The 144,179-nt window shown below is 42.7% G+C and overlaps 4 protein-coding genes across 7 annotated transcripts in view; 3 read left to right on the top strand and 1 right to left on the bottom strand.

Annotated features, from left to right (window-relative positions):
* The first annotated feature begins 37,849 nt into the window (after window positions 1-37,849).
* Window positions 37,850-50,029, top strand: LOC143279341 (uncharacterized). Of its 2 annotated transcripts, XR_013054867.1 has the most exons (5): window positions 37,850-38,427; window positions 40,405-40,468; window positions 41,748-41,870; window positions 47,131-48,159; window positions 48,811-50,029. XR_013054867.1 is itself a non-coding variant. In XM_076583362.1 (4 exons), exons 2-4 carry the CDS (start codon window positions 40,420-40,422, stop codon window positions 47,646-47,648), a joined length of 690 nt encoding a protein of 229 aa, XP_076439477.1. In that variant the 5' UTR covers window positions 37,850-38,427; window positions 40,405-40,419; the 3' UTR covers window positions 47,649-50,029. The 2 variants fall into 2 exon arrangements, 1 of the variants encoding a protein (XP_076439477.1); XM_076583362.1 differs by having other exon boundaries at window positions 47,131-50,029.
* A 10,532-nt stretch (window positions 50,030-60,561) lies between these two features.
* On the top strand, window positions 60,562-101,394 carry LOC143298964 (kinesin heavy chain-like). The gene is made up of 24 exons (XM_076612023.1): window positions 60,562-60,999; window positions 64,058-64,145; window positions 67,477-67,550; window positions 68,039-68,143; window positions 68,575-68,623; window positions 69,929-69,984; window positions 70,791-70,878; window positions 72,240-72,364; window positions 72,765-72,869; window positions 73,652-73,800; window positions 75,482-75,630; window positions 76,809-77,032; window positions 78,121-78,252; window positions 78,782-78,925; window positions 79,330-79,479; window positions 80,220-80,411; window positions 81,248-81,365; window positions 81,975-82,158; window positions 82,973-83,207; window positions 83,589-83,702; window positions 84,343-84,479; window positions 93,719-93,798; window positions 94,981-95,117; window positions 95,723-101,394. Exons 1-23 carry the CDS (start codon window positions 60,880-60,882, stop codon window positions 95,106-95,108), a joined length of 2,946 nt encoding a protein of 981 aa, XP_076468138.1. The 5' UTR covers window positions 60,562-60,879; the 3' UTR covers window positions 95,109-95,117; window positions 95,723-101,394.
* Window positions 101,395-103,689: 2,295 nt separating this feature from the next.
* Window positions 103,690-130,824, top strand: LOC143298951 (prostatic acid phosphatase-like). 2 transcript variants are annotated; one of them, XM_076612003.1, is made up of 13 exons: window positions 103,690-103,723; window positions 106,383-106,538; window positions 107,511-107,603; window positions 108,624-108,710; window positions 109,562-109,702; window positions 110,315-110,407; window positions 113,320-113,406; window positions 116,654-116,777; window positions 118,090-118,175; window positions 120,529-120,700; window positions 121,714-121,833; window positions 123,460-123,630; window positions 125,860-130,824. In XM_076612003.1, the coding sequence occupies exons 1-13, from the start codon at window positions 103,718-103,720 to the stop codon at window positions 125,892-125,894; spliced, it is 1,371 nt and encodes a 456-aa protein (XP_076468118.1). In that variant the 5' UTR covers window positions 103,690-103,717; the 3' UTR covers window positions 125,895-130,824. The 2 variants fall into 2 exon arrangements, with proteins under 2 accessions (XP_076468118.1, XP_076468126.1); XM_076612011.1 differs by having other exon boundaries at window positions 123,460-130,824.
* A 5,734-nt stretch (window positions 130,825-136,558) lies between these two features.
* Window positions 136,559-144,179, bottom strand: part of LOC143279340 (uncharacterized) — a 27,263-nt gene continuing 19,642 nt past the window's right edge. For both annotated transcript variants that reach the window (XM_076583360.1, XM_076583361.1), the window contains exon 3: window positions 136,559-140,972. In XM_076583360.1, the coding sequence (XP_076439475.1) occupies window positions 140,883-140,972 (90 nt within the window). In that variant the 3' untranslated portion in view covers window positions 136,559-140,882. The remainder of the gene's footprint in view (window positions 140,973-144,179) is intronic.

Here is a 144,179-nt window from a genome sequence, read left to right as displayed (position 1 = left end):
CTCATGTACGTTTATATGTATTTGACTGTGCTTTCATATCTGTGAAACTGCATGTTTGGTGCATATCTGTTATGCATGTGTGGGTGTATGTGTGAATGTGTGTCTTCATGTTTTACATTTATTTGCTTATTTATCATCATTGTTGTCTTATTTATTTATTTTTTTTTTTTATCATTATTATTACTACTATCTTTTTTATATTATAATCATTATTTATTTATTTATGTAAGCTTATCTATTATTTATTCACCTTATTTTTTTCTCAAGGCCTGACTAAGCACGTTGGGTTACGCTGCTGGTCAGGCATCTGCTTGCCAGATGTGGTGTAGCGTATATGGATTTGTCCGAACACAGTGACGCCTCCTTGAGCTACTGAAACTGAAACTGAAACACACTGAGCTATAAAAGTAAAAGAAATGTTCAATGAAGTCAACTTCATCTGGATTTCTCGCAAGCATTCCATTGAAAGCGAAACAAAGCGCTGGTTCACTTTTTCTTCTGTCATATATGCAAACATACATCATTCGAGTGCGCATAGACACACACGTGTGCGCGAACGCACGCACGCACGCACGCACGCACACACACAACACATTGTTGTTACCCCGTCTAAAATCGCATAGTAAGCATACGTTAGATTAACGACCAACCAACACAAACACGACACTTTTATCATAACACTGGTTTAGATAGTCCACAATTCGTGTATTTTTGTGTTTTGGAGAGAGAGAGAGAGAGAGAGAGTGTGTGTGTGTGTGTGTGTGTGTGTGTGTGTCTTGTGGTATTAAAAAAGGTGGTTGGAATAATCTCTCACTTTGTCTTGCTAGTCTTCCTGATGTAAACCGTTTTTCTTCCATGTCTTGGTAATCTTGATACATGTTATTCCGTGGGCGACTTGAAGATGGCTTATTGTACTGGGTGATGAGTGCTGAAGCGTGCCGCGAACAAACTGGATATCTTTTCTCTCTGTCTCTCTCTTCTCTCTCTCTCTCTAACACACCCATACAAACGTACACACTCACGCCAAGTGCAAATCGCCATTTATTGTCACATTAACCAACGTTGTTCACACACACACACACACACACACACACACACATATAAATACCCAGTACAGTTGTTATTCATTTTTATCTTAACTGCTGGTACACACAACTCCCCCCGCCCCTCCGTCAACCCACCACCCCCACCCCACCCCCTCCCAACTCTCTCTCCCTCTCTTTTTGTCATGCTCACTCCCATGCAGTGTAATATCTGAATCCCCACGAAGAATCTGACCATCTTGTTCCATTGTATTTGAATATTTAGCCAGGCATACCTCACCGCATTCAAGGGTGATTCACAAAGCGATGAGAATGGTATCAGTATCAGTATCAGTGGGTCAAGGAGGCGTCACTGCGTTCGGTCGAATCCATATACGCTACACCACATCTGCCAAGCAGATGCCTGACCAGCAGCGTAACCCAACGCGCTTAGTCAGGCCTTGAGAAAAAAAAAAAAAGAAATGAAATAAAATAACAACAATAAAAAAATGAGAATGGTACAAACCGAAACAAACTTTCTTCTACGATATCAGTATGACACCTTTTTGCCCTGTCTGCTGCAACGGACCACTTTAAAACAATCTGTGCATTAAAAGGTCACACCTTTCTACCCTGTCTGCTGCAACGGATCACTTTAAAACAATCTCTGCATCTACCAACCGCCGTGGCGAAGTGGTTAGCGTTGCAGACTGCGGAGGACGCGGGTTCGAATTCCATTGGAGGTGGGTTTTTCGGCCCGTGGCCGACTCCCACCCAGAATTTATTGTGCTGTGGGCTTAAATTGGAAGACTGGGACCACAGAGTCGAGTGTCACCCACTTCACGGTTGCGTCTTTGGATGTGTTGCTCTAATTTCCTGACCAACACTGCAAGTGTCTGTCTCTCGGGCTGGTTGACGCTGGGATATCATGAAGGCAGGAAGCGTCGAATACAGCCTTGTCACGTTGTCCCAAACCTAAATGGATCTCCATAGCAGCATACTCATCGTCATCATCATCAACATCGTCGTCATCCTCCTCACTCTTCAACATCAATGTATAACAAAAGCCCCAAATTATGTCGCCTTTCATGACCTGCTCTCACGGTTTACCTCAGTTTCGATACCCCTTCACTTCCGCGCTTGGGGTGAGTCTTGTCAAGGTCTTCAGTGTCGGTGGATTCATGAAGGATTGCCGTTGGAGGGACATGGTGGTGGTTTCCACTCAGGGGGAGATGCTCACTGAGTCTGGCTCCGCGACTATACCATTATTGTCGTCAGTAGGGGGCTTAGTTGGTGGTGTCCTAAGAACGTTAAATCAGAACAGACACTACCGAACACCACCGAAGTAACTCAGCAGCAGTTTAGAGTTCCCTCTGGTGTGTGGCTTCCTTGCAGACTAACATCGATGGTTCCCTGTATGCTGCTGGTACTGGGACTGCGACAGAAGTACCCGAGTGTGGCTGTGTTTGGGGGACTCGGAATGAGCGGCGTGGGAGTAATGCCACTGAAACGGTGCAGATGATGTGAAAAAAAACGAAAAAAAGGTCACACCTTTTTATCCTGTCTGCTGTCACGGATCACTTTAAAACAATCTCTGCTTTAAAAGACCACACCTCTTTACCCTATCTATTGTAACAGAAGTGGAGTGTTGGCCGCGTCCACCTAGGAAGTGAGAGAATCTGAGCGCACTGGTTAGAATCCCACAATCGCCAGTATTTTCTCCTCCTCCACTACAGATCTCGAGTGGCCGCTAGTCATTCGGATGAGACGATAAACCGAGGCCCCGTGTACAGCATGCACTTAGCGCACGTAAAAGAACCCACGGCAACAGGTTGTCCCTGGTAAAATTCTGTAGAAAAATCAACTTCGATAGGAAAAGAAATAAAACTGCAGACAGAAAAAAATGGGTGGCGCTCTCCCTGAAGAGAGCAGCCCGAATTTTACTTAACGAAATCTGTTGTGACAAAAGAGTAATACAATACAATACAATACAACAGATCCATTCACAACAATCACTGCATAGAAAAATCACACCTAGTTTCCCGATCTGCTGAAACAGAAACCTTTAATTTTTTAAACAACATATGTTTTACAAGATCATCCCGTTTACCCTCTCACCGGCACTCGTGATTAGACGGCGTATGGGAAACATAAGAATTAGGGCCACATAGATGTAGTACTCACCACCGCAAAAATTGAAATGTGTCTGGAACAGACCGCTGGTCTAAAAATAGGTAGATAGCGCATGCCTTCTTTGAGCCCCTTTGCTAACTGAAGCCAGCGGAAGTGTTCAATCAGCTATTTTGCTACTCGTGTCAGTATAGCGCGAAGCGGTAACTTCATGTATGTAGCCTAGCGCTCATCTGGCTACTCTGACTGCTTCACAGCAACCTTTCACTTGCTCGCGGCGTTAGTTAAGCTGACATGCCTGTGTGTGCATCCACTGCAAGTTTGCGCTACGTGTAACTGCACTGTTTTCTTGTAATAATTTTGGTAAATAAACCATTGGCAGATATCAATCAAGACACATCATTTGGCATGTCGTGGGGTCAAGCATAACACGATTTCTTCGAAGATACACGGTTACAGTTCAGAAACTACCATCAGTTAGCAGACGACTTCTCAACAGACTGACAGCCGGATACGAGTGTCAGTATGGCGTCCATTTGGCTTCAGCTTTCCTGCCCAATCTATTTTTGGAACAGTGGGAACAGACCTGCACACGTTGTTATTTTTTTAAACATTTTACAATACATTGTCCTGTTTTAATTTTTTGAGTTGTACCATGCCACAATTTATCAGTTAACTCCAGTTCATAACAAAACAGCACACATTCTTGTACGCCGCTGAAATGTGTATACATATATATATATTTTTTCCCCTTCATTCTCTATAATATCTGAGTGTTTTGTGCTCCTTGTAGCAAGTAGAGTGGTTATTTCTATCGGTGGTCCTGGAGGTATATTTTATTGAATTTCAAATAAGAATACCAATCAAATAAAAATAAAATAAAATAAAATAATTTTAAAAAAAACACTCACTCTTTCATACCTGCTTTTTTTTTTTATTCAGTAAAGCCAAATGGTAAGAAAAACAAAGCAAAACGAAACAAACAACTTCTTTTTAACAGCCAATTCTTTTTTTTCACAGCCGGTCATAATTATGACCGTCTTAATTTTTCCACTCCTGTGCGCGGTAGGACTTAACAATTAAACCCAATCAAATAAAAAAAATCCTTACTCTTTCATACCTGCTTTTTACAAAGTAAAGCCAAATAGCAAGAAAAACAACAACAACAACAACCACTTTTTAACAGCCCAAACATTTTTCACAGCCAGCCACATAATTATAACCCTCTGAATTCCCCAACTCCTGTGCGAGGTAGGACTAAATAATCAAACCTCTGAAAAGAACAACCCACTCCACAACAACAGACCGCCTGTCTAGTTTCAGAAGGCCATCCCGCAAATTACCCCTCCCCCACCCCACCCCACCCCAACCACCACCACCCCTGCCTCATCACGAGGTGGTGTCGGGGTCGACGTAGGCCCCAGCAGTTTTCCTGTGGAACCACAGCACGCTGCCGGCCATGACCAAACAGGCCACTATCGCCACAACGCCCGTTGCGATCTTCTTCACCAGCAACGACATCAAAGTCTCCTCGTAGTCTTGTGGCAGTATGCACACAGTGTCCTGCCAGAGAACGCCCCCCCACACCCCCTCCAAAGTGAAGTAAAACAAAACCAAGCAGTGGTGAAAGTGAATGAATGAATGAATGATATGGATACTTACATAGCGCCTATCCTCTTGTCAAAGACCAAGCACTAAGTACTTTACAAACTCGGGGTGATTTGTACCATATGCTGCTTACGTGGGTAAAGCCGACTGACGCCCGCCATTGGGCGCTCATCATTCATTTCCTGTGTCACTCAATCAGGTTTCAGGCACAAATAAATAAACACCCAGACAGACATATAACGTTTTATGTGTATGACCGTTTCGTTTATTTACCCTGCCATTTAGGCAAATGTACTGCGTATTAAGGGGTGAGCATGCTGGGTATGTCCTTGTTTCCATAACCCACCGAACGCTGACATGGATTACAGGATCTTTAACATGCGTATTTGATCTTCTGCGTGCGTATACACACGGAGGGGGTTCAGACACAAGCAGGTCTGCACATGTGTTGACCTGGGAGATTGGAAAAATCTACACCCTTTACCCACCAGGCATCGTTACAGTGATTCAAACCCGGGACCCTCAGATTGAAAGTCCAACGCTTTAATCACTCGGCTAAGTGAAGCAAAACCAAACCGAAGTGGAACAGGATAAAAGAAAAACTGAATAAGATAATAAAGTAAATGAAATGAAATGAAGTCAAGTCAAAACAAGTCAAGACAGTTATCAACACCATGTCATTTGTCAAGTGGAATCAAGTTGTGAACAGCAGATTAAGTCATCTGTGTGTGCGTGTGCGTGCGTGCGCGCGCGCGCGCGTGTGTGTGTCTGTGTAATCGTGACTCAGACAAGTGTCAACAATGAAGCAAGTTACATTTTCTTCCTTAGTGATACCGAAGTATCGCTTCCAATAGCCCATGCTAAATTAAAATCACTCGTTTGCAAGAAATGGCTATTGCATGCACACACACACACACACACACACACACACACACACACACACAGACGGACGCACACACGCATGCACACGGCACACATGCTGCATAAATATGCAGCAAAAAATTGTCTGCGTCGCGATAAATAGGAAAGAAAAGGGAAAGTGAAGGAAAAAGAAAACAGAAGACAACAACAACAAAGAGTAACTGGAAAAGAAAGATGAAGAAGAGGGGGAGGGGAGCAAAAAAGGGGGAAACCGAAGGAGGTGAAACAGGAGGACCGGTTGTTGTAAGAGAAAGACTATGAGGGTGCAGAGCAGGTGAGAACTTGGTATACAGATCAAATCCAATCAAGTGCTGCTTATCATAAATAACCCAGCCCACCGCCAAGGGGCCACTTCAGGGCTTGTTATTGTCTCGTTCGTCATTTATCAGATGGATCCCCCCGCCTCCTCGACGAAGGCGGCAGTACATCGCAGGTCCTCCAGTCCTCCGTAGAGCTTCCGGGCCGCTGGGATTGGGTCGGGCCAAGTTTTCTCTCGGAGCGCTTGGTGGAGCGGGCAGGACTGCAGCAGATGTTCTGTTGTCTGGCTGCCTGTTCTGCAGGGGCACTGCTCTGTGTCGCCGATACGGAGTTTCGTGTATAGGTGGTGTTTCAGGCGGTTGTGGCCTGTCCTGAGACTGAAAATGGCTACTTGCTCTCACGAGTCAGCAGGTAGTACGGGTCTGCTCTGTTGTGGCGTGGATGCTGCTGCTTCCACTTGTTCTGCAGCTTGGCCTTAATGATGGTCTTGGATTCAGAGTAACTGGTAGACCTGTCCGTCTGCTCTTTTGTAGTGCCTTCCTTTGCCAGGGAGCCAGCTGTCTCGTTGCCAAGCACGCTGCAGTGGGAGGGAATCCACTGCAGGGTGACTGTGTGACTAGTGCAGAGGGAGGCGAGAGAGGAGGACAGATCGTTGAGTTCTGGTTCTTTGTTGGACCAAAGGGGCTGCAAGATGGACAGGGCGTCTGTCAGGAAGACAACGTGGCGACTGGCGTAGGGGCTGACCTCGATGTGGGCTGCTGCTGTTTTCAAGGCTTCTGCTTCGGCTCTGTAATTGGTTGAGTACAGGCCGGTAGCGAGGCAGATCTTTTCTTCTCTGCCTCCTGGATACTGAACATAGACTCCCGCCCCTCCGCTCCAAATGGCATCTGCCGCAGAGCCGTCAGTGTAGATATGAGTCCAGAACTCTTTGGGGAACTGGGTGTGGAGATGTTCACGGGTGAGGGACTTTCTTTCAGGTCCGTTTTGGGAATCTATGGGGCCAACACAAGGTATGCTGCACTGGATGAGTGGAGGGGTTCCTTCAATCCAGGCAGAGACGGCAAGACACCGGGGTATCACTTTGGGGGCATGGTCAAGGATATCTTGATGTTGCCGTTCTAGGATCCTGCTCTGGTGTACGAAGCTAGTTGGCTGGGACAGTCTGTCCTTCATTGATGGCCTTGCAACCTCTTGAACTTGACAGCCTGGGTCAGGAGTTTGGCGTCTCTGCAGTCCTCAAGGGGCTGGAGCTCTGTGATGGTTTCAAGCTCCTGAATTGGCACAGACCTCGTGGCCCCTGTGATGCTACGGGTAGCTTGATTCTGAACCTTGCTGATCCATTCAAAGTTGGACTTCGCCGTAGTGCCCCATGCAGTCATGCCATACTCCAGCACTGCCCTAACTCTACCAGTGTAAAGCCTCCTGAGGGTCGTGTTTGCGCGCCATGTTGTTCCTGCCAGCTTCTTCATGAGGGCAAGTCGTACTGTTGCTCTTGATTCTGCTTTCTCTGCTTGCTTCTTCCACGTCAGGCGTTTGTCAAAAGTGACTCCCAGGTACGTGAGGTTGTTCTCAGCAAGCAGAGTTTGTCCACTGATGCACAGGTTGGCCTTCTGTTCTTTGGGTGAGAGACTGAAAACAGTGTAAGTGGCCTTTTTGGCATTAATTGTCACCAGCCACTGTTTTGTCCAGCTTTCGAGAACATTCAGCGCCTGCTGTAGTATGTAGCTTGCTGTTGTGAGGTGTTCTTCCGAGCACCATAGGACAAGATCGTCTGCACAGATGGCTCCCCGGACTTTGCGTGGCATATCTTTGACGATGTCGTTGATAAAGATGCGGAATAGTGTAGGGCTGAGGACACCTCCTTGAGGAACTCCTTCTCTCATTGTCTTATTCCGACTGTATGCTCCATTGATATGGACTCGGGCCTTCCTATTGTTCAGGTACTGCGAGATCCACTGGTACATACAGCCAGTCACACCACTCTTCTGGAGCTTCCTCTGGAGGCCATCCTTCCAGACTTTGTCGTATGCCTTTTCCATGTCTATCCACACCGTCAGTGTATGCTGTTTGTCCTGGAAGCCATCCTCAATCTTCTGGGCTATGTAAGTCACTTGGTCCTCAGTAGAATGATGTTGGCGGAAGCCTGCCTGCTCTGGAGTGATGATGTTGTTCTTCTCCAGGTGCCAAACTAGGCGCGAGTTGATCATATGCTCTAGGAGCTTGCCCACGCAGCTGGTGAGGCTGATGGGGTGATAACTATCAGCCCTGGCTCTGTCTTTGCCCTTCTTGTGGATGGGCACCATGTCATCTTCTCGCCAGCTCTGTGGAACATGCCCCGAATTCCAACTGTTGTTGAAGAGAACAAGGAGTTTGGTCTTTGCTTTGGTTCCAAGGTATTTTAGCATTTCGTTGGTGACTTTGTCAGGACCTGGAGATCTTTTGTCCTGCAAAGACTTTATGGCTTCTTCAAACTCCTTCAGTTTGAAAGGCCTGTCCATATATTCAGGTTGGTCTTGGTCATCCTGATGATTCTTCATTTCATCATGGACTTGTTGTTTTCTGTCCTCTGACACAGTGATGTTGCTGATCTGCTCATAGCTGTCTATGAAGCAGTTTGCTGCCTCTCTCCCTGTCACGATCACCTGGTCTTTTTGAAGCGTGACATGCGCTGACCTTGTCTCTTCGTTGTTCATGACTTTGGTGAGTTTCCAGAGTTTGTTGCCATCTCTGTCAAGGTTAAGCTTTTCTATTTTCTCCATACAGCTTGTTCTTGCAGCTGGATGTAGGCCTTTCTGTATTTGGCAGTGCAGGCTTTGAGAGTAATGTTGTTTTCTTGTGTTGGGTTGTTTTCAGCCTCCTCTCTAGTCCTTGTCACTTCATCTTCAAGCTCCTGCAGCTCTTCTGTTCAATATGGCCTGTAGTTCTTGCGAGCGCCATGAAGAATTGCCTTCGAGGCCGCTTTCAGGATGGCTTGGTTGAAGGTTTTGGTGGTTCTGTTGATGTTGTAATCGTCCATTTTGATGGTCTTGCAGTACTCGTCAGAGAGGCCCGCGAACATCTCCCAATCCGCCTTCTTGTAATTCCATCTGGGAAAGGACTTGGCATCGCTTGGTGTATACTGCAAATTGATGGCCAGTAGTACTGCCAGCTGTCTTTGTACCTTCCTGTTGTTTTTTTGGGCAAGGTCTTCAGTGGCAAAGGCAAAATCTGGGGTGGTCGTGGTAAGCCATCTGCGAGAGAAGAAGATTCGTGAGTCTTCAGCAGTAGCAGATTGCTCTCTATCTGCCAGTCCTCCACTTCGTCTCCTTTTCGGTCATTCTCACTGCAACCCCAACAGGTTGAGTGACTGTTAAAATCACTTCAGGGTTGAATATCCTACCAGTTCTTCAAACCAGTCCAAAAGAACAAAAAATAATGGAATGAGAGCAAAAATACTGATAAACAGTTGATTAAAAGATCGTCAAAATGACCAGTCCATTCGCATCTCCCTTAATCGACGTAAAACTGAGATCAATTAAGAACATTAAAAACAGCGTAAAAAGATCACCTCACACACGTTGAACGCATTGATTTCCGTCAGGTACTGGAAAAGAGTGTCGGAAGGACATCCCGGAATAAACAATATGAAGAGGCAAAAGCTGACATAATGATGAAGAACAGAAAGAGCTGGACTTGAAGAAATCGAACTGGGCAAATATGGATTGACGGTAAAGAACAAAAGACGAAACTAGTCTTAAACCACGAACGAGGAGAAGCAACTTTTCTAACTCAATGAAAAATATCAAACGGACTAACAGAAAGAACAAAAGAACATCTATTAGAAAGTATACTCACATTCAAGTTGAAATCGATGTACACACACCGGCTTTGTTCAGACAGGTAAGTGCAGTTTTCGTCACACTGGCACCAGGTGATGGGATCCGTTTTCTGCTTTCCATGCACACACTCTTTGCCATCTCTGTGTAGGAATGCACCCGCCTCACACACACAACTAGAAGTACCAGGGGTACTTCCTCTGGGAGATTCAATTAAAACGCACTGCGTCGAACCTGGGAAGTTCTCATGGCAGTCAGAATCATTTTCGCAACCGGCCATTCCGACCAAGTTGGTCAGATGTGCACATCTCCGTTCGCTTTTAAGTGGAAGGGACTGGTCGTCGCAAAAACAAACTGTTTCGTGTCGAGAACTCCCAAGATTTTGTACACAGTAAGGATTAACATGATCGGCGGCGCGGCAGTCTGAATTACTTTTGCATGAGATGGCTGATGGGAGACCAGGAACTGAAATACAAGCGCTGTTGTCAAATAGGGGTAACAGGTATTCTCCCATGACACTTCTCGGACAGACACAGATGGATTTGTTAGATTCCGACTGTTTTTGGGTACACTTTCTTTGAAGGTGTGGGATTCCTGCAGACAGACATTGTACACATTCGGCGCCTGTCACACATTCAGAAGACAGTAGAGTGGAACATTCTTCCCCCACTAGTTTTTGTGGCCGTCCTCGCACAAATAACAACAGAAATGAAACAGTGAAGAGATTCACCTTGAGGACTGCAGTCATTTCAGTTTTCACTGATTATTACACAATGTTGAGATTGTTTTTCAATGATCTGATGGTCAGAAAGGCGTCATGTTATAAATTACGTAGGTATTTACGTCACCAAAATATGACCGCGTTAGATCGCGAGTTGCTTCTCTCTCTCTCTCTCTCTCTCTCTCTCTCAATTTTTCTAAATAGTTCTTCCCCCACCCCTCCCCGACCACCAGTGGTGGTTTGGCGCAAAGATGGAACACGAAAAATATCCCCCATCCCCCGACCTCCCTGTGGACTTCAGATATTACGCGCCTTCGGTTGCACTAAATTTCCTTATGCATTTAATGCGAGATAATTCTAACATTCTGTTCTGAGTTAATTATAAGTCGGTGCTTCAGGCAATGAAGATCTGACATGATTAATCTCAAATCAGCCAATTAATCAATGTTTTATGTTTGCGAGACACCGCAGTTACTTTCTGTTGGATACCATCTCATTCTCAGAGTCCATGTTATTATTATTATCACACCGAATAAAGTACAAGATCAGCACTGTATGTTATAAATGTATTCACAAAACTGCCCCTTCCTGTCTCTGCGGCTGCCTTCACCTCTACACTCCATCTCGCTCACTACGATCGGCTTCGGATCCACTCTGTTTACGCATACCCAGATTCAAACACTCTGGACCTTGCAATTGGAATGAACTTCCTCTTTCGCTTCGTCAAGTCTCCACACTCAGCTCTTTCAAGTCTGGTCTTAAAACCCACCTCTTCCCAAAATAGCCTCCCTTCCCTGCCTCTTCCTTGTCTTTAGTTTCTCCACTATTAGAGTTATGCATGCGTGTGAATGACTGGTGCGAAAGCGCTTTGATTTGTCTCTGCACAAGATTCAGTGCTATATAAATACAATTATTATTATCATTATTATTTTGTTCATGGGCTGCGATTCCCACTTTCACTCGTATGCACGAGTGGGTCTTTACGTGTACCCCACCATGTTAGCAGTCATGCCACAGCTCCGTTTGCTGGGTGGAGGTGGGGGGTGGTGGATGCGGGGGGGGGGGGGGGGGGGGGGGGGGGGGGGGGGGGGGGTTGGGGAGGGGGGGGGTGCATGCCGGGTATGTTCATATTTCCATAACCCACCGAACGCTGACATGAATAACAGGATCGTTAACGTGCGCATTTGATCTTTTACATGCGTATACACACGAAGGGGCTTTAGGCACTAACAGGTCTGTAACATCTGTTGACTTGGGAGGTCGGAAAATCCCCACCCTTTACCCACCATGCGCAGCATTATTATAAAAGTTAAGTGGACAGAGCTGCGAAATAAGGAACAAAGTGTCGTTCGGAGTCAGTTCGTATGAATATTACTTTGTCCTTACAAGAATACTAGTATAGAAGATCGTGCGCATGGAAGCAGTTAGATTTCTCTTATGAAATACAATAAAAGTACACGATATCAAGATCAAGAAAGTTTTGGGTTTTTTTTTTAACAAAAACAACAACAACAACAAACAACAACAACAACAACAAACACTCAAAACCCCAACCCTGATAAAAACAAAAAACCAAAAAACTTCCACATACATACAGGAAAACAGCATCACCTATGCGTATGGAAAACTAATGCCTTTAAAACCAAATATACCAGGAATACTGCATGCATTTATTGATAAAACTATTCCTGAACATATCCATACATGTGTTGTTATAAAGCAATAAATATTTTTCATATCCCGGTACTTTCAAAACATTTTGTTAAAAATTTTTTTTTTTTATAATCACCAACATTAACACACAAACTTTTGTGGTCTCCTTATCAAACAGTCCAGTAAGCAAGTACTTACAGATGCAGAATTTTTTGCTTTTTTTTAAATTTTAAATTCACGAATGACAAACTATTAAAGCATTAGGAAATCATCATCATCACACGCACTCACACGCATACACACACACACACACACACACACACACACACACACACACACACACACACAGCATATACCCTCAGACCAGTTTTCCAATACCCAGTTCATTATACCATCACCACCTATTGACCTTCCAATCCCATCCCCCACAGCCCCCTTCCCCACCACCCATCCCACCTCCTTTTGTGTGTGTGTGTGTGTGTGTGTGTGTGTGTGTGTGTCATCACTCTTAGTGAACTGACGTAAAATCAATTTAACAACAACAACAGCACACACGCACACACACACACACACTCTCTCTCTCTCTCTCTCTCTCTCTCTCTCTCTCTCTCTCTCTCTCTCTTTCATTGTCCGAGCATAAGACAGTTAATTCCTGAAGATGTATTTGATGACTTTTCTTCCAATATTTCATTAGCCACTGAAAAGATTTTGAATGATTATTCCTTACTTAGAATGTTTTCGGAAATTTTAAACTCCAGTCCAGTTGGTATCCTCCTTTGATGTATCATAATTAATGTTGTTATTTATATTTACATTGTTGTAGGTTAATACTTGTTGATATGCATATACATATTCTCCTTCCCATGACACCTCATTCAATACACACCACAATCTCTTTAGACCTTTTTCTTATAATATACTTTTCCTCTGATACATAACATGAATACTTTTTTTACACTAATATTCACGTGCATTCCCTTTCCTTTATCTACTTCTTTACTCCTTTCCGTCTAAAAACACTTATAGTGAATATACGTTAAACTGAAGATAAAACACTCTCTCTCTCCCCTAACCCCACTCCCCCCGCACCCCTACCCCTACACACACAACAACAACAACAACAACAACAAAACCCTAACCACTATTTCAATAATCTAGCATGAGACTGAATGCTTTCAGGACGAGATTTAGCAAAAACATTTTACTGTGTATGTGGTAAAAAGATCTCACGAATCCATATTTCATTTCAGTGTCAAAGGATTGTCAGTTTTCGCCCAAATTCATGTAAAGCTGAGGCCAACAAAAACGCTGCAGCAGAGCAACGCAGACAGGCCAGGAAAAGCAGTGCCAGCAAGTCCCCGACAGCCGCCACCATCCCCTGTCCACACTGCGTCAGAACCTTCCGGGCGCGGATTGGCCTGACCAGTCATCTACGCACACACAGAGCCCAACCCACCCACCCCCAGGATGACTAGATGGTCCTCGTCGATCCCGACGGACAAACCACACATATATTTGTGCACCTATAATTCACATGTTACTATTAAACCCAGTCAGCTGATACTGGAAGACAAACTTGTAAAATAAAAATAGTTGTAGGAATGTTTGCAAACTTTGTCTACAACTGCTCCCAATAAAACAACAACACCAACATAGCATGGAGAAGTAATTCTTGTTCTATATTCCATTTCATTTCATTATTATTTCATTATAGAATCCTTTTTTTTATGTGTGGTATATGTGACTGTCTACCCAAGCATGTGAAGACTGGATCCGGCGGACTCTGCGGAAGAAACCTTCATGGTTCAACGGAGAGGAAGGCGGTTGCAGCAGAGCACTGTGGAGTGCTGAGGGCAGGATGAGGCACATAGGACATCCTGGTCATCCACTGCATTCGTTTCCATCTCCAGTCGTCTTGACCTCGTCTTGCCACTGGATACAGATGGTCTCGGACAAGAGAGTGAGGTCGACGGTGCGCAACTCCTCCTCACTATAAACAAAGTCATCGCGCAAGTCATCAGTCATCCTTCATCCCATACATCATTTTCCCCAAGCCCTGTGGGGACAGGCGAGCGACGAAGCGACAGGTGTGGGTACACTGGCAGTCGTAGCCGCGGACCTGCACACAGGCGGCTCAGGCCATAGGGTCGTTTTTCACCGACTGGAGCAGCGGTGGAGATCGGCAGCCTCCTGAGCGACTGAGCAGCCCTCTTCAGGACAGCACTGCTCACCTCCATGGCATGAGGAAGGGGCTAGAAAAGGTGCCCTAAACATTGCCTGCTCCACACCACCCTAGTCAGCATACCGCGGCTGACGGGGACCCTACTCAAGCGGTCGACACACAAAGGAAAGAAAGAAGAAAACAAGGAGCACCCCATTGACCATTGCCACATGGAACGTGCGTACGCTTCTGGACAGAGGCGACTCAGCCAGACCACAGAGACGCACAGCACTCATTGCGAGTGAATTAGCCAGGTACAACATCGACATCGCTGCCTTAAGTGAGACCAGACTGACAGAAGAAGGCGAACTCTGTGAGCGAGGCGCAGGCTACACCTTCTTTTGGAGTGGTCGCGGACCTGAAGAAAGACGTGAGGCTGGAGTTTGCTTTGCAGTGAAGACACCCTCGTTGGCAAGCTGGCTGCTCCCCCGAAAGGTGTGAACGATCGCCTGATAACGATGAAACTCTCAAAATGCAACGGGAAGAAGTTTACCACCATTGTCAGCGCCTACGCGCCCACCATGACCAACCCAGATGAGATCAAGGACAAGTTCTACGAGGACCTGAACGCTGTCATCACCGCTGTTCCCAACGCAGACAAGCTCATCATTCTTGGTGACTTTAACGCGAGAGTTGGTTGTGACAGCACCTCCTGGGAAGGAGTGATTGGGAAGCATGGGGTTGGTAACTGTAACAGCAATGGCCAACTACTTCTCCAGACATGTGCTGAGCACGACCTTCTTATTACAAACACCATCTTCTGCCTCCCTACCCGTAACAGGACGTCATGGATGCATCCTCGCTCTGGGCATTGGCATCTCATCGACTTTGTCATCGTCAGGAAGAGAGACAGGCAGGACGTAGGAGTCACGAGGGCCATGTGCGGCGCCGAGTGCTGGACAGACCACCGCCTTATTGTCTCCAAGCTCAACCTCCGCATCCAGCCCAAGAGACGGCCTCAGGGCATGAAAGCACTCAAACGCCTGAATGTCAACAAGCTGGAGCTAGGCAACGTCAAGCAGAGCTTTGCTGACACCCTGGAGGAACGCCTTGAGTCCACCGTGCTGGACAACCAGAATGTGGAGGCAGCATGGGGCGCACTGCATGAGACGGTGTACAACACTGCCATGGAGTGCCTGGGGCCTTCTGTCAGGAAGCACAAAGACTGGTTTGATGAGAACTGCACTGAGATCAAGCAGCTGCTGGAAGACAAACGCCAAACCTACAGAGCCCACATTGAAGATCCCAAGTCACAGTCAAAGAAAGACATACTGAAGAGCGCACGCAGCACCACCCAGCTGAAGCTGCGGCAGATGCAGGATTCCTGGTTGAGCAACAAAGCTGATGAGATCCAGGGCTTTGCAGACAGGAACGACATGAAGAACTTCTATAACGGCCTGAAAGAAGTCTACAGTCCCACCACCTCCAGATCTGCTCCACTCCTCAGTGCTGATGGTTCTACCCTAATCACTGACAAGGACGGGATCCTTGAGAGATGGGCTGAACACGTTGACAGTGTACTGAACCGCCCCTCCACCATCAATGATGAAGCCATCGACCGACTCCCCCAGGTGCCAGTCAGTGAGTCGTTGGATGCCATTCCAACTTTGGAGGAGACCCTGAAAGCTACCCGTCTGCTATCCAATGGCAAAGCCCCTGGCTCAGACTCCATTCCAGCTAAGGTCTACAAAGAAGGTGGTATGGCGCTGACTGAGAAGCTTCATCAGCTGTTCCAGCTCATCTGGCAACATGAGGCAGTTCCACAGGACTTCAAAGACGCTTCCGTCATACACCTGTACAAGCGCAAAGGAAATCGTCAGGCCTGTGACAACCATCGTGGAATATCCCTGCTGTCCGTCACAGGCAAGACTCTGGCCAGAGTGCTACTCAACCGTCTCATAGAGCACCTTGAGCAAGGTCTCCTACCAGAGAGCCAGTGTGGCTTCCGGAAAGAACGCGGGACTATCGACATGGTGTTTGCTGCCAGGCAGCTCCAGGAGAAGTGTCAGGAACAGAAAGCCGACCTTTACTCCACGTATGTCGATCTGACCAAGGCCTTCGATACTGTTAGCAGAGATGGCCTTTGGAGAATCATGGCGAAGTACGGATGTCCCAGAAAGTTCATCACCATCATACGGCAACTACACGATGGGATGCTGGCCCGAGTCCAGGACAACGAAGAGACTTCAGAACCATTCCCTGTCTCCAACGGAGTCAAGCAAGGGTGTGTTCTTGCCCCCACCCTGTTCAGTCTCATGTTTTCAGCCATGCTGACAGATGCCGTCAGAGACGCTGACGTAGGCATTGGCATCAGGTGGAAAGCCTTACGTTGAACCAAACATCTACATCAACAGGCAACGACTGAACGCGGTGGACAAGTTCACATACCTGGGCAGTACACTCTCTCGCACAGTTGTCATCGACGACGAGGTGAATGCCAGACTCGCCAAAGCCAGCGCTGCCTTCGGCAGACTCCATAAGAACGTTTGGAACAGGAGAGGCATCACCCTGGAGACGAAGCTCAAAGTATACAAGGCCATAGTTCTCACCACACTGCTCTATGGATGTGAATCATGGACGGTCTACAGACGCCACGCCAAAAAGCTGAACCACTTCCACACCACCAGCCTCAGAAAACTTCTCGGCATAAAGTGGCAAGAGAAGATCCCTGACACAGAGGTGCTCACTCGTGCAAACTTGCCCAGCATCTACACCATCTTGATGCAGGCCCAGCTGCGCTGGGCAGGCCATGTAGTTCGCATGCCAGACCACCGGCTGCCCAAGAAACTGCTGTACGGCGAACTCCAACATGGCAAGCGCTCCCATGGAGGCCAAAAGAAGCGCTTCAAAGACACTCTGAAGGCTTCTCTGAAGGCCTTCAACATCAGCCACGACACATGGGAGCTGAATGCAATGGACAGACCAAAGTGTCCACAAAGGCGCCAAATCCTGTGAGCCCAACAGAATCGCTGCAGCAGAGCAACGCAGACAGGCCAGGAAAAGCAGTGCCAGCAAGTCCCCGACAGCCGCCACCATCCCCTGTCCACACTGCGTCAGAACCTTCCGGGCGCGGATTGGCCTGACCAGTCATCTGCGCACCCACAGAGTCCAACCCACCCACCCCCAGGATGACTAGATGGTCCTCGTCGATCCCGACGGACGAACCACATATGTGACTGTGCATGTGTGTCTTGTAAACCTTGATAATGTTTAATTGACATTACAATTCATCCGATTCTGGTGCATTCACTAAAAACAAACGTCTCTGGCTTTGCGATAAAATAAATACGACCGTAAGCAAGTGTCGCAAAATGCACTCGCCTGCCAAAACTAAACACAGTCTCTTTTTTTTTTTTCTTCTTTTTCTTCTTCTGATATCTCTTTGGGATTGTTTTTCTGCTTCTTGATACTGTGCATGTTTTTTGCTGTGGTGAAAGAGGGATAGAGTTCAGTTCAGTTAAGTGACTGAAGGAGGCGTCACTGCGTTCGGACAAATCCATACACGCTACACCACAGAGGGATAGAGTGTGGGGAAGTGGGGGGAGGGGGGGGGGGGCAGCATGTTTGTGTGGTGTGCTGGTTTTAGCAAAGAGAGCGAGAGAGAGAGGGGGGGAGGGGAGTCGGGGGGAGAGGGAGAGAGTGGGAAAAAGAGAGGGGGAGAGAGAGAACACAGAGAAAACACAGAGAGAGAGAAGGGGAGAGAGAGGAGGGGAGAGAGGGGGAGAGAGAAGAGAGACAGACAAGAGGCAGAGACAGCGAGGCAGACAGACGGAGACAGACAAGTACGCCTGCCCGCATGCATATGCGAGTTTTTATGCCCTATGGATGTGTCGAGGCGCCTGCGTACATGTTACCGCGCTCGCCAGGAGAGAGAGAGAGAGAGAGAGAGAGAGAGAGAATAAAAAGCTAAACTCGTGCACATTCCAAGCAGCGGAGCAGACGAAGACTTTTTGTTCAGGACGTCCAAATAATTTATTCATATGTAACATCCTGTCGATTTGTACTGTGGCGTGGTGTGTGCGTTGACTTCTAGTGTGTACCGAAAACCATCACAGCGTCACAGCCGGCAACTGGTTCGGCCACCGACTCGTGGCTGCCGGTCGGGTTCTTGGCCACGTTGCCACTGCTCTCAGCCTCCACGTCCCCTTCCCCCACCCCCGTGTCGTTGTCGTCGTGCATGTCCCTCATATCGTCGTCCTCGTCTGCTCCGTTGTCGCTGCTGGCCGGTCGTCGTCCTTGCGGCGGTCGTCTCCGTCGCCGTGAGCAGCGCAGAGAGGACACAGTCAGCTTGCGTTGCTTGCCCCTGCTGGCCACCTTGCGGGCAGTTGTGCGGCTGGTGCTGGCAGCGCTGGAGTTGGTGATGCTTTGGGAGCGGTTGGAAGGCAGGGAAAAGCGCTCCTCCCTGATCTCCCGCAGCAGCCCCGTCTTAACGGCCCGCTCCAGAGCGTTCCGGATCAGCTTGGAGCTGGTCTTGATGCCGCTGCGGACCAGCTTGCTGCGGATGGAGTCCATGGTGGAGCCCCGTTTGTTGTCCAGCTGGCTGATGATCTGCGCCACCCGCACCGCCGTCAGGTTGGGCGTCTTGGACTTTTCGATGGACGCCCGGATGGACGAAGACTTCTTCCCCCCTCCCCCGTTCTTCGTCTTGCGAGGCGGTCTGGCGCTGTTGCTGCTGCTTCCCGTTACCCCAGCGTCCCGTTTCTGCTTCATCTTTTCAGGGGTCGTCTTTTGTCAGTCTGTCGATAGTCCACGTTACGCCTGGCGCGTCTCTGAGCGCAGAGACGTGGGTCCAGGAGATGAGTTGGAAGTGGTTCCACGAGGTAAATGGCTGCCGCCTGGTAACCAGGGACATTTATCAACTCGCCACCACTGTTGACAAGCGTACTTGAGATGAAGTATTGGAAACGTTGTGCGAAAACAACTCAGATTCACTCTTGATTTGCTGCTTGTCCTTTCACCCATAGAAACTTGGAAACATAATAACTATTTGCCATGGTGAAGGCATCGAAAATCCGAGACTGTCACAGTTTTTTTTTCCTCTCCCATAGCAATAACTTGGAAACATAACAACTATTTGCCATGGTGAAGGCACCGAAATGCCAAGACCTTCAGTTTTTTTCGGAAAAAATCACTTTTTTCTTTCCTGCTTCGTTCGTTTTGCTGCTGATGTTCTGTATCACAAGGTTTTTTTTGGGGAACTGGAGATAGTTTTTATTGCATGTGTTTGTTTTCATCTTACACAACATGTACGTAGAGTTGGACGAAATACGTAAATCAGTAATGACGTCAGATATGTACATGACGTCAAGTTTTCTAAAGTGTGCGAAGCGTTCTGGCAAAAACAATCCCATAATGATACTACTACTACTACTACTACTAATGTACATTTTTATACATTTTTTTTCTCTCTAAGAGCTTAGGACGCTTTACATGAAAGAAAAATATTTCAAATTACAAATCATTCATGACCACTCTTTCTCAAATCTCCTCTCCCCACCCCCCACTTCCCCAACCACACCCCACACACACTCTCCCTTTCCCACTCCTCGTACATCCAAAGTGAGCTGACATGGGTGGTGTTGGAGAACAAGGGAGCTGAGAGTGTTTATAGATAGGTTTTAGAAAGAAACCATGACGATGTTCACGTTCACAGCCAAGAGTATGATGATGACACACACACACTCGCGCGCGCGCACACACACAACACACACACACACACACACACACACACACACACACACACACACACACACACACGAGAGAGAGAGAGAGAGAGAGAGAGAGAGAGAGAGAGGGAGGGTTCGGGGATTTGTAAAAACACAACTTGCATCATGTATTTTTTAGTCGCTTATTGACAGTGCATACAGACAAGGTTAAAAACAACAACAGCAAAAGGGCTAAACAAACAATCAAATGAATTAACAAACAGGATAAAGACAGGTTGACACACGAACAGATAACACACACACACACACACACACACACACACACACACACACATATATATATATATATATATATATATATACACACGCGCGCGCGTGCCCGGACTTACGCGCGCATACAAACACACATAGGTATATAGCACACACACACACACACACACACACACACACACACACACACATATATATATATATATATATATATATATATATGTGTGTGTGTGTGTGTGTGTGTGTGTGTAAGGTCAGGTCTCTACCTGCCACAGGTACCATGTAACCCTGTGCTACCTGTCACATGCGGGCAGATGGAGCTCGACAGCCCGGGAAGGCAGTCCATCTAAGACAAGGAAAAGTCTGAAGTAAAACCCATGAAGTGCTAAGGAATGCGGGACAGTCTCGACATGCATTGACCCTGGGTCCATGGCCATGTCCCGACTTTCAGTAGCCGCGCCCCCGTGCCTCCGAGGAAGGTTTTTGAGCCAGAGGCTAGGACAAGGACAGTCTGATATAAAACCTACGACCTGAGGACCTCACTGTCACCGTCCCAGCTTGCTAGGCTATGGCAGATGAACCACGGGTGTAAAGGGTGGGGCCAGTACTGCGCACACTGCACTCCACCTAAAAATTCCATTGCGCAGGCTTGAAGGACACGTCCACGTCCGCGCCACCAACTATTCCAAGCCCTGTAGCGATGGGAAAGGGGCGAAAACGGCAGGTGGAAGATGTCACTGGAAGCCGCAGTTCCAATCCTGCATGCAGGCGGTTCAGGATATTGGTCGCCTGATTGTTGACCCGGAGGTGACAGCATCACTCGGCAGCACCCTGAACGACCAAGCAGCCTTTTCTAGGGACAGCACTGCTTGCTCCACACGGAGAGGGGCCTAGAAAAGGTGGTCCAAACAAATGCTCATCTCCATACCCCCCAGTTGGCTAGCCGCGGTCAACGGGCATCTCCAAACGCGGTCGAACAACAATAGAGAAGAAAAGGCCGGCACCTGCCTCACAATTAGGTGCAAAAGGACTACAGGTAGCATGCTGGAACATCCGAACCATGCGTGACTCTGCAGACAGCAACCACCCAGAAAGGCGTTCCGCTCTAGTCGCACACGAACTTCAGAGACTGAACATTGACATAGCTGCCGTCAGCGAAGTCCGCTTTGCAGGGAAAGGCAGCCTCCAGGAACACGGCGCTGGGTACACCCTCTACTGGTCAGGCAAGCCAGAGACCGAGAGACGCCTTTATGGCGTAGGCTTTATGGTCAGGAGCACCATTGCCTCCAAGCTTGAAAACCTGCCAACAGGACACTCAGACCGAATTATGTCCATGCGCCTCCCACTACGGAACAAACAGCATGCCACTCTGTTCAGCGTGTACGCTCCAACCCTCCAAGCGGACCCCACAGAAAAGGTCAAGTTTTACACTGATCTGCGCAACCTCGTTCAGAACACCCCTGCTGACGACAAGGTCATCATCCTTGGCGACTTCAATGCCAGAGTTGGCCAAGATTCAGAAGCCTGGAAAGGAGTCCTTGGCAAGCATGGCGTTGGTAATTGCAACGACAATGGGCGCCTTCTTCTCGAGTTCTGTGCAGAGCAGCAGTTTACCATCACCAACACCATTTTCCAGCAGAAGGACAGCCTGAAGACAACGTGGATGCATCCTCGGTCCAAACATTGGCACCTCATTGATTACATCCTGATGCGCCAGAGAGACGTACGAGACGTCCTACACACCCGAGTGATGCCCAGCGCAGAGTGTCATACTGACCACCGCCTCGTCCGCAGCAAGCTCAGGCTCCACTTCAAGCCCAAACCAAAGAAAGGAGGAGCTCCTAGGAAGAAATTCCAGGTCGGCAACTTTCAGTCAGCTGAAGTGAAAGCTGAATTCCAGGCGAAGCTTCAGGACAAACTTGAAGACCCCAGTTGCCCCACAGACCCCTCTCCAGAAGCACTATGGGCACAGCTGAAATCAGCCATCCTGCAGTCCTCTGAAGAAGTCCTAGGGTTCTCGTCGAAAAAGAACAAGGACTGGTTTGACGAAAACAACCAGGAGATCCAAGAATTGCTGGCGAAGAAGAGATCAGCCCACCAGGCTCACCTTGCACAACCGTCTTGTCCGGTGAAGAAAGCAACCTTCCGGCTCATATGCAGCAACCTCCAGCGCAAGCTTCGTGAGATTCAAAATGGGTGGTGGACCAACCTGGCAGAGAGGGCTCAGCTTTGTGCAGACACTGGTGACTACCGGGGCTTATACGAAGCCTTGAAGGCGGTGTACGGTCCCTCATACCAGGTCCAGAGTCCTTTGCGCAGTGCAGACGGCCAGGCGCTCTTCACAGACAAGACGTCGATCCTGAACAGGTGGTCGGAACATTTCCAGGCCCTCTTCAGCGCCAACCGCACGGTTCAAGACTCGGCAATTCTCCGCATCCCACAACAGCCAGTGAAATTACAACTGGACGAGCTACCAACCCTAGAAGAGACTGTCAAGGCCATTGAACAGCTGAAATGTGGCAAGGCAGCAGGGGTTGACGGAATTCCGCCGGAGGCGTGGAAGAATGGAGGCCCAGCACTACACTCCAAACTCCACAACCTCTTTGTCTGCTGCTGGGAGCAAGGCAAACTACCACAGGACCTCCGTGACGCAGTCATCTTCACCCTGTATAAAAACAAGGGAGAAAAGTCGGACTGCTCCAACTACAGGGGGATAACTCTGCTCTCCATCGCAGGCAAGATCCTCGCCAGAGTCCTCCTAAATCGGCTGGTGCCTACTATCGCCGAAGAACATCTCCCAGAGAGTCAGTGTGGCTTTAGAGCCAACAGAGGCACCACTGACATGGTCTTCGTTCTCAGACAGCTACAAGAAAAATGTCGGGAACAGAACAAAGGACTGTATGCGACATTCGTCGATCTCACGAAAGCTTTCGACACCGTGAGCAGAAAAGGTCTGTGGGAGATCATGAAACGTCTAGGATGCCCCCCAAAATTCCTCAGCATGGTCATCCAACTACATGAGGAACAGCGTGGACAGGTCAGACACAGCAACGACCTTTCGGAGCCCTTCCCAATTGGAAATGGAGTGAAACAAGGTTGTGTCCTCGCGCCGACCCTCTTCACGATCTTCTTCAGCATGATGCTCCAACAGGCCACTGAAGATCTTGGCGACGACGACGGTATCTTCATCAGATACCGCACTGATGGCAGCCTATTCAACCTGAGGCGGCTACAGGCCCACACCAAGACACTGGAGCAACTCATCAGAGAGCTTCTGTTTGCCGACGATGCTGCCCTTGTCGCCCATACAGAAGCGGCCCTGCAGCGTATAACGTCCTGCTTCGCAGAGGCTGCGCAGCTCTTCGGCCTAGAAGTCAGTCTGAAAAAGACGGAAGTTCTCCACCAGCCTGCCCCACAGGAAGAATTCCACGCTCCTCACATCAACATCGGTGAGACAGAGCTGAAGTCGGTCCACCAGTTCAGTTACCTAGGCTGCACCATCTCGTCTGACGCCAAGATCGACAAGGAGATCGACAACAGACTTGCAAAGGCAAACAGCGCATTCGGCAGGCTGTACAAGAGAGTGTGGAACAACAAACACCTGAAGAAAGACACAAAGATCAGCGTGTACAGAGCTGTTGTACTGCCCACCTTGTTGTATGGCTCCGAAACCTGGGTCACCTACCGGCACCACATACGACTGCTTGATCGCTTCCACCAGCGCTGCCTTCGCACCATCCTCAGCATCCACTGGAGTGACTACATCACAAATGTCGAGGTCCTGGAGCAGGCAAAGACTATCAGCATCGAGGCAGTGCTGCTAAAGACCCAGCTACGTTGGGCAGGGCACGTGTCCAGGATGGAGGACCACCGCCTGCCCAAGATCGCGCTGTATGGCGAACTGTCCACTGGCCACCGTGACAGAGGAGCACCCAAGAAGAGATACAAAGACTCCTTGAAGAAAGCTCTCGGTGCCTGTCACATTGACCATCGCCAGTGGTCCGCAGTAGCCGCTGATCGAGAGACCTGGCGACGCACCATCCACCAAGCTGTCTCCTCCTTCGAAAACAACCGCAGGGCCAGCCTTGAGGACAAACGCAGAAGGAGGAAGAACCATGACGCTGCAGCCGCGAACCCAGACCAGACTTTCCCTTGCAACCGCTGCGGCCGACTCTGCTTTTCCCGCATTGGCCTTGTCAGCCATGAGCGTGCCTGCATCAGACGTGGACAACGCCCTTCCTAGATCTTCGTCAGCGAAGCCAGGCCATGATATATATATATATACAACGTGCACGCACTTACGCACGCGCACAAACACACATAGGTATACAGCACACACACACACACACACACACACACACACACACACAAAACACACACACACACACACACACACACACACACCACATATAGCACACACACACACACACACACACACACACACACACACCTTAAACTCTCTCTCTCACACACAAACACACACACACACATACACACACACACACATACACACACACATGCACACACACACACACACACACACACACACACACACACACACACACACACACACACACACACACACACACAGCGGAGGTCATTTCAATGACACCTGACGACCTCGTGTCACCTCCTGTGTTGTATCCACACACAACTTGTCACCGGTAACGATCTCTCCCTCTCCTCTCCCTCTCCTCTACCTCCTTCCTTATTAGCCCTCCCCCTCCCCCCTCTCCCTCCATCTACCTCCCACCCCCTCTCTTCCTCCCCCCCCCCCCACCCCCCCAGAAACCTCGCGTCTCGTCTGCGTCATTCCTCATCCTATAAACACACGAGAGTCAACTTTTGACTCGTGTCATCTTCTTCTACATTATTTCATTCTTTGTGACTTGTTCATGCAGGAATCCCCCCCCCCCCCCCCCCCCCCCCCCCCCCCCCCCCCCCCTTTTGCAAAAAAAAAAAAAAGAAAAAAAAGGAAAGAAAAAAACACACACAAAAACAAGCAAACAAACAAACAAAACCACCACACACACACACACACACACACACACACAGATAGAGTTGTTAGGAAATTTCAAAGGACAAGAACTAGACAAAATTTTAAAGACCTGACCAAAAAAAAGGGGGGTAAACAAAAAGAAGTGGTCGAATGATAAAAAATAAAAAATGTGAAAACAACACACACACACACACACACACACACACACACACACACACACACACACACACCGTTTGTCCATATTTAAAAAAATAAAAAAAATGAAGCTTCATAACAACGCACTTAAGCTTACTTATGATTTATCTTTATTTAAAAAAAACACACAAAAAACAACAACTGAGGAATGACATCGACAATCACCCTCACAACGTTTTTATGACGAAGAACGTGACGGGCCTGACAAGTGAGCGGGGTTGGAGAGATGGACAACTGAGTGGTTCGTCCATCTTATAGTGAGACTCCGAGGCCCCGGGGTTCACATCCCAGCATCGCAGCGACAAAATGGAGATTTTCCCTACCCATCGACCAGGTCAGCTGACTCACACGTACGTATTATACCCATTAGCTCCTTTACCCGTTCGCTCGCATACAAAACTCTGCTGCCCGACTCGTCCTCAGAAAGAAAAGATCTGAGCACATCACTCCTCTTTTGCAACATCTCCATTGGCTCCCTGTCTCACACAGAATAAAGTATAAGATCAGCACTCTATGTTATAAATGTATTCACAAATCTGCCCCTTCCTATCTCTGTGGCTGCCTTCACCTCTACACTGCATCTCACTCTCTGCGATCAGCTTCGGATCCACTCTGTTTACACATACCCATATTCAAACACTCCACTATTGGACGCCGTTCTTTCTCTGTCTCTGGACCTTGCATTTGGAATGAACTCCCTCTTTCGCTTCGTCAGGTCTCTGCACTCAGCTCCTTCTAGTCTGGCCTTAAAACCCACCTCTTCCCAAAATAGCCCCCAGTCCCCTGCCTCTTTCTTGTCTTCTGTTTCACCAATTTTTAGAGTTATGAATGCGTGTGAATGACTGGTGTGAAAGCGCTTAGATCTGCACAAGATTCAGCGCTATGTAATTATTATTATTACTATTATTATTATTATTATCATCATCATTATTATGTGTTTGTATTTGTATTGTTCTTGTTTTGTTTTTTTGTTTTGTTTTGTTTTGTTTTGGTTTGGTTTGGGTTTTTTCTGCCTGCAATTTTATTTGTTTTCCTATTGAAGTTGTTTGGGGTTTTTTTTCTACAGAATTTTTCCAGGGACAACCCTTTTGTTGCCGTGGGTTCTTTTACGTGCGCTAAACGCATGCTGCACACGGGACCTCGGTTTATTGTCTCATCCGAATGACTTGCATGCAAAGCATCATCAGCTACATGCGTCAAAGGATTATCCAGTAAGCCAGGACAGTGTTCCGTGGCTTGTGTGGAAACATGAGAAACAGAATAATAATTATGTCCAGCGTGCACACTATCTGAAAACGGCGAATGAATTCCTAAACGAGAAGGGGGGTGGGGGTGGGTGGTGGGGGTCGGGGGCAGTTACGGAAAGGTGTTAGAAACAACAACAACAACAACAATAATAATAATAAAGAACATTAACCCCTAGGCTGCCTATATGACGAGATAACTCGTCATGGAAAGCATGTACGCTTCGCTGTCACAATGACGAGATAACTCGTCATCGAAATATTCTGACTTTTCCCTGCTTTGCATTCAGTTCGTTGACAAAAATGCTGGTAGCTTTAGCTTGGGGAATATTTCTAGATTCTATTCATAGCTAGAAATACCATCTGCATCATAAGACAGTCCTTTATTTGAAAGTTTTGGTTGGGTTACTGGCCGCAGTCTTGCCTGGCTCCTCTCCTCGCTCGCTCAACAAAATGTCCGACTGACTCTGTGCTCAAGACATGCGGTCGTGACGAAGTAAATCAACCAAAATTACTTTCTTTAGCTGATGCTCAGAAAGAACTGAAGCATAAATTCGAAGGAGAAGACAGTGGTGAACATTTATAGGACGATTTGATAGAAAATAAAGGGAACAATCAAGAGAGTGGCCAAGATTCGACTATCAGTGAGTGATGCCGGCTGTTCAGCTCTAGCAGACGACAGAAGTCACCGAATTTTTAGCAGTGTGAGCTATTTTCTTGGCACTCAGCCAATGCAGTCTGTTGAGAACTGGATAAAGTGACTGTGTGAGAGGGGTGAAGAGGAGAGGGGTGGCGACTGAGGGGGCGTGGCCTCACATCCATATTATCACTTGCAGAAGTCACAATGCATTATGTATCTATTTCTTTTTCAGTTTTTTTTTAATCACTTGTGTAAACAAAGTGAGTTTATGTTTTAACCCGGTGTTCGGTTGTCTGTGTGTGTGTGTGTGTGTCCGTGGTAAACTTTAACATTGACATTTTCTTTGCAAATACTTTGTCATTGACACCAAATTAGGCATAAAAATAGAAAAAATTCAGTTCTTTCCAGTCATCTTGTTTAAAACAATATTGCACCTCTGGGATGGGAACAAAAAAATAAAAAAGAAGCCAAATTATATGCAAACTGCATTTACAGTTATATTTATATTCTTTGTATTCTCTAAACTTGGCACTTTGATCTGATATTCTGACACAACAACAAGAGCAGTCATTATTATCATTTTTTGTTCAAACAGGAACTTTTTTTGCTGAGCATGGAAGTTTTATTTATTTTGCAAACGTTTTGGTGCAGATAGTAAAAAAGGGAAATTAATTTGCAATTAATGCTAGGGGACTTAATTTGCTTTAAACTGATCTTTCTCATCTTAAACATGACATTTTGAAATTATACTCAAAACATAAAAAGCTTGTGTGTACAGGGCTTTCACTATGTTCATTCGCCCAAGTGGTCTTTTTCAGAAAATACTAAAATCAATACGAGTGGACTTTACAGATCTATTGGCTGAGCCCTGAAGGTCATGGGCAAAAATCAGTTGCGTACACATATTTATACACATTCAAAGCGCGTCCTCATATTCTTCGCGAATGCGAACAGCGCCATTTTGTTTCAAGTTGTTGACCTGCCCGTTCAATCCTATATTCAATCAACAATACACGATTACATGTGATGGAAAGTTGGAGAAGGAGACCGTGAAATATTTATCCAGAGAAAGATTTGTGAACGCCTCATCACTTACTGGATTATGCCCCAAACTACCATAAAAATATCCACAGAATCAGTCAGAATTCACAGTTAAAAATTGTAAACCATGCAAGTTAATACCCTTGAACTGATCACGATGAAACGAAAAAATTTCCAGTCTTGACTTTTCTCAAAATGAAGTCCTTTTCACTTCTTACGACGTTTAGAAGTACTTGTACTTGGCTCTACATGTTATTAGTTTAACAAAATACTAAATTTTCATGTCAACATTAAAAGTATAAAACTAGAATGAACATAAAAGAGAAATTGAATTGACCATGTCGTACTACATGCCCGGCGGGTGTAACTAAACTTGTACATCTATCTAGATCTAGAGAAAACGGCTAAATGTTGCAGTGTGATTGCAGGATAGCCACGTCTCCTTTACCACGGACTTAAAAAGAATTTTTTTATTGCCCTTAAAGATTTTTTGAATGCCCAAGATACACCAGAATAATATGATTTAAACAGCGTTCTCACCGTGCGAATACCGCATTTGATTTATCGCCCTTTAAAAAAGTATGTTCAAATATTAAATTTCAGAACGTCAGTTAAGGAGCCACGATAGTGTAATGGGAAGACAGTTTCTTCTCACCTGAACATGCGGGGTTCAAATCTGATTATGACTTCTTCTTTTTTTCTTTTTTTTTTAACCCGAAACTTTATAATAACAAATACAGAACACATTTTAACGATTAGATTATTTTTTTAAGTGTATCACAAGTGAGTCTTGAAGGCCTTGCCTCTCTTGCGTATATTTTTTTATTTGCAGATCTAAGCGCGTGCAGCACTGATTTTGAATCTACACAGAGAGGAATTTGACCGTAATCATTTCTATGAAAATCTAGAATGTGAATCAAAGTCATGAGTATGGCCACGAGGTCAGCAGTAAAGACTGTAAATTGTTTGTACAATTACAAGTGGTACATTTTCTCATGGTTCAATTCCGGATTTCCAAAAGCTGCTCCCGTTTTGCCATTATCAAGAACCGAATCACCTGTATACATTTTTTGATATTATTACTATTTCTATATTTATTTTCCATAATCATGAGAGCATGCAAAGCTCTTTAATATATTAGTCGATTTATTTTTCGAGATTTGTGTAGTCTATAACAAAGTTGGGTTTTCTCAATTCCCACGATGGTGTGGTTGAGAATGGCGGTTCTCTCTCTCCCTCTCTTTCTCGATGCGCACTTCCACTGTCCATTCCTTGGCAACTTTGAACACAGTTACGTTAGCACAGTTAGCATTGTTTCGGGGCTTGTCACTGATCTTGTTCTGTGTGTTATGGTTGCCGTTGTGAGGCCACACATTGAACTAGCGGGTATCAAGTTTCCCCCACCAATCCTCCCCCTTCCTCCCACTCCAAATCTCGCCACCTGGGACCCCCCCCCCCCACCCCCCCACCAAATCTCGCCACCTGGGACCCCCCCTCCCACCAAATCTCGCCACCTGGGACCCCCCCCTCCCACCCCAAATCTCGCTCACCTTGGACAGAGAGAAAGAGAAAGAAAGATCAGAGAGAGAGGCAGCAATGTGGTTTTGTGGTGCTTAGGATAATCAAAACAAAGCGGTGGTTCATGCCGAAGAGAGAGAGAGAGAGAGAGAGAGAGTCAGACCCAATGATAAGGATTTCAGCCTTGCTTTTATTTCCCATCTGTCCTAACCAATCTACATTCACTACATTTTATACACAAATATACCTACACGGAGGAGGGGGATGTAGTCCAGGACAGATACAAAAATGGTCAAAATGTCTGCAACAAAACCGTTCTTTTCATGATAAAATAGAATAAATCATACTGATCACGCTGATATAAACTTGACCGCTGTAGGTGGGCGGGAACATGATTAGATTTTGATTTTTAATAATTATTTCTCACACATTTAGCCATGAGAGAGCGCCTTACAAAGATCCGCAAGGCATGAGCAAGCGAGGGTTACGCAAGCGCGGTATAAGGGGTCGCCAGAGGAAAGCGTTTAGCGCGGTACAGTACTTGTGGCTGACAGCTGCCGCGCTGATGTTATCCTATACCTCCGTTAGTAGGTCACTGCGGCAGATGACAGATACCGTACAGAAAATAAGGAAACAAAATTTTTAATTTCATCTATTACATACTACATTGGTAGAAAACACAAGTTTGCTTTTATGAATGTTTTACAGTTTCTTACCAGTCCTCACATTTCATAAAGAATGAAATCGGTATTATACCGACTGCAAAGGTGAATTTACGAAGGCAGCACGGGATCATTTAGTTCGCAGGAACAATTATGTTGACATTTTATGCAATGCACAACTTGGAAAACCTTCATGCTCTGCTTACTAACGTATAGTATATGAATAACTCAATACCTGTTAACTAGGTTTGTTTCAATGAACATTGTCGAAGCACTGTCCAGACAATTAATTCAGAAAGCATGGAAGGCAGATGATGGCAAAATCGACCAACATCATGTCTTGATGTAAAAAGAACGGTATGAAATATATATATTTTTCTTTGGAAATGAAGCGGTATTTGCAAATGTGGCTCACGAACCCTGCCGCAGTAGACACGTCGGGTTAGCATGGGAAAGAAAATGTATCTGGCTGGAGTATGAAGGTGGCAAAATGAAGTGCAGCAGATAGTCATGAAGAGCAAAGACTGCCTGGAAAATGAAAATGGGTCAGTCTCCAGAACTTTGTTGGAAATGGGGGTCTCTCAGTCTGATTCAGTATAAACATGTGTTTAGAATGATTATTCAAATTTTTCACATGTTATCAGGATTGCAATTCATTAGAGAAATGTCTGTCCCCCGACCCCCTCCGGCCCCTGCACCCACGTCCACCCCGGCCTCCTCTCTCTCGCTCTCTGTCTCTCCCTCCCTCTCTCTCACCTTGTCTAAGTGTTTATCTCCCCCCCCCCCCTACGTCCCCCCCCCCCCGTCCCTCCCTCCCCCCTGTCTCTCTCTCTTTCTCTCTCAACAGTCTTTGCTGAAGAAAATGAATTTCATTTCGTGTTACATTACCCTGCCTTAAATGACCTTAGGCTACAGTTAATTCGACAATATTATACACATCCATCTCTGTTTCGACTTTCCTTGCTAATGTTATCAACAAACAAAACCATTATAAAACAGTTCGCTATATACCTGTGTAAGTCATTAAAAATCCGCAGTTTGTTATGTGGCTAATTGTGCTTTTTGTGTGTGAATGTGCATTGCTAGAATTGTAGTTAAATGTTTTGTTCCACATTATTCTGGAATGTGACAATTTGTGTTCACTGATTCCCCATCATGAGGGGCCATGGCCTTTATTGAACAAAGCTGCTCGTTGGTTCGTTCGTTCTCAACATTTTCTCCTATCTCTCTTTCTTCGTATCTCTTCCTTACCATCATCCTTCCCTCTCTTCAATTAACCCCCCACCCCCACCCCACCCCCGAAAACAGTATGGCTGCCTACATGGCGGGGTAAAAACGGTCATACACGTAAAAGACCACTCGTGTACATACGAGTGAACGTGGGAGTTGCAGCCAACGAACGAAGAAGAAGAAGAATTAAAAAGATCTCCCCAAAAAGGGGGAAGTAAAAATTAAGAGAAAAAGAAAGAAGAAAAAAACTAACAGCCAGATTAAAAAACAATGACACCACGGTGACCTCTTGACGTCACGCCGTGACAGGAGGATGAGCCGTGGCATTTATAATCATCTCCCTAACGTGGGTCTGCCGGCCCAGACTTGTCCACTAGTGGCTGCAACGCCCAGTGCTGGAATTCGCGTGCTGCGCATTTGAATGCGTCTCATTGTGAAGATATGCATAGGCTTCACTAGCATCATACTGCATGCTGGTCACAGACTGGGATTTAAAAAAATTTTAAAAAATTGTGGGGGTGGAGGGGGGGGGGGAATGAAGGGAGTAATAAATGATTCTGCCACTGGTTCGTCAAGGTATGCGCGTCATTACTCAACCCCCCTTCCCGGTTTGTATGTTAATTTGCATTTTTGGAGTATTCTTGATGTGATGTAAAAATAAACAAAGAAACTTCTTATTCTACTGCGTTCGTTGGCGTCTTTTCTCTAGGTTCACTCCTACGTGCTAGCTGGATTTTATGTGAAAAACCGTATTTACCCCCCCTCCCTCACCCCCCCCCCCCGGTCCGCCATGTAGGCAGCCATACTCCGTTTTCGGGGACCAGCTGGTCTGCACATATGAGGACCTGGGAGATCGTGAAAAACAAAGAAAGAAATCTCTCTTGAAAACCGAATATTCAGACAAAGAACTTAGTGTATTCGGAAGAATACTACTTTGAATACATTTAGAAACAATGTATTAATCGAAAATTGACATGTTATATAGAAAACGGGGAAAAAAAACGAAAAAACAACAACCAACAAAAAAACCGAAAGAAAAAAAAGGGTTTTAGTTGGGGTTTTTTGTGGGTTTTTTTTTTCCAATGAAGAAGGCGTGTGAAAGCACCAAAAGAAAACAAGGGGGAAAAAATACCCGTTCTGGTGCTCCATGACCTGCATGCAGCTGAGACCACAAGAAAGAAATCTCCACCGTTGAAACACCAGGTGCGCCGAAACCGGTGATCAAACTCAGGAAACTCGAGCGAGAATACAGCGCTCTAACAACCCGTCAACAACGAAACAAAAACATACTCAAAGAACTGGCAAAGAAGAATGTGTGGAACAGCTCCGTGTCTCTGTCTGTATCTCTGTCTCTTTTCTGTCTCTGTCTCTGTCCCTCTCCCCTCCCTACATCCGTCTCTCGGCAATATTCACATTAAATTTTCTTCCCCTCCACTCCGTGTGTGTGGCAGAGTGAACGTCCACGCCTTGTGGACACTACTCATTACGTGTTTGTTTTATTATTTTTTTTAGGGGAATAATTGTGGATATTGTCCATCTCTCTGTCTCTGTCTCTGTCTGTCTTTCTCCCTCCCTCTCTCCCTCCCTCCCTCTCTCTCTCTAAAGCATATAATTTGTTATATGATTTGGATGTAAGGGGTAAGAAAACTGGGTATCAATGGTGAGAATTAAGTCATATGAAATGGGATTTGGTTATGTGTGGTTACAGCAGGGAGTAGGGGATAGAAATGGATTTATCCGTACATTTCGAAATAGATTAATTGATTGTAGATGGCAAGTATGGTCATACCACATTCAAGATAGTGATCGATTTGGGTTTTATAAGCAGTTTATTTCTATGCAGTCGGATTTCCGATCTCTCTCTTCATCGTTATCGTTATAGTAAAGTGAATGATCACGATATTATTTGTCCCTTGTGCAGATGTGCTGAAGAAAATGAACTTCACTTCGTGTTACGTTGCCCTGCCTTAAATAACCTTAGGCTACAGTTAATTCCACAAAAATATCATAGACATCCGTCTCTGTTTCGACTTTCCTAGCTAATGTCATCAGCAAAAGAAAACATTGTAAAACAGTTCGCTATATACCAGTATAAGGCATTCAAAATCCGCAGTTTGATATGTGATTAATTGTGCTTTTTGTGTGTGCATGTGCATTGCTAGATTTGTAGTTAAATGTTTTCTGTTCCACATTGTCCTGGAACGTGACTAAAAATAATTTTGTGTTCACTGATCCCCTCCATGATGGGCCACGGCCTTTATTGAATAAAAAATGTTCGTTTGTTCGTTCGTTCGTTCGTTCTCTCTCTCTCTCTCTCTCTCTGTGTCTCTCTCTCTGTCTCTCTCTCTCAGTCGAAGCCTTGATGTCTTTGTTTTCCATGAAGATGGGGATGAAGCGTCAAACCAGTCATGGTTTAACTTTTAACCTGAAAAGTACTAATTTGCGCTGGGTGTGGAAGTGTATTTTTGTTTGTATTTGTATTTCTTTTTATCACAACAGATTTCTCTGTGTGAAATTCGGGCTGCTCTCCCCAGGGAGAGCGCGTCGCTATACTACAGCGCCACCCATTTTTTTGTATTTTTTGCTGCGTGCAGTTTTATTTGTTTTTCCTATCCAAGTGGATTTTTCTACACAATTTTGCCAGGAACAACCTTTTTGTTGCCGTGGGTTCTTTTACGTGCGCTAAGTGCATGCTGCACACGGGACCTCGGTTTATCGTTTCATCCGAATGACTAGCGTCCAGACCACCACTCAAGGTCTAGTGGAGGGGGAGAAAATATCGGCGGCTGAGCCGTGATTCGAACCAGTGCGATCAGATTCTCTCTCGCTTCCTAGGCGGACGCGTTACCTCTAGGCCATCACACGGGATGGGATATGATTTGATTTGGTACGGATACTTATATAGCGCATATCCTCTATCGGAGACCAAGCTCTAAGCGCTTTACAAATTCGGGGTCATTTACACAACAGGCTGCCTACCTGGTTAGAGCTGACTGACGGCTACCATTGGGCGCTCATCATTCGTTTCCTGTGTCATTCAATTACATTTCAGGTACGCACACATACACACCCAGACAGACATGTAACATTTTTACGTGCATGACCGTTTTGTTTATTCACCCCGCCATGTAGGCGGCCATACTCCGTTTTCGTATGCTGGGTATGTTCTTGTTTCCATAACCCACCGAATGCTGACGTGGATTACAGGATCTTTAACGTGCGTATTTGATCCATGCGTATTAATTTTAATCTTCTGCGTGCGTTTACAAACGAAGGAAGCACTAGCAGGTCTGCACCTGGGAGATCGGAAAAAATATCCACCCTTTACCCACCAGGCGTCCTTACCGAGATTCGAACCTGGGACCCTGAGACTGAAAGTCCAATGCTATAACCACTGGCTATTGCGCCCGTCACTGGGTGTAGGAGTGCGGGACGTGAGTTTTCTAATCATTCATTGACGCCCATGTCAGCCATTATATGTGTGTATATAAATAATATAAAGGCCGAGGTGTAACACATTAGAAGCAGTTATATGTTCAAAACATTTAAACATTATCAAGCTGCTGTGTCACTTTTCCAACTCTCGTGCATACATTTTAAACATGGCGTGAGTCTCTCCCCACCCCCACCCCCTCTCTCTCTCGAAACATCTGCATAATACCGCGTAAACATAACATAAAACACATCAGTAAAACCGCAGTTACATCTGTTCTCTTCAGAGATGAATGTTATAATTATTGTTATGACTTTTTAAGAATTTTAAGAGGAGTATGTTACCCCAAGGGTGCCCCCCCCCCGCCCCCCACCCCCCACCCCCCCTCGTTGAGTCTGACAGAACTGTGAAAACGATATGAATATTTTTCTTATTAAGGTGGAAGAGGAGGAGGAGAAGAAGAAGAAGAAGAGGCGCGCGCGCGAGTGTGTGTGTGTGTACGCGTGTGTGTGTGTGTACGTGTTTGTGTGTGTGTGTGTGTGTGTGTGTGTGTGTGTGTGTGTGTGTGTGTGTGTGTGTGTGTGTGTGTTCATACAAAAGGGGAAAATGTGAGAATAGCTTGTCCCTTTGTTTCGCATGGTGGCTGGTGTGAGTTGAATTCGGTGTGACAGTGACAAAGCCGTGCAGCCATCACACCAATTGTGCATGGTGACGTCGCAACATATATCATCACGAGCCTGCTACAGCGCCATTTCCCCCACCCCACCCCACCCCCACTCCCCCAACCCTATCCCCTCTTCCCTTCTTGCACCACCACCCTCTCTTCCTTTCCTTCTCCCTCCCCCCACCTCACTCCTCCCATTGTCTGGTGATTTAAAAGATGCATTGTGTCCATGACCTTTGGGTGGCCGAGAACTGTTGTACCCTCAACAACAACTCAACAGGATTTCAGTGAACAACCAAATTAAGTTGTTCTATCAATGGACTGTCTTGAAAATATGATACAGAGAGAGAGAGAGAGAGAGACAGAGACAGAGACAGAGAACATAGAAATCTGACACCGAGGTACAGAGACAGAGAGACAAGGACAAAGAGAGGAGTGAAAATGTTGACTGGACTATTTGCCGACCGAAATCAGTTCCGTTACTCCCAACATGTGGTATGGTTTTACGAGAATCAAAGAAAAGAAAAAAAAGGAGAGGGGGGGTGGGGGGGGGGGGGAATAGCAATATTGCAAGAAATAGCTTTATGAGACATATCAAAAAAATGTAAAAAAAAAAAAAAAAAAAAAAGTAAAAAATAAAATCCATCTGCATTGTCTGCTGTCTTCCTTATCTTCATCAGTCATCGTAGAGAGACAAGTTCCCAAAAGAAAAATCAAATGAAACAAAGACTGAATAAACTGTAAGGTAGACAAGAATACGTGAAGTTGGAAACGTCCCTTGAAATTATTGCGAACAGACAATTATAGGCTTCTCGCTTTGAATACGCGCGCGCGCGCGCTCACACACACACACACACACACACACACACACACACACACACACACACACACACACACACACACACACACACACACACACTATGACTGAGTACTGCCTTTTTTTTCCTTCGTTTTTCTCTCTCTCTTTTTTTTTATCATTTTTATTTTTTTATAGTTTTGTTCTTCTTCGTTCGTGGGCTGCAGCTCCCATGTTCACTCGAACGTACACGAATGGGCTTATTTTACGTGTATGACTGTTTTTACTCCGCCATGTAGGCAGCCATACTCCGTTTCGGGGGTGGATTAGTTTTGTTCAAAGATAACTATTTAAAGAACGTTTTGCCTAAGATTCTCCAGAGGTTTTCAGCGCTTCAGAGACAGCTTTGTAATAACATCTATCTGTCTCCATCACAACACATATCGTACAGTCACCATACTTTCAGACCGAGACGTGTCAATTCGATGATTTGTCAAACAAACAAACAAAAAAAACCCAAAACAAACAAACAATAGTTTGGTGTCTGTTAATGCATATTTTTTCACGTAATCAAACGACTTTTTCATATATGTTAACAGAACATTTACTTGTGTTAGTATTAAATCAGACCAGCAAAGAAAAAGATATGTATGGAGAGAGAGAGACAGTCAGAGACAGAGACAAAGAGAGAATGGGTCGGATGACTTCATATTGTAAAAGTTTGTTTGTTTTTTAAAGTGTGCTATCAAATAATGCACGCGAATCTGTTGGGAACTAGTTTTTTTATAACAGAAATCAACTTCCTGTTTTCCTTGCATTACGACAGGCTGCTGTCAGTCAAAAACTACAAACAACAAATGAAAAACAAAGAATGAAAACACAACAAAAATATAATACAAATTCGAGATACGATCATTTCAAGTCCAGCGAAGTCAAAATCAGTTCGGATATCAGAAAAAAAAAAAATGGGAATGAACACGAGATTGGGAGCTAGGGACGGAGGAAGGGTGTTGGTGGTGGCAGAGGCCGAGTGACAAGGACCGAGACCGAGATTTACTCCCCCTTGTAGCCATAAAAGAGACTGGCGGCGAGAGAAGTGCATTTAAAAAGAGGGGCCAGGCCAACGCGACGCGGGAGAGAAGAGAGTTGGGGGACCAGGCTAACTGGTCATCAAGTGCGCTGGACAGATGCAGTGAAAGAAGAAAGTGGGGAGACGAGGAAGAAGGAAAGAACGAAAGAGAGCACAGCCCCTGTCTTGTTGCTTGTCGTCTGCTTTCTGCTCGTGTGTCTGACTTTGCCGGATTGAAATCGTGATTTAGAGATTGGAACTTGGTAGTCGTTTAACTTTATTCATGAAAACAAAATTCTTTGAATATTCTGCGGTTTCCACCTGCCACTGCACTTAGACGCAGCAAACCACTTATCTGCACAGAATACAAGATTTTTGCTCAGATCAGCTGGCGGCATATCTAGAAAGATTCTACAGTAGTCCAAATGTGTAATTTTTCATTTTGAGAGACATATCCGAAATTTTGAGGTTTATGATACTAAATAAAAAGACTAGTAATTGTCGTCCGATCTTTCGTGTTGTCAGTTCAGTTCTGTTAGAGGAAAGAAGAAAACACCAGTCAAGGGAACTACTCGAATGCACGAAAGCCCTGCATTCTGAGGCTGGTCACACATCGTTCACAACTAATCACAGCGTCCCGGAAGAAATCTGGTAAGGATAAAAGTCATTGTCTCTGTTTTCCACTGCCTGTTCTGTGTATGTACTTATGTGTCGAAGCCTGCTCCTTGCAATGACGATTTCGAAAGTAACATAATCAAAACAACCGGAATGCTCATATAAGTCATTACATCTACTTTGATCATGTAATCGCAACAGCACCAATAATTATATATAATAATGAGTTGAATTGTAACTTGACATTTGGTCGTATGCACGTATCAGCCACTCTGCCTCGAACAGTGGTCAAATTAAGCTTCAGAATATTCCCGTGATTGTCAAAGAAGCAAACAACTGCTCTGATTTTGTTTTGTTTCTGTTGTTGTTTTCGAGCAAAACACCTTCCCGCTTACTTTCCGATCTTTTCAAACTTTCTAGAATGTGAAACAGTAGACGTTCGCCCGATCACTCATAGTTCTCTAAGCATTTGTATAACCGAGGCTAAATTGTAGCGCATCCGCAGTTCCAAACAGTGTAATGTTTCTCTTCTCTCTTTGGTGGATCATTATCGGAATCCGCTTGTTCGTCAAGGAAATCACGAGAGAATAATATTGATTATTATTATTATCGTCATTATTATCATATAGAAGAAAATGATAAATTATGATAAAGATAAGTAATTAGAGAAAACATAAATGAATAGATACTATTCGAACAAATAATGAAAGCAATAAATAAAAGGAAGCTTGAGAAAGCGAAAAGAATATTAAGCACAAAAACGTATTTGGTTAACTTTCTCCATTTACCACATTTTCGTCGTTTATGCGATTGGGGGAGGGGGATCTGGAGGGGGGGGGGGAGGTGTACATTGAGTGAATGTAATCTTTTCTCGTACATAACATGCCCATGTGCATGTGCAACATGCCATGCTTTATTTCGAATGGAAAACATTGTCTACATAAAGAATATATCTATTTGTAACACACTGTTTTGTCATTAAAACAGCATGCATATTAATGTGTACATGAAACATTTCAATGTAGTTTAGTATCCGTATCAGTATCAGTAGCTTAAGGAGGCGTCTCTGCGTTCGGTCAAATCCATATACGCTACACCATTAGATTAGATGCCTGACCAGCAGCGTAACCCAATGCGCTTAGTCAGGTCTTGAAAAATAAAATAACATAAAATAAAATGATTTTTTTTATATAGTTTATATACAATGAAATGACAGTGTCACATAAGAATTGTGCAAGGAGAGAGAGAGAGAGAGAGAGAGTGTAAATCAAACTATAACATAACTGCATTTATGTCATCACAGTGGAAAGGCTTAAAAAGAAAAGAACCACGAATTTAAATCGCTTCAAGTTTATTTGCAGAAAAACTAGAAAAGTAAAAGATGACGACGTCACACACACACACACACATACACACACACACACACACACACGCACGCACCCACGCACGCACACACACACACACACACACACACACACACATATATATATATATATGTCTACATACATTTTTATATATATATACTTTGGGTGCCCAGGATTCGAGCTTTAGATCTTTGAATGCGGGTTTGTTATCATGTGGATAATTTCCCTGCAGGACCAATAGTCTGTTGTGACTGTAATGCATGGACAGCTCGGGTATCAGTGTCTGATTGTCTGTCACTCTGTGTCTCTGTCTGCCTGTCTCTCTGTACTTTATGTGCAACTTCGCGCGCACGTATGCATCTGAAAGAGAAAAAGTGTGTGTGTGTTGTGCGTGTGTGTGTGAGAGAGAGAGAGGGGGGGGAGAGAGAGAGAGAGAGTGTGTGTGTGTGTGTGTCCAGTTTGTGTGTGCGTGCCCGGTGTGTGTGTGTGTGTGTGTGTGTGTGTGTGTGTGTGTGTGTGTCCCTTTTGTAGTTCTGTAGACAAAAGGTTGTCGTATACGAACATACATCAGTAAGATAATAGGCTATCCGCAAGTGGCAGGCCAAATAATAACTTCCTATTTTTAAATTTGTTTTTCTGTATCTTGCAGACTCTTCAGGTCACGATGATTGCCTTCGTCCTTTCTGTTCTGGCACTACTGTCCTCTGTAAGAGGTGAGAAACAAGGGAAACACTTATAGAATATGTCATAAAATAATTGTTGATAGGTGTCTCTTGCTGCTTTTTGCCGTGTGTGAATTCAAAGAGGGGGCGCGAGAGAGCGTTACGTATTAAAAGTTCGGTAGGAATGGTTTCTTTATGTTCCCCATGTTGCATATTTGAGTACTCTTTTGTGAAGAATAAAAACATGACAAGTATGTTTTTGTCTATAGCAATCTTTGTCTTTCTGTACGTCTGTCGCCTGTCTGTATATCTTTATCTCTATCTGTCTACCTGTCCATCAATCAGTCGTCTCTTGTTCCCGTTCGGATTCCTTCTTTTCTTTCTTCCTTTTTTCCCTTCCTTCCGTTCTCTGTCTGTCTGTCTCTATTTCTGTCTCTCTCTCTCTCTCTCTCTCTCTCTCTCTCTCTCTCTCTCTCACTCTGTGTGTGTGTGTGTGTGTGTGTGTGTGTGTGTGTTGTTGAGACACTGTTTTAATCTCACTCTTTCTTATCGCGAGCGTATGTTGAGATGTTAGCTGTGAAACACCCAGTAAAACACAAATGCTGAATTTTTCTTCCATAGTGAGCTCAGTAATATGCATCTTAACGCGCTAAATATTTCTGAAAGTATTGCCAATTCAAATAATCCGCATCAGCGGTTCAAAGAAAAGTTGACTCAATATTTCTGTAAGGCATGTTCTTTGCTTTCAGTGATTTATGGACTCTTGCCAATTTCTGTCTGTAAAAACACGTGGGTTACAAATGTTCGCCAGAACCTAAGCTCACATGGATTTTCTTTTGCATGGGGCAACCAAGGTGTCCAGTGCATTTCAAGGTTCACAAAACCTTTCGAAGAGTTATCGATTGCACATGACAGGACTGGCATAATCATATGTATATTTTAGTGACGAACTTGCTCAGTACTGTTTTTTTCACGTGAATGAAAGAGCCATAACCTGTATTCAGAATCAGCATATTTATTATTATATTAAATCTGCATTGAAAACGAAAATTTGCATATTCCTGATCATCAGAAAATGAACGCGAACAAAATTATCTGTCGCTTTGAAACATGGCCAAAGAAGATGAGATCCTTTTTTCCCCTTTAAAAAAAAATTATCCTGCTATACTTGACTGTAGATTGAGGCAAAGTGAACACACACGGAGTTACAAAACTTCTCTGCACACGCACCCCGCGTATCACTCACACCCGCACTCACATAATCGCATTGTGTTCTCGGGTGGTTGTCCAAAATGAAATGCGCGTGATATAAAAGAGTCGTGTATTCCAGGTCTGTGCTACAGCCCAGTGCTGCGCGGGTTCGCCCCAGATGTGATCTTGCCATCCGTGCTGAGTTCGGAAATCCGCTGCCCACCCCCCCACGTCTTCGACTACTTTGTCTGCATGTGCGTTGGTAAGTATGAATATGGTCAGCTGGAGAGAGGAAGCGACAAGGCTCGGGGGAGGGAGAGAGGAGTCAGGGTGCAAGGAGAACTTGAACGATTCGTGGCTTAAAAGCCGGCCATGCCGTCACCTTGCTCTCTGAGCTGAAAAGGGTCATCGGTCTTGTTGAAGATATGAGCTAATGTGTGTGTGAAGGGTGAGGGCGGCGTGTCATCACCAATTTCGGGAGGCGTCCGCTATATCTCGTGTGCGAAACAATTTTTGAAGCCAGCTGAGCGCTTGGCTACATCTCCTCCCATGTCCGCGATAGTTCATTAATTAAAAGTAATTCTTGTGATCAGACTTAGCTGAGCATCAAACAAGAACTAATGAGCAGGTAAAGGGAGATAATTGGCGTATAACTGATAGCAGAGTGAAATTTTGGAGTGACATTCTTAGGAACAACACCCTACTTCTATATTCAAAGTGGCATTAGCCAGGTTAAGTTATGGGTTTGAACTTAGTCAAATGCATCTCAAGTTAACTTTGAAGAGTTTGATATAAAGAAGGGGTCCCAATTTGGTAAATAAAATGTGAAGTTAGAAAGCATTTTGTGCCCATCAATCTATGTATACATCAACACTGTCAGATATACATGTAAAATAGCGTAACAGCATAAATTATGAGAGCATGTTCATAGACATACTTTGCATTGCTAAGACCTTGTGACAAGCTAGATCACAGATTAAGCAAGAAGAGAATAAAAATATATATATATAAAACATGAATTGTGCAGAAATGTCTGAAATGAGAACAAAATTCTCTCTCTCTCTCTCTCTCTGGTGTTCCTCCCTTATTTCCAGCTCTGTTTTTGAGATGGTGTTTGCCCCACTTAATTATTCTGTGTATGTGTGTGTGTGTGTGTGTGTGTGCGCGCGCGCGCTAGAGCCAAGAGCGTGTGTAAAACGTGTTATTTATGAGAAAACGGTTGCTTCATTCGTTGATTTGTTATCCAGTCTTGTCGTTAATGGTGACTGTACTGCTATTGGGTCTCCACGTTAAACAAAACAAAAACCGTGCGTCATTTGACTAAAGAACGACACAGCCGACCTCAGTGACGTAGGTATAACGTCAGGCACACGTGACTTTTACAACTTATTTTTTTGTTCACTCAGTACAAACTCGGTTTTGAATAAAAGACATGTGAGAGAGAAGAGCAGTTAAAGCAGAGTACGTTGAACCCCCCCTCGCCATCCGTCCCCCACTTCCCCTCCTCCACACCTGCCCCCATCTCCACCCTGCGGGATGTCAGGAGAGCCTTTTCAGTGGGAGCAGAGGTGGTCGTTGTCACTTTTATTGCCGTAGAAGATTATGGTGATGAGATTCACGGAGGCTGTCGTGGTCTGCGTTTTCACGTGTTCGCGTCACGGGACAGCCTGTCCTCTGGCTGAAGACTGGCGAGCGAGGTTCAGGTTGACAGTTCCAGCTTTGACGACGGGGGTGCAAGTTAGAGAGCAAGAGGAAAGGAAGGTTATTCCCTTTCTTATATGTGTGTGTGGGGGGGGGTTTGCATTTTTCTTACACGCACACACGCACGCACGCACATACACACAATATATATATATATATAGAGAGAGAGAGAGAGAGAGATAGATATATAATGTGTTATTTTGATGATCTAGTCAACCAGTGGGGAATAGCATCTCTTTGTAGATCGAGGTAAAGGTTATATATTTTCCCTGTATCAGTCCTTGTTTGAGAAAGCTCAGTTTATGACACAGCTGTTACTCGTGCCGCACGAGCACTTTTGACGTCCCAAATAGCGTTTTGGATCCCAAAGCATAAAGCGCAAAGATAAAATATGTTGCTGCATCTGTTACTCTTCCCCCCCTTTTTTTTTTTTTTGCTGTTTGCAGTGATTTTTTTTTGTTATTTTCTTCCTGTTTCTGTCAACCTCCACGGACAACTTTGGAAAATCATTGGACTGCGATTTTTCCTGCAAAGATCAGCAAAAGTGCTCCTGATACGTACAGCCTACAATAAGTGCTGTGTCTCGTTCATAATGTTGTGAGCTGGTTCACTGACTCATTTACCTGGGACGGGAAGAGAAAAGCGATGTTACCAACAAAAGCTAGTTGTGCATTGTTCAGCCCAACTTCATAGTTCACTGTCATTGCTGCTTCCGTTTGACAAGTCAACAAGCCGGGGGAGGGACGGGGCGGGGGTTGGGGGTTGGGGGGCGCAACTGGAGATATTTCAGGCATAAGAAACAGCTTTCTCGATGAAACAAAGCAAGGTCACATCTAGACCTACAGTGCACCCCAGCCCCCAGGAGTGATGTGGACTAGTCTTAAAATGGTTTTGATGTGTACTGAACTAATCTTTACATGTTCCCGATTTAAAAAAAATAAAAAAAAGAAAAAAAGAAAAAGAAGACAAACAAAAGATAAATAAAGGTGCGCTAGAGTTGTAGTCCTTGGCTTAATGGTACGGTCTCGCGCCCAGATCAACGAAATAAAAATAAGCTCAATTTCAAGCATACGCAACTCACGGTTATATAAGATATACCAGCACACATTATGTATTTTGTTTTTGATAAAACCTCTTGTGCTGGATTAATTATACAAAGATGAAATATCTTTTCTTTTTTTTTTTTTTTACATTCTTTTATGATTTAAACTTGTATCGGCCTACGCCCTTCTGTGACTGAAACAAAGTCAAATAGTATCGAATGTTTCAAAGTTATATTTGTACAGGGCTTCTAGGAGTCTTTTGGGAATTATCCCATTAACTTTGAGTGAAATTTTTACCCTTTGGCCTTTGGGTTCGTACACCCTGATGCAGCTATGAAGTGTCACCAAGCCTTGCGATTGAAAGAGTGTGTGAAGATATTAAATTTCTGTGTATTCAATCCAAAACGGAAAATGAAACACATAATATGCGCTGGTTTCTTTTATGAAAGTAGGATTTGTGATGGTTTGGAGTTGAGCTTGATTTCGTTGACCAGGGCGTGAGAGGGTCCCCCTATGTACCAAGGTCTGTAACTCTAGTGCATCTATATTGTTTGATTAGGAATGATTTATTAAAAAATAAAATAGATAAATAAAAAAGAAAGAAAAGAAAATTTCAGCACATACTGAAGAACATTGACTAGTCCACATCAAAAAGTGGGTGGGATACATAACAGGTCCATCACCCACGCGGAATATTAGGGAGAATTCAAGCGGTCCCGTTTTCTGTCTTTGAAGGGTTAATAAACGAATATTGAAATAGTTGAACATTGATTTCACAAGACATTAAATTTTACCAAGTGTAGTGTCATAACTGTAGGAGCGGTGATGGCGAGGGGGTGAGGAAGGGAGAGTGCTGCGAATTGAGCGGAACTTCTATGCATTTTGAGGGATCACTTTCCACTAACTTGTTCCAGTCATCCCAACTGACCCCGTAGTTTACTCAACTACATGAGATGCCTTGCGCCGAAAAACCTCCACAATGATATTCATACCTCTTGCTGGGGGATGTTCCCACGACGTCCTAAACGTAGGACAGTGATGCTAATCACTGTATCAAGAGTGGTGGTTGTACACGAACGTGTTGGTTCAGTGAGAATGGAGTGAGAAAGAGACTCGAAGGGATCCGTTGCCAGACAATTGAGGGATTGGTTCCCGCAACCTAGAATAAAGCATTTCTCACTTGATGTGGGCTAAAAAAAACCAAAAAAACAAAAAAACACAACACAACAAAACAACCTTTTATTGAGCACTAAGGTTGGTTAGTAAAAGTACGTGTTATATTTAGTATATATAACATAAGATAAGATAGAATAACTTTATTATCTCCAACTGGAGAAATTTGGTCAGGTGCATTATCACAACATAGACAAGTAAACAACATGGGGACCATAACTGTAAAAGCCAACAACAGCCCCTACAAATATTACGAAGATACAAATGTAAAAAATATCACATACATCGTTTCATACATATATCCACACACTGCAGGTAATAACTAGTGTTCTTAATGTAAAAACAGAAAGAATTAAGAAACATTATTTGAATATAATTATAAACATAGCCTACTATACTGCACATTGATCATAATAGACAGATAAGAATAAAGATGAATTGCGGAAAACCACAACCAGATAATCAGCACACATCCGCACCCCCACCCCCACCCCACACACACGGATATTATTGGTTTTATTGGCATTCTAAACGGAGTTTAGAAAATAGAATAGAAATATACTTTTAAGCAGACCGCAATTGCATGTTTATTAATTTGTCATTTTACGGACTAATAGTAATATGAATCTTATCATCATTCGTAAAGCCTATGCTGAATGGTCGGACATTGGTGAAGTCTGTGTGTGTGTGTGTGTGTGTGTGTGTGTGTGTGTGTGTGTGTGTGTGTGTGTTCATCTCATTTGTGTTACGAGCGCAAGTCAAGTCATCGTCAATTAGCATGCAGGAAACTTCTCCCTCACAATGGAGTAGTTGTTGTCTGTCAGGAAGGGGAAGAGGCGGAGGTGGGTAGGGCGGAGGGGAGCGGGGTGGGGGAGGGGGGTGCTGGGGGGTGGTTGGTTGGGGAGATGGGATGTGTGATGGGAGGAGGGGGGGTGTATATTATAACTTGTTTGTATCCCACGCAGCAAGACGACCGACAAGACTTACGGGAACGAGGTAAGAGGGGTGGGGGGTGAGGGAAGAGGTGCAACAGGGTGGAGGCATATATGTCCCCCTACCCTTGCCGACCCCTAACCCCTTCGCCCCCAAACCCTCCCGCCCTTTCGGTCATCCCGCTTTGGGTTCTGGAGCCAGCTGCATTGCTTGGTTCTAACTTTTTGACAGTTACATGTGACTAAATGCCTACGTTGACGGAACTACGCCATTGGTCAGTTCCACACAACACACAGTTAGTAGCGGGTTACGACCATACTAGGCTTTTCTGTCCGAGCAATGCAACTGGCTCCAGAACAGGGTAAAGGTTGCAGCGGTGTCGGACGTGTTTCATATACTTAGCATACTTACACTCGTCACCCTAATCGTTTTACACACACACATGCACATACAAACGCACACGCGCGCGCTTATACAGGCACACACAGAGACACACAGAGACACGTGCAGACACACACACACATATACACACACAAGCGCACAGAAACACACACACACACACACACACACACACACACACACACACACACAAACAAACACACACTATTGATTTTGCTTGATGTGCATACCCATGCAAATGACTGTTCACCACAACTCTCGCACTGTGTGCAGATGCCAGTGTGGTGAAGGTCCGGGTGCCGACAGAGGGACGGACCAGCCTTAGCCTGAGTCGTCTCAACAAACCGCGCGTCCCGTCCAACCCCCCCTTCCGCCTGGCCTCCCCGATCGTGGGTCTTCCCGACATGCACGTGCCGGGAACGGTCCGCAGGTGGCCGGCGGTCACGTCCCTGCAGCTGACCCCGTCACGGCCTAGCCTGGCCGGGCGGGTGGTGCCCGTGCTCAACCCCTACGGCTCCTTCAACATGCCGGTCAAGGCCAAGCTGGTGAAGGAGGCGGGGCAGGTCCAGGTCCCCGAAGTCCCGCTGGCCAACCCCAAGGAGCAGGAGCTCCTGGACAAGGTCCGCTGGAGGAAGCAGCTGGAGAGAGAGGCCGCTGCCGTGGCTGCAGTGGAACTGGCCGCTGCCGCCTCAGCCTCAGCCGTGCCCGTGTCTCCGGCAGTGAGCGTCGGCCAGTCCACGTTGGACTTGCTCATGAGGGACACGCTCAGACGCATTCTTTATGGCTACTAGCACAATTTTCTTCATGCTTTATGTGTACATAGTTCATAAATGGCGACTGTGTTAACCTGCTTGTTGAAACATTTAGCATGGGTTTTTAGTAAAAGTAATGTTCACACAGCTGAAAGACAAGAAGCCATGTTTTGTCAATAGATATCGGCTTTTCTATTCTCCCTTTCTGTAGAAAATACTGGGATATGATATGAAAGCACCAGAGAAACACTAATCATTTAGAGTTCTAGATAGCTGTTCTTTCCCAGCTTATCGATCTTTGATTATCTCAGGATCTGTCAGGAAGTTTATTCACTCAATGCGCACACCTTAGAGAGAAGGCGTTTGTTGTGATGTGACGTTACGAGAACCTGCTGCAAAAATAAAACAAAATCTTGTCTGATACCAGGACTGATACCCTATCGTAATTTTTTTTGTGGGGGGGGGGGTTATTTTTCTGATTTTTTGTCTGGTTCTGTCGTGTTTCGTGATTCCGTGATCTTCATGCTTAGTGTCTGAACAATGGCCGCAGGTATGTCGAAAGCTTGTGACAGAATAGCTCAGTGGACTTTGAAGTACGTGGCATATTTAAACGTAAACGACAAATCTATCAGTATAACACAAGTTAATCTGATAATACTGATGTGTACTGTATTGTGAGTGGCAGAATTACTAAACAGTTGTACGCTATGATAATGAGGTATCGACAGCATGATCAATACAATGGGGTATTTGCATTTTCGATGTATTTTGTTTGGTTGGTTGGACATAACAGATGCAAGCACGCTGCAAGATGACTGGTGAGGCCTATCTCAGACAGGAATAATCTACCACAGTGTCCGCAGGGGAACATAAGATCTGGGTTGGGTGTTGGGTCCTTTCGTAGTATCCTCCTCTCAAGTGCTCTGACCCATAGTGTGGTATCGAACTTAGAAACAGCATCTTTTGCAGTTTTTCTCCAGGCATCGCTGTAAGCTGCGAGTTCAGACCACTGACTTTGTGAAATGCTGCAGGAGATCAGGGACTCCCAGTGAGAGTCCTTGAGAGAATCCATGTAGCGCCTCCGGGGATCACCCGTAGTACGGTAGCCAGTTGATGGTACCCTCTGAAGCACGAGCTTTGGGAATCTGTAGTATTTCATTCTTGAGACATGCCAAGCCCAGGGCAGGTGGGTCCCGAGCAGCATTGTCTTGATGTGGGTAGTACCTGACGTTTCAAGAACAGCATTGTCTTGATGTGGGTAGTACCTGACGTTTCAAGAACCTAGACAGTTGTGACGACCTCGGTCAAGTAGATGTTTAGGATAGTACAAAGGCAGCGTTGGTGGAAGCGTTCCAAGAAGCGGAAGCGATGGCGATATGTGACCCAAGACTCGGCAGCGTAGAGCAGCTTAACTTTTATCATCCCTTATCAAAACACTGGGGTCTTGGTTCATTTCATTTCCAGGCAATGCAGGCATATGGAGAATGTGGCAACTTGGGTATTTCGTTTCAGGTGGTTTAAACAATCCTGCAAGTTTGCTAAAATGAATTTCATCTGCTTAATCTATTAACATTTGATGTACAGGAATAATGAACGGTATCTACGTATGAAAGTGCTGTATCAGTGTATCATATAGGCATGGTTTTACATACAATATTGAATGGATGAAAAAATGAAATATAATTACTGGTGATTTGTTGACATCTAGTCAGAGTATTAGTTTTCACATTATCACTTATGCAAGGCTACTATTTTTTTAAGAGTATTATTAATATGCCCATAGCTTTTGCAGATTCTTAAAAACATCCCAAGACGCAATTTATGGACTCAGAATGATTTTTTTTCTGTTGTTTTGAACTACAGAGCTGGAAATGCTGAACTGAAGAATTCTGCACAGCTGACAATTAAGTAATGCCAGTTGATAATTCAGTAATGCCGGCTGTGTGGTATTTTGTTTTGGTCAGAACCGTTTTCGTTGTAAAAGTCAAGCTTCTCTTCTCTGGGTCACAACACTAACGGGTTCAAGTGGGTTTCTTCTATAGAACTTAATTAGTCAGGGTTTTCAGTGAATTGCCATGTTTTTAAGATGGATTCGGCCTGTGTGTGTGTGTGTCTGAGAGAGAGAGAGAGGGAGAGAGAGGTCCGAAAGACACGATGCCTGCACAGACCACTACGAATACATATTTCTGTGCCATTTTGGGGTTGAACCTGTCAGTTTGTTAGAGCTCCACTCTCTCTCTCTCTCTCTCTCTCTCTCTCTCTCTCTCTGTGTGTGTGTGTGTGTCCAATGTTACAGAATTACACTTTTGAATATATCATTAAATCGTATTAGTCTCACGCGTTTTCAAAAGACACGAACAATGCTGTTGCAGTGGTCAGTGGATTGTGGGTTTTTACAAATAATTAAAGTGCATTTGCTAATTTTTTAAAGGATGTTTGTGTTCATTTGTTTCCCAATGGGTATGAGTTATTAGGCTACAAAATCTTCAGTCGCAAGCACTCCCACTGATATTTCCCTTGAGAATTATGTTTGTATGAGTGGTCAACAGATTGTCTGGATGGCAAAATGATTGCAGTGAAAACATCCTAAATTGTGAAGATACGAAATCGAACTAAAAAATAAACAGCAAAACATGTAGAATTCTTATAAACCAGCACACTTGATCTTGCAACGAACGTTACCACTTCGCACAGCGAACTGGGGTTAATTATTTCCCCTGGACTGCTGCTATTTTTGTTCTGTGCGAATGGGTCTCGGCCTGCGCTTTCTACGTGTTCACAACCTTATCATCAGTGAAACATTGACTGGAACTCACAATGTTTCTTGAAATCTGTGCACATGTTACGTCTCTCTGTTGCTGTCAATGTATCTCACAAACTGAACTTAGTAGCTTACACAGTCAAACTTCTTACAAAGACGTGGGCGTTGTGCAACTGTTCTCATGCAGATATTAGCTTCAACCAGAGAGAGAATGCGCGCACGCGCAATCACACACACGCGCGCATACACACACAAAACACACACACGTGTCCGCTCCCACGTGCACTTCAAGCGCGCGCACACACACACACAACACACACACACGCACGCACGCGCACGCGCGCGCAGAGGTTAAAAATGAAACACACGGTATATGATGAGCATACAAATATGTCATGCAGCACAGCAAAATAAACGCGGAGCTATAATAAAATGTAAAGCCATTTATAATTACTGTTGTCCATCAGACAGCGCGTCGGGGGTTGAGTAGCATGACAATGAGACGTTAATAGTTCTGCACTGACGGTGTGCACGAATAACCAGTGAATCAGTAACAGCGTGGGTGGGTGTGCACGAGCGCCGGCGCACGCGCGCGTGTTTGTTTGAGAGAGAGAGAGTCAAGAAAAGGTCAAGCATAATGTTTAGTTTGTGGTATTCTTCCGCTTTCATAAGTTTTAAATCTACTCATTATTCATTTGTTTGTCAATTGCATTCTTTATGTGCTTTGTGAAAAATGAAAGGATTTTATTTCATTAAGTCTCTCTTCACACACGAACACACACACACACACACATACGCGCGCATGCATACACGCACATGCGCGTGCGTGCACGCACACGCACACAAAAGGCAGCTATCCATCAGTTCTTGTGGAAAACTGGACACACACACAACAAAGAAACAAGTTACTTTTTTTTACGAATGGGGTACTTTTTAAACTCTATCATGGACAAGACCTATCCTATCCAGGTTTCATGCTGTGTATCTTTTGGGAACCAGATTCATAACCCTTATTTGTAGCAGTGGTTTACACATATAACCGTTCAAGTCTGTAGTGCTATTGATTCTGCTGCTGCTAAAAAAAAAAAAAAAAATTTTTTTTAAATTGATAAAGAGAGAGAGTTAGTTTAAAATATTTTTTTTCTTCTTGAGAAACAAACGGAGAAAAGGGAGACAGATAGACGAAGGATGGAGATAGACACACTAATATATAACTATGGTATGCAGAAAAAAGAAATATCCAATCACAGAGATAATGTACTGCGATATGTCATGATGTGTCATATAACGGGTGTCCCGTAAAATTGTTAAAACTGAAATCTGTCACACTAAGACTTAAAAAAAAAAAAAGAAAGAAAAGAAAAAAGAAAGAAAAAAAAAAGCAACAACAACAGCAACAAAAGTATCATATCAACAGAATGACGCGAGCTGTGAAGTAAGTGACTAGTCACCAGCACAGCCAGGCACGCACTGACGACGGCTCAGCAGCTGGCTCGCACACTCAGCAGGAATTCTGAGATGGCGCTATCTCGCTATAAATAGATACAGCCTAACTCTTCACAGTGCCGAACAAAATGATTCGCTTTTGGCGGCAGCTTCGTTATAACCGGCGTGATCGCCGGCTGGGGACCCCAAAACAGTTTCGTTATAAGTGGCATTTCGTTGCATCAGACTTGGTTTCATCCGACGTATTTTTTAGTCATGTAAAGAAGGATTTTTGCCTGGACCAACATGTTTGCATCGTTATTTCCTACATTCGTTACATCCGACTTGGTTATAAGCAGCTTCGAAGTGTACAGTGAGGTATACTGATCCGCTCATAACAATATGCTCTTTACGGCGCCCTCTTCCCGCCTCCATCCTGCATCCTACCATACTCCGCTATCTCTTTCTCCCTCAGTCCCTACATCAGTCTCTATCAATGTCTGTCTCAGTTGTCTGCTGTTTGACCTCCTCTGCGGTGTCTCTCCATATCCTATATCTCTGTCTGTCTGTCTCTCTCTCTCTCTCTCTCTCTCTCTCTCTCTCTCTTTATCTATTTGTAATAGATGTAGATTAGAAAGGACAGACTGGAAGAATAGGCAATGCCTAAAATCTTAATCCTTGAATAAAAACGTTTTGAGTTCTGAGTTCTCTCTCTTATGGGGCCAATGCCTTAAATGAATAAGATATCTCAGTCTTAGTCTCCATCTCTCTCTCTCTCTCTTCCTGTGAACGTGCTTCACATTGTTATGATAATATTATCCACAATTTCAAATTGATTACTATTGATTATTGCGTTTACGCCAGTCTGCCGGTCTGTCTCTACATCGTCTGTCTACCTGTCTCTCTATTTCTCCACCCAGTCTTTCTTCTTCTTCTTTGTTGTTGTTGTTGCTTTCTCCGCTATTCTCCATTACTGTATCATTTGTACATGTACTATGCATAATTATGATTATTGATGTACATAATTATGTGATGTGCATGCTTACTTCTGTGTGTGTGTGTGTGTGTGTGTGTGTGTGTGTGTGTGTGTGTGTGTGTGTGTGTGTGTGTGTGTGTGTGTGAAGAATTTGCTTTGGTGCATGCATTTTTTCTTACCCCCACCCCACCACCACATGTTTTCTTTTTTTTTTTTTTTTTTTTTTTTTTTTTTTTTTTTTTTTTTTTGGTCAAGTTTGCCCAGAGGGCCGGATGTAAAAAAGCAACCATGCTTATTCCCTTACCCTCATGAAATAAAATTTCGTTCATTCGTTCGTTCCCTCCCTCTCTCTCTCTCCCCTTAGTATATCCCCCTCTGCCCCCGTCTCTGTTTGTCTCCTGCTCTTCTCTCTCCCCCTGTTTTACATCTCTAAAGGGAAAAGGCTACAGGAGAGAAAAGGAGAGAAAAACAAACAAACAAACAAACAAAAGAACAAAACAAAACAACAACAACAAAAAACAAAAACAAAAAAAAAGAGACAGAAATGCTGACAGCATGACTGAGAAGCTGAAACTGCGGGATTAGTGTCATGAATATTAATAATACCCATCACGTGCAGGTATGAAGAGAACAGGCACATTCCGTGTTCTGACTTAATCCCCTGCCATCCACAATTTCTGAGTATTACTATACGCGCATTGATGTGTATGATATTCACAGTATATTGCAACCAAGCGCTCAGCTGGCTTCAGATACTGCTTCACGCACAAGCTGTATAGCAGACGCCTTTTTCACTGCAGACTAACCTGCCGGTCTTGAACGACCCGCGCAGAATGCGTGACGGCATTCGAAATGTAAATGCAAAGCCCCTTTTAAAGAACTGCTCCTAAACATCTATTAAATCAAGTCTCTGTATCGTTCGCTGCAATTTATTGTGCTTGAACACACACTTTAATCAGTTAGAAGCATGCTTGATTTCAGTTTAATCGTTCGTCAGTGTAAAGATTTCAACTGACGCTAAGCTTACGTCATTTTGTCTTTCCGTCACATATAATGCTACAGTCTTCAATTCTGTATGTGACTGCTGTTGGAAACTAAAACCACACCATTATAGTGTTTGGATGAGAACAGATCAGGCATTTCGAAATTACAAAGCCGATTTTCATTGTGACACTTAACTGACGACAATCACTCCACAGCTAGCATCGCTTGACGGCTTTGACTGAGGCACTCATGTCTTCTTTCTTCTTCTCTTCTGAAAACTATTGTAAATAAAACAGTAGAAAAACCCTTTTGTGACTGTCCATCTATATGTTCTTGCATGGCTCTTTTCTGTCCTTTAAATACAGTAAATCTGTAAATTCTTTTGTACCGTCCCCTTTATATGAATATATACCACTTGGGTACACAGGATACCATGTGGGTTGGGCACTGATAGAATAGACCCACTGCCCTGCCATGCAAGTCGTAAGAGGCGACTAAGGCAGGACCACCTCGCCTGGAGGATAAATTGCGTAGGGTTAACTACCTTGCCTGTAAAAAAGACCAGTTGCAGAAGCATCGACGACAAAGAACCAAAACATTCACCCGGGCAAGGAAGTGAAAGCCGAAAGGAAGCTGCAAGGCTGACTCCCCTTCTGACACCCAGGACAACAACGCGAGTAGCCACATGGAACATCAGGACGATGTATGAAGCAAGAAGAACCATCCAAGTAGCGAGAGAGATGAAAAACTACAAGATCGGAGTGCGAGGATTGAGTGAGACAAGGTGGCTACAGTCAGGACAGATGATACTATCATCTGGAGAGCAACTGCTGTATTCAGGACACATAGAGGATGGAGCCCCCAACACTGAGGGTGTGGCCCTGATGCTGGCACCGGAGGCACAGGGGGCACTCATTGGCTGGGAACCTGTCAAATCCCGCATCATCACAGCCAAGTTTACCACCAAGAAGAAAGATGACTTCTACCAACAACTACAGACAGTGATAGACAGAAGAGGAGCCAAAGACATAGCCATACTGATGGGAGATTTCAACGCCAAGATCGGAAGGGACAACACCGGCTACGAGGACACCATGGGGACACACGGACTGGGACAGATGAATGAGAATGGTGAGCGCTTTGCAGACCTGTGCGCCCTGAACCAGCTGGTGATAGGAGGAAGTATCTTCCCACACAAGCGCATCCACAAAGCCACATGGAGATCCCCGAACCACGTCACGGAGAACCAGATCGACCACATCTGCATTAGCCGCAAGATCAGGAGATCATGGCAGGATGTACGAGTGATGAGAGGAGCCAATGTGTCATCAGACCACCACCTTCTTACGACGACAGTGAGACTTCGCCTCAAGAGATTCAACAACACCAACAATACACGGACAAGGTACAATGTTGGATTGCTCAGAAACAAGGACACACAAGTAGCATTCCAGATCAGCCTTTCCAACAGGTTCCAGCCACTACGAGAGCTGATAGAAGACGGTGAGATGGACATCGCGACACAGTGGGAACACAGCAAGAAGCTCTGGCATGACACATGTGAAGAGGTCCTTGGCAAGAAGAAAACTCAGCACAAGGAATGGATCTCTGCCAACACCATCCACAAGCTGGAAACAAAGAAAGAGAAGAAAACTTTGCTGAACACGAGCAGAACAAGAGCAACTAAGGCAAAGGCACAGGAAGAGTACACAGCAGCGGACAGAGAGCATCAAGGACAAAAGGGACTACATCGACGACCTGGCCAGTCAAGCAGAGGCAGCAGCCGGACAGGGGAGCCTTAAGGACCCGTACCTGGTGACCAAGAAGCTGACGGGCAAGTTCCAGCAGACAGACAAGCCAGTGAAGGTTAAGAACGGGAACCCACTGACAACAACCGAGGAACAGCTGAAACGGTGGGCAGAACCCTTCAGGGAGCTGCTGAACCGCCCCGCACTTGACGCACCACCAGACATTCCACCCACAGAGACAGAACTTCCCATCAGCTGCAACCACTACCACAGGCAGGAACAACGGTATACAGTGGACACTCTGGACACAGCTGGACGATCTCGACTTCGCTGACGACCTGGCGCTCCTGTCGCACAACCACAGCCAGATGCAGGACAAGACCACTCGCCTGGAGACCATGCCAGCCAGGACAGGGCTCAAGATCAACAAGAAGAAGACCGAGCTGATGAAGATCAACACCACTGCCAACACACCAGTCACAGTCGGTGGAGAGCCCATCTTTCGTCTACTTGGTAAGCGTGGTTGACCGACAGGGAGGCACGGACCGAGACGTCACAGCCAGAATCGGCAAGGAAAGAACAGCTTTCATCATGCTCAAGAACATCTGGGCATCTGGAGCAATCAGTATGAAAACCAAACTCCGCATCTTCAACTCCAATGTGAAGTCAATTCTGCTCTACGGATCCGAGACATGGCGGACAACACAGACGATGCAGCAGAAGATTCAGACATTCTTCAACACCTGTCTGAGGCGCATCTACAAGATCCGATGGCAGGAGAAGATCCGAAACGAAGATCTGTGGGAGCGAGCGGGACAGGAACTAGTGGCCAAGCAGATACTGCAGAGGAAGTGGGGCTGGATCGGACACATCCTCAGGAAACCAGCGTCCAGCATCACACGCCAAGCCTTGACCTGGAACCCGCAGGGAAAGAGGAAGAGAGGCCGGCCTCGCAACAGCTGGAGGCAAGATACCGAGGCAGAGCTGAAACAGCAAGGGACCAACTGGACTGGAATGGCCAGAACAGCCCAGAATTGAGTGTGATGGCGAGGGGTCGTCGATGGCCTATGCTCCACCAGGAGCTTTGGGCAAAATGAATGATAATGATGGGTACATGGCTGAATATTGTGTTTGGAGATCAGAAAAAAAAATCCTTCGATAGATGTGTGTATGTATATGCACATGTGTACATCAGTGCGTGTCAGTGGCAGAGTGTGCGTTTAGTGTTCTCTCTGTATGTATATGTGCTGTAGGATGCGCGCGTGCGCGCGTGTGTGTATATGTGTTTGAGAGAGAGTGCTCTGCTATTGCATCAAGTTGTGCGGTGATTTAACAAAAACAACAACAACAACAAACAAACAAACAAACAAAAGATGTATGAAATTGAAGTGATGTTGATGAGCAAAGCAAGTTAACACTCACCTCAGGTAATTGGTCGACGTGGCTAACCACCCAGGGAAGTCGGAGGTCAGATCATGATGGGACCAGTCCCACGTAGGCTACACTACACTGACTGAGTTCACTACTGAAAACGACGACACGTTATAGGATGGGCAGTGTGTGTAATTCAAACTCACAAAGTTTTGACTTCGGCACTTGAGCACTTTCAGGTGACATTTCAATAGGATTCGCTTGTTCTGTCGAAACTATAACAAAATCATTCATTTACTCATCTGTTTGTTTATTTCAATACTTTTTGATTATGCACATGAGGATCAGTTCTTTTTTCAGTTTTTCAAGGTGGCGTCACTGCGTTCGGACAAATCCATATATGCTACACCATCTGCTAGGTAGATGCCTGACAGCAGCATAATCCGCCGCTCTTTTCAGGTCTTGAGAGCATGCATATATATTTGTGTACCTATCAGAGTAGATATATTTTACATTGATAATTTTGCCAAAGGACAATTTAACACAGTGTAGCCATGTCGGGTTCTTTTTTGGGGAGGCGCCGAATGCGTGCTGCACTCGGGACTTCGGTTTATCGTCTCATCCGATTGACCCGACGCTCAAGTTGTTTCATTTTCCAGTCAGTCAAACTTGGGAGAAAGGACGAGAGCGGGATTCGAAACCAAACCCTCACGGACATTGTATTGGCAGACAAGCGTCTTTACCATTCTGCGACCTTGCTCCTCTGGATCAGGTGCCATTAATAATGAGATCGTGTTGTTTTAAGCATGATTCCTCGAGGGACCGTCGTTCACTCAACTAGCAACAAATGCGGCTGTTGTGATGCTTGGTTTTACACATAAAAAATCGATTACAAGAGTAGCATCCAGTTGCTGGCCTTCCCAATCAATGTCTCAAGACGGTTCAAAGTTGCTACCATGGTTGTAACAAGATCCAGCTAGTTTGAGCATGTCCCTTCGATCCTTAACTTGATAGTTGCACTGGCTGCATATTCTGCAGATGATCAAGCTCAGCACAAACATCTGTGCCCCGCGGTTTAAAAGTGTATCAAACATAACACACCATTATATTGAGTTCCTCACACTGAGATGTCTATGGTTTCTCAGAACTCCATTGTATCAAGCATGATAACAGTGGCTCGTTTCCACAGCTCACGCATGGAAATATAATTATTTCCTTGACGTTCATGGATTGACTGCATGGGTTTTATAAATAAACACTATAGGTTCTGACTACTTTACACAATGTCCCGAGCGAGACCTAGATTTCTCTTGATCACCAGTTAACTCTCTCTGGATTTATTTGTTCAAGTTAAAGTACACATGATTATGTCAGATAGCACCGTGACAGCAAATCCTGTTGAGATCAATGTACTCTTACACACTCGATCACAGCTAGACTTAAATTATATTGGGACCGACTGACCGCCCCTCCAGTGAGGCATAGAGATTATCACCATCACCTCATCCTTCCAGTGACAGTGCCCTAGAACTTGCTGACACTGAGAGATACCACTAAGTACCACTGTTGATAGCATCCTGCCGCAAAACACGGAGCAGAGTCCAACTGCAAGACCCCCATCTCCTCCCTCATCCGGCTACCTCTCCCGGCCCATATACCCTGATCGGTCCATCCATACCTTCACCTCGATCCCGAGACCTCCCCTGCCGGCCTACCACTCCCCCTATCCATGCCTGCCAACCAAGAAAAAATACAATGACATCCATCTAGGTCAAAGAAGCGTAAAACAACGACAACAACAAATGTTGATTACGGTTTGTCAACTTTTAGAAGAAGACTCCTATCAGAAGCAGAAGGGAAACTGAAACCGTTTATTGGACCATCGATATAAATTTCAATTTAAGCAGGCCACATCAGTGTTTCAGTGAGACAGGTGTTGTTTTCCCAACTGATGTCAACAAATGTTGATTACGGTCAGTCGACTTGGAGACTGAAGTAGACTCACATGAACTCACCTTGTTCAGAAGCAGAAGGGAAACTTTAAGCAGGGAATAGCAGGTCACAGTGTTTCAGTGAGACAGATGTTGTTTTCCCCATGTTGTTTTGTTAGAATGACTCCAGCAATGACAATGCAAGATCCATTTTGAATCACAGAATCACAGAATCACAGAAATGTTTGGCTATAGGCTAAAAGCCTTTTGCCCTCATAATCAGTGTCCATTTACGTGATTTTGGATCACTTGTTGTGAACAGACCCTTGTTTAAATCTGGCATAGTGTATACTATATTTCTCTACAGCTCAATAAAGATTTAACTTTGTGGAAAATACATGGTTCTTAAACTTTTTGTCAATGTGATTTTTGAAGGCGTTTACCGATGGTGCATTGATGGTGTCATAGGAAAGGTTATTCCACAGATTTATGATACGATTTGTAAAGAACTTGCGGAACTGGTTAGTTACGAAATTAGTTTTGTTTATTTTGAAATTGTGCCCTCGAGTTTTATCGTAGTTAGCCATAGTAAACAAGGAAGAGGTGGTGCAAGGATCATAAATATCAGTTGTGCATGATCTTATATACTTCAATGAGATCACCTCTTAATCTTCCGTAAACTCTAGGCTAGGCATATTAAAAAGAGCCAGGCGCTCCTCATAACTAAGATCACGAGTACTATTAGTATTACTAGTTATATACTTGGTAAATCTGCGTTGAACTCCTTCAATCATATTTATGTGCTTTTTAAGGTAAGGGCACCATGCTGAGTTTCCATATTCAATAATGGGTCTAACCAGAGCTTTGAACAATGGAATCATAATTTCGGGAGATTTATTAGTTATAGTTCTCACAAGAAGACCAGAAATTTGATTTCCCTTTTTCACTATATTATTTATATGTGCCTCAAAGCTTAGTTCTGGATCCATCATGATCCCTAAATCTCTTTCCGCTGTTGTACTATCCATTGTTCGAGTTACCCCCTTTTCCTGTATCGTGTACTGATACTGTGGATTATTCTTTCCAAGGTGCAGAACTTTGCATTTCTCGCTGTTAAATTGCAACAGCCAAGTATTTGTCCATTTAACCAGATTATGTATACACATTTGCAAGTGATCTCTATCTTCTATATTTCGGATGGCAGAGTAAGCCTTAGTGTCGTCTGCAAAAATTTTTACTTTACAATCTACCTCACCAGGCATATCATTTATAAAGTATATGAACAAGGTTGGGCCAAGAACACTACCTTGTGGTACACCACTAGTTACCTTAACCTTTGATGATTTACTACTACTTACACTTACAAACTGTGATCTTCCATTTAGAAAGTCTCTGATCCACAATAGTAGCTTGCCTTTTATCCCATAGCCTCCTAGTTTATTCATGAGTCTGTGATGGGGAACTGTATCGAAAGCTTTCCTTAGATCAAGGTAGACTGCATCGACTGGTTTGCGACAAACTATGCATCCGTACGTGGCATATTGCTTTTTTAACAATCAGTGAATAATTATTCCGGCATCAAAGTCGGAGCATCACACACACACACACACACACACACACACACACACACACACACACACACACACACACACACACACACACAAACATTTATTGGAACTCGTTTTCAGAAACTGGTTTTCGTTAAAAAATATGGCAGATGACAAGATGACGTCACTTCCCACAGTGCATTGCTTGAGAAAAATGGCCGTCGTTTGAGGATTTACAACCTGCAGAATAAGTGCTTTAATTTGAATCAAAGAACGTCAGTAGTTTGTATTTTGCTAAGTGACTATTGTCGTTTCAAATTCGTGTTTCTTAGCAATGTAACTAATCCATTTTGTCAAGATGATGTTCGTTTTGATGAACAGACGTTTCATACAGATAAGGTTGTGAATCTGTAGTCTGCAACTGCTAATCAACCCAGACGGCACACATTCGATTGTTTTCAGTCTCCGGTATCGACTGGCCGGAGAAATTACAGGTCATTGTAGCCTAAAAGACACAGGTTGCAAGTATGGCAGACGAATGCAATATTAAAGTTGTGTGCCGTGTAAGGCCATTGAATAACTCAGAGGAGAAAGCTGGCAGCAAATTTGTGCTGAAGTTTCCCACTGATGACTCGACTTCATGTGGCGTAAGTGTTGATTTATTATTATTTTTTTAATCACCTTGGAAGGGAATAAAACAAGAAAATTGTAGTTTAATCATCCCGAATTAGGTTATTTTCGTTTTGATAATTTAAGGCTTGTTATAGTTAAAGGACTGGTAGTTGGAACAAATTTAGATAAATAACAGATGAATAATATAGACAATGTCATGGAAATCAGTATCAGATCAACGTATACTGTTCGCCCACAGGTACCAATGTAGTGGTTTTTGTCCCATCGTCTGCTGTCTTGAAATTATCAGAATATTCTTTTTCTTCATTTTGTAATTAACCTTCATTCCCGTCAGTCTTTTATTTTCATTTGACATAATCAGATATAATGTAATTTAATGAATAACAACCAGTAATGAGTAAGTATTAGGTGATGGTCCCAACTATTGAACAAGTGACTAACTTAGATAAACAGAGTTTTAATTCCTTCATCAGTAAGCTAGTTCCACTTTCACAAGTTTCAGTTTTATGCAAAGGTATGGATTATCCGAAACATTGTGCACCACACCCATTCAAGTAAAACTACAAGATTAGCAGGTTTGAATTATCATGCATTTGGGAATTAATTTTATTAATTAAAATGTTAATATTGTATGTAAAACTTGTAAATCTAGCATGTGGTCATGCAAATTAAGAGGAAGTGATCAGTTATGAAATAGTACATACAATTGGTACACAATAGGTCTATCTGTCTATATTATGTGGTGTATATTTATTGAAGGCTGTGCACAGTAGATCTATCTGTCTATATTACATGGTATATATATTGGAGGCTATATTTTACTGAAAAGTTGCTGCCTTAGATTTAGAAAACTACTTCAGTTATAAATACTTTTGTTATTGACACTGTGACTGTGTGAGCGTGACAAGGTCTTACTGAAGAGTGTGCTGGGTGTGCAGTGCAGCTATACCCTGTTTTGGATTCCATGTTCCTGCTTCATATTGAACAGTATTCAGTAGAATAAAAGCACAAAGTGGAAGTAGGAAACAAAACTGCATTCAGCCATATATTTACCTTATTATGTTCTAAGACTTGGATTCTATCACTTATCTTTCATTAGAAAAACCAACAGAAGAATAGCCCATTTTAGAACTTTAAGAATAAGTCAAGATTGAAAAATCACTAAACATCTATATAGTGTGTATGTGTGTGTGTGTGTGTGTGTGTGTGTTTGTGGTTTTGTGCATACAGTAGTCATGTTTGTTGTGTATTTTGCAGTATTTTGTTAAGACAACTGGACAAAAACTGATGAAAACACTGATCACTGTGATTGAATAGAATAGAATATCATGTCTTTATTACCAAGTGTACTGGGGTTACAAGGAATATTGGGGGGAATACTCCGAATAGTACATAAAAAGGTACAAACATAAATCGAAAATCACACACAAACACAGATACAGTAGATATATATCAGGATCCCTATATGTGTGTATCAATACAAAAACTTGTGCACACACACACACACACACACACGTTTGAACAGAAGCTGCATATTACATGTGGATGGGGCTGATGACTAGATCACTAGATGTTCAGGTAGATGGTTGTTGATTACACAATTCTATTTAATCATACTGGATTTGTTCGAGAGACAGGGCATTGACTGCTTTGGGGAAAAAGCTATTGGCGAAGCGATTGGTTTTCGTCCTTATACTTCTGTACCGTTGACCTGCAGGGAGCATTTCGAAAATCCCAACAGCTGATGTGATTCATCCTGGCTGATTGATTTTGCTTTTTTTGAGTAGCCGCTTATAATTTTTGTCGTCTAGAGAAGGTAGATCAGCCCTGGTAATCTTGGTGGCAGTTTTTACAATTCTGCTCAGGGCTGCAACTTCTGCATTGGAAATGATTCCATACCAAAAAGTAATAGCGATGGTAAACACACTTTCAGTGACTGCTCAGTAGAAATCAACCATGATTTCTTTTTTAATTCCGAACTTTTTGAGGCGCTGAAGAAAGTACAAGCACTGTTGTGCTTTCTTAACCATTTTTTTTCTTATTTTTCTCCCATTTCAAATCGTTGGAAATGATCAGTCTGAGAAATTTAAATTCGCTGATGATCTCTACTTGCTTGTCTTTAATGACAAGTGGTAAGGGGTCACATCTGGTCTTCCTGAAATCTAAAATTAATTCTTTTGTTTTTGATACTTTGAGTTTAAGTTGTTTTGATTACACCAGCTGACAAGTTCTTGCATTTCTTCCCTATATTTTGACTCGTCACTGTTCGTAATCGGCCCTTCTAGAGTAGTATCGTCGGCAAACTTAGGTTTAGTATTTAGCATTTACAGAGGACTTAAACAAGTTAAGTCTTTTAGTTTTATTATTTTAAGAAATGTTTTATTTTTTCAATAGTGATTTGCTATTTTGGCAAAAAAAAGAATAAGAATTCATGGCCTACAGCTAATGCCAGAAATAGCCCAAATTATTGTCAAATCTTTTTCGAGTGTGAATACAAATTACTATTTTTCTATACTTTAGTGAAAGGACTGTGACTGAAATTGAAAATGAAGTGCAAATGATAAAAATGTCCACATAATAAACTTGTATTCTAGGAATGTGTAAAGAACTGATATTGGTCAGTTCCTTCTGGTTGTTGTCTCTAAATTTATAACTGATTTGGTGATTGTTGTAAGCAGTTTTGAACAAAGTTGTGAAAGCAGTTCATTTGTACAAATTTGTAGTTATTGACTTATTATAGAGGGATAAGGGATCATCATTGCAGAAAACAATAAAAACCGTAAAATGAAAAAATAATGCATGTCTTACTTATTATATAGACACGGTCATGACAGCGTATTTATAACCATTGACTTCAAGATTGAAATTTCTATAGATTTATTTATTTTATTATTTTGTGATAAATTCATAGTATAAAGATTTTTGTTTTTTGGCACATGTGAAACACTTCGAGTTCTGTTTGAGAAAAGTCACTGTTTAAGTGTTCTATATTATCTTTTCATTATTGTTATTGTTATCTTTGCTTCAAATTCAGTCATATTATTTATTACATATGCCATTTACTGTTTTCAGGGAAAGGTGTTTGTGTTTGATAGAGTGTTGAAACCCAACGTCACCCAGGAACATGTGTACACAGTCACTGCAAAGCCCATTGTTGCAGGTATATTTCATTTTTACAGGTTGTTTTATGTAGATGGAGTAGCCATATTTACTCTCAAGTTTGAAAAGACTCATAAGATTAGATCATTCAGTTAAAAAAGCAAAATTAAAGATATGTACACATATATTGCTTGCACACAGACTTGAATTTGGTGTCATATACTGTACTATGTCAAAATGAAGCAAAGCAGGCCTATCGGTTTGCTCCTCTTGGCTAACATTTTGTGGTAACTCAGTGATAAGACAGCCATCTGCTAGCCAGTCAATAGCCATTCTGGCTGGTGCTAATTACTCATGCACAGTGGCCACCATTCCTGAGATAAGTGCACACATGCACTGTTTTATGCATGCAGGTGCACACACACACATACACACACACACACACACACACTCTCTCTCTCTCTCTCTGTGTCATGATAGTCAGTTGCAAGCATGTTCATATACATTGACATTTGCACATAGTAGTATAATTTACAGTGCCCATGCACTCCCTTGTACATTTTTGTGTTTATATTTATCAGTTTACATTTCCGTGTAAACATATGTTCATAGAACATTTTCTTGTGTCTATACATGTATACCAAGCTTGCATGCTTTGAATATAACTCGCATTCATCTTGCACTAATGCACATTGCTGAGTTGTCCTGATGTTCCTGATTCTTAACAATTTTTCTGGCACCAAGCCTGCACTGCTAGCATTAATGTTTACCTGCATTCCTGCCTAATGTTCCCATGTCTTATCAGTTATCTACATCTCCAAACCATCTCAGGGGCATCCATCCATATCCTTGTGCTCTGTACAAATTCCAAACATTCCATTCATACAAACAGGTCTGTGTAGTCTGTTGCTTTACCTGCACTTTATGCTGTGAGCTTGTAACTGAAACATGTTTACCCACATAATTATTTGCCAAACCTGTTTATGAATCAGAATGATGTTTGCTGTTTTAGAAAGAGGATTGGTTCAGAGGTTGGGAAGGACCGGAGGTAGAACAGGTTTCTGAATTTATGTCAGTGTAGTGTCATTTGCTCGAACATTTGAATCAGAATGCTTTTGGTATTTCACATTTGTTGTGTCATTTTGCTTGTGCTCTCTGAACTTAACTGGAAAAAAGGGGTGTGCAGTGTTTTGAAACTGGATGGGTGATTTTGTATTGGGGTGATAATCATAATGGCTTAGTTTATTTCAGTAAAGAAGTTAGAACTGACACTTTTAGTTTCAATAAAGAACTGACGCTGAGTTTGACATATGAAATAAAATGTACTCAAGTTTGTGTATTTCTTGAAAAATTCTTCTATCATACTTTGTTATAATATAGACATATATAACATTACTTTGACAAATTATTTGATCCTTAGGTTTGAATATACAACAAGAACATTGAATGAAAGAGAATATAGAGAGAAAGATAAGGAAGGCATGGAATGATGGATGAAGGGATTTGGGTTTGGTTGGTCTGGCATAGAGGTAGGAAAAAGACTTCAATTCAATTTTAAAGAAAGAAAGAAATTCCTTAAAATTCTGATGTCACACACAATAGTTCTTCTCTTCATCTTCATTTTTTTTTAATGTGTGTGTGTGTGTGTGTGTGTGTGTGTGTGTGTGTGTGCTTATATGTATATAAGTTTACAATGAACTTTTATAAGATATATGATTGTTAATTAAGAAACCGGATGTCTATTTTAATCATGATGATGGGCCTTCTTGATGTCACAGAAGTTACATGTTGAAAGGTAAAGTGTTCTGTAGTTTAAAACAAAATACAGTTCATTTGTAACATAATTAATGGTGTATATGTTAAAACATGCACACATTCCAGTTTGTGTGCACACATACCAAATACCAGCATTGTTCGTTCTCCTCGCTTAAATTATTTCATTCATGTATTCATGTTCCAGTATAAATAAATAGGAGAAAAGTTGAGATGGATAAGGTGGCTGAGTACATGTTGGCAGTGGCATGCAGGCAGTACACAGCTGTTGCAGTGTTGCTGAGTTGTTCAAAGCACGTCATTTTATTGACCCCTTGGGGTGAAGGTATAGATCAGTGGATCTGCAGGAGCTTAGTCACACTCCTGGTTATGACAGTTGTCACTGTGCAGTATGGTCACTGCCATCACAAGAGAGAGAGAGAGAGAGAGAGGGGGGGGGGAGAAATGAATTGACAGTGTGTGCTGTGTTATGTGTTAGTGTGCATACATTGTGTATATGTGTGTGTGTGTGTGTGTGTGCATGTGCGAGCTTGAGAATTTAATCTTTGTACTTGATAGTATGATATGCATAAAGATTTAATGCTCAGGTTTTAATTGGGAAATTTTGTGAAGGTGAAATGCTGCTTAGATGTTGACCCTTGAAAGTAGAAATTTTACTGTTTCTGTTCTTGCTTCATGTTTTTACACATGCTGATACAGCATTTGTGTGTGTCCTGTGTGTGGCATGTATACATGTGTGATTGTGTCATGTGTGTGTGTGTGTGTGTGTGTGTGTGTGTGTGTGTGTGTGTGTGTTGCTGGATCAGTTCTATTCACCACACAATTTGTAGCCACCATTTTTAGAATACAAGTACCTCATCTCTCTGTCTTTATCTTAAAGTAACAGATTCCTGTTTCCCATTTTTTCTGTGGAAAGTTGATCGATTTTAAGATTTGAGAATGTTCAGTTTCAGTTTTTCCTCTCTCTCTAAATTTGCTGAATCTGCATGTAAATGGAGACTGCCTGTATACAGCATATATATATTATTATATATTTGTATTAAGACTAATCAACCACCAGACTAGGCTGATGATTTTACATAATTTATATGATTTGATGAGTTTGATTTATTTACTCAGAAATGACAGCTCTAACAAATGATTTAAATTTTTATTTTTTATTTTTTATTACAGAATAACAAACAGAGAATAAAAGACATACTCTGATACTGCCTTGCATAATTAGAAGGGGTTCTTGTAGTTGTACACAAGGAATCTCAGTCATTCTTGTAAAAAAAAAAGGATCTTAATTCTTGAACACTAACATCCTTATTTATGATCTTTTGGGAGAACAGTTGATAAGGGTTTACTGGTTCTCTGAATTCAGATAAAACTGATAACACTTAAACCAGCATCAGCAGCTTGGGTTTTGTAGCATAAAAGAATCAAAGAATTGCAAATTATGTAAAATATGTGTGTGTAAATTTGTCTGTCTGAGTCATGTGCATACTTAGTTACTGATTCATAATATATTTATATAATGTCATAGTCATATATAGTCATAGTGTAGATATTCATTCTGTGTTTTGGAATATTATGTTTGGATTTTAAACTATTAAAGGCATTCTGTTTGTTTTCAGATGTACTCAGTGGGTACAATGGCACTATATTTGCGTATGGCCAGACCTCCAGTGGAAAAACGCACACCATGGAAGTATGTGTCTCTCACACATGTATTTTTATGCAGAATGTAGAGTTGCCGTCTTGTAATTTTTAGAACTCCCGGCATGAATAGTAACATGGTATTTGTCTGAACTCCATTACTGAGTAACTAGTTACACTTCAGTTGAAGCTTTACCCAAGTGAAAAGAACCTGTATTTGTCAGAACTCAAGTTATTGAGTACTTCAGTACACACTTTACGAAATGAAAAGAACATTATATTAAAGATGTGTGTTTATTTGACACCTTTAAACTGAGGCTGAAAGTGAAACTCCTTTTACTTGCAGAATCAAGTGTGTGTAGAGCAGGAGTGAGTGAGGATATGAGCATTTGGCTTGCACTTGTGTGTGTGTGTGTTTGTGTGTGTGTGTGTGTGTGTGTGTGTAGAAGGGGTCAAGAGATTTGAATATGATATCAATATCAATGCAAATTTATAATCATGGTGTTTCTTACCAATTTACATATCATGTTGCTGTTTCAGGGTGTGCTTGGGGATGAGGGCATGCAGGGAATCATTCCACGCATTGTGCAGGACATTTTCAATTACATCTATGGCATGGATGAAAACCTGGAATTCCACATCAAGGTATCTTGGCAATCTGTTAATGTCTGTCAAAACAGTAAAAAAAACCCAAACACATCATGATCTGTTACTCTGTCAGGTGGACTGTGTGATTTGAAATGAAGACTGTTGAGAAGTCCACTTGATTTGGTGATTGTTTATTGTCAGTTAAAGTTATGTCTGGTTCAGTGTCAATAACAACTATAATTTGTGTTGGCACACACATGCATACACACTTTCCCTTTAATCTCTTTCTTTCTGCACCTCACCTACCCAAACCCTCTTGCTTTATCTCTTGAATGGAAATGATTTTGAATAAATCAGGATGTCACATACAAATTTATGAATGCAAAAAAAAAAAAAAGAATTATCAGTGATGAGTCGACATTGCTGAGCTTGAATTGTTGTTAACTCATCATAAATGAATGCCTATAGATATTTTTCTTTCTGCTTAGGTTTCATACTTTGAGATCTACATGGACAAGATCAGAGATCTTCTCGATGGTGAGCATGTAACTTAAGTTTAGTAACATAGATATACAGTTTATCTGTTTCTGTTAGCTGTGTGTTTGTGTGGGTATGTGTTTCTGGGTAATCTGAAGATGGTATTTGGAAGTCAGACGGCTTGTTTCTCAGTTTACTTGTCTTTAAAGAGTTTCAGGGTTTATGCAGGTTTTGAAAGTTAAAAAAACAACAACCAAAAACAAAACCAAAAACAATAAAAAAACAAACATGCTTTTTCTAATTCCTTTAAAAATGACCCAGGTCTGCAAAATGTTTTGTTTGGTTCTCTTTATTCAAAACAAAACAAAACAAAATAAATCAAACACCTTTATTTCTGTCATTGATTGATAAAACAGAATAGTGAGATTTTCTGCCTGACTTTAAATTTAAAACAAAAATGGCAAGGTGTTGAAGACACATACGCAATAACCACTTGATTAAGCATATGAATTAATGGAACTGAAAAATATGACCTCGTATCTCTTAGTGCAGGTCTAGCAGATTTTCCTCTTATTATAGCATGTAGTATTTTGACATTGACCTTTAACATCTGACTTTAAATTTCAGTTTGGGATTATGTTGTCATCATGGCCAGTCACAATACCAAGTTTGACAAAAATTAGATTGAAGATATGAACTTGTATGAGATTTTTCTGTTTTGCTGAACTCGTATGAGATTTTTCTGTTTAGATGAACTCATATGAGATTTTTCTGTTTTGCCAAAAAATGACCTTTGACCTTACCATGTTTATCTCATCATCATAAAAGGATGACTGAAAAGGTCTTGTTCATACCTACCTACCTTCTAAGTTTGGTTTATATATATATATATGCATCATTGATGGAGGAGAACTGATGTTGTAGCTGTGAACATCAGAAGGAAAAAATATGTGTATTACCATTAGACAACGATTGACTCAAAAAGCTAGCACTCAAAATACCATTCATTTATCTAGGTTTCTGGAGTTATAGTTAATAGAATTTGGCCTGGAGGGTTCTAAATGTTTTGCATAGGAGGTTGTTAATGGTATTGAAGTCTTCTAGGTTTATTGATGTTTGAGGCAGTACAGAAATGGTTGTGTTTGTGGGAATGTTCTCATGAAAACATTTTTTATTATTGTTGTTTTTGTCTTTTGTCAATGGTCCATAATAAAATTGGCCTTTATCAGGTGGCTAGGATATCAAGAATAAGTAAAAAATAAATATAAAGAAATTTATGGTATTATTGCACACTTGGATCAGTAGGATTGTTTCATCATATTTGATGTTTTTGATTGTTGTTTAATTTCCTGTTTGTATTTTCAGTCACCAAGACCAACCTGTCAGTGCATGAAGACAAGAACCGAGTACCTTATGTTAAAGTTAGTAGCTGTGATGGATTTAATGTTTGTTTGTTGTTGGTTTTTTTTTGTTTTAATAAGATAATGCAAGTTTGTGTGTGTTGGGGTGGGGGGGGAGTTCCATTTCTAAATTTTCTTTGATTTGTTTTGTTTGCTGTTTTTGTTAAGTGTTTGAACACAAAAACAGTGATATTTGTATACATCTTTAAAAGTAAATGTCAGATACACTGGGTATCATGTTTATTGGATTTTTTTGTTTGTTTTTTTTTTTTTTTACTACTGTTGCTTGAATTCTGGCATTATTTCATTTTTGAAGGTCAGTTTTTGAGAGTGTTACTGTCAGGTTTTTGTGATTTATCCCTGTGTTTCCAGATATTTTTGCCTAAATTTTTTCACCAAATTGAACTTGGTTTTTGGCAGTGATGAAACTCCCAGTAATAGATAAATGACTACCATCAATGATATTCCACCATGATATAGCTTGAAGTAATTTCTTGAAATCACCTTGGTGAAAAACTCAGGAATGTAATAGTGGTCTGTGAGGTGCTGATGTAATAATAGGTTTATGAGCTATGAATCATCTTTGTAATAATTGATAGGTGGAAAAGTTTTGAGAATGAGCATGAAAATTGTTTGCTGACTGCTGTTCATATTTCGTAAAGAAGAACCACCTGCAGTGTGCATTGTAACTTGGTCTACCATCGTCAGCAATCAAGTTTCATCTCTTTGAAAATTTCTCCATGTTGTTCAAAGTTTAGACATCAGTACAGACTAGAAAATGTGTCAGTGTGCATTGTGTATTTTGGGCATGTTTGTTGTGGTGGCAGGGGTGCACAGAGCGCTTTGTGTCCAGTCCTGAGGAGGTGATGGAAGTGATTGATGAGGGCAAAGCCAACAGACATGTGGCTGTCACAAGTAAGTTGCTACATCTTGAGTCAACCCTGTAATCATTTTCCCAGGCAAGTATACATCATACCAAAGTCAGTGGCTCCAATGATTCCCTTAGTCAGTGGCATTGTAATCATTATGCAGACATGGGTATATCAGCTTCTCTGTATAGTCATTGGCCATACCATCTTTAACAAGTAAGAGTCTTTCACAAATAAACTATTAAGCCGGGTTCTCCACATGTTCATGAAGGAAAACCAGTTGGGTGTAAGGTTAGTGGGAAGGTGCCTGCTTGCTCAGACAAACACTGGATTTATCAGTTTTATGTATGCATGCACACTATACGCACAGTTGAACACAAACACTGTCTGTCTTTGCATTTCTTTGTTGCTGTTTTTTAAGTGATTGATATTGTTATTTTATTTGTTTTTTTGTCATCTTTTTTATTTTATTTTATTTTATTTTTTAACTTATTCATTATATTTTAACAATACCATGTACTTGATCATTGCAGCTCTGTTTAAGTTCTTTTTTCAAACAGCAGGATTATTTAGTGTCATAGTTATATTATTCTAAAAATGTTTAAAGAAGAACAGTGTTAGTTGTAAATACTGTTTATGAAGTTCTTCTGATAGTTCACATATGGGATCTTCTTCTTCTTCTCCTCCTCCTCCTTCGTTCATGGACTGCAACTCCCACATTCATTCGTATACACGTGAGTGGGCTTTTACGTGTATGACCGTTTCTACCCCGCCATGTAGGCAGTCATACTCCTCTTTTGGGGGTGTGCATGCTGGGTATGTTCTTGTTTCCATAACCCACCGAACGCTGACATGGATTACAGGATCTTTAACATGCGTATTTAATCTTCTGCTTGCGTATACACATGAAGGGGGTTCAGGCACTAGCAGGTCTGCACATATGTTGACCTGGGAGATCATAAAAATCTCCACCCTTTACCCACCAGGCGCTGTCACCGTGATGCGAACCCGGGACCCTCAGATTGAAAGTCCAGCGCTTTGACCATTCGGCTGTTGCACCCGTCAAAACCCCAGAACTGACTGACCAGTAAAACTGAAATGAGAAGATTCATTTCCAGTATAAAAAATAATTTTATTTATCTGAGTTTTAGAACTTGGGCTTGGGATCAGTTATCTTTTAATACCATGTGCATCTCCATTCTTTGTCCAATAGCATTTTATCCCCAGAGACCTGTGAGAATAGTCGCATGCTCTTTTTAGTTGATGCGTGTGATATAGGTCACACTTGAAGAAGTTTTTGAAGCTTAGCCTCCAGACTGGCCTATAAGCCTGAAATTTAGTCATTTATTTTCCTAGGATGTGAGTGAGCATATTTTGTGCAGTCAAGAGTACGATGGTTGTTGACAGATATGAACGAGCACAGTTCCCGCAGTCACAGTGTGTTCCTGATCCACGTGAAACAGGAGAATGTGGACAGTGAGAAGAAGTTGCATGGTAAACTGTACCTGGTCGACTTGGCTGGAAGTGAAAAGGTACAACCTTCTCCTTTTTTGTATCCTTGTATGTACTTATAACTAAGATGCTTGGTTTAATGTCTGTTAGTGAAAACCTAGCTCTTTTTAAACTCTTGGGTTTTGTGGATAATGTTTTTGTTGTGTTTTTTTGGTGCTCATGTTTAGTGTATTAAAAAAAAATTACTTTTTGCTTCCATTGTCTTTCCTGACAGAAGTAGTTGACATTTTTTTTATCTGTCAGTTTGATGTCCTTCTGTATAATTGTCTTGTATTTGTCTTTCTGAATGTCTTTTCCTTGGTTTTTTTCCCCGTCTGCTGTCTTTTTTTTGTTTCCCTTTTCTCTTTGACTTTCACTATTATTTCATTGTCATTCTTTTTTTTTTCATTGGAAAAAAACATTGTGTCTGTGTGTATAAAGGTGAGCAAAACTGGGGCTGAGGGAGCAGTGCTGGATGAAGCCAAGAACATCAATCGTTCTCTGTCTGCTCTTGGCAACGTGATTGCTGCCCTGGCTGAAGGAAACGTAAGAGGCTGTGTGTGTGTGTGTGTGTGTGTGTGTGCGCCTGCATGCATGCATGTGTGTGTGTAGAGAGAGAGAGAGAGAGAGTGTGTGTGTGTGTGTGTGAGTGAGCGAGCATGTGTTAATGTATGTGTGTGTGTGTGTGTGTGTGTGTGTGTGTGTGAATGTTAATGTGTTTATGTAGGTTCACATGTACTGACACATGATGTGTTTACGCTGTCCCTGTTGCTCACACAGCCATTCTGATGTTTCGAGGGATTACAAGAGTGATGGATGGATCTTTTTATTACTCTTTCTGGTTTCATATTTTAATTATTCTTTAAAGAAGGCCTGTAAGTCCTCCTTATTTTAAAAAGTGTTTGTCCATATATTCCATACATAGAAATAAAAATACGACAGCAAAGAATTAAAAACTTTGTGACAGACATAGACATGCACATAGAGAAAAACATGATGAAACACCGGCACTCTCACAGACACACTCACATGTCCGTACACACACGTGTGTGGACACACCGCTCCACCCTGCCCCCCTGCCCCCTGCCCCCCAACCTCCCACATCCCACCTCCCCTCACCCTCCCCAAGAAAAGAAATAAGTTTGATAGTGTATTGTAAAGGAAATGAATTCTGGTTCTGTATTATCTCAGAGAGGAAACCGTTTAAAAGATTCAGTCTCTTCATGGCTGCTGGATATGGTTTAATAGCATTCATTTCATTCAAAACTACAAAGTTCAGAACAGTTGGAAAGAGTCGCACTGATCATGGCTGATGGATGTGGTTGCAGAAATCTCACGTGCCATACCGAGACAGCAAGCTGACCCGCATCCTGCAGGAGAGTCTGGGTGGTAATGCCCGCACCACCATGGTCATCTGCTGCTCCCCTGCCTCCTTCAATGAATCAGAAACCAAGTCCACCCTCATGTTTGGCCAGAGGTCAGTTATGTGCTGGGAAGGTGTGGAAGAGGCTGATGTTTCATAGTATATATTATTATATAGTGGTTTTACTTTCTGTGTAAAAAATATTTATCAGAATCATACTTGATTTGTTAATTTAATGTTTGAAATCTTTCCTTATTTTGGAAATAGTCATGTTAAAAATGATATGTAATTCTGAACATACTTTAAAAAAATATCTAATATGTATGTATATGTATATATATATATTTGTATACATACATACATACATATATATATATATACATATATATATATATATATATATATATATATATATATATATATATATATATATATATATATATATATATATTAGGGAGTGCATATTATATGATATATCACATGCTTTTTAGTACTGTGAGTGACAATATCAGGAGAAAGTTTGAGTATAAAAAGTACTTTCAGTGGCTTTTCATCTCCAGGATGCCTGAACAAGCGTTCATCTTTGATTTTGGCAGAGACCTCTTTCACCTCAGACCTGTTTGTCTTCTCTTCCTTCCCCCTCACCCTAACCTTCTCTTGCCTCCCATAAAGGTGCTTGTTTAAACAACAGTAGTAAACAACATCAGAAAACATTAGCAAAAATGGTCTCATATAAAGAAAGCTCTCCCAGTAAAAGTGGGATTTTTTTCCCCTGTATTTGTTGTAAACATTGAAACAAAGTTTTTACAGTTTGTCTTTATCCAAAATACTGTAAAGTTTGGTCTATTGAGTGCACAGGTATATAAGCCGCACCCACTAAATTTTGGAAAAAATTGAACTTTATACATACATAAGCTGCACCGGTTTATAAGCCGCACTTATTTCCGGTACCGGAACACATGCTGATACTACAGAAAAGCTGTCGATACTGTAGGTTATGAAATAAACACAAACGGGAACAACACAAAGAAAAGCAAGCGAAAATACTGCTAGTGCCACAAAAAAATAATAAATAAACACAACGAAAATAAGATCCATACTTTAGGGATAGTCACATTTATTCAACATCATCCTACTCACTGAATCCACTAAAATCTTCGTCTTCAGTGCCCGAGTTGAAGAGAACCAGCACAGCTTCCTCCGCCATCTTGTCACTGACTTCAGCCTCGCTTTCACTTCATGAACATGAAGGTGGAGTCGCTGCTGGTTCATTGCTTGCACTGTTGTCTGCTAGGTCGATCACCTTTAATTTGAAGGCTGCATCATAGGCATAACGTCACGTTTTCGGCATGATGAGGGTGTTTGCTTGAGCCGAGTAGAACTGAATGCTGATCTGAAGGCTTTAATGTGTGCGGATTTGATTTATAAAACGTGAACAGTTAGCACACTATCCTGAAGATCATCCAAAAATTCATGGACAGAAATCATGATTTTGGTGAGTTGAAGGGCAGCTAAGAATAGACGAGAACGTGACACTCCCGGGATCGTTAAAATCCGCAAATAAGCCGCATCATTGTATAAGCCGCAGAGGTTGAAGCTGGGGTAAAAAGTCGCGGCTTATAGACCGAACTTTGCGGTATGTTCTTTTCTCATATATGGAACTCATGTGAATGTTGTGCAAGTGTTTTTATTGTCTGTATTGTGGTATTTTTTATTTAACTACACATACTTTACCGTGACCCACTAGTGCTGAAATTTCCATTACTGGAGAAATGGTTTGATAATTTTTTTTCAGAGCCAAGACGATCAAGAATGTTGTGACGGTGAATGAGGAGCTGACAGCTGAGGAATGGAAGCGTCGTTATGAGAAGGAGAAGGAGAAGAACAACAGAATGAAGCTGATCATCCTGAAACTGGAGGCTGAGCTTCAGTCCTGGAGAGCTGGTGGGTGCAGGGAAGGGTTGAGAAGGGTGTGTGCTTGCTGTGGGTGGAAGGGGGGGTATTTAAAAAATGATGTTTGTGTGATTTTATGGATGTGCGTGGACATGAGAGTGTGTATATGGGCATGTTGATTAAAAAAAGGGTTTTGATTAAAAAAGAAGTACCAGTACTACTTTGATATCATTAGGAGTACTGTATATTTTGGGCATTATGAAGATGATGCAGGTTATTGTTTTATCTTTGTGAACTGGTACCATTTTATAGACAAAGTAAATTGAGTTGAGGCAGTTGATTTGTCAAGCTTTCTAGCATTATTTTTTCTTGGATATGGTGTGTGATGGTCAGGAAAACACAAATGCAGAAGAGGATCTAAAAAATTTTTCCACTTATTTTAGCACAACATATCATTCGAAGTGCATTGTATAAATATGAATTTTGTTTTTCAGTTTTATCCATTAGTGTTGGTAATTCAACATGTCAGTTAAGTGATAGAATGAAAATAATGAAAGTACTCTTTAATTTCTACCAGAACACCAAGCAATAAAGCATTTCACGATTCTCTGTTTCTTGCAGACAGGTAAAGTGATAGACAGGTAATGTGATAGTTTATTTTTTTGCAGATTGGTAAAGTTGTTACAGATAGGTAAAGTGGTACTTGATTTGCTGTGGACTGGTAAAGTGATACTCTATTTGTTGTGGACAGTTAGAGATACTCTTAAGGTTAATTATGTGATACTTTGTTGTTGATAGGTAAAGTGGTACTCTGTATGTTGCATACAGGTAAAGTTGAACTCTGGTATGGATAGGTAAAGTGGTACTGTGTTTCTGTTACTGACAGGTAAAGTGGAACTCTGTTTGCTGAGGATAGGTAAAGTGGTACTCTTTTGTGGACAGGTAAAATGATACTTGGTATGTTGCAAACAGGTAAAGTTGTACTCTTGTTTGCTGCAAACAGGAAAAGTGGTACTCATTTGTTGCGGATAGGTAAATTGGTCCTTTGTTGAAGACAGGTTAAGTTACACTCTGTTTGTGGTGGACAGGCAGAAGGATACTGTTGCATGCAAAATAATACTCAGCTATGAACAGGTAAAGTGATACTCTGTATGTCGTGGACAGGTAAAGTGGTTGTCTGCATCTTGTGGACAGGTAAAGTGGAGCTCTTGTTTGTTGCTGACTGACAGGTAAAGTGGTGCCAGCAGAAGAGCAGGTGGATGTGAAGACAGCAGCTGCAGAGCCCGAGCCCCCAGTGAAGGAAGGGACAGGGACAGCTCCTGGCACAGGCACCCTGCACATGGCCACCAGCTTTGTGGGTCTGGCTGGCGGCGGCACCTCTGCCATCTCTGAGGCTGAGCGACAGCAGCTGGAGACGGAGAAGATGAGCCTGTATCAGCAGCTGGATGACAAGGTACAGGACACCCGTCCCTTGTCTTTGTTTTGTGGACACTTGTTTGGGTGAAGATAAATGCTGATTCTGAAGAGGGGGCATTAAAAACTACTGTGGAATGCAGTATGATATAAAGTGTGACCTCCCAGATGCCAGTTGGTGACAGAAACTGCTAGGCCACTGCACCTGATATAATAGGAAACATACTTTCTCATTGTGTGGGGAGAAGAAAACAGCAAAATACAGAAATATTTTGTTATAATCATTTTATCAGTGTACAAATGAATTTTAATATTTTTTTTTTATTAATGGATTACTTGCCTTGGAAATTTGGATAGTAAAATTGATATTGATTGATATAGATACTCATATAGCATCTGTCTTTGGTTGGAGACCAAGCTCTAAGCGCTTTACAAACATGAGGTCATTTGCACAACAGGCTGCCTACCTGGGTAGAGCTGACTGACGGCTGCCATTAGGCGCTCATCATTCGTTTACTGAGTCATTCAATCAGATTTCAGGCACACACACATACACACTCAGACAGACATGTAACATTTTACGTGTATGACCATTTTGTTTATTTACCCCCGCCATGTAGGCAGCCATTCTTCATTTTTGGGGGTGAGCATGCTGGGTATGTTCTTGTTTCCATAACCCGCCGAACACTGACATGGATTACAGGATCTTTAACATGCGCATTTGATCTTCTGTGTGCGTATACACACGAAGTGGGTTCATGCACTAGCAGGTCTGCACATATGTTGACCTGGGAGATCGGAAAAATCTCCACCCTTTACCCACCAGGCACCATCACTGAGGTTCGAACCAGCGACCCTCAGATTGAAAGTCCAATGCTTTAACCATTTGGCTATTGCGCCCATCAAAACCCCAGCACTGACTGACCAGTAAACTGAAATGAGAAGATTCATTTCCAATATAAAAAATTATTTTATTTATCTGAGTTTTAGAACTTGGGCCCTGTCCCACATCTTCCAGAAATTGAGAATGTTGGTGTTGTTCAGCATTGCAGCACCCTTCACTAAACCAGGATGTAGGACCAGTGACATTTATTTATTTGTGTAACAATGTGTGTGTTTTTGTACCAGGACGAGGAGATCAACAACCAGTCACAGCTGATAGAAAAACTGAAGGAGCAGATGCTGGAGCAGGAAGAGCTGATTTCACAGTCACGCCGGGACTATGAGAACGTCCAATCTGACATGGCTCGCATCCAGCAGGTCCTCGTCCTTTCCCTTCACTTGTACTTTTCTTCTCTCCCTCACCTCTCTTTCTTTCCATCTTTCTCAGTTCTTTCCTTGTTCCTGCTGCCTGCCCTCCATCCGCTGTAGAGTTTATTTTTAACAGCTACAAAATAAAATCTGTGCAAGTACACAGCATTGTATGACAAGGCCATGCATATATTGAGAATTAGTTTGTGGATGAATGAGCAGCTGTGTACACAGACACATACATACAGCCAGACAGACAGATAAATTGCTGTCTGAACATGTGTTTGAAGGTGATTGAACAGCAAACTTATTATTTATACAATACAGTCACTTGAACATTGATTTATCAGTTCATGAGCAGTTAGTTAACTTTTACACTACAGAGTGCTATCAGAACCTGAGCCTGGATGAATGAGCAATTAACTAACTTATATTACAGAGGCTACATATCTGAACATTGACACGTTAGTGAATGAGCAGCTAACCTATACACTACAGATTGCTATTTTTGTTCACAAGTACTCTGTGTGTGTGTCAGGACAATGAGTCAGCCAAGGAGGAGGTGAAGGAGGTGCTTCAGGCCCTGGAGGAGCTTGCCATGAACTACGACCAGAAGTCACAGGAGGTTGAGAACAAGAACCACGACCTCGAGGCCATCTCTGAGGAACTCAACCAGAAATCTGTAAGCTGGCCATCTTTTTCCTTCGAGTGTTTATTTTTCTCTTTTTCTCTTCTTTATTTTTTCCCCATCCCTTCTGTGTTTGATGTTTCCAAAGGGCAGGGGTGAGTTTGTGTTATTTATTTGTTTTTACTCACTCATCTGTTTCGATAACTTTGTTTTGATAACTTAGCAAAGTCATCTCATGTGAGTTTATTGCCTGTTCTTGTTTACCGTCGTTGTTCCCAAATAAATAGAAATTGGGTGGATTAGTTTTACTACAACAAGAACAAAGTGAAATGTGACTGAAGGGCGTTTTGTTTAGGACAGAATGAAACAAACAGATAAAACAGCAACCTTTGGATTCAGACCAAAAAAAAAAAAAAAAGCTGTGATGGACAATTAGTGTTGTGTGCCCATGTCCTCAGAGCCTGTTGAACAGCATGCAGTCAGAGCTGGAGACGCTGAAGGACACTGCCCTGCACCAGAAGAAACGGGTCACAGATATGATTGTCAGTCTTCTGCGAGACCTCTCTGACATCGGCACTGCCATTGGCGGCAGTGCTGCTGAGAATAAGGTGAGTCTGTGGATTATAGATCTCTTCTGTTGTTACTCTATGTTTGCCAGTGATTGTTGGTGGTATTTTCCCCAGGTTGTTTTGGCTCACAGCAGCTGTAATAGATAATTCAGAGTCTACAACAAAAAGAGTGAAATGTTGTTGCTTGTTCATGTTGTGACTCAGCTCTTTTGGATTTAGTGTACCTGTGTTGTGATGCCCTCTGAACCATAGAAGTATATTTCAATACAGTCTGAAGATTTGTAAAGCCTGTGAGTCATATTTTGTTGCAGATGAAACAGATCAATTATCATCTGTTGTATCTTGGATTGGATAGATAAAAGGCTGTCTGTAGAGCAGTTGATGAAATAAGCATCAGAGCAATGAAAGGTCAGCATTCAGAACAACTTGTGATACCAAAACCAAACCAAATCAACCCCCCCCCAAAAAAAAAACAAAAACAAAAAAAAACAGCCAAACAAACAAACAAAAAAACAACAACAACAAAAAAACCACCCCCAAAACAGAATGGATTTTGAAATTATTGGTTGAACAAAAGTCTGTATTTTATTGAAAAGGACGTAAGATAATATCTGGACATTGAAGATGTTTGTGCATTTCATTTCCATTGATTTGTTGCATCATTGATTTTAGCAGAAATTTTTTTTAAAATACCCTGAACCTGTTTTGCAGCCATCGAATGACTGTACCTAGTCATGTTATACCTGTTCATGTTTTTAAAGTAACTGTGTGTATTTCAGCCCAACCCTGGTGCTGGTGAGAAGCTGGAGGAGGAGTTCACGGTGGCTCGCCTGTACATCAGCAAGATGAAGTCCGAGGTGAAGACCCTGTCAAGCCGGGCTGCCACCCTGGAAACCACCAATTCTGAGAACACCAAGAAACTTGATGACACTGAGACGGAACTGTCTGACTGCAAACTTAAAATCCAGCAGGTAACCAGAAAGAAAAGAGAAATGTCTTGTGCCCGAATCCCAATTTTTGTCCTTTTCTTTGGGGGGGGAAAAAAAAAAAAAAAAAAAAAAAAAAATGTAATGGAATTGAACAGTTTCATCACAATTTAGGTCATTTTCTTCTTTTAGTTTTTATATGTCTTTGTTTTTGCCATAACACCTGATTCGACTGAGTTGATTCCATTTTTTTTCTGTTCTGTTGATCTGTTTTCTTATGATTCTCATGTATTGGAGAAGTTGCTTTTATACTGATGGAGATTTAAAAGAAATATATCAGAAACAACACAGATAAAAAATATAAAAAAATCATGTGCTATTATACAATTTAATATCACATGAAAGTAGTTTATTTTCAAAATTGGTTATATTCATGTTACTTAAATAGTAATTATTAATCCCTTGCCTGCTGAACATTTGAGCAATACTGTGGTTCCTGTGTGCCGAGGAAAAAATCCGGGTTTTTACCTAAGTTAAAAAAAATGCACTACTTCATCGATATATAAAATATATCTCCTTGAAATTTTGCATGATGATTGCTCATACATTGTATATGAAGTGAATGATAAATTTAATTCATTTCCATTGTATAATTGCTGTTACCTTGCCCAATATCATCCCAGTGCTCAGTCAAAAAGAAACTGACCAGCTAGCTATGCGTTGACGCATGGCCAACAGAACAGAAACTGATGTTCAGTTTGTCACCGTCATTGCAGTTAAATTTGATGGAGGTGAGTGAGTTGAGCTGAATGAATTGTACCATCTGTGAACAATACCTTTGGATGAACTTTACCTCTGGATGTTGTGTGTGTGTCTCTTAGTATGAAGCCAAAATGTCGACGCTGTCAGAATCCATCAAAAGTGTGGAGCTGAAGAAGAGGCAGCTGGAGGAAAACATTGACTCCCTGAACGAGGAATGTGCGCAGCTCAAGGCACAGCGTAAGCACAACAGTAGTCTCCTTGCTTTCTTCTCTTTGTCTTTTAAAAAAAAAAAAATTATTTGGTCCAGATTTCTTCTTTTATTTGGACCAGATTTCTTCTTTTATTTGGACCAGATTTCTTCTTTTATTTGGACCAGATTTCTTCTTTCTTCTTTTTAAATTTTTTTTATTGTTATGTAGATTTTTTCATAATTTTGTATGTGTATATATGTATTTGTAACTTGGAAGAAAGCAAATATAAACAGTTGTGCACATTATACAGATTTCTTTCAGAGTTGATTGTGCTCTGAGCAGTTGAAAATATCATTTATGCAATTATCATTATCAGTAGTAACAGTAGTAGTTTATAGTTCAGACAGTGATTTAAAAATTAAATATTTTAATCATTTTTTTCAAATTGAAATGCTGAAAAATTTATATTCTTTATGAATAATACTGAGACGCAAGCAGATACTTAGTATTATCTTTGGGATCTTCAGCACAAGAATAGTCCCACATCAAGAGTTAAAAGTTTTTATATTTGTTTGTTTGCAAATATGAAAATTAGAATAAAAAAAAAAAAAGAGGCATTCACTGTAGTTTGTGTCTTTTCTTTTTTGTCTGACAGAGACGATGGCAGCGACAGTGAGTGAAAAAGAGAAGGAGACGTCGACCAAGCTGCAGGCGGAGATAGAGATGAAGGAGACGCTGGAGAAGCAGATGATGGCTCACAGGGAACAGCACCAGAAACAGCTGTCCACCCTGCGTGAAGAGATTGCTGACAAGCAGGCCCTCATTGATGGCCTTAAAGAGTGAGTCACACACTGCTGGGTTTATGGCTGGTTGGTATCAAAGAAAGGTGGGATTGATTCTTGCCCAAAACATGAAAAGTGGGCGACAGCAAAAAGATTATATAAAAAAAGAAGTTTTATCTTTGTATGTCAGCAGGCCCTGACATTATGATATCTGATGTGAGCATGTTTGTATTTTATTTTGAGAACAGGGACAAGGAAAGGTGGGTGAAAAAAAAAGGTTAAAAAAAGAATCAGTGTAAAGAGTTTGTTGATGAAGGAGATAACTAAGAAAGATATTGTGTTTTTCTGAACACACTGACTGACTGAACACTTAGCACAGTCAGTGTACTCATTACAATCTTTGGAGTAAAGTAAGGCATAAAATGTGTATGCTTCTAACACTTCTTTGTCAGGTTTTTATAAAGTAGTGTTTTTACTCTTTCTTGACAAGTGATTTCTCTCTTTGTTCCTCTCAACCTGTGACTCAATCTTCATCTTTAGAAATATGGGCGAAGATAAGGTTAAAATAAGTGATTTCTTTTGAAGAATTTTCCTCTGCAAGTAACTCATTCTTCATAACAAGAAATATGGGCGAAGAGAAGATAAAAACAAAGTGATTTATTTATCTCCAAGATTCTTTCTGTACCAAGTGACTCATTTTTTGTGACAAGATAGATGGGTGAAAGAAAAGGTTAAAACTAAGTGATTTCTGTTAGAGATTCTTTCACCACAGGTGACGTATTCTTCACATCAAGAAAAGAGGGGGAAAAAAATCTGTTAAAACTTCTCCTTGATTCTTTCTCTACAAGTGACTTGTTGTGTCTGACTTCAGAACAAACCAGAAGCTGTCTCTGGCGATGGAGAAAGTGCAGGGCGACTTTGAGAAGCTGAAGGCTGAGGATGGAGAGAAGAGCGCCAAGCTGTCTGAGCTGTCCATGCAGCTGTCCCGGCGGGAGCAGGCCAAGCAGGACCTGAAGGGGCTGGAGGAGACGGTGGCCAAGGAGCTGCAGACCCTCCACAACCTGCGCAAGCTCTTCGTGCAGGACCTCCAGAGCAGAGTCAAAAAGGTGACTGACAGCACTTCGCCCGGTGTTCTGTTCAGCTGTGCCTTTGTTCTGCTTCTGGTGCACCTGTATTTCTTTCTGCAGCAAGATATTTTATGAGAAAAACTGTGCATAGCCTTGAAAATGTGTTGTGAGTATGCTCAGACCATCTGACACGGGCCAAATCCTTGGCTGTAATATCTTGAACAGTTGTAAATTTTAACGTCCCTTGTTTGTAGAACTCTGCCTCTCATTCTAGAGCAGTGTATGTGTGAAGTCTGTTTTGAATGACCATGAATATGATCTTTGATTTTCACTATGTTATCTGCTGTCATAAGTCATGTCATCTCCTATCAGGTTATCTCATGTCGTGGGCCATGAGCGCTGTGTGGTTTCTGTTGACAGTCTGCCAACAAGGTTGAAGAGGAGGAGGAGGAGTCTGGTGGCCATGTTGCCCAGAAACAGAAGATCTCCTTCCTGGAAAACAACCTGGAGCAACTGACGAAGGTCCACAAACAGGTCAGTCTGAAACACCCAGTTGCACCTGTCCATTGGTTTGGATTTATGTGTATATACATGCATGTACACACACACGCGCACACACGCGCGCGCGCGCGCACACACACACACACACATGCGCGCGCACATACATGTGACAATGATAGACATCTGGTTGGAGCATTTGAATTCCAGTCAAGGGTTCTGAAATCAAATTCTGGTAGCAGCATCTGGTGAGTCAAGCAAGAAGTTCAGTCTTCTTTTCATGTCTGCACAGGTAGAAGATCAAATATGCATTTTGAAAATGTATGGTCCATGTCTGTCTATTGTGGGTTATGGACACATCTGTGTACTCAGCATGTGTACCTGTAAAAATTGAGTATGACATCCTGAATATTGAGGTCAAAACTGTCATTCTTATGAAAGCCCACTCTTGATCTGTTTAAGTCAATGTGTGAACTCTAAAACTGTAGTCCATGATAACGGAAGAATGCGCTGCTTGCACTTGCACACACTTCTTCTCTTTGTTTTGGCTGTAGGAAAATGCAAAACAATAGAATTCCCAAAGTCATTTGGTTTATGTGTCTTTCACTCTGATCAGCATTTTTGCGGCTGCATAGCTGATACAGACTGTGTGTTTGTGTGTGTGTGTGTTTGACAGCTGGTGCGTGACAACGCTGACCTGCGCTGTGAGCTGCCCAAGCTTGAGAAGAGACTGAGGGCCACCATGGACCGGGTCAAGTCTCTGGAGACAGCACTCAAGGAGGCAAAGGAGGGAGCCATGAGGGACCGCAAACGGTCAGTGTGCTCCCCTGTTTTGAGCTGTGGTTTGCTGCACTCTGTGTGTGTGATAGTTTATCTCAGTGTGAGTCTTGTGTCTGTGTACACAGGGTGAATGTGTGTCTGTGAGAGATGGTATGTTTGTGTGTGTGTGTGTGTGTTGTGTTTATGCAAGTCTTCAAGGGAGTATATGTGTGTGGTGCAGTATTGTTGTATACTTTATTATGGTCTACTGATCCAAAAAATAAAACCAGCTGGTTAATGTGTGTGGTTGTAGAGCAAAATTCAAATGTTTGTCCCCTCACAGCACTCATGGGTCCCTCTTGCATCCATGGACGCCCTCTCTGAAAAGGTGTGGCACCCACCATCCCAAGCATGGTTGGACCTACGGTCCACACGCTCCCCACGCGCTTCAGGTGTCAAGGACATAACAGTGGCGGCCAGGGTCCCGGCTCGGGATCGTCCCAGCTCATCCCGCTGGGCTGACCACAGCTCACAGGACGCCCCAGTGGGTACATCCACTTGGGATGGCACCCAGCAGGGGATGGACTGCGAACAAAAGTGGGAACCCCTGTCTTCGGATGAGGACGAACAAGCAGATGAGCACTCTTCGCCCACATCCCAGGGGGGACAGATTGAGCCCGCGCCTCCATAGGGACCAGCCTGAACCAAACTCGGACTTTGCCGAGCTCGAACTGACCCTCCCCAATAGGGTCACGTATGCCGAATCAGTCCCTCAGGCTACTTTGTTACCCTTGACCCTCCTTACGCCATGTGACTCTAACTCCAGAACCACAAGGCGACTCAGAGTGCCAGAAATGGTGCAGGAATGGCTTAATAAGCCAGCCTGCACTGTCAGGGGTGCTGCTTCCATCCCTCCTCCAGGCAGGGAGTCCCTCTCTGCCCCGGGCGCCTTTTCCCCGGGAAAGTTCCTTAAAGATTCCTCCAAGGGAAGGGTGTGGTCCTGGTACACACAGGACCACCCTGCCTACAGCGGAGCAGAGCCCTCCGCACAGGACAGGATGTTGGTCTCACAGCGCACCACCTTCCCCACTGCAGCTACCCTATCCTTTAAAACGTTAGCAGAGTGGGACAAATTGGCCCGCCGCTGCCTCCTCGAGGTTTCCACGGCGTTCACCTTCGACGCGTTCCTCCACAGGGCCAATGAGCTGTGGGAACAGTGTCCGGTTAATCAGGACACGGGGTCTCCTTCCTCTGTCCCGCCTGGCCTCTTCACCGACCAGAGGTTACACGCTTTTGGCAATAGGGTAGCATCTGGTCTCACGGCAGCTGCAGACACAGCTACCAGCCTTCACTTCAGTACTGTGCTAGCGCGGCGTGATGCCATTCTCAGCCCCTCTAACATTCCTGTGGAGGAGAGGGCTGCCCTGCGGTCCATCCCAGCACAGCAGCACTCCCTCTTCGGCCAGTTCCCGCCCCATTTTGTCAGCCACAGGGCAGAGACAAACAGGGAGGTGGCCTCATATTGGGCCCACACCTCTCATGGGCTCCAGGGTTCTATGCCATTGAAGAGACCGGCCACCAGGGCCCCTCCATATACCACGCCGCCTAAGTCAAAGCAGCGTGTGCAGAATCAGTGGCAGAGGAATAAACCACCTTATGTCCGTCCAAGCTGACCAGCCATGCCCAAGGCCAGAAGGCAGCACCCCCAATGACTGGGCCCCGATTCAGCACCGCCAGTCGTTCAGCCCCTCCAAGTAGGAAACTTGTCCCGGCATGCACATCAGTGGTGTGCTCTGGGACTCAACGATGGGATTAGGTCGGTGCTAGAGTCGGTGGTACATGCTGTCTTGGGTGGAGGACTGCCCCCCACTAAGATCCACTCCTCCTCCTTAGGTGCCCAGCTCGACGGAGCAGGAGAGCGTCCTAGAAAAAGAGATATCGCACCCACTCCTCATGGGGCTATATCTCATCTCTCAGACCCGGGCCCCGGTTTTTTACGGCTGGTTGTTGGTGATTCCAAAGGTCTCGGGAGGGTGGGGACCAGTTTTGGACTTGTCCCCCCTCAACAGATTCCTCCCCAAAATCAGATTCAAGATGGACACACAGGCACAGATTCGGGAGACCATCCAACAAGGTGATTGGCCTACCTCTATCGATCTGGAAGATGCTTATTTTCATATACTCATCCATTCGGCATCCCATCGGTACCTGAGGTTCGTGTGGAGGGACAAGGGGTTCCAGTTCCCGGCCCTCCCATTTGGTCTGTCCCTTGCCCCTTTCCTGTCTACCAAGGTGGTGCGGGAATTGGTGTCCATCGTCCGCTCGGAATCCATTTGTCTCTGTGTGTACCTGGACGACTGGCTTATCCTGGCCCAGTCGCAGGCCCTGTGCCTGAGTCATACGGCCAGACTTCTAGACCTTTGCTCCCAACTGGGCTTCCTCATGGACCAGCACTGTCCCCACGTCAGTCCTTCGACTTCTTAGGGATGAGATTCGACACGCGGTCCATGATAGTCTCTCTGGCGCCAGATCACTGGGACCGTCTGGCAGGCTTCCTCAGCCACTGGCGCCACTCCTCCCAAGATACAGCGCGGACACTTTCTTCCCTCTTGGGCATGATAGAGTCCACGGCACCTCTCATTCCCCTGGACAGGGTTCTCAAGCGCCCTCTCCAGAGGGCACTGAGGTTATGCCGGTCCCAGAGCACTCAGCCATGGGATACCCAGATATGTCTGGGCGAGTGGTTCCTCGAGGTGACATCAGAGTGGTTAATCACCCCCCTTCGGACACAGGGGGTGCCCATAGCCCCACCTACTCTTCAGGTGGCACTCTTCACAGACGCCTCCTCCCTGGGCTGGGGAGCCCACATGGACTCACTCCATGCAGCAGGGACTTGGTCCCCGGAGGAGCGCCTATGCCACATCAATGTTCTGGAACTGGAGGCAGTTCGCAGGGCTCTCCTGCACTTCATGGGGGAGGCCACTGGCAAGACCATCCGCTTGTTCACGGACAAGACGACGGTCGCATGTTATGTGAACAAATGGGGGAGCGCACTCGGCAGACCTCTCCATGCGGACTGAGGCTCTCCTCCGTTGGTGACACAGCAAGGGCATTGCACTTTCAGCGAGACACTTAGCAGGAAAAACCAACATCTTGGCAGATGCTCTCAGCAGGTCCAAGAGTGTCATATGCACAGAGTGCACCCTGGACAAGGACAGCCTTCAGTGGGTGTGGGAACAGTGGTTTTGGCCGATGGTGGACCTGACTCGGATCGTTTTAGATTGCGCCAAAGCAGCAGTCCCATCGTCTACCTCCAAGCCTCAGGTCCCTAGAACGCCCTGGTTCAACGCGGAATGTCGGGAGGCCCGCAAGTCTCGGAAGAGAGCGCAGCGACGCGTCTTTCGGAGACCGATAGCGTTCGAACCCATCAACAGCTGAGGGTGAAAGCCAGGTATGTTTTTAAAAAGAGCCAGAGGAAGTCATGGAGAGATTTTTGCTCTTCCTTAACCTCCAACACACCCAAGAAGAAAGTGTGGAGGGTTTTAAAAAGAATTAAGGGCAAAAACGTATGCCCGACCTTTCACCATCTTAAACTTTCAGACGCTCTGGTCACAGAGAAGAAAGCAGTTGCCAATTTGCTTGCCTCCACAATAGAACAGAACTCGAGATCTGCTAACAAATCTGCTCGGTTTCTTAAAACCAAAAACCTGTCAGAAAAAACACCATGTAACTTCTTTTCCGACAACACAGAGAATTACAACCTTCCTTTCACAATGAACGAACTTAAATCTGCCCTTCAGACCTGTACGGATTCCTGTTCAGGAATGGACGAGGTCCATTATAAACTCCTAAAGCACCTTCCCCAAACCTGTCTGGACACCCTGCTTAAAGTTTATAACCACATCTGGGTCACAGGCTTTTTTCCACCCTCCTGGCGGAAAGCCCTCATAATCCCGCTGCCGAAACCAGGAAAAGACCCCTCGAACCCCTCCAGCTACCGCCCAGTTGCACTGACCAGCTGCATCTGCAAACTGATGGAGAAGATGGTCAACGGTAGACTGATGTGGAAACTAGAGACCGACGGCCTTCTGGCGAAAGAACAGTGCGGTTTCCGCAAGCATCGCTCTACCGTTGACCATCTGGTTCGTCTGGAAACCACTGTAAGAAATGCATTTGTAAACAAACAACATGTGATGGCCATATTTTTTGACTTGGAGAAAGCTTACGATACCACGTGGAAATTTGGTATTCTTTCCGACTTGCACAAGCTCGGCTTCCGAGGACACCTGCCTCAGTTCATCCACAATTTTTTACAAGACAGACAATTCCAGGTGAGAGTCGGCACCACCCTGTCCGACATTCACGAGCAGGAGCTGGGTGTCCCGCAAGGGAGCATCCTGTCGCCGGCTCTTTTCAGCATCAAAATTAATGACATCGTTCAATCTGTTCAGAGGGGATCGGACAGCTCGCTGTTCGTGGACGATTTTGCCTTATATGCAACCGGCAGCACGTACGCCAGCATCCAGCGACGGCTTCAGCTCTGCGTCAACAAAATCCAGTGTTGGGCAGAGGAGAATGGCTTCACATTTTCGTCCTCCAAAACTGAATGCATCCATTTTCATAATTTTCGCCAGTTCTATCCGGACCCTGAAATCCATCTGGGAACATCCACCATCCCGGCGGTCAAGGAAGCCAGATTTTTAGGGGTCGTCTTCGATCAGAAGCTGAACTTCCTCAGCCACATTAAACAGCTGAAAGTATCTTGCCAAAAAGCCCTTAACATCATCCGAGTTGTGGCACACACGAACTGGGGTGCTGATAAGAGAACTCTCTTGCACCTCTACAGAGCCCTGGTCCGGTCCAAACTGGATTATGGAAGTGTGGTATACGGCTCGGCCAGACCATCCTATCTGAAACTGTTGGACCCTGTACACCACCAAGGGCTCCGTCTCAGCTTAGGTGCTTTCCGCACCACCCCTGTGCACAGCCTGTACGCAGAGGCGGGGGAACTGCCTCTCTCCAACCGCAGATTGAAGCTGACCCTGAATTATTATTTGAAATTGTTTTCGGAACCTACAAACCCTGCTTACAACGCTGTATTCAACAACCCTTTCGATAAGAAATTTACAGACAACCCAAACTGCATACCTCCTCTCGGACTCCGCATTCAGCCGCACTTGGAAAATGCCAATCTGGATGTCGGTGGCATCTCAGATTTCTCTAAGTTCCCTGACAGCCCCCCGTGGACGTTTCAACACCTGAGGTCCGATTCGATCTGGCCTCATACCGAAAAGACACCACCAGTTCTCTGGCCTACAGAACTTACTTTTCGGAACTGTGCCACCAATTCCCCACTTTTCAAAGCATCTTCACTGACGGTTCCAAGTCAGAGGACGGAGTCGCCGCATCTGCGTTCTGTCCCGCCTTTCCTGACCGGCCCTCAACGGAACACATCCTGTCTGACAGCTCGGTGTACACTGCGGAACTGACCGCACTGGTTCTGGGGTTAAAAATGGTTCTCTCTTCGAAACAGAAGAGATTCATGATCTTTTCCGACTCCTTGTCAGCCCTGGAGGCGATCGCCTGCAGGAATATCACTCATCCCAAACTGCTGGAATTTTATGAAACTTTTACTCTCGCAACGAAGAAAGGATACGAGGTTGTGTTGGCCTGGGTTCCCGGACATGTTGGCATTCGTGGTAACGAAAGGGCGGACCTGCTGGCCAGGAACGCTGTAAAGAAAGAATTGTCCAGATCCTTGGTACCCTATACAGACATGAAGCGGAAGGTCAACACTTACGTTAAGGATCTTTGGCAAGAGGAGTGGAACACCCAGACGGACAACAAGCTCTTCCAGATCCGTCCGGACCTAAAAGAGACCCTCCCTTCGGGGGTGAAGAACAGAAAGGAGGAGTCTGTGCTGTGCAGACTGCGTACGGGGCACACTTTTTTTTACTCATTCTTACTTGTTGAAGGGGGAGGAGGCCCCTCGATGCATTCCCTGTGACGAGCCTCTCACCGTGAAACACGTGCTCCTTGACTGTTGGGATCTGCATGACGTTAGACGCAGACATTACACGGCGGTTTCTTTGAAGACTTTGTTTCGTGATGTCCCTCCATGGGCGCTGATGGACTTCTTAAAAGAAGTGAACCTTTTTAACCAGATTTGAAGGTTTTAAACTATGGAAGTTTTTTTTTAACTTTGGAGTGGAAAGTTTGAAGTGGTGACTCGTTTTAATTGGTTGTTTTTTTATCCTTGTAGTAGTTATTGACGCGGCGATAGCCTTAAGATGGCCTTGGTGGTCGGCGAGGCTCTAAGCACCATAATTTCATTTCATTTCATTTCGATGGTGGACCTTGTTCAACAAGAGACTTCCCACTTATGTCTCTTCGGTTGCCGACCCAGAAGCGTGGGCAGTGGATGCTCTCTCTCTAGACTGGAGCAGTCTGATTGCCTCCGCATTTCCTCCCTTTCCAATTCTGTCCAAGGTGATACGGAAAGACAGATTGGAACACCCGCAGCTGATCCTCATTGCGCCGAAATGGCCAGCCCAGACCTGGTTTCCGGACCTTCAGTCCCTGACACATGTTTCCACCCTGGAACTTGAAACCAAATCTCATCTGCTGAGGCAGCCTCGCTCGGGCACTCCTCATTCCAATCCTCAACTGCTCCACCAGCACGCATGGCTGCTGTGCGGTCGGAACTGTCAGCATCACCATTGAAGTCCTCGACCCCTCGGTCGGCGTCTGTGTCGGCTGCGCTGACCCAGGGGTGTGCCTCCTCTGACCTCCTCTCCATAGTCACCAGAGCTAGGAGGCAGGGAACGGAGACTTTGTATGACTTTCGCTGGAAGAAATGGTTGCGGTGGTGTACAGCTCAGGGCATTACCCCTACGAACCCTACGAGCATGCAGCTGGCCAACTTTCTGGCTCTCTGCTCCTCGGTTCTCATCCTGTCTGCTAGTTCTGTGCGAGGGTACAGGTCTGCCATCTGTACCACAATGCAAACAGCTAGGTGGTCCCGCCTTTGAAGCGGATTTCCTGCTGAGAGAGGTGGCTAGGGGTGCCCCTCGGAAGGAAGCTAGAGACCCCAGAAGAGTGCCCCTCTGGGACTTGTTCCTGGGGCTGGATTTCATTCGAAAACAGCCCTTCCAACCATTGGGGACTATTCCTTTTGACATCCTCACCCTCAAGACCACTTTCCTTCTGTGGCTGGCCACAGGCAGTCGTAGAAGTGAGCTGCATGGTCTTAGTGGAATGCCACAAGATCTGGCCTTCCACAGAGATGGTTCCATCACTATTCGTTTCCTTCCAGAGTTTCTGGCTAAGAACCAAGACCCTGAGGTTCCTTCCCCCTCTCTGAGGGTCAGACCTTTGTCTGATATTCTTGCCCAAGATGATGAGGATAGGCACCTCTGCCCTGTTCGGTGTCTCAAATATTATTGGGATAGGTCTCGCCATAGGCGTTCTTCTCAGAGGCGTCTGCTCATCTCCCTCAATGAGAATTACAAGAAAGACATCGCTGCAGGCACCATTTCCCGCCGGGTTTCCCAAGTCGTTCGTAGAGTCTACTCTCATGCACACAGGGATATCAGCTGTCTTCATCCCAGAGCACACGAAGTGCGGGCCATAGCTACTTCGGCTGCTTTCCAGCACTCAGTGCCAACGCAGCATGTCTTGGAGGCAGCCTTCTGGCGGTCTGAGAATCCCTTCATCAACTTCTACCTCAGGAATTTCCGTATGACCAGGGCTGACGGTTCCAAGGGGATTTCCTTTGTCGCGGCTAACACTGCCGTCTCAGTTACAAGGGCTCCCCATACGAACCAGTAGGCGTTGCCCTCCTCCATTTGCTTTAAATTCTGCATCAGTTTGACATGGTACAGTATATGACACCAAAAGGAGGAGTTTGTATTATACTCCATGTTTGGTGTTACATATACTTAACATGTCAAACTCGAATGCCCGCCCGTCCGTCTCCGCCGTGGTTCTCATGGGGCATTTTTGTTCATGGCCACGGAATGATTCAGCGCTTATAGCTTTTAGAGGCGTTTGATTGGCTGAGAGCGGGCGGGCCCGTCTTTTCACTGTTAGCCGCGCGAAATTTGGCCAAGCAGAGCAAACCAATAGGCCGAGTTGGCGCTTGACCTCGCTGAAGGGAAAAACCTGGCCAAGTCGGAGGGAGGTCAGGTCCGACTTGGGTGTCAGACACGCCGAAAGGTCGGCGGTCTGACTGCCCGGAACCGCCTGACACGCGCGGGACTCCCCCAGCAGGGGAGACCAGCCAGATAGCGGGAGGACCTGCAGAGCAGGTTGCCACGCGCCCCGAATCCCTTCCCGTGGGGAGACTGGGGTGGCTTGGCCCGGGGTGGGCAAAGTGGAGGTCCCCCCCCGGAACCAAATGTTTTTCTCCCCCAGAAGGAGGTGGGGGAGAGGGGTCGACCGAGGAGGGAGGAGGGGGAACAGCACTGGGGCCCCTGAGGGCCGTCTCCGTGTGGGGACCCGGGTAACGGCGGGGGGCGGCCTCCCCTTGGGAGTCAGCACCCCGCCGCGAGTCCCCGCCATCAAGAGAGGACGTGCTGCTCCCCACTCCACCCGCCTCGCGCTGGGACACCTCGGGAGGCGACGCTCGAATCCCTTTCCCCCCGGTCCCCTTCATGACCGTTTTATTGGAACGAGCGTCCCCTCCGCGATCTACGTCTGCAGATGCCTCGCCGCGGTACCTATCGGGAGAGATCATGAGCTCCGGGCCTGGGAGAGTCTCTTGCCGAGTATCTGTCCCAGCATCATGATCCCTGCCTTCGTAGGATGGCGTACGAGGCATGGTACCACGCGTAGGCACCCAGCGGACAATTCGAACCCAACAGAGAAAGGAAAGACAGGATCGACTCAGAGGTAGAAAAATACAAACGAATCGAGGGGGCCGAGTCGAAACGAGTACACAGAATGTAAGAACAATGTACATGCAAGCCGCATACAACAAAATAAGGCCAAATGAACACGCTTAATAGCCAAAAAAAGCGTTAGACGAGACAGAGCGAAAACCTGACAAGATGGCGTGGAGAGCCTTGGCCAAAGGAATGGTTCAGCGCTTATAGTTGTTAGAGGCGTTTGATTGGCTAAGAGCGGGCCAGACTAAGAGGGGCGTCTTTTCACTGTTAGCCGCGCAAAATTTGGCCAAACAGAGCAAACCATAGGCCTAGTTTGCATCAGTTTGACATGGTAAGTATATGTAACACCAAACATGGAGTATAATACAAACTCCTCCTCTCTGTTTTTGTGTGGTGTTGAAACAGGTATCAGATGGAGGTTGATCGCATCAAAGAGGCTGTGAGACAGCGGAACCTGGCGCGCAGAGGCAATGCTGCTCAGATTGGTCAGTGGATACATTAAAAACTAATAGAAAAGGAAGAATCGAATGTGGTTTAAATCAGTGATAAACATCAGTTCTGTATGGCTTACATCAACGCTAAAGATAAGTTTTATTGCTGTAATATATGTCACTTATTTTGAGTATGTCTGGTAATGTAAGCTGTAAAGTGCTGTGTTTTGAGTTTGATATGCTATGCATGCATTCAGGTAATGTAATACTTCACATTCCAGATCACTTAAACCTGTTGCCGTTATTGTTCAGTAAGCAAGAACAAATGCTTGCGTGAATCTCCAAGAGAGTAGTAGTCTATTCTTAGATTTACACATGTCCCCCGTCACCATTATACTTAACACGCACCATACATGTGCACATGAGATTATCATCACAGGAAGTTCAGATTAAAAAAAAGCCTTGAGACTTCTGGTTTATGAATGGAGCAGTAAAAAGCAAAAACTGGCGATCATTTGGAGAGAAACATTAGTAGTTTTTCAAGATGGGTGTTATCACTGATTCTGATAATAAGTCACTGTTTTTGGCTTTCTTGCCTGGTACTATATTATATACAGATATTTAGATGTAGTGCTAAAAAGGTTCAGATAGACTTGGATGTTAAAGTTAGTGACTTGAGTTGTGTGCACACCTAAGGTCTGTGTGCTTGACTGACAGAGAATGATCGAAATGTTCAGGGTGGGAATATGTGTGTGAGCTGCATATTATAATTTTGTAGAAAGAACTGGACTTGTCCAAAGAGATTATTGTGTATATTACACCAGAAAATTGAACACAGGTAGCATTTCTTTTTGGTTGTTTACTCCATGATCTGATTGACCGTATTGCTGATAAAACAAATAAACTACTTGTCAAGATTATAGCAAAATGATGTTGCTGCAGAGATGTAATCCTGCTGGATGTTCCATAGTCAAGGAATGGGTTTAAGAGTGCCAAGTGAATTTGAGCAAGGACGCATGCTTCCAACAGCATCTGGAATCTGGTTGAGCAGTTCAGTTACATTAAAAAAAAAAAAAAAAAAATTGAGAGAGGGCTGTATTTCCCTTTCGAAAAAAACAAAAATGTTCAAAGTGTTAGGACTCACATGTGAGCCATGAAGTTTTGCCTGTTTTGTTTAGTTTTGTGAATCCTCCAAAAAGTGGATGAAGAAAGGAATGCCTGTGTTGTGTGTTTCAGCCAAGCCCATCCGGCCAGGACAGCACCCAGGGAGTGGTGCGACCCAGGGCACAGGGATCCGGGGTGGGGGTGCTGGTGGCATGGCCGCCAACGGACCAGCTGTCATCAAGCCTCACAGCCAGGCTTAGGTGATGGAGGTGATTTACAGGTTTCTTTTTTTCTCTGTGTGTGTGTGTGTGTGTGTGTGTGTGTGTGTGAGTGTGTGTGTGTGTGGGGGGGGTGGGGGGGGGGGGGGGGTGGCATGGCTGCCAACAGACCAGCTGTCATCAAGCCTCTTAGGCAGGCTTAGGTGATTGAGGTGATTTATAAGTTTCTTTTTTTTGTGAGTGTGTGTGTGTGTTTAGAGTATTTGCTAGCATGTCAGTTTTCAGTTGGCCTTTATTGTTTTCCAGCTGGAATTTGAAAATTATCCTTGAAATCTGTTTGCAGAAGGTTGCTCAACTGAAAAGAAAGATTTATCATACCTTCGTTTTTGTAGTGTGTGCATGTGTACGTTAAAATGTGTGTGTTTGTGTGCGTGTGTTTGTAAGTTGCAACTGTACTCATCTTTTTTAATGATAGCATATTACACTGTGCTTTCATTTTATTTTATGCATTTTGACACTATAGAGCGCAAAAAACCCAAACAAACCAACAACCCCCCCCCCCAAAAAAAAAAAAAACCCCAAACAGTTTAACATGGGTGCCATGTTAATAATTTATTTCATTATTGAAAATGTTATTGTTCTGTTTACTTTTTCAGACTTTCTGGGACAACAGAAAGATGATAAAGATTTGACCTGGTGGCATTTGAACATCCCAGCTTTCTGTCTTTCGCTGCTTCCTACTGTTTACCCTTACTGGAGCTTTGATCAACAGGGACCTTGCCTGTGCTTCTGGCATTCCGCTTTATTGTCTCTGTTTCCATCATGGGCAGGCAGAGGCAACAGTCGTACGACATCAGTTTATTATGGACAGATTTACACCTTGTATATACATCTTGTCACTTTTGTGTGTGTCTGCTTTTTTCTTTTTCTTTTGTTTTCTCTGAATGTGGGGTTTGAAGATTTCTGTGACAGATGTCTACCACTGAACGGTGACTGAAGACAAGATGATCCATTTTAAGAAATGCCTAGGTGAATGATCGGAATTATGCGTTCCATTTGCAGCATGCATGCAGCTGATTCAGCCTCTGCACTTTCCCCCCTACCCCATACAGCCCTCATCCAGTGAGTTCACTTGAGGGGAAAAGAGGCTTTTGCACGTCACTGCAAAGTAGTCTTCTATGGTGAAACAACAGTTTAGGGGCCTCCTGTTGCTTTTTTCTTGCTCTGTTTTCTTTCAGTGTCAGATTTTCTACATAACCTTTTTTTTCTTTTAAAATCTGTACACCAACAGTTAATCAGTACCTTGCAAAGGTGGAACAAAAGTGGAATGTTCAACAGTGCAGCAAAGACTTGCCATAGTCCTTTTCATGCTGTCATTTCATCTTTTGCTGTATCTTTTGATATTGTACATATACATAGATATATATTACTTTTTAATGGTATAGGTTCACAAGATTTTAAAGCTTTCCACCCTTTCTCCAATCCAGGTCTGAAATTTTATGGGTTTTAAACAGAGCATATATGTTGGGTAATATCTTGGGAGTTCCGATCTGCATCATGGGATATTGATTGCACTTGTGCTATCTTTTCTTCTTATATTATAGTTATAATGAAAGGTGGTTTGCGGAATTGAAGGGTTGGTGGTGGTTGGGAAGCTCAGTATTGGTTGTGAGGAAGAGAGAATGGTGTGCGTCTGTGTGCATGCACAGTGTGTGTGTGTTTGTGTGTGTGTGTGCATGTGTGTGTTGCTGATATACATAACTTCTAAGGTTTCATGTCCTCAGGGACTGAGGAATATGCAAGTTCTCCATGGTCTGGGAATACTGTGTAAAAGAACTTGAAAGTGGTGTTATTTGCTGTTCTTGAAGCCAACCAGTTAAAAGTCTGCTGAAAGTGGCCTCAAAATGTTTTTTTTTTTTGTGACAGCATTGGGTTCACAGCAGATGAACTGTTGTAACAGATACAGAATGATCAGCCTTGTGCAAACCAGTTATGTGTCCATGCATTGGAATCATGCGCTAGTTTTAAATATAACCTCGAGTGCCAGTTCTTCTGCTGCAGGCAGATCCTGTGAGAAATGATGTGCTACTTTACATTAGATTTGTGGGATCAGGGAGTTTTATAGGAATTCTGTAAATTTCTGATTTCACCAACAAATCACTGTAGCATTACATTGTTGATTGATGGACCCAAGTTGCCATTCTCAAGGTAATACTGTGAGGTAGCTGACTTGCACCAGACACTGAAAATTCTGCACAATACTTCTGTGATATATGCACGTCTGTCTTCTGAAATATCTATCTCTGTAACCCCTTCTACTTCTCAAAGTGACACCTGTTTTTGTTAGCACAAAATGTATTGGGCTTTTCAGCAAATTATATGTTAGCAGTTTTGGAATCTTGCCCTTTATTTGAAAGTTTATATCAATAGAAGTGTTCATCAATGATATTATTGATATTGTTAATATCAATGTAATAATTATTAAATGATTTGTTCATCAGCGTACCATTGCTGTGTTGTTGAGGAGTGCTGTCCAAGGATGTTGAAATCTCCTTTTGCAGAGCCTTTCATGGCTATAAAGGAACAGTATGAGTAGTGGTCGCATCCACATGCTTGTGATCTTTTCGAACTTTCGTTGAAAGGCAAGCCTTCAGAGGAGACAGGTTCAGCTGTTTATCGTGGTCAGCGCAGTTTATTCAGTGGCATCAGATCTCATAGAGAAGCTTTGTTTGCTAATCAGGTAGTGGTGGTGGTGGTTAGTTGTTTTAATACAGGGACAAAGTTTACATTTCATGCAAACTACACTATTTATTTCCGTATCATGTCTGCCGTGCTTCAAAGTAAAAATTTGATAACTGCTGTGATGTACAAAATATCTTCTCATTCTGGTTTTGCTGCCCCATATTGTGCAATGTCTGTTTCAGAACATGTTGTATAATAACAGTAACCATGTGTTTGTACACTGAGCTATCAAAGTATTCATTTCGGGTAATGTTGATAGCAGCTCTCATTTATGACACGTTTCCACAAGTATATAATTTACTGCAAATAAGTCATCTTGTATGCAGAATTGTGTAGTGTTCTTTTTGAGTGGTGTGGTAGTTGATTAAAAGCTATTACTAATCTAACTTCTTGCCTTAAAACGGAAGGAAGAAGAAAATAACAAGAAGAAAGAGCAAGAAGGAAGAAATTCAAAAAGAACAAAATGTTGCTGCATGCACAGAGTGCATCAAACTGTGTTCATGTTTTAGGATAAAGTGATGTATACCCCAGGAAATTTTGCTTCTGTTTCCTCTTCTTTGTTCACATGTAGCCACTACTTGAAGCAGAATAGAAGGGAGCATGTTAGAATTGCTTTGTAACTTCAATAAGTATCATTGAGGTGCTATGTGCTGTACAGTGTTCCACCTGTTAATGTGTTTTTTTCATTTTCCTTCTTTTTTTATTAATTGATTTTAAACCTTGAACTTCAAAACAGTTGTTTGATGCTAGATTGAGCTTTTGCATAAATTGTGAGCTTGTGTTTTGCTTGTTTTGCCCAGTGCAATATGCTAGGAGCTTCCCGTGTGACTGTTGCTGAGCTTACAGTCTTAGTTAATGGCATTGATGGCCCATGTGCTTCTGTTGGGATACCTGAAGCATCTTTCAATTAGAACATCTGTCAGTTTTATATATAGTTCCCCTATCTGAAGATTTGGCGCTAGAAATCTTCTCATTTCCATTGCTGTCGTGTTTTCTGTGTTTTTTTTGTGTGTGTGTGTGTGTGTGTTTTTTTAATGTCTGATATTTGCCCATTTCTGTCTTACTGGGCCATTTTACCTTTGTGTTGCTGAGAAAGTTATTCTCCCCTTTTTTTGTTTAGAATCTATGATATGCTGTGCAGTGTTAGGTAGTGGAACTGTATGTACTGGGATATCTGTACTTGTTAATTCATATGTTTTACATACTGGAAAGTATTTAAGAAGTGATTTTTTTGTGTGTGGCCAATTAAACAAGTGTTAAGTATGTCTCAGCAGGGTCAGATTATATTATTTATGCTGGTGTACTTTCTAGTAATTTCTACAGGTGTGAAATATAGAAGCCAAATATAATGGGAATAATTTAATGCAGTTAATAACACAACCGGCTTATCAAACTGATATAAACTACATTTAAAAAGTTATATTTGCAAGTTCTGATTAAGGTAAGAAATTATCATTTACTCTTTAACTTTGATACATATACAAGTTCTTTTAAAACAGTTCACTATGACTAATCTCTGCTTCTCTATTTCAACATTAATTGAGATGACAGCAAATCTTGGAAGTTTCTTGGGCAGGATGTAAAATGAATGAACATATACTCCATCATGGGTCTGGATCCAGGATGTCCCAGAAAATCACAAGACAAAGGGGGGAAAATTATGTTCAAAGTACCCAATCTTTGCTGTTGATACAGTGAAGACTTCAGGTTTGGAGGAACCCATGAATTGATGACATCATTCCCTGACAACACTACAGAGCACATGTTTATAGTTTCTTCTGGAACACTTGATAATAGCCTTAAGTCATTCTGATAAAAATTGCTGTGATTTAAGTACATTAAGTGATATCAAGTATGATTATTGTTGTGTGACAACTAAGGACATTATCCTAATGTATGTGTCTGGAACTTATGGAGATGAGTCTTAATGATGTACAAGCATAACACTGTGCATATCTGGACTAGAGCCTGAAAGCCACAGTGTTCCACCTGACTGAGTTGTGCCACAAAGTATTGGCATATGCAGATGATTTGTGAAGAGAATATTTGTAATGAAAACAGTATCAACATGAGTCATGAAAGGGTGGCTTCTTTTTATATGGAAGTGACAAAGTGGAATGGTTAGCATCTTCAGCACAGCCAAGTCACAATTTCACATAGTTTAGTGGTGGTGTTACCAGTACCACTACATTTACTGTCTGTGAACTGTGAGTCTTGGGTCTTGCCATTCTTTTTCTTTTTTGTTTGAAGACACAGCATGTTTTCAGCTGAAACATGGCTTTCACAGTTGGCAGGGCTTTAAGCAACAATAAGTAAAAAAGTTTTGTGTGAAAAGAAGACACAATGGATGTAGAACTGTAACTGGAACATGTGGAACTTCTGGTTGATTTGTGTGTTCACATATAGCTCAATTGGTTGAGCGACCAATTTGAATCTCAGTGGCCAAAGTACACACTTGCAGTCTTGTTGCCTGTCTTAATATCTTGTCATCCTGGTTGTGTCAGTACAGTTTTAGATAGAACTCTCCGTATGTCCCAGGATAAATGTCTCCATCGGCCATACCACCTGAGATGGGTGCCAACGTTTAACGAAAATGTAACTGGCTATTCATGGTAATGTCAGCATCACCTGGGAACTGACATTATACAACTGTATGAAGAGGGAGAGAAAGGTTGATTCAGAAGTCAGAAATTATTCAGGTTTGTACTTCTCTGTCTGTCTCTTGTTTTTAAATACAAAACATGTAATATAATGTACATTTAATTATTTAAAAAAATGATTTAAATACATTATTATTTTGTGTGTGCATTTTTTTATTATTATAATTTATTAGACTATTAGATAAATTATTATGCTTTTCTGTGCTTTCATTTTTTGCTTGCATCTGAAAGCTTTTTTTGTTGTTGTTTTTTAATTCAGAGGCTTTTAAAGTGTAGTAGCCAAACCAAAACTGGGGAAAAGTATAACATGTAATATTTGTGTACACAGTTAGACTGCATAATGTTTGAATATTAAAATGTGAAATATTTAGGTAACCATTGTGTATTAAAGTGTGATCGCATTTTGAAATATTGTTTTAAGAAATTGGAATAGACAGACCTATGGTGAACTACTGCAAAACTTTTTCTTTGACACGTAGAACATTCTTCTATTTGCTTATTTTGCTGTAATTTACTTCAGTTGATTATGAGTGTTGTTTTACTTATTTTTCTCCCCTTTTTTTCCCCCATCAAGACATATATTGTGAGCATGGAACACAGTAGTAATTTTACAATTATTATCTCCCAAGATGCATTTTGAAGTATCTTTTAGAATGAAGTTGGTTAAGAGTCATTCCGATTCGACCAAAATAAGCGTTCATAATGTTGTGGTTTGGTTTTAGTTGTTACTGTGAAAGTACAGTTTCATTTGCATCTCTTTATCTGTTCATTCAGTCTTATGCAGACTGTCTGATACTGTGTAACTGCAGTGACAGTCCATGCTTTTGGTGAAGTGTTCTCAGCTGGGGTCTGTGGAAGTCGACTTTCTACCATGTCATTTTGAATGCCAATTTCTGCACATTAAACTTGGTAATTGAGAATTGCAACTTTGTTCTTGTGTGCATTCTTGTTCATGTAAGTATGATATGAGTGTGCATGTACTTCAGAGGATTTTGTGACTGGAGTGTTGATAAACATAATTTATTGTTTTAAAAAGATATTGTAGCTTACAGTACCACGAGTATGTCTGAATATTGAAAGTTAATGTATTCAGTTTTCATGTTTAAAGAGAGAAGGTGACAATACAAAGTTAAATGTCTGATTCTGTTTTTTTAATTTTTTTCAAGTGGAATCCTTAACAGGCGGGACAGATAGACCACATAAAAGGGAAAAGAAGTGAGAAATGAATAATAAGAAGATATAAAAGAATTTCAGAGAATGAAAATTGTATTTCATTACCTTTCATGAACACACACACACCACATACATTTCCACAGAAATCAGAATATACATGAATTATGTATACACTTACAGGATTTTCCAAAACAGTCACATTTGACAACAATTTTGAAAACAATGACAAGTAAGGTCATAAGCAAAAAAAAAACAAAAACAAAAAAAACCCCAAAAAACAATGATCACATGAATGCACTGAAAAACACAATGCATATTCAGTCACAAACATCTTGCACTAATGTGAAAGAGATGGAATGTAAGCCCACAATTTCTCACAATCCCATGATTTCTCTGACTTGGAGACAAAATCGATTGTGGGGGGTGCCCCCATGATTTCTCTCATTTTTAGAGGAAATCATGGGATTGTGAGAAATCGTGGTGGTTCCCCTCCCACGTTTTCTCTCGATTATGAGAAATCATGGGGGATGCCCCCACAATTTCTCACAATATGTGAGAAATCATGGGAAGTCCCCCTTATTTTTATCAAAAATATTTCTTTTGTCATCAGAGCTGGTTTCTTGCCCTTTTGAAGCACATTTGAAGCACACTCACTTTTAGAACATGAACATTCAAGAAAATATGCAGTACATTGATTAGATAAAATTGATGTTTACTAGGTAAGAATAACCACGTCAATTACACTGAAATGTATAAGCTAAACATGTACAGCGCAATCACACAAAAACATTTATGAAAATAATTTTCAATTGCAATAACTTTTAGAATAAAATCAATATATACTGCATAAGAAAGAAAACACGCCCCACAACACAGTGACAATTAAAATGAAATAAAATGATATTAATGATGAAGAAATCACCCACTCACACACACACACACCAAGTGAGTGTACCTACCCCAACGCTTCCCTCCATAAACATATACATCAGGACACACTATACATGTTAACTACACTGTACCAACTACTATTACAAATTATCATGATGTGGGTATAAAAGAATAAAATCAAATAAGATAAAGCAAACAACTAGCAGGATAATGAAATTTGAGTTCGGTATGTGGCCATCATAAATTCTTTAAAAACAACAATAAAAAACACACACACAACCCCCCCCCCCCCCCCCCCCCCCCCCAAAAAAACCAACCCCAAACAAACCAAAAACAAAAAAACAACAAAAAACAAAACAAAAACAAACAACCCCCCCCCCCCCCCCCAAAAAAAAAAACCCAACAAAACAAAACAAACCCCCCCCAAAATAAACAAAAAACAATCAAACAAAAAAAGCCAAAAAAACAAACAGAAAAAACAACAACAAAAAAACCAAACAAAACCCAATGACTTTTACATTGAGTTTAAAATGGAAACGACACTTGATAAGAAAAAATACATAATATACCAATACAGATTATAACTTATCATTTCAACAATGTTGTTGACTGCTATTACTTGTGTGTGTGTGTGTGTGTGTGTGTGTGCACACGCGCGCACGCAAAAAAACAAAACAAAACAAACAAAAAAAAACACACACACAAAAACCTTGAGTGTTGGATAATATTTAATGTCTTGTTTTTTCTTTGTCCATAACTTCTTTGCTTTTTTCACGAATGATTTTGTTAACGATCTCTTGACAGATGATACATTTTGTTTTCTTAAAATCCACACTGTCAAATTACTTTGATGCAGTGATTTTTTTAAGGGGGTGGTGGTGGTGGTGCTAACACAGTCCGTGGGTGCTTTACCTGTGCGAATATATCACAAAAATAGATTATGCGGTTGTTGCACGGACGTATATAGGCCTGAAAGTCCGTGGGTTGTTGACTGGGGTGGTTATTTAAAAAGGGTAAAAGAAAATGACGTGAGGAACCACGCGTCTTCCGTAACCAGTAAGTGATAGGGCAGTATGTAAAGTACACGTCATATTATACTGTTTCCATATCATTTTTTTCTCAAGCGAGTCAACTTGAATTATCGTTCTTGTGTACGGACGTCGTTTGTCCACTTCCTGTGAAAACATGTTGGTAGGTGGTTTTGATTTCTTTCGAAACGTTGTAGTCTCTCGTCCTTTAATTGACAGTTAATTATCATGGGAATATATTATGGATGGTTTTGTAATCCCACTCAAAAGGATTTCCAGCATAGCATTCTGTCTCAGTGTCTGTCATATCACAAGGAACTTAAACTGCTGCAGCCGGGTGCCCTTAAATTCGGGGGGGGGGGGGGGGGGGGGAGGGGGGGAGAAAAAAAGAAAAAAAAAAGTGAAGAAGAAATGGGGATGGCTTCTTCCAGCCAAGGTCTTTGCCGACTGTCACTACAAGGTATTTGATGAAGATCACTATTTGCAGAGTGTGGCCGCATGCTCCTGTGTTTTCCTGCTGCTTGTTCAGTTGTAGGCAGGTGTTGCACTGTACAGGGTGGAACATCATGTCCCAGCTTTTCTCCCACTCAGCGAGCCCGTGGAGGTCTTGCTGCAGTTGTACATAGTTCCGGGGCACTGCAACAACCTTGTACACTACAGTATCATCTGCAAACAGATGTGCTTTCATGCCAGCTTCTCGGGCAGATCATTGGTATAAATCTAAAGAAGGCATGGACCAAGGCTTGAGCACTGTGGTACCCCATAGAGGACATGAGTAAAGCTGAAGCTAATCCTGTTGATGACCACCGCCTGTCTTCTATTGCGGAGGAAGTCAGCAACCAATCTGTTGTTTTCACCACAAATGTCGTAATAGTGGAGTTTGTGCAGGAACAGACTGGTTGACCTTATTAAAGACCTTTGCAAAGCCCACGACAAGAATATCTGTCTGTAGTCCCTGTTCCATGTTTTTCAGCAGTTCATCAACAAACTCCAGAAGCTGTGTTTTGCAGGATATCCCTTTGCTGAAGCTGTGCTATTGTTCACAGAGTATCCCATGTTCAAGATGATGCATGATGGCATTGGTTATGATGTGGTTCATAATCTTGCATGGTACGCAGGTCAGGGACACTGGTCAGGAGCTGGCCAGAACATATTGCTCTCCTTTCTCAAAGATTGGTGTTATGTTGGATCCTTCCAGTCGGATGGAACCATCCTGGTGGAAAAGGATAAATTGAAGATTGTTAAGACTGGTGCTAATTCTGAGTCTTTCAGTATGCATGGGCTGATGTTGTCTGGTCACTGGCTTACTGGGCTGCAGCTCTGACAATGTTCTGAATTATCAAAGCTATCCACAATCAAGGGGACTGGCAGAAAAGTAAAAAGCTTAACTGGCATGGTAATCTGCTGCAGTTCACAGTATTGAATATGCAAACGATGGTGTCATTGTGAAAGCGAACCTTATTTCCTTTACTGGCTAGGTACGAGAGTTTGCTTCATAACTGTATAACAGAATGAGTTTTCTGTACTTCAGAATTCTGTATTCACCAGCACATACACTACTGGAAATTACACCTTCCAATCAAGCTAATCCCCATACATAGCTGAGTGAAAATTTCTTCTGATCTATCATGATAATTAATTTATAACATCAATATTTTTTTTATTACTACTCCTTTAGTGAAATAATGATGAAAATAAGAACAATAATAATAATAACAATGAAAAGAATTATGATGTAAGTAACCACCACCAGAATAAAATACGGAAAATAATAATTATCATTCATAATACACATCACCAAGAATACCCTTAATTGATACACATACCGAATTATGCAACACATTCCATGTAATGCATTGCCACCACTGTAATCATAATTAGGACTATGTCATAGATCATTTCAGTGTTAATTCAACTCCAACACAATGATTATACCAAGTTATACAACGCATTATTTATGAAATTTGCCTTGCCACGAAGTGTAATCATTATTTTATGACTGTGGCATGGATCATTTCTATTCAAGAAACATGGAAACAATGATTATGATCTGCATGGATCATGATTGTATAGATATATTTTGATTTCTGATGATAGGCGATCTTATTATTCTATAAATAATCTAATAATATAACTTCCCATATCACTGACTATCCTAAACTAGAATTTACCTTGTTTAGAGAAATTCTGCTGCTCACTCCCCAGGCAATCATCACTACTAAGAGTGTTAGGTTTCCAAGTAACTAAAATAACCCAGATTATACATACGAACACGTGTACAAAGGCTCTGAATATGTATCGGAATAACACTTCAGGCCTTGAACAGACGCTTCATCTGCTTAGTGTAAGTTTTCAAATGTTAAAATTTTTTTCCTGTGCAGCTATATTGTCATTTTCAGCTACATTCATAGATCTTTCTATGGTAACAGTCCACACAAATTTAACTGAAACACGTTTATAAATGCATTATTTTTCAGACTGGTTACACAAAAGAAAATTTAATTAATGATTTTTTTGTGTGATTAGTTTGGTTGATATTATTGGTATTTTTATGTATGTTATTTTTTGTCTTTGTGTGTGTGTGTGTGTGTGTGTGTGTGTGCGCGCAGTGCGCGCGCGAGTGTGTGTGCATGCACAGGGTGTGTGTGTGTGTGTGTGTGTGTGTGTGTTAGAACTGTGCACAGGTAATGAATGAAGTGTATCCACATTCCACTTGATTAGGTAAGTTCTCATGAAACTTATTGTACATACTGTTCATGTCATGCTTGAAAATTGCCATACCTTGTATGACTCTTGTTTCTGATTCTTCAATGTTGTTTCAGCACCAGAGGGCTGTGTTGGCATGGATTGTACAGGCTGTGCTCTTGTTGATGAGATCATCACTGACAGACGGGTCCGGCCACAGCCAGGGCGATGCACCTGATGTGTCTGTACCTTTCGACCCAGCCAGCCCTTCATCACTTGTGTTGCTGCAACTGGTAGGTAAACTTGAAATACTGCTCTCTTCTCTACCTTGATTAGTAGCTGTAGGATTGTGATTTTCTTCCTTGGTGAAAGAGACACTGATATCTTAACAGGTGTGCCAAGAGAGGATACTGGATAGTCACCAGTTCTGATGTAATTTATGACAGATTGCTCCAAGGGTTCACATTGAAGTTGTGTTTGTTTTTTCCTAAGCATTTTCTGCACAAGAGAAGAAATGTTTAATTATATATATGCTGTTATTAATGCCGTGTGTGTGTGTGTGTGTGTGTGTGTGTGTTGTTTTCACATTTTTTATTTTTTATCATTCGACCACTTCTTTTTGTTTACCCCCCTTTTTTTTGGTCAGGTCTGTAAAATTTTGTCTGGTTCTGGTCCTTTGGAATTTCCTAACAACTCTATATGATCTGTAGTCTACGATAATCTTATGAACAACTTTGCTGTGTAGGAGCAGCAATATAAGCATTTGATATAATCAAATGCAGAGGTTTGTTTGGAAATTATATGTCTTAAATGCACAAATCACAGACATAATTGTGATTTTTGTGGTGAACTGCTTATATTCATGTTCTTGTTTCTCTGCTGGAGGGGGAATGTAGTTTGATATCCTGTCACAGATACTAGTGATTGAAGACAAATTTCCCTTTTGATTTATGAACGTAAGCAGAAATGTTGTCCTTTGTATCAAGTATGTGTTTGGTTGAAAGTTTATTAGTTGACATTAATAGTGTCCTCGTAACAAGTTTATTCTGAATCTTAATCCAGCAGTCTTTTCATCATTATAAGTTATTCAAATTTTTGTGTTGATAAAACATACCATTTTGTATTGTACTTTAAAAGAAAAAAACTTATACATTTTTATTTTCAACCAATAGGTTTAAGACTTTGATGAGTAGAAACATCCACTGTGATTAGTCCAGGTATAAACCTATGACTGCACTGACAGACGGGTGTTGTGATGTTTACAGTTGTTCCGCCATGGAGACAGAAGTCCTACACACATGTTCTCCTGGGATGAGCACCGGTCAGACTGGCCTCAGGGACGAGGGCAGCTGACAAAGGTAAGGTCTGATTACACTTCCTTTTCTCTGATGCACGAATGCACTAAAAAATGACAGCTCTTGGTAAACTATCCTACCTCTACGTGTGCAGACACCAGTCCATGCATCATTTCTCTTAGCTTTGGTGTGGATGTTATCAGTACCTGACACGCTGACTTGTCATTACATGATGTTATCAGTTGCTGATATTGAGTTGTAAGAGAGACTTACCAGTAGCTGATGCATGTATCATTGGTGTTTTCTGTTCATTGAGCATGCAGAAAGATAGGATCAAGAACAGAGGTGACTTTCATCCATCCAGTATTGGATAGCTGCCTTTTTCAAATAAGGGTTGAGTGAATTTGAACAACTGGATAAATGTTTGACTGAGTGTTGAAAGAACTTTGCCCAAAGGCTTTTGGCAGTTTTACAGCAGTACTTCGGGTGCTTTGTTTTTTTTTCCCCATCTTGTCATCCTTCAGTTTCTGGCGATATGTCTTTCTCTCTTATGCTTCCTGTCCTTTTCCCCCAATCCCTTTTTACACCCTCTCTTATTCATTCTCCTTCCCTTCAAGCCCTTCTCTGTCCCCCACCACCCTGTCTTCATTTCCATGTGTTATGGTTTTTGAAGGATCTGTTTACTTTGAAAATGACTGGTGAGTTATTACTACTCGTATACACAGACACAGACACAGACACACACAGACACAGACACAGGCGTGCATACACACACACACACACACACATGCACACACTCACTCACACACACACACACACACACACACACACACACACACACACACACACACACACACACACACACACAAATATATATGGGTCCCATGATTCACTGCCATTTTGCATTTGACCATCTACCATTCCTTCTGCCTGTGTCACCTCTTCGTCTCCTTTTCCACCCACTTTGTACTGACCTTTTGATGTATATATGTTTTTGGTTTAAATGGGTAGGCATTTTATTGACTGAAAAAAGGTGGTTTTTTTCCCTTTTGTGTACACATGTGCATATTTATTCTCTTCCAGTTGGGTATGGAGCAGGCCTATGAGTATGGTAGTGAGCTGAGGCGTAGATATGCCGATTTCTTACCAGCAGACTACAGCAGGTTTGAGGTAAGAACACATTCTTTTTCTCCATGCTTAGTTTTCGATGAGCATTTCTGTCACATGGCATGTACTCAGACTGTTGTTTCTGTCTTACAAGTAACATGTTTCATTTCTTCGGTGTACATACACATGCTTGAGTTCACAGGTGCTCAAACTTGACAAGGCTAACATGACATTTTGACCATGATATCAGCAATGTAGTTTTCTGTATCATAAAGGAAAACAAGAATACATTTGAAGAAGTGGAAATTTAAGTCCAACATTTTCAATATCTGCATAATGCACAGTTTAGATGTAAAGAATTTAAGACGAAGGAAATATATCAGACATGGCAAATTGTTATATTTTGAAAGTTAAACTAAAGGGGCAGGGAGAATTGTATATGTTAAGACCTTCCAGAAAAGTTGAAACAATTCATATTTGTTATATTAGTTGAATAACAGCTAAGTTTAAACTAAAATGTTGTCTTCAGCATACTCAACTTTGTCATGTTCGCCTGTAGTAATATGGATATATTTAACAAGTTCAGTAACCAGTATATTCAGTAATAGCAGCATAAACATACTCAGCTGTAGCATAGAAACAGTCCATGATTACAGCATGAATATATTCAACTGTAATAATATAAGCATATTCAGCTGATAACAAGCAATTATTTTCTTATATTTTTCTTCTGCAGTAATCTGAGCATATTTCATTATCTGTGTTGAAATATAGCAAGGTAAGCATATTTCATTATGGCAACAAAAGCATGTTCACTTTTACTTGTATGAGAGTACAATTTATGCTTTGTGGCACATTGAAACACAGAAGGCTTAGCATGTTGAGGTGCAGTGCACAGTGGATGACTGCCACAGGTTGAGGTCCAGAGCACAGACTATGACCGCACACTGATGACGGCACAGTGCCTGCTCATCGGCCTCTTCCCCACCAACATCTCCCACTGGTCTCCATGGCAACCCATACCCATCCACACCCAGGACGGCGAAAACGACCATGTATGTGTGCCCGGCATACATTCACACACATCTGTTCACTTCAACTGCACACATTTGAACATGCCTTGTATGTGTGTCAGCTTGCATTTGGACATGTCAACACACATTTCATATGCATATGTCTTCAGATTTACACACAAGTGTAAGATCAGGTTTGAAGCATGCCTTTTATCTGAAAAAAGAAGTCATTATTATGTTTAAAGAATACTACCTTTCAGAATTGAAATTTAAAACCAGCTTTCAGAATTGAAATTTACAACCAAACAGCTTGTTAAATTGAAGAGATGAATTTCACTATCCGTACAGTGTATGCAAACAGACTCGGGGAGCTTGTTTTGTATCAGTTCTTTACTTTCTTTTTTTTTTTTTTTGTCTTGTTTCGCTTTTTTCTTTCTGTATGTGAGCCTTGAAGGAAAGGAAGCCTTGTTCATTGAAAAAAAAAAGAAAAAAAAAAGAATTTGGCATTTATGGCTCATGGAATAAAACAGCTTGTACACTGATTATTATGAATTACATACAAAGAGACATGTTTCTTCTGTTGTTTTGAGTATTGACACACAAATACAGTTTGCGATGAACGCAGCAAAACTGATGCCTGTTTGTGTGTCACAGTTATTTGCCCATGCCCCATGTCCAAAGCTGGAACAGCTCCTCAGCCAGTACTACTACTCTGAGAGATCAGAGAGGTTTGATGCAAAGTACAAGGTAAGGCTGCCTGCCTTTGGCAGGAAAATGCATGTCTTAAACATGTCTGCCAAATATTGATAATGCAGTGTTTATGAATAAGGGTTGTTTAGTGGTGTGTACATGTCCAAGCGCGCTGCACTCAGTACAAACGGTCACCCAGTGAGAAGAACCTGCAAATCCTCAGGGCCGCCAGGAGTACGGTTCAGTTTAACGCCAGGTGATGTGCAAATGAGTACTGGATGGAGCTCAGCGAAGAGATACAGAATGCTGCTGAAAGAGGCAACATCCGAGGGATGTATGATGGTATCAAGAAAGCACTGGGACCAACACAGAGCAAGACTGCCCCCCTCAAATCCTCCACTGGGGAAGTAATCAACGATCCTAGCCAGCAGATGGAGAGATGGGCAGAACACTACTCCGACCTCTACTCCACAGAAAACATGGTGTCCAACTCAGCCCTCGATGCCATCAAGTGCATGCCGGTCATGGAAGAACTTGATGCAGAGCCAACTGAGGACGAACTCAGCAAGGCCATTAACAGCCTGACATCAGGCAAGGCACCTGGCAGTGACGGAATTCCTCCAGACATCATTAAACACTGCAAGACTACTCTTCTGCATCCTCTGCACACAGTCCTCTGTCAGTGCTGGAATGAGGGAGCCGTACCGCAGGACATGAGGGACGCCAAGATTATCACCCTCTATAAAAACAAGGGTGAAAGGAACGACTGCAACAATACAGAGGCATCTCACTTCTCAGCATTGGAGGCAAAGTCTATGCTCGGGTCCTTCTAATCCACCTGCAGAAACTGGCCGAATGCGTTTACCCAGAATCACAGTGCGGTTTTCGAGCAGAGAGATCCACGGTAGACATGATCTTCTCCCTTCGCCAAACCCAGGAGAAGTGCAGAGAGCAGAGGATGCCCCTGTATGTCGCATTCATTGACCTCACCAAGGCCTTTGACCTAGTCAGCAGAGACGGCCTTTTCAGGGCTCTTCGAAAGATTGGCTGCCCCCCCAAACTGCACAGCTTGATTGAGTCCTTCCACTCCAACATGAAAGGGACGGTGCAGTTTAATGGTAACCTCTCCAAGCCCTTCGACGTACGCAGCGGTGTCAAACAAGGCTGTGTCCTCGCCCCCACCCTATTTGGAATCTTCTTTGCCCTTCTCCTGAGACATGCGTTCAGCACAGCGCAAGAAGGGATCTACCTGCGGACCAGATCAGATGGCATGCTCTTCAATCTCACCCGCCTCAGAGCAAGGACAAAAGTCTGCGAAGCCCTCATCAGAGACATGCTCTTTGCTGACGATGCCGCAGTTGTGACCCACATCCAGCGGCACTTGCAGTCACTAATGGACCACTTCTCCCAGGCCTGCAAAGATTTCGGTCTGACCATCAGTCTCAAGAAGACAAACATCCTAGGCCAAGACACGCCATCTCCACCAGCCATCACCATTGATGGCTACGAGCTTGAAGCCATCCATCAATTCATTTACTTTGGGTCCACCATCACCAACAACCTCTCCCTTGACACCGAGATCGACAAGAGGATCGGGAAGGCAGCCACAACGCTAGTGCGCCTCACACAAAGAGTGTGGACAAATCCCAAGCTGACCACAAAGACAAGGATGGCTGTATACAACGCCTGTGTCCTCAGCACCTTGCTGTATGGCAGTGAGGCGTGGACCACACATGCTCGTCAGGAGAAAAGGCTCAATACCTCCCACCTGAGAAGCCTACAGCGCATACTCGGCATCTCCTGGCAAGACAAGGTGACAAACACCGAAGTCCTGACTCGCGCTGGCCTCCTGACCATGTATACCATGCTGAGACAGCGTCGGCTGTGCTGGCTGGGCCACGTTCGCCACATGGAAGATGGTCGCATCCCAAAAGACATCCTTTATGGAGAGCTCGCCACAGGGCAGAGAAGCGTCGTCCGCCCACAGCTGAGAAACAAAGACATTTGCAAACGTGACATGAAGGCACTTGAGATCAACACTGAGTCCTGGGAGGGCCTTGCAGATGACCGTAACAGATGGAGAAGCACTCTCAAGAATCAGCTACGGATTGGTGAGGACAAACTGTCAGCTGTTGCAGCAGAAAAGCAAGCTCGCAGAAAAGGGACGGCAGCCGACAGACCAGCATCAGCTTACACATGTGATCGCTGCGACAGAGACTGTCTCTCTTGCATCGGTCTCTACAGTCACAGGTGGTGCTGCTTGGTCCAAGCAGACAGCCTAATTAGACATTAGGTCGGATATACTCTATCTGTGGTCAGCCATGACCGAAGGAGGCCTGCTACTAAGTGGTGTGTGTGTATTGTTTAGTGGTGTTCAGTGTTTTGTTTTTATGGTGAAATTATTTTATTTTGCATATTTTGCTTTATTTTGTTGTTTTGATTATATCTTGTTGTACTTGATAAGAAAATTAAATTGTCACAACACTAAGGATTTTTTTTTTCTTTTCTCCTATTATTTTGTGCCAGAGTCTAGTTGAGAATTTTGTTCTTGCTGATTGCTGTACTCAGTAAGCTGTACTCAGTAAGATAAACTTTCCTTCTTTTCTTTGTATTTGATACCTCTTAAACACTATGTGAATTCAGATGGATTCATATAGCAAATCATTCTGTCATATGATTTAAGTCTGTAAATTTGTGACTCAGAATATATGGATATGCAATACGCCAAAAAGATATCAGACTGCGTGAAATGGGGGGGGAAAAAAAGGAAAGGGGTGGGGATGGTGTGATGGGGGGTGGGAGGGTTGGGGGGGTGGGGTGGAGTCAGAGGGTTATATTGATTTATTTGTCAGAAATTGTTGTTATGACACTTTTCTTACTGTCTGTCTTGTTTCATAAGAGTTTTTGAGAGATTTTCTTTCTTTCATCTTTAATATTTTGTTTTTTGTTTTTTTTGTTTTGTTTTACAGCACCTGTATGAGCAGCTGTCAAACCACACACGTACCATTGTCAACCAGACGTTAGCGCATGAGATTTCGGACACCATATTTTGTGAGGTGAGAATGCTATCAGGTTCTGCTGAATACTTGTCAGGGAACTAAGCTTTTGGTGCTGGTATTTTGCTCAATGAACTGTTTGTGTTGGTTAAAATCTCTTCTTCTTCCTTTTGATGGTCCATCAGTTTCGACGATGACAGCTTGCACAGCTAATCTGTTGTGGACCTGCAGGTGGCTGTGGAGTCAAATTCTTGAACGGCATGGTTGTTCACGGGGGGGTGGGGGGGGGGCAGAGGAGCTGTCCTGGTTCAGCTGGCACAGTTGTTGCTACCTTCCTCCTCTCACAGGCCTACATGATTGATGCTTGCATGGCGTTCCTTTTCAAAGCTTTGAGAGAGCACGCCTACCAAGCCTGTTCTGCACATGGTGTTTGAGCTTCCTTGGGACGATCCCGACGAGGGGTGCATTGGCCTTCACACACTCTTTGAACCACTTGCATAGCCTGCCTTGGTTCCGCTTGCTTGAGCAAAGCACACTTAGTCCATGTCTCACACCTGTACAGGATACTGGAGAGAATGATGGCCTTGTACACCTTCAGCTTTGTGGACAGCCTAATGTTTGCTGGTTCAGGACACATGTTCTCAGACGACCGAGAGCTTGGCTTGCTTTGCAGATCCTGATGTTGACTTCTTTGTCCAGGAATCCATCACTAGAATGACGCTGTCAGGGTACTTGAATTCTTGCACTGTCTTCAGCTCTGTCCCATTGATGGTGATTGAATGGGGACAAGCAGTGGAAGTGGGGGCAGGCTGTAGCAGGACCTCTGTTTTACCCAGGCTGATGGTGAGTCCAAAGAGACTGGAGGCTTCAGCAAACTTGTTGATGATGAGCTGGAGGTCAGACTCCTTGTGCGCCATGAGGGCGCAGTCATCAGCAAAAAGTGTTTTCAAAGTGATCCTCTCCATTGTCTTGGTTTTGGCGCTTGAGTGGCAAAGATCAAAAAAAGATCCGTCCAACCTGTACCTCCGGTACACCCTGAGTACGAGGTCCCTGACAGCATGGCTGAGCACACAGGTGAAGAAGAGGTTGAAGAGGACGGGAGTCAGAACACATCCTTGCTTGATGCCATTTGTGATGCTGAATGGCTCTGACGCTTCTCCATCAGAGAGTATCATTCCAGTCATGTCATCATGGAACAGGCGAACCAGGTTCACGAACCTGTTCGGACGTCCAAACTTCGAGGGCCATCATCGACTGACAAACTTAAAGATCTCTACAGGACTTCCGACCATCCCAGGGGTTTTACCCAAGCTAGTCCGCTTGATTGCCTTCATGACCTCCTCCATTGTAGGAGGATGGTCAAGGCTGTTGACTGTGGGTTTTGGGGGGTCTGCTCCAGGGCAGCAGAATGGGCAGTAGAGGGCCTGTTGAGAAGGTTGCTGAAATGTTCTCTCCACCTGAAGTTGATTCTGTTCTTCTCGTTCAGCAATGCAGAGCTATCTGCTGACAGGAGTGTTGTGTGGTGCATGGCTCGGCCAGTCCGTAGACTTCCTTGATAGCAAAGAAGAAGTGAGTTATTAGTGTCAGTGTACCTCAGGACTTCATCAGCCGTTCTCTACTACCATTCATCCTGCATTCTGCACAGTGTGGTCTGTGCCTGTCTCTGGAGTTGCCTGAAGTGATCACACTTCAAGGTGGAGGCCACTCAAGGTAGGCCTTCTGCTTTTGCTCCAGGAGGTGTCTAATGGTCTTGTCATTCTCATTTAACCAGTCCTGGTAGACTGGTTTTTTGGTCTGATGGTGGACATTGCTAGCTCCTTCACCAGAGTTTTGAACTGGTCCCACATCTATGTTATGCTTTTAGTCAGTGGTGCATGGAAGATCAGCCTGTTGGTGCCACCAGTTGAAATACACTTTGGCAAGTATGCACAGACAGACAGACACACAGATGTGCACATGTAAATACCCACACACACATACAAATACATAAATACACATATAAAGTTATTCATGCATACAGTATACTTCACAGAAACCATTTGGGGATTCAGAACACAATTTTTTATTTTTTTTTTAATATGAATTTTGAATAAGATTTACAAGTAAAAAAGTACTGCTTCCAATCAGATTTGCTTGACTCTTTGGGGGGTTACTTTTAGGAACACTACAGCAAAGAGTGCCAAATATGAGATCTTTTATAAAGTAACAGTCCTGCAAAAATCTTGTGAATAACCTGCATGGACATGCTAGGGCCTTAATCTCACTTGTTGGTGTGTATCTATTCATTAAGAAGATGAATTATGCACATTAATCTTTTAGTCTATATCAGTGATAAGAAACTCTAGGGAGAGCTGGACAGTACAAGGTCTTCAGAGAAGCCCCCCTCAGTCAGGTGTTTCGACCCTTAACTCCGTACACTCTGAAGGGGCGGGGCCGCGCCCAGGTCATGACTCCTGGATGCCCTTGTATTGCCACGTTTGTTTTTTTTCTCTTTTTTTTGTCTTGGTCCTCAGCAGGTTCGAACCTGTGCCTCCAGGGTGGTCGCCACTTCAGGACTGAGTCATCTTCTTTTCTGGCAGACGTTTAACCACTGAGCCATCATACGCCTGGTTTGAGAAGGGAAATTTTAATCCTTATGAAATTTACTTTCATTCCTCCTCGATTGGATTCAGCTGGAACTCTTTTCTGCTGCTTCTGCCCTTGCATTGAGAGCCCATGTCCTCTCTCTGCCAGAAATTGACAGCTGTTTCATGAGGCTGTAGGCAGATGCGCCCACAAACCCTCTTGCACCAATCTCTATGGCGAGGACTTTGGCTTGGAAGCCAGATTCTCTCAGGCTGCTGGCTAGACTAGCATACTTCTCGGTCTTGTAGATGTAGGCTTCCTCCATTCTGCTTTCATATGGCACAGGGTTATAGGAACACAATATTGCCTTTTTCCTTCAGAACAGTGTGGCTACATAATCAGTGCCAAGGGAGGGAGGGGCCTATACAGTTTGGTTGGTAAAAACAATCCTACGCATGGAAAGCTCATTATAATAATGATGATAGACAGTACTTATATGGTGCAAACTCCCCATGTAATGGGCTCTAAGTGCCTTACATGAAACAATACATATACAATGGTGCATAATAACATACCTCTAGGCACATGAAAAGACAAAACATGTGTGTATCTTTACTCCAAGACAGTACCACAAATTGCAGGTATGAACACACACACACACGCAGATACAAAATGACACCAACAAAAAGGAAAACGAAGGTGGTTTCCACCTTGCTGATGTTGTGTGTGTCTCTCCCTCCAGTCCCAGCACAACATGTCGAGGCCCCCCTGGATGACGCCGAAGATGTTTGAGGAGCTGATGGTGCTGAAGGTGGAAAGCTACTCCATGAAGTGGAGGGCAACGGGGTCAGCTCAGCTGGCAGGAGGTACGGTGACCCCGGCTGGAATGGTGCACTTTGTGGAAAGTGAATGTGCCCTTTGTGGAAAGTGAATGGTGCACTGTGGAAAGTGAATGGTGCACTTTGTGGAATGATGCACTTTATGGAAAGTGAATGGTACAGTTTTTGGAAAGTGTTAGGGTAGCTGTTAGATGCACATGTATGTTAAAAAATGTATGTATGCACTGTGTGTGTGTGTGTGTGTGTAGTCACATTTCGGTGTGTGTATGTAACATTGATGTAATGTTTTATGTTAACAAAAGCATTTTGTAAAGCACCTAGAGCAGATTCCTGGATAGTGTGCTATATAAGCATCCATTATTATTATTATTATTATTATTAAAGTGAATGATGCGCTTTGTGGAATGATGCACTTTGTGGAAAGTGAATGATGCACTTTGTGGAATGATGCACTTTGTGGAAAGTGAATGATGCACTTTGTGGAATGATGCACTTTGTGAAAAGTGAATGATGCACTTTGTGGAAAGTGAATGACGCACTTTGTGGAAAGTGAATGGTGCACTTTGTGGAAAGTGAATGAAAGTGAATGATATGAAAAAGTAAATGATACACTTTGTAGAAAGTAAATGGTACACTTTGAAGTAAGTGAATGGTACACTTTGTAGAAGGTAAATGATACACTTTGTAGAAGGTAAATGATACACTTTGTAGAAAGTGAGCTATACACTTTGTGGAAAGTAAATGTAGAAAGTGAACGATATGCTTTGTGGAAATGATACACTTTGTGGAAAGCAAAAGTAAATGATACACTTTGTGGAAAGTGAATAATACACTTTGTAGAAAATGATGAACCATGTGACAGTTAAAAACAAGCAGTCCATCTGTCTCTTTTGTCTGTTTTTATCAGTCATGAAATATTCTTATACATGATCGTTTGAGAGATACTGCAACCATGTGTGCGCTTGCATACATTTTGTACACTTGTGTTGATGTGGTTCTGATCATGCATGTATGCTTGGACTTAAATTCTTTTTTTGTGATATAAGAAACTTGAATACTTAAATTCTATTTTTGTAATATAAGAACCTTAAATTCTTTTTTTGTAATATAAGAAACTTTTTCAAACGTTTTTTTTTACACACTGTGCTTTTTTCTTGGTATCTTATTCACACACACACACACACACACACACATACACTCATTACTGCCGTGTCTAACCTGTGTGTTAAGAAGAGAATTTCTGTCATCTGTGCTTAGTGTGTTTTTGTGCCAATGTATTGTCTTCGATGTAGATCACACCCGTGCATGGGTTTGAAACAACTATAATTTTTCCTTGCAGGTCCCTTACTATCCAAAATGACAAGCAACATGGAATACCGAGCCCAAAAGTCTTCATCCAAAGGAAAACTCTTCTTGTTTTCAGCTGTGAGTTGAACTGACTGTTAAAAAGTTAATGTGGCATGGCCTTTCAAAGCCATAGTGGCAATGAATTCATTTTCACTTTGTCTCGGGCCCAATCCTTCCCATCCGCCATTTTAACTTTCCGGCGCTCAAGTCAGGTACTCAGGCATACGTGGTGGAGTGAGGAGAGTGGGAGTAAAGTGCCTTTCCCATGGACACAAAGCCTCGCCAAACAGGGCCTTGAGCTCTTATCACTGGTCAACACTGGATCAGAAGTCCAACTGAAAACTGCCAAATGAGCTAAGTAAGTTTGTGACCTGATACAAGTCTTCGTCAGACACAAAACATGAGTGTCAAAGAATCGATAGACAGACAGGAATACGAAAAAACTTAGCTGTATGAAGAGCACAGGATCAGGAGTCAAGATGGCTGCTGGAAAAAGAGGAAGCTAGTCAGGGATACAGAGGGGAGGTAACCTAACTTCCGGGAGGTTAACGGCTGTAGCTACTTTCGTTTTTTCTGCATAGGTGGGTAGTACTTTGCACAGGACAGGAATTGGACTCCCTGCTGGAGTCTGCACTAGTTGGTCACTGTAAGTATGTTAGATGAACGTAATTTTGGGGAAAAAAAAATCATTTCTGCTACAGTGCCTCTGCTGTTACCTGTGGCAACTATTTTTGTGCCAGTGGTCGTCTCGCTGTTGAATGTAGCGATAGTGATGATCTTGCTGTTGAGCGTAGCGATCAGAATCAGAATCAGAATACCTTTATTATTGCGTAGAGAAATTAAGTGTGGTGAAGTCTGTGATACATACAAATTATAAACAGAATGGTAAAGTTTGTCATACAACATAATAACAAATAAAACTCAACTCAGTCATAGCAAAGCAAGTCTTATAACTCTCCATTATTCAAAACACACACATACCTGTGCGCACGCACACACCCGCCCGTATGCAAGCAACCATGCACACTTACTGTATATTCACATGCACAAAGTATCAATGGTGAAATCAATATAAATTAATACTAATCTGTAAAAAAATACAACCAAAATGACATAAGAGCATCAGTTACAGGCATATAAACATCCATTTAAGTGATAGTGGTGAAACAGTAAAAGTGAGGACTTCACAAACAGCAGTCTAACAGTGCTTCATGTGTGTTGTCTGTGTTGGTAGTTAGTTTATCGATTTGTGCTGCTCATTTTGTTGGGCTGTTTTCACTCATTGCCCGTGATGTGGACATCTGCAGTACATTTCAAACAAAAGTAGACAACTCATCTGTTTGCTTGTTACCACTGCTTAAGTTTCTGTATGTTTAAGAAAGAAAAGAAAAAGAAAACCACATTTTTTTAATTCTTTGTGATTACTGAACTAAGAGGACATGGAAGAAGGGGTAGCCAAAAAATGAAGAAAAAAAACTGATGTCTTCTTTGCTTGTCTTAAAAGCTGTTATTGCTTGCCTTTAAGTGTGCCTTAGAGAACGCATTTCTGCTGTACTGTTTGAAATAAATATGTTTTCTACAGGTTAGAAAAGACATATTTCTAGTCCTTGCCTTGATAATGTCAGTAATAATGATAGTATTTATATAGCGTTGAATCTTGTGCAGAGACAAATCTAAGTGCTTTCACACTAGTCATTCACACGCATGCATAACTCTAAAACTGAAGAACAGTACTTCATTGCTTGCATTTGAGTTTCTGTGTCTAGGAGATGTCATAGGGTGTGGACTGATCCATTTTCGCTACACCCAAGGCCTCCGAGTATGAAACAAGACTAGATGAAACAAATTTTTATTTGAAGAGGATAGTGGAGTTAGCATAGCTGCCTTTTTTTTCAACAAAAGAATTAAAAAGTTACAGCATGACTCTGAGAACCAGGTGAATGGTGAATGATCGGCAGAGATGCCAACTTCTACAATTTTGTCGTATTTTGTAATGCTCAATCGCAGTTTGTTTCGACATTACGCCAACGTCAGAATTGTTTCGACGAGTTATTTCAACAGCGATTTGGATAGCATGATCACATATTTTCCTGTTGTAACATTACCCAGATGCTCTAGACCTATCAATCACGAGGCCAGGGCAGTCACTACTGAACTTGGTCTCACTTGATGATGCTCAGCTAATCAAGTACATGTTTACATTGAAACAGCATTGAGTGGACCAATCAGCTTAATCGTAGCTATTACACCGTGTTGCAGGTAGGCCCAAGTGTTTGTATGCCTTGTAGATAAAATGTACTTTTGCTAATGTGGCTCAGAGTCCGAGTGTTCCTTCCAAATTCAAAATGTTCCTACCAAATTTCCTGATTGTTCTTACAAACATCTGACAGGGGTTGGCATTTCTGGATCGGTGTGTGGTGTGTGTGTGCAGCATGATGACACGGTGGCAGGGTTGAGTCGGGTGATGGGGTTCTTCAACGACCTGCAGCCCCCCTACCTGACCAGTGTGATCCTGGAGCTGCACCAGCAAGGACACGCCTTCTTCGTCAGGACCCTCTACGACAACCACACCCGCCACAGCCCCTTCATCCAAACCATCGCAGGTCAGTCTTCTCTCCTGTTGTCGGTTTGGGGAAGTAGAGTGTTTGGTTTTATGAGTGATGGCTGAGAGGTAACGCGTCTGCATAGGAAGCGAGAGAATCTGAGTGTGCTGGTTTGAATCACGGCTCAGCCGCTATTTTCTCCCCCTCCACTAGACCTTGAGTGGTGGTCTGGACGCTAGTCATTTGGATGAGACGATAAACTGAGGTCCCATGTGCAGGATGCACTTAGCGCACATAAAAGAACCCACGGCAACAAAAGGGTTGCTCCTGGCAAAATTCTGCTGAAAAATCCAGCTTGTTAGGAAAAACAAATAAAACTGCACGCAGGAAAAAATACACAACAATGGGTGGCGCTCTCAGTGCAGCGACGCGCTCTCCTTGGGGAGAGCAGCCCGAATTTCAGACAGATAAATCTGTTGTGACAAAAAAAAAGAGAAATATACAAATACAAACTTTATAGGATGTTACATGTAGAGTTTTGGTTTTATGAACTTTATTGGATGTTACATGTGGAGTTTTTGGTTTTATGAACTTTATTGGATGTTGTTACATGTGGAGTTTTTGGTTTTATGAACTTTATTGGATGTTGTTGCATGTGGAGTATCAAAAAGAAACAAAACGATATTAAAAAACAACAAAATGACAACAACAACAAAAATTATCAGTTTTGTATGTGTAGATTTTCAAAAGTAAAAAGTAAAGATAAAAAAAAAAATGCAATACAGGAATAGTAACATAACCAACAGGTGTGTCTGCAAAGAGTTGTTGTTGCTTATTGTTATTGAACACGGAAGACACAAAGAAGAAAGTGTAAAGGACCCCCGTTTTCCTTCTCAATACTTGTGTAACAAATGCACCTGCATGTGTGTATGACAAGTGCTATTCCATTTGAAGGAAACTGTTGGTTATCCCAACCGTTCTTAGCTATCAAAAGAAAGAGAAACAGAAATATGTGCCACTATGGCGTTGAGAGATGTGTTGAGCCACTTGACATCAGTGTTGTGCCTGTACAGGATGTTCACAGATGTGTCCCCTGGGCGAGTTCCGTCATCTGCTGGAGGCGGGCATGCTGAAGGCTGAGGACAGAGAGAAAGCCTGTGCTCTCACCACTGCCTCACGCCTCTGGAAAGAAAGTAAGGAACACTGTGAGCAAGAAAGTCAGACTCCCCCCTCCCCCACCCACCCCCTGGACCCACTCCCTTACCTCAGGACAGAAGTCTTTGAATACCTTTCCCTCACACACCCCGATACTTAATGTGAGCCACAGAGTGAGTAAGGGTGACTCAGTTCTGAAGGGAACAAATCCTGCTGATTGGTTGAGTCAGAACGAGGCCTGGGTGCATAGTATTGTGCTGACCAGAAAATTAGGCCAACAGTAAACATGGCTTTTGATGGCATTAATTTGACACAGCAAGTATACTTGATAGATAGTATACAAAGGAACTCGACTTTTTAACACAGTAACAACCCTCCCACCCCCCACCCCCAAGAAAAAAAGACATATATGTGACTTGATTTCACATTACATTCACAATATGCACATGGACCGATACAGAAATGCTGACGGGTGGTATTTACAGTAATTTTCGGCCTATAAGGGGCTACTCTCTAACTCGAATCTGACGCCTGCATCTTATCAGCTGTATGCGCCCTAGCTGTGTCTGAAAACTGAATTCTGACCACCACAAGGGGCATTTGACACAGCAAACTAAAAAAATGACAACATCTTTGATCACAACAAACACTCGCGTTCATGCTGAACAGCAACTAGTCTTACTTACCACTGTTTGATTTGACATGGCTCATGTTCATTATTGAATCAGATTGAAACCAAGTTGCATACTATGCCAAAATTTCAACTGAACTGATTGCAGTTTGCCCTTAGGCCATGAGAAATGAGCAGTGCCTGAGTTGGGGGATGTAACTGTTAAAGGTGTGACAGCAGAGAATCAGAAGTGAACTGAACGTTGTTCAAAAGCAGAACACAAAGCACAGTTGGTGGATGGGACAGAAAACAGGACCAGCAGACTGGATTCTGATTGAACAAGTTCATGAACTGGGGCTTTACAACAGTGTACATTTCACTTAAGGTTGTAAAATTGTAAAAAAAAAAAAAAAAGAAAAAAGTGTTAAAAAAAAGGAGTAAATAAAAGAGCAGACAAACAGAGTAACAGAGCTGAGTCGTCAAGTAGGTGAAAACAGTTCCAGTCCAATTTCCCGAAGATAATGTCATTACTTGGAATATAGCATATGCTGTTTGCTGAGCCATTATGAAGGACATTCACTTTACAGCAGATGTGGCTTATCAGATGTCTGCACCTTATATCAGTTCAAAATAACTTTTTTCTTTAAATTCAGAGGGTGCGTATTGTAGGCTGAAAATAATGGTACGTACTCACATCATGGACACAGAATGACACAGAAATGGTGACAGATAGTATGGTATGTACCCACATCATGGACACAGACTGACACAGAAATGGTGACAGATAGTATGGTATGTACCCACATCATGGACACAGACTGACACAGAAATGGTGACAGATGGTATGTACCCACATCATGGACACAGACTGACACAGAAATGGTGACAGATGGTATGGTATGTACCCACATCATGGACACAGACTGACACAGAAATGCTGACAGATGGTATGGTATGTACCCACATCATGGACACAGACTGACACAGAAATGGTGACAGATGGTATGGTATGTACCCACATCATGGACACAGACTGACACAGAAATGCTGACAGATGGCGTGGCGATCCTGACGGGAGCGGTGGTGGTGCTGGTGGTGGCGGTGACAGTGATGGCCTACAAGCTGAAGAAGACTAGGCTGCAGCGAAGGGAGCGGGGCAGTATACAGTACCGAAAGCTACTTCAGGACAATGCCGACACTGAAGACGATGACAGTCACCCCGATGGTTTATAGTTCTCCTTTCTTTCCTCAACCATCTGTCCTGTGTGTAGTGTTTCAAATTCAGTTTTTAAAGGCATATCTCATCAGTGGTGTTGTGTTTGTGAACAGGATGTGTGAAAGAAAAATGTTGTTGCTTGATCAGTGATCATTGTGTATGATTAAAGTATGATTATCATTAAAGGCAGGTCATTATATTTTTTTGCATGAAGCGATAGTACATAGACAGATATCCCTAGGTCTGATCTCATCAACAAGTTGTAATAAGGAAACAAAAAATATCAGTGCTGAGTCATGATGGTTTTGCCGAGGGTCTTGGCCACTTCCCTGCTCAGCCTCAGTGTGGTGTGATGGAAGTGGCAGTAGATTCAGGTGCAATGTGTTTGGACTTCCAATCTGAGAGTTCCAGGTTTGAATCTCAGTAACGGCGCCTGGTGGGTAAAGGGTGCAGATTTTTCTGATCTCCCAGGTCAACATGTGTGCAGACCTGCTTGTGTCTGAACTCTGCGTGCAGAAGATCAAATACACATGTTAATGATCGTGTAATCCATGTCAGCATTTGCTGGGTTATGGAAACTTGAACATACCCAGCGTGCACACCCCTGAAAATGGAGTATGGCTGCATACATGGCGGGGTAAATAAACAAAATGGTCATACATGTAAAGTGTCACATGTCTGAGTGTGTATATGTGCATGCCTGAAACCTGATTGAGTGACACAGGAAACAAATGATGAGTGCCCAATGGCACTGTCAGTCGGCCCTACCCATGTAGGCAGCCTGTTGTACAAATGTTTCCTTGTTTGTAAATTGGTTAGAGATTGGTCTCCAACCGAGGATAGGCACTATATATTATAAGTATCCTGTCATCATCAATGTGTTCAGTGAAATCTGTGCCATGGGCTTTAAGTGCAATGCGTATGGAGTGTTCAGTTGAATCTGTTAAGCCTCTGTAAAGTACTCTTAACGATGCAGTTTTGCATGGATGGAGTGCAGAAAAATCAAAGTGGCATGTATATCAAATGGAACAGTTCCATTGTGGTTCAGCCCAATGCAGAGGGAGTCAAGACAAAGAACAGAGCATGATAACTGGTTTTGGTTGATCATAGAGGTGACAGTCCTTCACTGGCTGGTGGTTGTGCTGGTCAGCAGCAGGCAAAGGGTTAAACTGTTTCTTCTCTCTTCTTCATCTTCTGTGCTGGTGTCCATTTGTCTTTGTATCATCTGGTTGGGATTTTTTTTTTACCTTATTTTTTTTTTTTTATTTTTTTTTTTTACCCAGTTTCGGCAGAAATATTTGTTTGGAATGGTGCTTGAGGGTGTTTGGTATTTCCATTCATTGGTCAGACTACTTACATGGAATACAGGCTCATGCATATTTTGATTCTCTCCAAACAACAACACGGATTTCAGGGTTTTAAACTGGAATGTGCTTCACAATGATTGCGCAGATTGCAGGTTTGTTTGTGTGTGCAGCAGGCTTATTTTGATCAGCTCAGATGGGGTCTGTTGAATGACTATACACAACACACATGAAGGAGTCGTTGAATGACTATACACAACACACATGAAGGAATCTGTTGAACTACTATACATAACATGCATGAAGGAATCTGTTGAATGACTATACACAACTTGCATGATGGAGTTGTTGAATGACGGTATGTGATCGGAGGTGGCAAGGGACGAGCAAATCTGCTCAGATGTTTCCCAGGCAGATTGGAAGCGTCTTCATCTCTTGAAGTCCATCATTATAAAATGCCCTGTTGAACTCCGTAACTAAATTTGAATGCACCAACCACTTAATATTGTCACTTTTTGTGTATATCAGTGTGAAATTTGAATCTCATGTATAACATAGAGACTGTGAGAAAACCTTGATAAGACTTAGCATCCAGCAGGAGACAAAATGTTTCTGGTGGTGTTTTTGTGTGCACAAATAACATGTATACTGTATACAGGTATTTTACTTGCATTTGAATTGCTACTTTTCCCAATCTGTCCTTCAGTGTTCATCAAATGTTCAGTGTGTGGTACCCAACGTTTGGGTCGCAGTGATGTTAGGAAAAGGGAAAGTTTTAGTATGGCTAATTTCTTGTGTGTTTCTCTCTCTCTCTGTTTGCTGTTTGTCAGTTTGCTTGTTTTTTCTTGCCCAAAACTTGTTCTGCTAATGTCTGATTTTTGACTAAGGAATTGATAGACTTCATGTGCTTTCTCTCTCTCTCTCTTTGTTTTAGTGGAGCGTTGGCCTAGAGGTAACGTGTCCGCCTAGGAAGCAAGAGAATCGGAGTGCGCTGGTTCGAGTAATGGCTCAGCCGCCGATATTTTCCCCCCGTCCACTAAACCTTGAGTGGTGGTTTGTGTGTGCAGTATGCACTTAGCGCACGTAAAAGAACCCAGGGAAACAAAAGGGTTGTTCCTGGCAAAATCTGCAGAAAAATCCACTTCGATAGGAAAAACAAATAAAACTGCATGCAGAAAGAAATACAAATTTTTTTTCATTGATTTGCTTTTTTCTTGCCCAGTTTTTGTTCTGCTTATCACAGGGTGTGGAACTGATACTTCTTAACTGTATCCTTTATCATTCCATATCATGGTGCATGAATTTGTTTATTTATTATTTTTGTTCATCCCTTTAAGTGGGATGGTGTTTTCGATGAAGGGATGTGTGGTATGAATGAGTCTCAGGAGTTACTTTGAAAAAAGTTACCTGTTTTGTCTGTGATACACTGACAATCCATTTTGGTTCTGTTACCTATGGGTCAATATTGCTTCACCTGGAAGCCTGTGTTCCTCCCCTGGGCCCCATGTAAATGTTATTGTGTGGAAGATGTGATATGGGTATACCGGTTTGAGTATATATACTCACTTGAAATGACATTCCATTTGTCTTTGTCAGTTTGAGCTATTTTTGATTTGAAATGGTTTGTAGTGCTATTAACATTGCTTTTCAGAAGAGCTAATCAGCTTCTAAAGGAAGTTTTACACAAAATCATGGCTGCCCACACACTTGCTTAAATTACTCCCTTTAAAAAAAAAAAGAAAAGTATGCATAACTAGGTATTTGCATTTTTCACATACTTCTGGATTTTATTACACTATTACACAGATACTTTATACAAATGCTTTTATTATTGCACTGAAAAAGATTTTTTTATGTCTGTCGTTTTTTGGACTAAAGGATGAGAACATGTAGTAAATTCTTGTCAATGTAGCAATGAAAGTACTAATGTGTGAAATTTTTCTTTAGTTGTGAACAGATTCCAGTGTATGAAGATGAGACAAGTTTGGTGATATTTAAAGTGGGGTGTGAGGAGAACGGAGAAATCACCACTTGCTGTTTTCACATGGAGGCTAGCCATACAAATACAGTTGTGAACTGATTTTTTCCCTGTTACAAAATGAAATATTTCAAAGTCATTGTAGATGTGACAACACATGAGCAGAAATCATACATGAAGAGATGGGCTGATTTAATTACATTGTCTCTTTTTTTTCATTGCTTTTGTTACGCATGTGTTTGCCTTTGTAGCCTAGCTATGAATGTTCATATTGAGAACCAGTTGCTTCATTATTTGTTTGATCACTTCTGAATATTATTCTGTATGGTTGGAAGGTTTTCTTGTGTACTGTGGTTTTCTTTGGGGTTTTTTCAGGGTCACAACAATTGCAGCAAGTGTTGTCAGGCTTTAGTCATATGGCCGTATTGATTGGCTTTTTTTTTTTAACCTCTTCAGTGCCCCGTAACTTATATATACAGCAGTAAAAAATCTTCACTATTTGCCCCATGACATACATGGAAATGTTCACGTCAATTCAGAATTTTTCAGTCACATTTTAAAGTTGATGTGTCCCATTTTTCATGAGGAGCAACAGCCAGCCACTCTCTTTATGGTAATTACTGGATATTTTTGTCAGTACCCCTCTCAGAAAATTTCAAGATGGTGGACAGCAAAGTACAATCTGGCTCTTGTGGCTTGAAACAGCAGTGTGTTGCAAATACCCTTTGTGATTTTGTCACCCAGGATGTTGCAGATGCTTTACAAGTCATTGAAGAGGATGCAGTTTGTGCTTCTGGTGGGAAAATCTTTTCAGATGGTTTGCTCGATGCAAATGAGAGTCACGATTTGCAGAGAGGGTGGAGTGTGGGGGGAGTTGTAGAGCTAAATGTTGCAATGACAGGAGAGAGATTGGACAGGAGGCCTAGAATAGCTCTGTGGCTGACCCAGAGTTGAACTCAAATGTCCCATTATTCAGGGCAGGGAAGGAGGGATTGATGAAGAGGGTAGAACAATGTCGTGTGTTGCATGAATCACTGGAGAACAGTACTCAAACCCCCTCCTCTGCACTGTGTGAAAACTGGGTCACTGTTAACCTCTTTGATGTTGTCTGAAAGTGAGCAAAAGGTGAGTGGACGTGGCACTGGCAGGAATGGCGCATGAAAGAGGTGTGTGTGTGTGTACGTGTAGGTTTCTATTTCTCTTCAAAAAGACTAAAAGAAACAGTTTGCCGACTACATTTCTACTGTTGTTGCCAAGAAACTGGGAGTGAATGATGGGCTTAAAATGTGAAGACTACCATAATTTTGGATGATATTTCATGACTCTTATGTATACATGTTACGGAAACATAAAGTTTTTAGTTTTCATATATTTTCAAGGTTCATTTAAGCTGTTTTTACTGTCATTCTATAACATATATTCAGAAAATTTGTTTTTCTTACATTTATAGTTCACTCATTGCTAACTAGTGCGTTAAGTAAGCTTCAAACTATTAGAAATTGATAATCTGTTCATTTTCCTTTCAGAAAAGTGTGGGTTATGTGTACTTTCTTCCAGGTTGTTTGCATGCTATTTAAAGAAAAAGATTACATTTCACAGCCAAAAAACACCTGGCAAATAGGAAACATAAGCCAAAATAATGCCCAGCACTGATGATATTAATATGAATCTGCTAGAAACCTAAAGTTTTTAGTACATTGAAAAATCCTTGTACTGTGTATTACGTATTTGGAAAAAGAAAATTACTGAATGTTGTTGGCTGTCTTTACACCATTTCTAGGAATGACTTAGCCGTATACAGTAAAAAAAAAAAAAGAAAAAAGAAAAGAAAAAGAAACTGAGGATAAGATGTCATCATGACAAAATTGTGTAACTTGCTTTGTATGAAAAAAAAAAAAAAGTCACCATGACAAAATTGTGTAATCTGCTTTGTATGAAATAAAAAAAGAAAGAAAAAGCACAGTTGGTGTCGTCTGAGATATCCATGTATTTGACTGTTTTGGAAAAACTGGGTAATGATGAAAGTAGGAGACATGGTAAGACGGGTTAACTTCAGATTTTTAATTGTAGAAAATGTTAAAAAGCCTTGGATTATCCCTGAGGAAAAACTTATCACATCAGAGTCAGAGAAAAAACAGTTTATATAGGTTGATTTAGATGGTCTCATGTTTACCAGATGAATGTTTCTTTTTAATGAAAAAAAAAAAAAAAAATCCAGAGACTTTGTCTAAAATAAGGACATGAAAGATAAATTGGTAACCAGACACCTTTGACCCTTACCGTCTTCATCCAAACATTCTGAATTGGGAATGTCCAGTTTGCACCTGTTTGGCACAAACGCTCCAAATCAGAAATCCAAGGTTTAGAAGTGTTTTGAATTGACAGTCTGGGATTGCAATGCCATGCATGGTAAGCCATTAATAGCATCATTGACTTTCAGATGTAGGTGTCTCTTTTAACTCACTCAGTACGGCCAGTCCTCTCTTCTCCTCTACACAGACCCCTCAGATGTTCAGTGGGTGTCTGAATGACCTAACCTTTAGCTTCTGTCGTCAGAACTGTGGTATTCTTTGTCAACATTCACCTCTTCAGTTTAAGAGCGTTCTGCTTGCAATATTTTGATGATGGTAATTGGGATGAAACGCTGTTAACGTCGTCTCTTTCGCCGTTCGTATGGAGAGAGTTAATATCAGCAGCATTTTTTAAATTCTGGAGATTATGAGTTAGAAATTTTCTTTTTTCCATCACTGTCTTTGTTTCTGGCTTTGTCCAGAAAGACTGTCCTCTGTTTCTTTGTCATTTTCTCCATTGCTGGTCCATTCACTTATGGGTTTTTTTTTCTAGAAAGCTTTTAATATATATATATATATATTTTTTTTCTGGACTGTACATTCTGGCACCCATAGTGTGCTCAGGACATGCAAGGTGGTCGTTGGCAAATTCTGGTTTTGTGTGCTTGTTGTTATATATAATTTTGTTTATTGTCTGTCATTACTTTATGTTCAGGTGCGTTCTTTTAATCCTCTGATGAATACTCGTCCTTGGTTAATGTGCGTGAATGCGACTGTACTTGTGCCTAGTGTTCTTTACTATGTTTTTTTTGCCTTTTTTTTGTTTCATGTTTTTAGGCTCCAAGGGACCAGTATTCGGTTTTTCTGTCCTGGTATGGCCCTGTGTGGTCAGCTGGGCTGTGAGCAGTGAAAGACAAAATTAAACAGAGTTTGTGAACATTTCTGACCAGCTTATGATTCACTTTCCTTGTGGAACTTCTGTATCCAGTTTGTGAACCAGCAGTTAGAGCTTTGGGCAGGAATGGGAGAGGGGAGATAACCTGTAAACCAAGCATTACAATTCAGGCTCAGTATTGCAGTACCTTGTCTAATGTATGGTATAATGGCACTTGGCACCAAAACATATCACAGGCTGAAAGTTTGTCCTGGGACCAGTTTCCTTAAACCTTATTTGTGTATAATGAGTCAATTTGATCAAAGTGGGTGGTGCAGTTGAAAAACTTGTCAGTGAGGGGGAAGTAGGGGAGAGTGGGGTGGGTGGCAGGGGGTGGGGGTCTTCAAGTGTGTGCAAAAAAAAAAAAAAAAAAAAAAATCCTGTTTCATTCATGTATCAGTGTTTCAGCAGGCTGTGACCTCGCAGTTGGACGCTGAACGGTATGACATTGGACATGATGTTTATGGATGAGAGTGTTTTATTAATCAATTGAATGTGATGAAAGTCTTGAGTCCAAAGTGTTTTGACGGTGATCTGGTTGAATTCAAATTGATTTCTTTTGTTTAATGTTGTTTTCTGTTTCTTATTTTGTTGTTGTGATTTTACCATGTATGAAGTGCTATTTGTGCACAGAAACTACCAAGTTGACATTTTTTGTTTTGTTTATGTGATGAATAAAGTACTGTGGATTCTGTAGTTTTCATGACTGGAATGGATTGAGAAATGCAAAGAAGCATATGAACTGTTTCTGGTTATGTCTACAATACATCTTTGATAATCCAACTGGAAATGATATGTCCACCCTAATTTACATCCATATTTGGAGTGTGTGTGTGTGTGTGTGTGTGTGTGTGAACTCAGAACTCATTTAATTGTCGTAAAACCCATCATAAGAATTACAGACACTATAAACTAAACACAACAAGCAAACAAAAAGTAAAAGCAATAAGTTTGTGTGTGTGTGTGTGTGTGTGTGTGTGTGTAATGAAAACTACAAAACTTTTAGCCCCTTGTTCTTAGGCAGTATACAATTCATTTCAATTTGCTCTCATTCACTTACACACGTGCAATCACATGCACATGACTGACTTGTAATGCCTATTGAACACGGTGTTGTTGAATTTAATGCATGTGTGCATCAAATGCTAGAGGCAACACATACTTTGCAGTTTTCCAGTGTTGAAATAGCAATGCATTAGCTGCACTGAGAGGGTTGGGAGAGCATGGACACTATACCATCAAGTGAGACATTGCAGTGGACACTGTACTACCAACTGAGACATTGCCTCTTCATCCTTCAGGGCCCAAGTTACATGCTCTTTATCTTGGCCATTCACTGACTTTTCTTTTTCAAAGAGGCAACTTTGTCGTCGTATCATATACGTGCCTCTATGTCTTGCATCCTGTATATGAATGGAGGAGAAAGGAGTTAAATATGAATAACACTAAGAGCACTAAGAGCATTTTATAATACAGATGGAATGAATGAGGCTCATGAATGTGATGAAAAAAAAGTTACGATACAAACTTGCAAAAAAACACTATTGTATTTATTTGTATTTGTAGTTCTTTTTATCACAACAGATTTCTCTGTGTGAAATTTGGGCTGCTCTTCCCAGGGAGAGCATGTCGCTACAAATAAACAGCAGTGTAACATCACTCCCAACTCACTCACTCTCCCACCTACCCCTTCCGACCCACACACAAAAATGAGGTCTTCCATTTAATTTTCTTTGGTAACTATGTATAATGTCCATTGCATGTGTGTTACATGTATTAGGGTCCTAATTCTGTGTAGGACGAGGGAATTCAGCAGAAACCAGAAAATCAGAAATAACAAGAGAAGACTTGTTTTTATTGCAGAGTCTGGGAAAGGCTTTACTCTTGCCATTGTCATGTCAAATATAGACTTGAAAATCGTCCAAAAGCTATTAATCAATATCACAAATCAAAAACAAAACCTTGAGGATTCATTTGCTGAAAATGCCAAACAAACATGAGACAACTTCAGTTTTATTGCACAAACTGGCACAGGGAAACAAGTATTCTTGCCATTAACACATAAGGTTATAACACAGTTACCAGATTTCAAGTCTGTCTCAAACAAACCAACATGCTGCGAAAACCATGATGTAATCTAGGGCTTCATGTTTAAAAAACAAAATTTGATAAAAATCAAAATAAAAAAAGGAAAAAAATCTGATCACAGTACAAGTTACTGTCAGTCAACATGTTAGTTTGCACACATTAAAAAAAAAAGAAGTTATGTATCATTGCTTTTAAGACAAAACAAGAAAATTGTCATGCTAAAACTTGTGAGACCAATTCATGCAATGCAAGTAAGTGTACCAGAATATGTCAGTTAATAACCCAGGTCTGCTTTTCTGCAGGCACTTATTACATGGTGTTAATGTTACCTGTGTTGCAGAAAGTTTTCTTCACTCACAAAGTTCCAACTTACTATTTTAGTGGACTCTCACCACCTTCAAGCTATTTTCTTATGGAACGATCCTGAGGACAGCTGGAAGTGATAGGCCAGATTGATGAACATTGTTTGTATGCAGGTGTGTGTGTGTGTGTGTGTGTGTGTGTGTGTGTGCTGATCCAGCAGCTGATAAGTCTCATGATCAGGGGGATCTGACTGGAAGCAATGCCTGAAAAACAAATTTAGATAGCATGCACGTAATGGAGCAACGAAAGTGGCCAACACCTAGCACGATATAGACATTTCATAAAAACTGACATATTCACTCCCCACCCTAACAGTACGTTGTTTCAGTGCAAAACGTGCACATGACCACGCGTCATTCCTCCTCGGCTTGGGAAGCTGTTTCCATGTCAAGTCAGTTCACTATGTTTGACAACTGTCACTACACTCTTTGCCCCCCCCCCCCCACTCTCTGCCCCCCTCCACCCCCCTCAACACACACACACACACACACACACACACACGTAGGCTATAGTCATGCACAGAACACCACAGTCTAATCACCACGCCTTGATTTGCTGCATTTTCATTTTCCACAGAATCGATCTACACCAATGCCTTCTGATATTTTCGATGCGGAAGAACATTTACTATCACCGGTTCACTCTTTCGAAACGAAAACCTGCAGTAAGTTCAATCATTCAGTGAAGCAGACGTCTCTAAAGACTCGACAGTGTGATTTCTATGACCCAGTAAAAGGAGGGAAAGTGGGACATGATTCACTGCCGGTATTGCCTCTAGATCGACAAAGTATATCATAATTACTAGTAAAACAAAATTTTAAAAAAGGAAGAAAGACAAAAACAACAACAACAAAAACAAACACACACACAAAATCACACAAAAAAACGACAAAGTATATATATATATATATATATATATATATATATATATGTATATAAAAAAAAAGCCACTGCAAGTGATTTTTTTTCATTCTCATAATAGTTTAACATGATGTCCCTGCATAATGTCCCTGCATAAAAATTCACATTCCCAAAACATTTTCTCCGGAAGACGGACTGACATGTACATTCACTGGGTTGTGGACTCTTACACAGTGCAAATCGTGACAGTGATCAATATGAATGCAATTCAGTGTCCAACACATTCCAACTCAATTCTGAGCCGATATTACCTCTCTTGTGGCTCTGATTCAACCATAGACACTAATATCACGACTGTCCGGGGATTAATGTCCATTGGCTCAACCTGTCGAGTTTGTCGTCTGGCGTGCGACAGAAGGGAGACGACTTTCGTGGGACACAAACTCACTGCGACACGCACTGCATATCTGTTTTTGTTTTGTTGTCTGATGACATGACTTTTTGGCAATATCCACATTTCTTCCTCTGTGTTCTTTCCATTCAGTTTCGCTCCTTGGCCCGAAAAATCGTAAATTTGTTTTAAATAACATTGTAATATATACTCTACATTTCTTCCCTTGTCAAGAGACGTAAAGAAGGCCAGTCAAAGAGTGGAGGGGAAGAAATGTAAAGTATATATTACAATGTTATTAACCAGTTTACAAGTTTTCCCGTCTTTTAAACGGAAAAGTACAGGGGAAGAAATGTGGACATTGCCGACGTTTTCCCCGGTGTCTTGTTCAAGAACGGGAGGACCGTTCCACGTCGGAAAAACAAAACAAAAACCAACAACAACAAACACACACATGCAGGTGCATGAGTTCAGCACCACAGACCCCAGCCACGAATGAATTGACGAAGAAAGCGAATGCTTGGTAAAAATAGGACGTTTGACACAACTCTGACGTGAGTGGAGTAGTGGAAGGAAGGACTGTTAGTTTGTCTGTCTGTCTGTCTGCCTGCCTGCTTCTGTGTGTGTGTGTGTGTGTGTGTGTGGTATAGTGTGTACGTATGTGCGCATGTTTGCGAGTGTGTTCTCGTTTTCCTTGCCTCTTTCTCGTGCATCAGCTTCTCTGTCCTGTCGATCCACTCATGTGCTTGTGTGTCTCAGACTCAAAGAACCTCCTTTCCGCCTCTTTTACATCTGATTCTTCAATGTGTGTATCTGTGTGTGTGTGTGTGTGTGTGTGTATCTGTCTGTGTGTGTGTGTGTGTCTCTCGTTCTTTCGGGACTGGATTATTTTCTTTTCGTGTGCATGTAGCACCGGTGTATAAACTGGTCGAATGAATGAGCATGACGTACTATGAAATGTTTATGCCAGGAAAAACCCCCACAAACAACCAAACAAAAAACAACAACAACAAAAAAAAAACAACTACACAGCGCGGTTATTCGTTTCATGATCTTGATCTTGACGTTGACAAATACCCGCTTCTGGCATGAAACGTCAAACAGTGAAAAAGAGAGGAGCACAACCATGTCCTCCTCCACTCTACCTCCTCTCTCTCTCCCTCTCTCTCTCCCTCTCTCCGGAACATGGATTCGGCCGTATGGTTTGGATGTGCAAAGGAGTCGGGCACGAGAGCGGCTTCGTATCTGAATTTAAAGATAGTCTTATAGCACGTTACAAACAAAACTGGTACGGAGAAATAGAGAGCAATGATAGGTATAAATGGTTCTATTCATTCAAAACAATATTTCAAACAGAGAAATATATCAAGATCGTAACAAACAAGTGGCATAAAATCTGCTTTGCGAGGCTCAGATTGAGAGCACTTGGACTGAATGCCAACAGAAGATGGTTCGATTCAGAATGTGTGGCGAAAGCCCAGAAGATGAATACCATGTCATATTTAACTGCGAAAGATACGAAGAACTGCGAAAAAACTGTACCCTTTTCAATACAGCTCCAGCACAGACAAAAGATTTGTTCGGCATACTAATGACAGAAAATGAAGATATGATGCTATTACTAACAAAATATGTTTCCGAGGCAGTAAATATACGTAAAACGTCTAGTTTCGGTCCAAATACTCATTAATCAATCAAAAACTTAGTATGGGTTCTATGAGGGGGGAAAAAAAAGGCAGAGACAAAAAGGAAGGGCTACATGTGGATGGTCAATTTTGACAATGTATTTTTATGATGTGTTCGTATTGATATGACGTGTTTCGGTGTTACAGGCTTAAATAATTATTATGTGTTTTACATGTACTTTGTTATGTGTTTGTATTGATATGATGTGTGTCGATGTCACATGCTTAAATAATTATTATACGGATTATATGTACTTTGTTTCCTGTGTACTGATCAAGTCTTGGAGATGAACGACTGGGGAAAAAAAAAAGACACAGTACCCGCCTGCCACATGGACTTTTTAAGCAAATGACAAAGGACCAATTTAAAGTGCCGCTTATCCCTTAGTAGTTTAGTTACGTTTTCCCTTTCTGTTCCATTTTATATGGTTTGCACCATTTTTGTTCTGATTTGTACCTACTATGTCACTAGAGCTCTACAGCTAATGACATTAAACATTTCAGTGTTCAGTTCTCTCTCTCTCTCTCTCTCTCTCTCTCTCTGTGAGTCTGTCTCCGAGTCTCTCTCTCTCTCTCTCTGTGAGTCTGTCTCCGAGTCTCTCTCTCTCTCTCTCTCTCTCTGTGAGTCTGTCTCCCTCTCTCTCTCTCTGTGTGAGTCTGTCTCCCTCTCTCTCTCTCTCTGTGAGTCTGTCTCCGAGTCTCTCTCTCTCTCTGTGAGTCTGTCTCCGAGTCTCTCTCTCTCTCTCTGTGAGTCTGTCTCCTCTCTCTCTCTCTCTCTCTGTGAGTCTGTCTCCGAGTCTCTCTCTCTCTCTGTGAGTCTGTCTGTCTCTCTCTCTCTCTGTGAGTCTGTCTCCGAGTCTCTCTCTCTCTCTCTCTCTGAGTCTGTCTCTCTCTCTGTGTCTCTCTGTGAGTCTGTCTCCGAGTCTCTCTCTCTCTCTGTGAGTCTGTCTCTCTCTCTCTCTCTCTGTGAGTCTGTCTCCGAGTCTCTCTCTCTCTCTTTCTCTCTCTCTGTGAGTCTGTCTCTCTCTCTCTCTCTCTCTCTCTGTGAGTCTGTCTGTCTGTCTGTCTGTCTCTCTCTCTCTCCGAGTCACTCTCTCTCTGTGGGTTGATATTGTATTTCTGCCGAGAGGAGGTTCTAGAAATCCTCCATCGACGCTGCTGAGACTATTATGGGTGAGGTGGTTCCAGTCCCACAAATCAGAAACACTTCGTTAAACAATCCGGTGAATAATTATAAGGTTCACGGAAACTCACTCGCTTGGCATGCCTCAAAGTGTTCAGTACAAAAAATATGTCGTGTCTTCTATCTGCGAAAAATTCTGCTGTGTCTTTTTATCGGTTCGTCGGGAAAATGGCTACACGTCACTTTTCAGTTTCAATCACTCCGTCACTGGAAATCGGGTCGCTGTTAAATTAGTGGCGGGATCAACAACCGGTTCCGTCATATTGCGCGCGCGCGAGTTTGTGTGTGTGTGTGTGTGTGTGTGTGTGTGTGTGTGTGTGTGTGTGTGTGTGTGTGTGTGTGTTCGGAAAGGAGAAAAAAAAAAAGAAAAAAAAGGGAAAAGGAAGAATCGGTGTAATGTCAGTGTGGCAGAATGATAGCTTTTGTAAATAAGGTCCACTAAATAGACATTCAGCATTATCCATACGATCAGACTGACATTAGCCATCTTTGACGGAGTATGGCTGCCTACATGACGGGATTAAAAAACGGTCATACACGTAAAAGCCCACTCGTGTGCATACGAGTGAACATGGGAGTTGCAGCCCACGAATGAAGAAGAAGAAGAAGACGGAAAGCCAGAAACTCTTTCTTATTCTTTCGAATGGAGGGGGTATTGAGTTGTTTGGGGTAGGAGGAGTGGTTTGGGGTGGGGGAACATAAACCCAAGCTTTGCAAGAACATTTCATTTAGGAAGAAAGGGTCTTCGTCAAACCTTACCTTTGCAATTCATATGTGAACGCTGTTTACGTGTTGGGGACATACCTCGTGCGGTTATCAACACACAAGCTTTTTGAATGAGTATAATAGGCACTGATGATATAATATTTATATGAATTCGAAACTGATCAGTTATGCACCTTTACTCAGTACTGCAACAGAATGTCAGTGGAACTATTTGTCACACAGTGTTGGAAAAGGTAATGACTTATGAAATGACGGCCGTCGCACACATACACACAGACACAAACACGCACGCAAACACGCACACACGCACTGACACACACAGACACATACAGACACAGATACACACAGACACAGACAGACAGACAGACAGACAGAAAGACACACACACACACCATGATTTTATGCATAATGATGAAAAAATAAAACAAAATCTCAGTAAAACAGTCGCGTGTTGAATGATAAATCACTTCACCGTACAGTACAAACAGTGTTCGTAACCCGGAAAATAATATCTTGAATCATTGTAAACGACTTGCGAATCTTGTATCCATCACCCGAAGCCACGGTGAGGGATTCGGGGCTCAAAACTGCTTTCCGCATCTCTCCGGACTTGTGGTGTGCGGCACAAACATTTTTTTTTCTCAGTGGTCGAAACTTTGTCCACAGTAGATGCATATACCATTAGCAGCATATAAAACGCTTTATGTTATATGATATTACCATTTATTCTTAAAAAAAAAAAAAAAATCGACACGTATATTCACAAACTGAAGCAACCCTTGTCACACAGCAACAGCGAGCTTCATAATTTGATATAAAAAAGAATCAAGTTGACAAGGGAAAGAGCCGTTTGGATTGTTGCGTATAAATGAACAATATACATATAAAAACACGTTAAAAATGTGAGTTTCATTGGTTTCCTAGTAAAGCAACTTCCAGATCACAGTTGATAACAAAACAATATAGTATCAAGGAACAAGATGTCTGGGGGACCATCACCGTAAGCCATCAACAGCGTGCGTGTCACTTCAATACATTGCACATTCTATTTCCAACGTATATCTGAAGACTAATTTCATGTCACATGTCACACGAATTGTCAGACACTCAAAACAAACAAATAAACAAAAGGGCAAAGCCCTTCAAAATAGCGCGAGGATAGATTATGGCCGAACTTATTTTTGAGTATTCAAAGCTTTCCCAGAACAAACGATATAAAAAATATATACCACAAATATCAAAATTATAAAACGCCGTTTGAAAACAAATCGTATGATGCATTCGATTTGAAAACAGTAAAATGATACAGTCCGTGAAAAATTGTATGATGCATTCGATTTGAAAACAGTAAAATGTTACAGTCCATGAAAAATTGTATGATGCATTCGATTGGAAAACAGTAAAATGTTACAGTCCATGAAAAATCGTATGATGCATTCGATTTGAAAACAGTAAAACTATTACAGTCCATTAGAAGACAATGTAAACTGTTATGGTATTAGTTGTGACCAGTTGTGCGGCAACATTTCAGCTGCCTGGGGGCTGGTCGGAAAGCAATCTATCAGGAATCACCACAAAGCGGTCAGCTGAGGCTGACGTCATAAAACTGGCCAAAATTCACCATGCAAACCCCTCTCCTCCAAACTAACGTCCTGCAACAAAATGGTTGTGAAACATGACAAGTTTCGTAACTGTCTCCAGAAATGTTACTGTAACAATGCCTGTTTCACGACACGTCTCAAGGGTTAATAAAAATGTTACTTCAATACGAAACGCAATGATAGTCGACTGTGTAAAAATCATGTACTTTGTCAATGGTGAAAGAAGTTGGCAGTGCCTGGGTATGGTTTATTTATTGAAGGTTTGGTTCACACTTTAAAAGAGAAGTTCGTCAGTGAAAGAAAGAATGGAAAATACCTTCGTGTAATCTAGATAATTTCTGGTGTACGTTGGTAAAGGTGACACCTGATTCATGTGCCAGATTCTTTATCATAAAACTTTCAGTTAGGGAACTGAAAAATATCCAATATACTCACGAGAATGCTAGGAATTAGAATGGGTGCAAATTCCATTTTGGAGATTGTTCTGTGGATAAACATTACATCAGCGATTAATCTGACGACTTTCAAAGCCTTAAGCTACTTTTGGGAACTTTTGAATCGCGTCGTGGTATCAGTGTTGTATTCTGTTTCCCCTTTTTTTTCTTCAAATTGGTCATTATTTTTCTGCCATTTCTTTTCAGCATAACACAATGCGAATTAATCCAGATAATACAAACCCATACCTTTTGACATAATCTAGTGTGTCGGGTAATTCATCTACAACCAATCAACACACATAACTGTGGATTCCCAGTCTCCACAATGCTCCACGTCAACACAGTATATTATTGTGTCAACATATAAAACACACACACACACAAACAAAAAATCAACAAAAAGCAGTGCCACCAGGATGTCATCTGTGCAACTCAGTTGTAAAAAACGGCTGCGTAATACCATCTGTTTCATGAATACGGTCGCAATAATCAACCATATACAGTTATGAGGAGTGAATGTATCAGAAAAAGCCAGTTCGTGCTCAGCAGATTGCATTTGCACAAAGCGAAAATGTGTGTGTGTGTGTGTGTGTGTGTGTGTGTGTGTGTGTGTGTGTGTGTGTGTGTGTGTGTGTGTGTGTGTTTAGTTTTTTTTAGTCACATTTCAATGTGTGTATGTAACATTGATGTGATGTGTTATGGAAACGAAAGTGATTTTGTAAAGCACCTAGAGCAGATTTCTGGATAGTGTGCTATACATGTATCCATTATTATCATTATTTTTATTATCAAGTGATGTATGTATGCTTATGTACGTGAAATTGCACATTTTCAACTTTTGTTTCACATGCTTAGTTTTTGTCAGACTTTGCATTGTCAGCAATCAACAAAAGGAGGAGTTTGTATTATACTCCATGTTTGGTGATACATATACTTACCATGTCAAACTGATGTAAACTAGGCCTATCGGTTTGCTCTGCTTGGCCAAATTTCGCGCGGCTAACAGTGAAAAGACGACCCGTCTTGCCCGGTCCGCTCTTTAACAATCAAACGCAGATTTTGCACTGTCAGCAATCAACAAACAGGTATTTGGTATCATCGCGCCACACTGACCAAAACGAACACTGAAGGGTGAACACAGACCCGCTGCATTTCGTTCAGTCAAACCTCATGCACAGCAGTCCTTCACCACATGGAGAACGTTCACATCGGCCACACGTTGATGCTGTCTGACGCAGGAAACGGGTTAACCGCAGGATGTATCCAAGCTCTCTCCGAAGAAACAGTCCCCAACTGGTGAGCACGAGATGTAATGCGGCGATGTCCGCAATGCCGGCCCACTGTGGGAGCTAGCTGGGGTCGCTGGCTGGCTATAGCCGTGACATGGATCGTTACCCAGGTCAGTGGCCGAGGGAGGCCTCAACCCGGGGTGTGGGAGGCCGGGTCTGCTGACCCGTTGGGTCCTGCCGGGTGGTTCAGGGTGCACTCCCCTTCGATGGGAATGAAGTGCTGCAACAGACACTGAACGTGTGTCACTCTGTGTGTGTGTGTGTGTGTGTGTGTGTGTGTGTGTGTAGGAGGAGGGTGGTGGTGGTCGGGGTGTGTGTGTGGATGTGTGTGTGTGTGTGTGTGTGGGTGTGTGTGGGGGAGGTGTGTGGGGGAGGGGGGAGAGGGGGATGTGTGTGAGGGTGGATGGGTGTGGTGTGTGTGTGTGTGTGTGGGGGGGGGGGGGGGGGGGGGGAAGGGGGGATAAGGAGGGGAGGGGATGGGGTTGAAGAGTGGGTGAGGCAGGGAGGTTGGTTGAAGAGGCCTACTAGGCACATTATTTGTTCTGGCCTCATTATTTTTTAATTTCAAGTTGGTAAACCACCGAGGCAACCATGTGTTTGTTCTGTATTGTCCATGTGTTCTGTGTGGCTTGTTCAGGATTAAAGAGGCTATGCCAGTCTTGAATAAATGCTTATTTGCTGCTGTGTGCACATGTCAAATGATCGGTATAAGGACAGGCCCGGCGCTTCCTTTTTTGAGGAAGTGTCTGGGTTTGTTCCAATGTACTTTTTTTTGTTTACCTGTGTGCTAGCTGAATCGGTAGCGTAAGCAGCACTGACTTGAAGTTGTGTACCTTGTGAATGGAGGGAGTTACCACTCTGTACTATTTGTTAATCATTTCATCTCCTCGCCTCATTATTTGTTAACTACTAGGCACGCGTTTCAAGTGTGTGCGTTTGTATTTCACGAGCTGATATTTAACGTGCTATTTTTGGTCATGGACCGTAGTGTCTGCTTCCCCCCCCACCCCCCCCAGCCCAAACCCCCTCCCCACCTCCCGCAGCAGTGAATCGTCTGCGGGCATAACTTATGCCTTGCCTGAAAGTGATTTAGAAATTTGCAGCCAAATTGTCAATGCTCCTTTGGCAACTGGTGTATTTCACGTTTAAAATAAAAACAAACCCACACAATTTGTACAAACGAAAGTATTGCGTGTATGTCTAGATTTATGATCTTACGAGTCATAAATCCAAAGGCAGATAATTCCATCTACTCATTGTACATTCAAAATAACAGTAAATCCACGACCTCATAGCTACTATGGGCGTGCAGATGGAACAAAAGGGAGTATGACACCAGCAGTCGCGGCGAAGTGGTAAGCGTCGTGCCCACCGGGACTGACGGCTGGGAGGACCCGGGTTCGAATCCCAGTGGAGAGAAAAAAAAAAAAAGAAAAAAAGTGTGACAAAAATGACTCCAAATTTCTATAATTTTCATTATACTTTCTCAATATTTCTTCTAATTTGGCTTCATTCTCTCTGTTCCCTCCTCCTCCCATCTCTTTCCACCTCCCCTGTCTGTGTGTTGCTGTCTCTGTCTCTGTCTTTCCCTCCTGCACTCTTCAACAGTGAGGCACATGTGCACGCAATCTTGTGATCATTCAGTGCAGCTGCTCCCACTTGCGAACTTTTCTTCTTTTTGTCATATCTTTTCCCCCTAAAATGATCCAGATATTTAAAATGGGATTATCTTTTTGTACGATTTTCTAATATATATATATATATATATATATATATATATATATATATATATGTAGCCAAGCACTCAGCTGACCACAGATGACTGTGGCTCAACTCACAGCACAAGCCGAAAGCTGAACTATAGCAGACGCCATTTTTGTCACAGTGTACCTGCTGCCTTTCAGTGACTCAGGCATAAGGCACAATGCCATTCAAAATTCGAATAATCAGTGCCCTGTCTAAATTGCTCCTAAACATTTATTAAATCAAGTCTCTGAATCGTTCACTGCAATATTGTATTTGTTGTGCTTATACACACACTTTAATCAGTTAGAAGCATACTTGACTTCAGTTTAATCGTTAATCAGTCTAAAGATTTCAACTGACGCTAAGCTTACGTCATTTTGTCCTTCTCATCACACAACCACTCCACAACTCGTGTTGCTGTACGCCATTGGGTGAGTGGAAACTTGTGTTTGTGACACAGCGTATTTAATTAAATATATCTTTTGTCGGATCAGAACACTACAAGTATTATATACTGGCAGAATCATCGCAATTTCATCTTTAAATCTATTCCATTTCTGTTTGCCTACGTTAAACTGATTTAATGCAGTTTGTAATTTTCAGCGAAAACCTCATTAAAACTGACCCTTTTCAGGTGACTTAAATTAAGATTATAAATTAATCTTAAATAATCAACACTTCATTTTATACTCATTATGGAGTAGGTATTGAGCTCTTTCTTTTGTGACCTATCCGACGTAAATTGGTTCGGGAATCATTTAGAAATTTATCACTGAACACCTTGTAACAAACACAATACTAATCAAATTTAGGGGAACCTTTCATTTCACCTTTGCAGTTCACTTAACTTGCATAAATAGCCACAGCAGGTGATGACTGGTCACTTTTCCATATGGCCAGTCACTGGCTAGAGCCTGCTCTCTCTTTTGCTGTGTCATTAAGTGTATTAGAAATGTCCTTTGATGTCAGTGTTTGGTCTTCACACATATGCATTATCTTATCTTATGTTGTTGCACATCCCAAACCGAGTGGTAGTCTTTCGATGTAATATGTATACATGCGCTTTACTATTCGCTTGAATTCTTGACATGTGGTAATTAATGACATTTGTTTGTTGTGTCTTATCAGTGCACTGTTTTCTCTGAGTTTTCTCTTTATCTTCTCATCTTCTTATAACTATTGTAAATAACACACACACACACACACACACACACACACACACACACACACACACACACACACATATATATATATATATCAGTACTGAATTTTTTCCTTTTCTTTTTAGCACATAATCCAGTATTGATACTGGGTAATTGGGGATGACGTGTTAGTTACTGATCAGAACTGACGCAGGAAACGCAATGACGTGGTAACTGTCCAGTAGTGATACGTAGGAAAGGGGATGAAGCTGCAGAGGTCTGCTAGCCAAAATGCACGTGCACGAAACGTGACGATAAGTATGGCGGGGCAGGTGAGGAGTCCTGACCTGGAAAATGGGGACCACACAGGCTCGCGTGGACTGCTGGCCCAGAGGTGACGCGTCCGCGTACGAAGCGAGAGAATCTGAGCGCACTTGTTCGAATCCCACAGTCGCCAGTATTTTCTCCCCCTCCACTATAGACCTTGACTGGTGGTTTGGACGTTTGTAATCCAGATGAGACGATAAACCTAGGTCCCG

Source organism: Babylonia areolata, chromosome 2 (genome assembly GCF_041734735.1).
Source record: "Babylonia areolata isolate BAREFJ2019XMU chromosome 2, ASM4173473v1, whole genome shotgun sequence".
Lineage (NCBI taxonomy): Eukaryota > Metazoa > Mollusca > Gastropoda > Neogastropoda > Buccinidae > Babylonia > Babylonia areolata.
Note: the sequence above shows the minus strand (reverse complement) of the source record. Positions and strands in the feature narration are given on the sequence as shown.

What these genes read in the sequence shown, in the direction of transcription:
- LOC143298951 (XM_076612003.1), top strand. An exon ending in GACGAGGGCAGCTGACAAAG is followed by an intron (nt 107,604 to 108,623) that starts GTAAGGTCTGAT and finishes ATTCTCTTCCAG; the next exon opens with TTGGGTATGGAGCAGGCCTA. An exon ending in CAGACTACAGCAGGTTTGAG is followed by an intron (nt 108,711 to 109,561) that starts GTAAGAACACAT and finishes TGACTGCCACAG; the next exon opens with GTTGAGGTCCAGAGCACAGA.
- LOC143279341 (XM_076583362.1), top strand. Translation starts at nt 40,420, where the DNA reads ATGATTGCCTTCGTCCTTTCTGTTCTGGCACTACTGTCCTCTGTAAGA. An exon ending in ACTACTGTCCTCTGTAAGAG is followed by an intron (nt 40,469 to 41,747) that starts GTGAGAAACAAG and finishes CGTGTATTCCAG; the next exon opens with GTCTGTGCTACAGCCCAGTG. An exon ending in CTTTGTCTGCATGTGCGTTG is followed by an intron (nt 41,871 to 47,130) that starts GTAAGTATGAAT and finishes CACTGTGTGCAG; the next exon opens with ATGCCAGTGTGGTGAAGGTC.
- LOC143298964 (XM_076612023.1), top strand. Translation starts at nt 60,880, where the DNA reads ATGGCAGACGAATGCAATATTAAAGTTGTGTGCCGTGTAAGGCCATTG. An exon ending in CTGCCCTGGCTGAAGGAAAC is followed by an intron (nt 72,870 to 73,651) that starts GTAAGAGGCTGT and finishes ATGTGGTTGCAG; the next exon opens with AAATCTCACGTGCCATACCG. An exon ending in CTCATTGATGGCCTTAAAGA is followed by an intron (nt 82,159 to 82,972) that starts GTGAGTCACACA and finishes GTCTGACTTCAG; the next exon opens with AACAAACCAGAAGCTGTCTC.